Here is a 144,179-nt window from a genome sequence, read left to right on the forward strand (position 1 = left end):
TTTATTTTATTTTTGGCTGCGTTGGGTCTTCGTAGCTGTGCTCGGGCTTTCTCTAGCTGTGGCAAGCGGGGGCTACTCTTCGTTGTGGTGTGCGGGCTTCTCACTGTGGTGGCTTCTCTTGTTGCAGAGCACAGGCTCTAGGCACACAAGCTCTTCAGTAATTGTGCCGTGTGGGCTCAACAGTTGTGGCTCGTGGGCTCTAGAGCACAGGCTCAGTAGTTTTGGCGCATGGGCTTAGTTGCTCTGTGGCATGTGGGATCTTCCTGGACCAGGGATCGAACCTGTGTCCCCTGCATTGGCAGGCAGAATTTTGACCACTGCGCCACCAGAGAAGTCCTCTAGCCACTTTATTATTAATTCCTGGGGCATTAGTTTCTAAAGCAGCAACATTTGTGATTTATTCATCTTTTCATTTCCTACAACAGGTAGCACAATGGCTTGCACATTATAGATGCACTATTATGAAATTAAACTTGGATTTTTGTTTTGATAGTATGAGAGCAACAAAAGTACTAATTTCAATCAAAAAAATTAGTAGAAACTTATGGCCTCTCCCACTTGTCTTGTCCTTTACACTGAACAAACTTGAGTGCAAAGAATTATGATCATACAAAAAATGGTGAATTTATTATCAAAAACAAATCAATTCAGTCTATGGTGGCATAAACTTTAAACTTTCAAACTAAAATAACTCCAAAAGCCACCAGTAAGCAACATTATTTTATCGCACATGCCATGATATATAAAATATCACAAACTCCTCCATATTTACCTGACAGCTGGGTTATGGTCACTGTAGGGACTATAATTTCAAATCCATAACACATATTTAATAGTTCAACATTTATCCTGCTCTGACATAGGGTTTTGTACATAATAATTATCTTTTATTTTTGGTTTCATTTTTAGAAAGTAACACTTAGACTTCAGAAACAAAATATGTTCTACACAGATGGGGATAAATTTTCACCATGGATCTTTTGGCTGTGTGTTTTACAACAATTATGGGCAAAATTCTTACGAGTTGTCCAGAAGTATTCTGAGGCCTTGGTTTTATTCCTATTTCTCTGTTGGAGAAATTCAAAAAATGCTTAACTCCTCTTAGAAAACATACTGTCATTACAAAGTAATGATGACATCCTCTTTTTTTTAAATTACAAGAGAGTACATTTGAGCATCCGTTTTTAATAGAGAATTATTAGACCACTATAAATCCAGAGCCAGCTTTAGACACAATTACCTGGTAGTAAACTTAATTTAAGGAAAGGTACCTATTATTTATCACTTTCCCACCTCTTATCTCCTGTCCCCAGTCTCTTATTTCATAGTATTCTCAGATACTTCATTCTCAGCTAAGGTAAAAATGGTCAATTATTATTTAAAACATTACCCCTGGAAGGAAGAATTTTATTCCCATAAGGATCAAAGTATTTCAATTAAGGAAATGGGTAACTTCTATCTTTTTGCTAAATTTGGGCAGTTATACTTAAGAGTAAATAGATATGTGTTGAAGGCTATACACTAAGTGCTTCTGAAGTTCAACATTCAGCATTTGTTTAGGAATTGCTATGAGTGAGGCACGGTGCTAGACTTAGCAAAAATTATAGCAAGCGAAGCAGACTTGGTTTTGTCCTCATACAGTTTATAATCTTGGATGAGAGCAGGGGGGAACATTAATCAAATAACCAAAATTAATCAAACAATCACCAACACACACACACACACACACACACACACATACACGTATGTACATGTTTGCAAACCAATGAATTGATGGTTTGACCAATGGAGGGTGATATAAGATTGTGTAACCAGGGGACCTAGTCTGTTCCGGTGGGACAAGGAGGGTGTCTGCAAGAGGGCCACCTGAATTTGCAGGGTTAGATGCTCACGAATATTAAACAGTAAGGCCAGTGTTATTCATATGACATTACTTAAAGTAAAATAAAATTACTTGGAAAAATAAACCTGTCAAATAGAGAAGAGAAACAATAATCAAGTAAAATGAGAGCAATATAAAGAACATTTTATTCTCAAAATGCTTTGAGAAGTGATTAATAATGTGGTATTATTCCATGTGATATCACTTATACGTGGAATCTAAAATATGACACAAATGAACCTATCTATGAGACAGAAACAGAATCACGGACATAGAGAACAGACTGGTGGTTGCCAAGGGGGTGGGGGGGGCGGGAGAGGGATGGATTGGGGGTTTGGGATTAGAAGATGCAAACTGGTATATATAGAATGGATAAACAACAAGGTCCTACTGGATAGCACAGGGAACTATATTCAGAATCCTGTGATAAACCAGAATGGAAAAGAATATGAAAAAGAATGTATATATTAATATATATATGCATAACTGAGTCACTTTGCTGTACAGCAGTAATTAACACAATATTGTAATGCAACTATACTTCAACAAAAAATAATGTGGCATTATTATAATAAACCATGTAATATACTGATTTTAAAATCTTGATTTTTGAGTCATGTGCCAGATTATTGTTTTATTTTGTTTTCTTTTTGTTCTTATTTAAATACATTAAGCTTTGATTAGTCCAGTTGATTCTCTGTCATAACCTGCTGGAACAAATACTCAGAAAAAGGTGATCCAGGGGACACAGGAACTAGACAGACCACATTGTGAACTGCAGAGCACTAGAAAATCATTTTTATTGGGCAGGCAAAGGATAGGGATAAAGGATTTTCAGTACTGTGTAAAATGCAAAAGTAGGGTCTAGTCTGATATTTCCTAAAGCATCATCATAAAAAATTATATAGCACAGAATAAATTTTGAAAGTCATGTTGATTTTATACCTAACTATCTAATCATCCAGTTTGGAGATTCACAATAAACAAATACTCAGTTGTTTATGAGACATCTGAGTATATCAAAGTCCCTGGGAATTTCTGCATTAAAGAAACCTACTTAATTTTCTTTAAGTTTTTCACAAAGCTGTTCACAAAGCTAATGTAATTTACTTATACCCAGTAGAATTATGTTATTTGCTGTAATATGATTTTGACATGTTGACCTAGCCCAAATCTTATCAACTGGCAGATGAAAAGTACTTGATCCTTGGAAGTTAAATAATTTTTAAGTTATACACACTTAGTGGTATAGCCAGTATGAGAAACAACGTGTCCTTACTTCCGTACTCTCATTGTCTCTCTTGCACCATTTTAACACACATTAGTAATATATTTTGTCTTAATACATTTAGATACCAGTTTTACTGCAATATTCATCTATATTTGAAGAACTAATCCTATATCAACATACAATCATAATATATACCAATGAAATAATTACTATAAAATAATACTTATAAAATACTTATAAAATATATAATACTTATAAAAACTAATAAGTTTTTATAAGTATTCACGAACTGATCGTTTGGATGTCTAATTCCTCATTTCCTCTATTGCGGAAAAGGAGGGAGTGAAATTGGTAATTCTTTTCTCATTAAGCCTACACGACAAGCTGTGAAATGCTGTTAATGGACTTTGATCAGGTTGCTTTCATTGTGGTCTTCCGAAATGTGTTAGGAACTTATGAACATATGCTGCAGTATAATTGGCTCCCAAAGTGGTCATAATGTGGGTACTATAGAAAAACAACCAGTTACACTCACACACTTACAAACAATTATTTTCATGTGGCCATTTGATGTCAATAGAGGGAGCATATATAGAAGTTGCTCTTAGTGGCCATTTCTTAGTGCCTTAATTGGACAGGAACATTTAAAGGAATGAAAGGACAGAAACAGTGAACCTGAATGTTCTACCAAGTAGCTTTTCAAAGTAGTGTTGTACCTAATATGGGTCCCCATAAAAACCTAATGACATTGATAGAAATAATTGCATACCATACCATCGTGAAAAGAGCTTTGCTGTATTGTCATAAAACAGCAAAAGTTCTACCTAAACCAGAATTTATTGGGCAGATGGAGAAAATTGCAACTCTTCTCCTACTTTTGAAAGATAATTTTCAGCAAAACAAAGCAAAATAAAGCAAGAAAAAGGAAGAAAGAAAACAGAAAAACAGAAGAAAGCAAGGCCTGCTTAAAGGCAGCAGTAAAATTAATTGGGGTCTGGGTAGGGGTGTGGCCCATACTGCTCATTTTCTACCATATTAGTGTTCCTTTGAATTGATCCATTTTCTCACCATTCGCTGAGCCCTGGTAACACTGGCATCATCCAGTACTGCAAGTGATCACTTAATGGTCTCTGATACTGAGTCTCTAGTTAATTCACTTCTTATACCATTGCATGGTTGATTGCTAAAAACCAGGTTTACTTTGGAGTGATATTCATTTATATCCTCTCTTCATTAAGAACACTATGGTCCTTTTAATCACCTTTTCTCTCTTCATCTGCATTCTTTGTCAAATTTACCTTTTCATTAGATTTTCCTCTATGTTAGAATGACTACTGACTCTTAGTCTCTCATCACATCAAGCCCAAATCCTGCCTGATTTTCAAGTCTCCCCACATACTTGCCAGTGTGCACCTAGCATTGCACGCTGATACATCCATCTACTTGCACTGACCAAGTGGTTCATTTCACATGCTCATCAGAAATTTGTACTTATTTCCCATTGCCCCCCATGTTCGGTGAATGCTATGCATTCACCCTATGCTATGCATGTTCATTCATTTAGGGGAAACAGCTTCTTGCCCTTTTCCTTATCTAAATTTTACTCCGTTTCAAATTTTGTCCCACTGAAACTGCCTTTCGTCATTCTGACATTTATTTATCTTACCATCCCTTAACATTCTACAGCATTTTTGGTTCTTCAACATAAATCACCCTTTAAGAATATGCTGTGAACTTTGCTAATTATTTCATGTGTATTGTTTTTACCTCTTCAAACCAGTTTGCATACTTTTCCAGTTTGGGTCAATGTCTTACACTCTCTTTATCTTTTACACACTTCCCTTACACCTAGCACAATGATGAGAAAATGGCGTGTGCTCAAAATCCTTGTTGATTGACTGAAATAACTGCATACCATCAGCTCGTTTTTGTCATCAGCTGACAGAATCAAGTTTTAGAGATCCAGTTAAATGCCTGCCTATCAACCTGCCAAGAACTGGTGCAACTGGAAGTCATCATCCTGCGAGTCAGACAACTCGTTCACCAACTTGAAAGGAACTGCCACGTATTAAAAGTTCTCTTTATGGATTTTGATGAATTGCACTGTTCGATTCATTCTTTTGTATTAAACCATATACATGATGTATCTAGAAATAACATTACTTTTGCAATATATTAAAAAATGTCACTCATTTTCCTGAGTTGTCATCTTAGTTTACTATTAAAAAGTTGAAAAAAAGAAAATCACATGACTTTAGCCAAAGCCATTTTCTGCGTAGTACAGGAGATGCAGAATGATTTTTAGGGAAACTAAAAAATAGTAAGCTTATTGAGACAATGATGTTCCTTGTTAAAATAAATATCTACATAAATTAGCTTAAATAGAAGTGTAGCAGCATTCTATTTTCTAAATATAATTTTATTTATTTAGATACATGACTGTAAAAATCTATATATATAGTAGAGTGAACAACTATGACTTTCAAATGAAAGGAGAATCACAAAACCTGACCATGTATTTTTAAAATAGATTTTAACATATCTTTCAGAATATGTGGGTAAAATTAGTAAATCTAAATTTTTATTATGAAATTTTGTTTCACAAATATTTTTAAATTTTAAGGAAAAACATAGCATAAGGAAGATTTACTTTTCCTCTGATTTTGAATTTTTTTGGTAGATTTTATTCTTAATTCTCAAAGATTTGCCTTCTCACTGACTTAGCCTTTATTGATCCTTTTAATCTCCAACTGTTTTTATTTTCGCTTTGGAAAAAGTTTTCAGTTTTTTGCCCTTTATCTTCCCACAGAATTTCTTTTCTCTGTGAAGACAAAGGTAGCAGATTACCCATAGTTTTCAGACTCTGTTTATTTTCTTCCCACAACTTGTATTTTTCTGATCCCCCATTTCTTCTCTCCACCCATCAACACACTCCATACTTTCTCCGCATTTTCCTCAATAGACTCCAGAAAATTATGTACACACACACTACACACACACACACACACACACACACACACACTTAACTAATGAGTAAGAGGTGCCTTTTTGGTTCAATAGCAGTTTTCAATTATTAGTAAAACATTTTACTTTTTAAATTAGTTAATTCACTTAATTCAACTTTTTTAATAAATAAAAGGAGAAAGGAAATTATGCCCCCCATAGTTTGGTACTTTTGTCAGACTGTGTCCTTTGGGGGACCCACAGAAAAAGGCAGTGAATGGAAAGATTAGAGTTGGGGTTCAAACTTTCACACTGGCAGATTCTCACACTCTTGATGGGCAAGCAGTTGGCTTTTCAAGTAGGCTTATCTTATGTTCTGTTTTTTGGTTGATTTAGAAGAGCCAGAGCCCTTATCTGTTCATTGTGTTAAAGCTGAAGCTTCAAAAAATTGGCAATCAGGCTGATTTGAGTGTGTGCAGATGGTAGATGGTATATAGTCAAGTGCATATTTTCATTACAACAAGTTTAACTGCTCCTCCTATGTGCAAAGAGTGGTGTCAAGTTGCGAGGATCTCCAGCCCGCTGTTGAAGAATGTTGAAGAATTCTTGCTGTCTTAAGGCTAGTACTTCCTCTTCAAGTGACATGAATCAGCACCAAGCAATGCTATTTTTTACTCTTTGGTGGTGATCCAAGAATATAAAAGGAGAACATCTGGATTTCTGTCAGTTCCAGCCATGCTGAAAAGCTCTCTATAGCGTGTTTGTTTTGATAGATTCATACACATTCTCCAAATGTGATTTTCCAAGGCAGCCACATTTCAGAACTGTGAACTTTATCTCATTAAGTGCTAAAACTAAATGAAATATCTTTTAAGCTCCCATGTGAAGTTCTAGTTCTGTGATTCGAGTCAATTTTCAAAACACATGTTTCAAGCTTGACTCTAATTTCCCTTCTTCCTGGGAATCATGACTTGACTCTGAGAAACACTCTAAAAATGTCTGTGTTCACTGTTTAATGATAATTAACAACTCGTAGGTGGGTTATTTTTGCAGTCTTTGGAAAGCAAAAAAAAAAAGCCTTTTTTTGAAGCAGTTGGCACCTCTGAAGTATAAGGTAGTAGTTTTATTTACAGAAGGGGTTGGAAAATAGGGAAAAGTAATATAATCTTCTTCTAATTGTTTAGTCAGTCAATCTCAAATCCAAATAGGTAAAAAGAAGTCTTCAATTAGGGAAATTATTTTAAGTCCCAAATTCTTGGTTGATTTTTACAAAGGTTTTAATTTATCTTTAAACAAGGACAATAATTTAAGATGAGTGAATTTGTCACCAACATGGCTGCTTTTTCTCCAAAAACTGAACAAAAATAACCTTAACACTGATAATGAAGTCACTTCCTAGGGCCATCTTTGGCTGCCTGTTGACTCAGTTAGTGTGAGACAGAAGAAACCAAATTTAAATGTTTTAGAACACATTCCAAATCCCTGAAACTGTATTTCCAGCTTAAGTTTCTTAATGTTTTAACATGAATGTAAACTCCATTTTAGGTTTTCAATTTAGATTATAAATCTAGGGAGAGCTAGGTTTTAAATTTCTCCATGTACTCAGCCCCAGTACTAAATTCATTATTAGCTATTGATAAATGAAAAATAAGAATTCATTTCTCTGGGACTTTCCTGGTGGCGCAGTGGTTAAGAATCTGCCTGCCAATGCAGGGGACACAGGTTTGATCCCTGGTCCAGGAAGATGCCACGAGCAACTAAGCCCGTGAGCCACAACTACTGAAGCCTGCGCGCCTAGAGCCCGCACTCTGCAACAAGAGAAGCCACAGCAACGAGAAGCCCACGCACCGCAATGAAGAGTAGCTGTTGCTCGCCACAACTAGAGAAAGCCCGCACGCAGCACCGAAGACCAAACGCAGCCAAAAAATAAATACATTTTTAAAAAAGAATTAATTTTTCTGATATATCTAGATAGTCTTTTCTATAAGTTTCAAAATTTTGTGAGCTAATATGATCACTGTCATTTAAATATATCTGAATTGTTTCTTGTCCACATCTCCTAAAAACAAACAATTGTAAAATTTTATTATTCTTAATTTTCCTTCCATTCAAAGTGCTCTACAATCATTTTATTTTATGAAGTTTTTTTGTTTTTTCTTTTTAAATAGACTGTAAAAGTGTTTCTAAGAGGAGAGAAATATCTCAGTTACATTGTAACTGGAATTATGAGGTTCTAACTATCAACACTTCACCTGCCCCATGCCAACCACATATGTTAACAGAAGTCCATTTGAATCCTGTGTAACATCTTGGCCTGTTTGGTGCATAATTTGTAGCCAAACATATGGTGAGAGGCTTTGGAGAAGAGTCTTCAAGCTGGCAGGCTGCTGTTGATGTCTCTGGGATCACAGGCCCCATTTAAGTCTGTGCAGTTCCAGATTGGAGTCTGACTCTTGTCTGCCTGTGCTGAAACATGAGGAGGTCCAGATTTTTTACAGCTTCCAAGCCTCCCAGACAAGTATAATTATCAGCACTCCAAAGAGCTAGGAATATAAGCCAAATGCAAACAAATGAGGGAGGGAGAGCAGAAGAGCTACAGCTGTTGGGTCAAGCTGGGTGCAAAATGGTTTGATATTTTCAGAAATCGGAGAAGAATGTCACCACAGTGAACTTTCTCTGATTAAAATGGGCTTATTCTTTAGCACTTTTCTTTCTAGTACTGGAGGAAATCAGCCTAAGAGGAGAATAGCTTTTAAATTTAAGTATGGATATGGTGAAGATGGGTGGGCAAAAATGTAAAATTTCTGAAGGGATAAACATTATACGATCATTTGGAGATCACACATTTCTTGGAAAGAGATAGGCATCACTGGTAATTATAACAAATAGTTCTTTCAAAGTCTAAATTCTAGAACTAGAATTAGAAAGTCTATTAAATCAGAATTAGAAAGAATTGGAAATTCTACCAGAATTAGAAAGCCTACTTGACTTTTTCTCTCAATTATAGTATTTATTTTATTGCATCTCTTCTGAATGCATATTTTCTGATTTCAGGTTTAATTTTCTTGTAAATCTATCCTAGCTAGTCTTCCTCTTTTCTTGAAACATTGCTTTCATGGAACAGCATGCAGATGAAGGGCTTCGGTCAAACTTCCACTTCCGTATTGCACACCATTGATTCTCTGGTTTGGAGGCATGTTTTGTTCTCTGATGCCTTTGATAGTTTCATTCCTGTAGTGCTGGGGCTTGCTGGAGTCTTGTGGAGCCAGTCAGGCAACAAATGCAGCAGAGGGGAAGACCTTAGGGGAGTGGGAAAAGTTAAGGTAAACTGGAGACCATGTCCCCCTTCTAAAGGAAGCTTCCACACCTCAGCTCCAGCTGAGTTTTTTGTTGTTGTTAGGTGGGAATGAAGCCCCGAGGTCTCATAAATCTGGTTTATTACAAAGATGTTGTATGATTTTTAGATGTTGACAAATTGTCTTCTATTTTAAAGAAGACTGATATTCTTAAAAGTGTTGCCAATACAATTCTATGAACAAACCCCTCTGAAGTCATTCAGCCCAATGGCTGTCAATTTATAAACTTTGCTGTAAGACAAGCGAACTTTACCAGAATTTACTCTTACAAAGTATTCAGAACTTTGGTTTTGTCCTAAGGAGATTGGCATTTTTTTTCTCCCAGGACCTCAGCTTCTCTTCCTACCTTTCTAGGAAGGAAATACCTCCTTCATATACACCCTCTCCTTGGGATTCAATGAATAGCCCAATCCCATCAATTACACTTTCTAAAGATCTCTTAAATCCCTACTATCCTATTTCTACTACCATTGTTTTCCACTAGACTATTATCATCCCTTAATTGGAATCTAACCCATTGATCTTTTTCTAAAAATACCTTACCCCTCCCTCTACTTCCTGTCTTGTAGGTAGAATTTATTATTCCTTTGTTTTCTCAGCACCCCCTCCTCCAGACTGTTATCATTATTAACCCCCTATTCCTTATTATTGTTTTCATAGCAACCAGTCTGAATATCATCTACCAACTCAGTATAAGAAACCCACAGCAGTCCATTTCCTAGGTTCTCAACTTCAGCCCCACCATGGTGAGGAATTCAACTTCAACTATTCTTAGAGCTCTTTTGTCCCAAGGTTGTTGCCAAGTTTCTGAAGGACTCTAATGCAATACCAAGGTGTGGTGAGAGCCCTCAGTCACCCATCATTTTAGTTTACTGCTGAAATATACTTTTTAATGTCCCTATGGTCCTTAGAGGTGTGGATCCTGTGCTTCTTCCATCTAAGCTTGGGACAGGAGTATCACAGAGGGGGTAGGACCCTCAGTGGGATTCCCAAAATTGGTCCACCTCCCTGGGCCAGTGTTTCTCAACTATTTTTTCTTATTTATTTATTTAGGTTGCATCGGGTCTTATTTGCAGGCACATGGGATCTTCAGTGAGGCATACGGGATCTTTTTCATTGTGGCACATGGGCTCTTCGTTGTGGCACTTGGGATTCTCTCTAGTTGTGGCTTGCAGGCTTTCTCTTCTCTAGTTGTGGCGTGGGTTCCAGAGCATGTGGGCTCTGTAGTTTGTGGCACACGGGCTCTCTCACTGAGGTGCACGGGCTCAGTAGTTGTGGCACACAGGCTTAGTTGACCCGCGCCATGTGGGATCTTAGTTCCCTGACCAGGGATTGAACCCGTGTCCCTGCATTGGAAGGCAGATTCTTTACCACTGGACCACCAGGGAAGTCCCTCAACTTTTTTTTCTTAATAATTTTCTCTATATAGCTGCACTTTCCATCGGTTTATAGTCTGTTGTGATCCTTTGGGAGGCCACAAAATATAATATGCAAGACTTTTTTCACCATTCAATAGCCAATTTTTGCTCTCTTGGAGTACCATCACCCTCATTGATAATGCATGCCCTAGACCTGCTAGGAAGCCATGCTTCACGGAGTTTTGCCATGTCCTTGAGTTACCACTAGAGAAGAGGGCCCAGAATGCTAAGGTTCTAGAACAAGATGCTTTTTTCCAGCCCACCCCCAGCCAGGGTGATCTCTTTCTGGTGTGATGTAAGCACTTTTCTTGCATCTTCAAGGCATTTCTCTTCTTCCTTCAAATCATGTCATTTTTTGACAATATCCTTTGATAAACCATTAAAATGAGATACCAACGTATTTGCACAAAAATTCTGTTTACCTTTCTTTTAAAGCAAGAGCAGGCCAAATCGTCATACTCTCCCAGTGGGTAAAAAATATACTTGCTTTTCTTCCTCTTATATAGTAAATAAGAGGAAGAGTTAGGTGAATCTATAGAATAAAACTATTTAAAAGCTGTATGTGTAGGATATTTTGTCAGATGTACATCCATCTCTTTCTACTAGACTATATAAACTTTGGTAAGGTAGAAATGATCATTTATCTCGTCTTTGTAATATTAAAGCTCTATAAAATTCCTGTCACATCATATGTGCATCATGTTCTTGAATAAGTAAGTGATCTAGGCCAAGGGTCAGTGTATTAGTCTACTTGGGTTTCCATAATAAAAACCACAGACTGAGTGGCTTACACAACAGAAATGTATTTTCCCACAGGTCTGGAGACTGGAAGTCCAAGATCAAGGTGTCAGCAAGGTTGATTTCTGATGAAACTTCTGTCCTTAGCTTGTACGTGGCCACTTTCTTGCTACGTCCTCACATGGCCTTTCCTCTGTGCACACACAGAGAACAGCAAGGGCTTTGTGCCTCTTCCTCTTCTTAGAAGGACAACAGTCATATCAGATCAGGTCCCCATCCTTATAGCTTCATTTACTTTAATTAGCCCCTTAAAAGCCTTATCTCCAAATATAGTCACAACGGGGGCCAAGGCTTCAATGTGTGAATTTTGAGTGGACACAATTCATAGAGCCAGCAAAGAGTTTTAGGAAAAGTAGCAGCAACGTTTTCTGGTAAAAGGGGAAGACAAAATATTTTAGGTTCTCAGACCATCCAGTCTCTATTACTCAAGTCTGTTGTTGCAGCATGAGTGAGTGAGTGTGGCTGTGTTCCAATAAAACTTTATTTACACAAAGAGGCAGTGAGTGAGCTGGATTTTGCCCATGGGCTGTAGTGTGTTGACCCCTAATATAGACTTGCAAATGTTCTACCTGCCTTACCTATCTATACATCTCTCCATTTCTAGAAGTACTTCACAAGATTCCTACTTGCAACCATTTAATGACTTCTGCTTGCCTCCGGACTATGACATAAACTCCTAGGCATAATGAGGCTTTTTTTTTCCCTTCAGTCTCGACGCGAGGCTTGTGGGATCTCAGCTCCCTGACCAGGTATCGAACCTGTGCCCCCCTGAAGTGGAAGCGCAGAGTCCTAACCACTGGACCGCCAGGGGAGTCCCATAAGGAGGCTTTTTATATTGATTTGATAGCATGTCAGCAAACTTCTTTTCTACTCTGTACAGTAAATAAATAATGTTCGTTTCTCCAAATAAAACTGAGCACCTTCGTAGTTGGTGTTTTTGCCTAGGGTATCTCTTTTCTATCTGGAGTATCACTCCCTCTGTAGCCATCACTGTCCCTGTCCCATTTACCTGGAGAGCGGCACTCAGGCTGTGCCATCTTTGCAGCAGCCCAAAGTCTAGTCAAAGTTATTCATTTCTTTTTCTTCTGAGCTAACACAGACCTTTATCATTATACCATTAGGTAATTTACTAACTCACCTTTCCCAATGCATAGTGAATCTCTTCTGCATTTCTATAACCCCAGCTAGTACTCAGCATTTTGAGAACATCCTGGGAACTCTGTAACCCTTCTGCAACAGGGTTTTTTTTTCTCTGAGTAGAATTCTGTGCTCTAGACCAATAGCTCTCACCCAGGGGTGATTCTGATCCCACAGGAAATTTGACAATATCTGGAGAAATTACTGGTCATCATAACTGGGGGGAGGAAAGGTGTGTTTCTCCTGGCAACAAGCGAGTAGATGCCATAGATGCTGTAAACATGCTACAATGCACTGGATAGTTGCCATGACAAAGAATTATCCCGCCCAAAATGTTAGTAGTACTGAGGCTGAGAAACTATGATCTACATCAGTCAAGGATATTCCTTTCCGTTAAAATTTGCTTTTCCTATAACCACTGTTTTAGGTGATTCCACATTCTACTCAAATGGATTCAGATGGCTTTGTACTGCTTACCTCTTTATCCATTTGTTTTCATAGTAACAAGTTCTGAAGATAGACTCTATTAAAGAGATAAGAGTAGCTAGGTCCATCTGGGGTCCATTTTCATTTAAGTACATGAAATATTTGTAGGGAAGACATAGGAATGTTTGATAAGAAGCTATAGTCAGAATATGTCTTGCTGGTCAGTGACAAGTAGTAAATTCATCCAAGTTTCAATCAGCATGCTCCCTCTGGGGAGCCTGGAAGTTCTGAAATGAAAACAGTGGCTTAGAGTTATTTCAGGATGAATCACCTGTTAATACCTCCCCTCTGTGTTTTATTTAGAGTTTCAGAACAGTAAGAAGAAATTAAGAACTTGTTTGCAGAACACGGAAAATAAATGTTATGAATAAAATAATATAAATCAATGTAAAAAACTGAAATATGAATTAACTTATACCTTCTTGAAAGAAGGAGAGAAACAGAAAGAGAGAGAGGATGGAAGGAAGGGAAGGGTCAGGCAGGGAGGATGGTGAGAGAGAAGAAGGAAGAAAGGATGGATGGATGGATGGATGGATGGATGGATGGATGGATGGAAGGACGGATGAGGGAAAGACATACCTAGTGAATTAGGACGGAAAGCATGAAGTTTGGTTCAGGCAGAGGCAAGTTTAGATTTAGTCACTGCATGTAATCAGTGGTATGACCTTGGACAAGTGTCTTATTTTCTTCTCTTTCCTTAGCTCAAAAATGGAGTTAGTATTGTTATGGAAATTAGATGAAAATATATACAGAAAACATCACTGTATCTGGTACATAGAAAGTGCTAAATATATGCGTAAAAAATAATGTTTGACAATCTGGAGAGCATAACTTCCTGGAAGCAATAGAATGTTCCAAGATAAAGTATTTTAGGACCAGGCAGACCAGAGATATGATTCCTATGAAAATATTTGTATGGGTAGCAGTAAAGTTAATAAAAATCTGTTTCCTCCTCTACCCAAAGTGAGTCAAGCATTTTAAATGAACCCCCAGTTGAATTCCTCCACTGCCAGTTCTGCTTTTAAAGTAAAATGTGCTATAGGACAGATGTTACTACTTTCTGCTACCACACTAGTCCAAGCCACCATCATCTGTCACCTAGGCAACACAGGCTTCTCCAGGCCACCTCAGGTGGTCTCCCTGTTTCCCTTTTTTCTCTCTTCCAACTTAAAAAAGTCCATTTTTTAAAGGTATAAATCTGCTTGTTTACCCTTTGTTTAAGATCTTCACTGGCTTTTGCTCTTCACATAAAATCCAGATGTATGGCTCCCAAGGTCTTGCTTGACCCCAATCCTGACTGCACCTCTGTCTCTCTCCCTGCTCCAGCCACAGAAGCTTGTAGACTTATCTTCAAGTGCACCACATTTCCTCCCTCAGGGGCTTTGCAAAGGCTCTTCCTCTGCTCTTCACAATAACACTGACTTCTGACACCTCAGGACTCAACTTAGAAGTCACTTAACTGCAGAACAGTTTCCTTCCTTCTCTTTTAAAGTAAGTTCTATGTTGCTGATCTCGAAATCTGCACTCCTTTTATTCCCTTTGTCATTTACCAGAAATTACATTTATATACATGTTAAATTGTTTACGTACATTCATTTTGTTTCCCAACTAGGCTATCAATTCTATAAAGGGAGAGCCCACTTGTGTATAGTTTACAACCACATAACTAGAATCTATTACCATGCCGCGCAAAAAATAAATATTCAGTAAATATTTGAATGTATGAATGAATAAATGAATGATGAACAATAGGTTAGGAACTGATTTCCTTAAGAATTTACTAAACTTTTCTTGGACTTGTGGGAGATGGAAAAGGAGTACAATAAAAATTTTACAATGTCTTCAGTTTCAAGTGGTGATTTAAACATTTTTTAATAAAAATGCATGCATAGAAGCATAAAAGGATGACTTCTGATATTTCCATTCCTTGAGGTCTTTTTGTTCTTTATAGATAACAATGTGTCTTGTATTCAGTAGGTACTCAAATTCTGGTTGAATTACAAATTGTCATAAAGAAAATATTCTAGAAGTACAGGATGGTTTTTGTTTACTTTTTTTTTTGGTGAAGAATGTTTGTATGTGGTACCATATTACTTAGGTAAGACAGTATTTAAATTTTTTAAGAACTGAAATATGAATTGTGTTGAAGTAACATATTTTAATATCAAAATAATCCTGAAAATTCTAACTTCATATAGCTAAAAGCACTTTTGTCATTGTTGTCACATTTATTATTTAAGGCAAAACACTTGGGACAAGTTTTATTATCTTACATAAAAAATGATGCTCAGAAAAGTTTAAAAAAAAAAAACTTGTTAAAAATCACACAGCTCTTAAGAAATAGGGCCAGGAATAAAACTCTAATCAGACTTTAAAATCCACGTTTATTCTTCTACATGACAACTGTCTTTTCTGTAAATGCATACCTTTCCTTGTAAATCCACATCATCTATGTATCACTAAAGAGAATTTTATCATGGTTTTGAAATTAATAATTTTCTTTTTCTATGCTCTGTCACATTTCCTTAAAGCCATCTGAATGTTTAGACAGATTTTCTATGGGGCTATCAGTTGGATAACAGCCACCATATACACATTTTTGGAAAAAGTACTATGGCCTCTCAGCTATTCTAGGTAATATAGAAGACAGAAAAGAAATACGAGACAAAGATGCTGCATTTTATGTGTATAAGTTGTATAAATTTTGATTCTCCAAGTGTTTGTTGTTTCATGCTATATGCAAGTCACTGAAGGAAGGGCCATGGTCCATCCAAAAGAACACGAAGCATGCCAAAGTGCTTACAACTGAACAGGGGAAACAAATCATAAATACATGGATTTCCAAATAAAAGCATATGTCAGTATATGAATATTTGGGGGAAATAAACCCTGCAAACTCCTGGGAATAGAGTGTTGCTGTGGAAGTTCAGGAGACTGAGAAATTAATACAGACTGTCATGGGTGATGTGGAATTTGAGTTACACTCTAATGTACATGTAGAATATGTCTAGACAGACAAGAGGGTGAGTCAGCAGTCTACACTGGGGTATCACATGAGTATCTCTTGTTAGGAACTCTGGAGAATTTATTTTAGTCTCTTAAGTATGACAGAGTAACAACCAAACCAATTACAGAACACTATGAGATAATATATACTATTAAATCACATGGGGGCTTTAGCATATCAAGTTGTAAAACTAGGGTGCCTTTAGAATTAGGCACTAATGTTAACTGTTGTGCTATTGATATATTTTCAATGGGTACGTATTCTTGTGCAATGTTGCACTTCTTGAGGTCAGCTTTCAGTCCAGGGAGTCAAAGAAACTAAGATAAACTACAAAAGGAAGCATAAATGCCCATCGGACAAACATATTCACTAGTTACCTACTTATAAATTTACCCCCTCCTCCATGATCTCAGTGTGTTTCTGGATCTGTGCCTTGCTGATGGTAGGCTATTATACACTGCTGAACGTCGTGTGAGAAAATCATGCAGATTGGTTGCTAAGTGAAAAATGTCCCCTTTGAAAACAATGCAAAATTTCATAAAGCCAATGAAAATGTTGGAGACTTGTTCAGATTGCACACAGACTTGCAGTACACATATGGAAATACGTGTGTACTTCTCTATGTTTGTACATACAGGATAGGGAGCATGCATACATCATTTACACACAAGGAATGGGTTCTTGGCATATTTGAATGTAACATTTGCAGTTTCATAAGTGATTCAAGAGGCTTATGATATTTATACTATATAATAAATAGCAATATTTACCTACCTCCCATGTAAAGCTGTTATACACATTAAATGAAATAATATATGTAACCTATTTAGAAAGAATAGAAAGAATTTGAACAGCACAAGCAGTGAACCTAACCTACTATCCCGTACTTATATAAGAATAAGTTATTTGTTAAATGCCTTTGGCAGCAAGAGAAGACATAAGAATGCATTCCTTATTAATGTCCAGAGACTCATCTATACATTTACCAAAAAAATAATTTGCTAATCTGATACATCCTATTTTGTAATAGGGTTTCATTGCATCCTGGTGGCCTTCGAGAGGTATTGTTCATCCTCAATTATCCAACAATAAGAAAAATAATACAGTGTGAGTGTGTGTGTGTGAGAGAGTGTATATATGCACGTGCATATGTGTAAATTATTTTTATCCTATGAAACCTGACTTACCTTTAAAGCACCTGGGATGCTTTAAAGTTATGATATTATTTTCTAGGCACTACCTGTTTCTTTATAAATATTTATTCAACTTATAGAACGAGGCATGCTGTTGCTTCTATTCTCATCTTACATATGGCATTTTGCATATGGCATAGCTGAGGCACCAAAAGACTAAGTAACATACATCAGGTCACGGAAGTAATAACGCTCAAAGCCAAACCCAGGCTTCTGGCTTCTGTGCCCGTTCTCTTAATCACCAACCAGTTCTCTGATTGAGTGGTTGAAAAGTCATATGATGAATTCAATTCCATTTTCTTCTTTCGTTACAGATTAAATTTAGGACCAAATGCCACTCTAAGAAATTGTTTGAATCTCAAAGTCTTTGGCAAGTTTTCGGAGTTCATTTCCAGGGCCCAGTGGATGATAAGTTTCTTTATAATGAGTTCTTTAACACATTTCACTTTACTTAGGTGATAGCTATAGGAAAATATTATGACCCTGTTTCCGAGACTGATCTTTCTATTTAGCTTCATAAATTGCTTGGTGTCAGCAGGACATAAATACAATCTGTACGTAGGCTCTGTGGAAGCCGATATCCTGAATAAATTTCCAACAGCCTTTTAGAAAATAATGGACTGCAGGATTAACTCTTCTTTGGTATCTGTAGACAAGCACTGAAGGCAACGTCATCTACTAAACTCAGAGGTAAATAACCTCAAAGAGTCTTCCCACACCACTTGAGAACTACAGTAAGAAATCTCACCCTTCTGGGAGATTCTCAAGGATTACGCAACTGTAAGTGTAATGAAAACGTCAGCAATTCTCTCTAGTTTCTGCTCGTGTTCCCTGCTAAGCAGTGGCTCTTCTAAACTGTCACCACACTCCTCAAGCCATCAGTAACCTCATCGCAGCAGGTAACACCTCCTACTTCTCCTCAGATAAGTTAAGACATTGAGGGTGACCTCCTTCCATGTCCTGCCTCTGTCTCTCAACTTTTTTGCACATAGTGAACTTAGCACCTTCTCGGCTCATGAGAGGGGCTTTACCTATGGCTAAAACGCCCCCATGCGCGCTAGATTCCATTCCTTTCTATTCTCTTATAACTTGCCCATCAAATTTCCCTCTTGTTATTTTTTTCTTCATCACTTTCCTTTTCATTGATTCCTTTTCTTTAGCACAGAAGTATATTTATTTTACCTCGAAAAACAAAGACCTTACCTGATACTGGAGGGTCCTCTGCCTGTCTCTGCTCCCTTTCCATTCAGGCTTCCGGTAAGTTTGTCAACATTTTCTATCATGGCTTCCTCACTTCCCCTTGCATTTTGATTCTCCTGCAGTCTGGATTTTCTCCTGAAATCTTCAATGAAATGGCTCAGTATCCAGAGCTGCTTCATTTTCAAAGATTTTCACATGTAAGAATTCCACTTTCTGAATTCCTTCTTTACTTCAATTTTGTCCGTCTTTCAAAATCTCTTTCACCTTAGGCTGAGATTAAGTTTTAGTTCCCATTGCTTCTGAGACACCTCTCTCTAGAGGGCATATCTAAGTCAAAAGGTCCAAACAAAACAAACCATACAGACTGACTCTCAAACCCATATCTGTTTTTCCTGTCTCGGCTAGCAGCATAACCATCTTTCCATCTCCTAGCCTGAAGAACTGGGATTCATCTTCAATTCTTTCTTCCTTCTGGTAATTAAATCCAATCATACTTAAAAGTAGATATTCTAAACCTTCCCTCCTTTATTATTCCACTTATTCTAGCACATCACAGCTCTCCTAGACTAAAATAATTAGTTTCATGTAGTGAAATAGTGACCCCTAGAATTCATGTCCACCTGGAACCACAGAATGTGACTTTATTTGGAAACAGAGTCTGCAGATGTAGTTAGTAAGAATCTCAAGATAAAATTATCCTGGATTTAAGGTGGACTTTAAATTAAATGACTAGTGTTCTTATAGTAAGAGAAGAGAACACAAATACAGAGAAGAAATACGAAGACAGAGGCAGAGTTAATGTTGTACAAGCCAAGGAAATGCCTGGGGACACCAGAGGTTAGCAAGACGCAGAGAGGATCTTTCCTTAGAACCTTCAGAGGCAGCATGGTTCTACTGACACCTTGACATCAGACTTCTAGCTTCCAGGAATGTAAGAGAATAAATTTCCATTCTTTTAAGCCACTCAGTTTGCCATACTTTGTTATAACAGTCCTAGGAACCTGATAAATTTCCTAAGTGGCATCCGTAATTTCTTCTAACTCCATGATTCTTTACGGAATGCTTTGGTAATCAGTTGAAAACTATAGAACTCCCAGGAAAGATGCACAGATGTACAACTCCAAATTTCACATACAATTTCACCAGTTTCCAGAACCTCATAGGTCTGTCTATGGATCTCTTATTATCCTTGCAGCCAATTAAAAACTCCTTTCCTACACATAATACCCAGAGTCAACTTACTACAATTCTGGTCATGCCATCCTCTGATTTAAAAACATTAACATCTTTCCTAAACTACACAGCATGACTTGGTTCTTATATGCTACATCTCCCTGCCGAAACATCCTTTGTTTTTATCCCTCCAAACAAATACCTATTTCAGAGCACACATGCCTCTTTGCCTTTGCACTAGCTGTGCGTGCTGCCTTAAACTCCCTTCCTTCCACCAGCTCCCAGCCCTCTAAGGAATTCCTAGTCATTTTGATGTTTTATATTACTTATGTCATCTGTGAATCAAATGGTCTCACTGGCAAAGTACTGTTTTATTTTTACAAAGTCATTAAAGTCTTTGACTGTGACATATTTATGAAATACAAGATGCTTTTATGTGTAAGAAATTTTCAATTATATTGTAATATTTTGCTTAAATTTCTATATATATATCCACTATGTTTCCAATTCTTTACATAAATAATTATAATTATATAACTTATAACATAGTACTAAATATACTATAGTACTAAAATTATAGGTGTTTATTCCAATTAATATATATTGGAATCTCAGAATCGTAATTTGTGGACTTTTTGACCTTGAACATTTTATAATGTATAGAAATAGCGAATCACTTTGTTGTGCACCAGGAACTAACATAGGGTTGTAGGTCAAATATATTTCAAAAGCAAACAAACAAACAAACAAACTCATAGAAAAACAGGTCAGATTTGTGGTTACCAGAAGTGGGATATGGGGAGAAGGGATTGGATAAAGGCAACCAAAAGGTACAAACTCCCAGTTATAAGGTAATTAAGTGCTAGGGATGTAATGTACAACATAATAAATACAATTAACAGTGCTGTATGCTACTTATGAAAGTCATTAAGAGAGTAAATCCTAAGAGTTCTCGTCACAAGGAAAAATATTTGTTTCTATTTCTTTAATTTTGCATCTATATGAGATGGTAGATGTTCACTAAACTTACTGTGGTAATTGTTTCATGATGTATGTAAGTCAAATTATTGTGTTGTACACCTTAAACTTATACAGTGCTGTATGTCAATTATATTGCAATAAAAATGGAAGAAAAAATATGAAAAGAATAAATGCTTAAACTTTATATATCTCAATTTTCTTCTAAGTAGACTAGTAAAAAACATGCTTACTTACAGGATTGTTGTGAGGATTAGAAAGAAAAGACATCTAAAAATTTAGCACAGTAACAGGTATATAATAGTAATTAATTTTTTATTAAATTTAACAATGTCTTAGTTTATAAGATTATAAGCAACATCACCTAGTTTATATATAATACGGTAAGTTCCCTATATACAAACAAGTTCCACTCTGAGAGCACATTCATAAATCCAATTTGTTCGTAAGTCCAACAAAGTTAGCCCAGGTACCCAACTAACACAATTAGCTATATAGTACTATACTGTAATAGGTTTATAATACTTCTCAAACAATATTGATACATAAAAAACACAAAAAATAAAGAAAACATTTTTAATCTTACAGTATAGCACCTTGAAAAGTATAGTAGTACAGAATAACAGCTGGCATACAGGGGCTGGTATCGAGCGAACAGGCAAGAAGAGTTACTGACTGGAGGAGGGAGAGGAGGTGGGAGATGGTAGAGCTGAAGGATCATCAGCAATAGGAGATGGAGGGCAAGCTGCAATTTCACTCACACCGGACGTTGATGGCACAGGTTCTGGTTCCTTGCTGGAACCAGATGCCCTGTTCGAATCTTTGAAAGCCCGCAACTTGAAGGTTCGTATGTAGGGGACTTACTGTACATCCAACCCTATTTTTTCTTATAATTTATCTGTTTCAGAAGCTGGACTATGTTGACTGCATGTTCATGGTCTAGTTAAACATGGCCCTTTTTCACTTTACTTCCTGCAAAATGGCTGCTGAATCCAGAGACTTAGATCCCTGTGGCATGATTATACATGATGTTTGGCAAGATCTATAGAACGCATATACTGCTTGGTTGTCTCCCTTTTTGTGACATAGTAGAAACTTATTGTAATGCCTATATCTATTAATTAATTGGAGGTTGCAAAATGATGGTATTTTAATTCTATGAGTTCTTTTTTTTATAATTACTGGGGCTATTATAGAGGTATATCCCCAAATCAATTATTTGGTGATCCAGTGGCAAAGTTCATATGGAATAAGCAAAAAAAAAGTTTGACTCTTTCATTTCATGAATCAGTTCATATTATACTCTAAAGCTGACCAGTTCTTTTTCAGATGAAATTATGAACACATTGTTTTACATATATTAGATGGGTTTAAGTCACTTGCAATTGTTATCATCATTGAAGCTCAAATTGTCTTATTTTCAGCCGGTGGAAGGCTCTTGAAGTTGACACTCCTTGGCATAATCCTAGTAAGTCACTGCTACCTGGTATGTTAAGATGAGGCTCATATTGAACACTTCCTGCCCCAGACTTGGAATTAGCCATTTTTCCAGGAAAGTTTTATTTTAGTGATTAATACAATTTCAAGACATTTGAACTGGATGCTAGAGAAATTTAATGTTACTGCATTGGTTACTGGTCATTATTTCTAGGTCTTTTCAGTGGAACAAGCAAGGATATACATATTCACACACACACACACATATACATATATATAAAATTTTATTTTAAATTTTAAGTCTAAAATATTTATATTTATATATAGTAGTCAAAGTACCACATGAGATTATATTGATATTTCTAATTCAAAAATCAAAACTAGGGGTTTGGAAGACTTGCTGGCAAGATGGCAGAGTAGAAGGATGTGAGCTCACCCCTTCTTACAAAATCACAACTAACTGTTGAACAATCGTTGGAGAAAAAACCTGTGGAACCTACCAGAAAATGTACCCTACACCTAAAGACAAAGAAGAAGCCACAGTGAGATGGTGGGAGGGGCACAATCATGATAAAATCAAATCCCATACATGCGAGGTCGATGACCCACAATCTGGAAAATAAGTATACCACAGAAATTCTCCCACAGGAGTGAAAGTCCTGAGCCCCACATCAGTCTTCCCAGCCTGGGGGCCTGGGAACAGGAGGAGGAGCCCCCAGAGAACCTGGCTTTGAAGGCCAGTGGAGTTTGATCATAGGAATTCCACAGGACTGGGGAAAACAGAAACTCCACTCTTGTAGGGTGCACACAAGGTCTAGTGCACACTGGGACCCAGGGAAAACAGCAGTGACCTCATAAGAGACTGGGCCAGACCTACCTGCTAGTATTAGAGGGTCTCTGGTGGAGGCGGGGGACAGCTGTGGCTCACTGGGCAGACAAAGACATTGGCAGTGGCAGCTCTGGCAAGTACTCATTGGCATGAGCCCTCCTGGAGACCGCCATTTCCCCCCCAAGACCTAGCCCAACCCAACAGCCTTTAGGCTCCAGTGCTGGGATACCTCAGGCTAAACAACCAACAGGGCTGGAACACAGTCCAACCCATCAGCAGGTAGGCTGCTTAAAGTCTTCATGAGCATGACCCTGCCCACCAGAGGGACAAGACCTAGCTCCATCCACCAGAGGGTAGGAACAAGGCCCTCCCACCAAGAAGCCTGCACAAGCCTCTTAGACTGGCCTCATCCACCAGAGGGCAGGCAGCAGAAGCAAGAAGAAATAGAACCCTGCAGCCTGTGGAATGGAAACTGCAATCACTGAAAGTTAGACACGACAGAAGAGGAATATTTCTCAGATAAAGGAACAAGATAAAACCCCAGAAGAACAACTAAGTGAAGTGGAGATAGGCAATCTACAGGACAAAGAATTCAGAGTAATGATAGTGAAGATGATCCAAGACTTTGTTAAAAGAATTGAGGCACAGATCGAGAAGATACAAGAAATGTTTAACAAAGAACTAGAAGAACTAAAGAACAAACAAACAGAGATGAACAATACAATAACTGTAATAAAAAATACACTAGAGGGGCTTCCCTGGTGGCGCAGTGGTTGAGAGTCCGCCTGCCGATGCAGGGGACACGGGTTCATGTCCCAGTCTGGGAAGATCCCACATGCCGCGGAGCGGCTGGGCCTGTGAGCCATGGCCGCTGAGCCTGTGCGTCCGGAGCCTGTGCTCTGCAATGGGAGGGGCCGCAACGGTGAGAGGCCCTCGTACCACAAAAAAAAAAAAAAAAAATACACTAGAAAGAATCAATAACAGAGTAACTGAGGCAGAAGAACGGATACGTGACCTGGAAGACAGAAGGGGGGAAATCACTGCCTCAGAACAGAATAAAGAAAAAAGAATGAAAAGAAATAAAGACAGGCTAAGAGACCTCTGGGAAAACATTAAATGTACCAACATTTGCATTATAGGGGTCCCAGAAAACGAGAGAGAGAAAGGACATGAGAAAATATTTAAAGAGATAATAACTGAAAACTACCCTAACATGGGAAAGGAAACAGTCACCCAAGTCCAGGAAGCACAGAGAGTCCCAGGCAGGATAAACCCAAGGACAAACATGCCAAGACACATAGCAATCAAACAGACAAAAATTTAAGACAAAGAGAAAATATTAAAATCAATGAGAGAAAAGCAAAAAATAATATGCAAGGGAACTCCCATAAGGTTATCAGCTGATGTCTCAGCAGAAACCCTGCGGGCCAGAAGGGAGTGGCACAATATATTTAAAATGATGAAAGGGAAGAATGTATAACCAAGAATACTCTACCCAGCAAGGGTCTCATTCAGGTTCCAAAGAGAAATCAAAAGCTTTACAGACAAGAAAAAGCTAACAGAATTCAGCACTACCAGAACAGCTTTGCAACAAATGCTAAAGGAACGTCTCTAAGCAGAAAAGAAAAGGCCACAGCTAGAAACAAGAAAATTATGACTGGAAAAGTTCACCAGTAAAGGCAAACATAAAGTAAAGGGAGGAAATCATCCACACACAAATATATCAAAACCAACAACTGTGAGAAAAGGAGAGCACAAATGCAGGATACTAGAAATGCATTTGAAATGAAAAGACCAACAATTTAAAACAATCTTGTTTATATATAGACTATTTCAAATCCTCATGGTAACCACAAATAGAAAATCTACAATAGATACACACACACAAAAAGAAAAAGGAATCCAAACATAACACTGAGGTTAGTCATCAAATCACGAGAGAAGAGAACAAAAGAGGAAGGGAAGAAAAAATACCTACAAAAACAAATCCAAAGCAATTAAGAAAATGGCAATAGGAACATACATATCAATAATTAACTTAAATGTAAATGGATTAAATGCTCCAACCAAAAGACAGACTGGCTGAATAGGTACAAAAACAAGACCCATATATATAATGTCTGCAAGAGACCAACTTCAGATCTAGGGACACATACAGACTGAAAGTGAGGGCATGGAAAAAGGTATTCCATGCAAATGGAAATCAAAAGAAAGCTGGAGTAGCAATACTCATATCAGAAAAAATAGACTTTAAAATAAAGACTTTTACAAGAGACAAAGAAGGACATTACATAATGATCAAGGGATCAATCCAAGAAGAAGATATAACAATTGTAAACATACATGAAACCAACATAGGAGCACCTCAATATATAAGGAAAATACTACCAGCCATAAAAGGAGAAATAGACAGTTACACAATAATAGTGAGGGACACTAACACCCCATTTGCATCAACGGACATACCATCCAGACAGAACATCAATAAGGAAACACAGGCCTTAAATGACACATTAGACCAGATATATTTAATTGATATTTATAGAACATTCCATCCAAAAGCAGTAGAACACAATTTCTTCTCAAGTACACGTGGAATATTCTCCAGGATTGACCGTGTGCTGCGCCACAAAGTGAGCCTCAGTAACTTTAAGAAAACTGAAATCATATCAGCATCTTTTCCGACCAAAACACTGTGAGATTAGAAATCAACTACAAGAAAAAAACTGTAAAAAACACATACACGTGGAGGCTAAACAATATGCTACTAAACGACCAATGGATCACTGAAGGAATCAAAGAGGAAATTAAAAAATATCTAGAGACAAATGAAAATGAAGGCACAACGATCCAAAACCCATAGGATGTGGCAAAAGCAGTTCTAAGACGGGAGTTTACAGCAATATAACCTTACTGCAGGAAACAAGAAAAATCTCAAATAAACAATCTAATCTAACACCTAAAGCAACTAGAGAAAGAAGAAATAACAAAACCCAAAGTTAGCAAAAGGAAAGAAACCATAAATCAGAGCAGAAATAAATGAAATAGAAACAAAGAAAACAATAGCAAAGATTAATGAAACTAAAAGCTGGTTCTCTGAAAAGATAAACAAAATGGATAAACCTCTAGCCAAACTCATCAAGAAAAAAAGGGAGAAGGCTCAAATCAATAAAATTACAAATGAAAAGAGTTACAAGGGACACCACAGAAATACAAAGGATCAGAAGAGACTACTGAAAGCAACTATATGCCAATAAAATGGAGAACCTGGAAGAAATGGACAAATTCTTAGAAAGGTATAATCAGGAAGAAATAGAAAATATGAACAGACCAATCACAAGCACTGAACTTGAAACTGTGATTTTAAAACTCCTAACATACAAAAGTCCAGGATCAGATGGCTTCACAGGTAAATTCTATCAAACATTTAGAGAAGTTAACACCTATCCTTATGAAAGTATTCCAAAAAATTGCAGAGGACGAAGTACACCCAAACTCATTCTATGAGGCCACCATCATCCTGATAACAAAAGCAGCCAAAGATACCACGAAAAAAGAAAATTACAGGCCAATATCACTGATGAACATAGACACAAAAATTCTCAACAAAATACTAGCAATCCGAATCCAGCAATGCATTCAAAGGATCATGCACCATAATAAAGTGGGGTTTATCCCAGGGATGCAAGGATTCTTCAATACATGCAAATCAATCAGTGTGATACACTGCATCAACAAACTGAAGAATAAAAACCATATGATCATCTCAATAGATGCAGAAAAAGCTTTTGACAAAATTCAACACCCATTTATGATAAAAACTCTCCAGAAAGTGGGCATAGAGGGAACATACATCAACATAATAAGGTCATAAATGACAAACCCACAGCTAACATCATACTCAATGATGAAAAGCTGAAAGTATTTCCTCTAAGGTCAGGTACCAGACAAGGATGTCCAATCTCACCACTTTTATTCAACATAGTTTTGGAAGTCCTAGCCACAGCAATCAGAAAAGAAACAGAAATAAAAGGAAACCAAATTGGAAAAGAAGAACTAAAACTGTCACTGTTTGCAGATTACATGATACTATACATAGAAAATCCCAAAGATACTACCAGAAAACCTACTAGAGCTCATCAATGAATTCAATAAAGTTGCAGGATACAAAATTAATACACAGAAATCTGTTGCACTTCTATACATGAACAATGAAATATCAGAAAGATAAATTAAAGAAACAATCCCATTTACCATCGCATCAAAAAGAGTAAAGTACCTAGGAATAAACCTACCTAAGGAGACAAAATACCTGTACTCTGAAAACTCTAAGACACTGATGAAGGAAACTGAAGATGACACTAACAGATGGAAACATATACCATGTTCTTGGATTGGCAGAATCAATATTGTCAAAATGACTATACTTCCCAAGGCAGTCTACAGATTCAATGCAATCCCTATGAAATTACCAATGGCATTTTTCACAGAACTAGAACAAAAAAAATTTGTGTGGAGACAAAAAAGACACCAAATAGCCAAAGCAATATTGAGAAAGGAAAATGGAGTTGGAGGAATCAGGCTCCCTGACTATACTAGAAAAGCTACAGTCATCAAAACAGTGTGGTACTGGCACAAAAACAGAAATACAGATTAATGGGACGGGATAGAAAGACCAGAAATAAACCCACACACCTATGGTCAATTAATCTATGACAAAGGAGGCAAAACTATACAATGGAGGAAAGACAGTCTCTTCAATAAATGGTGCTGGGGAAACTGGACAGCTACATGTAAAAAAAATGAAATTAGAACATTCTTTAACACCATACACAAAAATAAACTCAAAATGGATTAAAGACCTAAATGTAACATCAGATACTCTAAAAGTCTTAGAGGAAAACATAGGTACAACACTCTTGGACATAAATATCAGAAAATTTTTAGCATAAATTGCTGCAATATCTATTTTGAGCCGTCTCCTCGAGTAATGGAAATACAAACAAAAGTAAACAAATTGGACCTAATTAAACTCAAAAGCTTTTGCACAGCAAAGGAAACCATAAGCAAAATGAAAAGACAACACACAGAATGGGAGAAACTATTTGCAAATGATGCGACCAACAGGGATTAGTCTCCAAAATTTATAAACATCTCATACGGCTCAATATCAAAAAACAAACAACCCAGTCCAAAAGTGGGCAGAAGATCTAAATAAGACACTTCTAAGAAGACATACAGATAACCAAGAAGCGCATGAAAAGATGCTTAACATCACTAATTATTAGAGAAATGTAAATCAAAACCACAATGAGGTATCACCTCACACCAGTCAGAATAGCCATCATCAAAAAATCCACAAACAATAAATGCTGGAGAGGGTGTGGAGAAAAGGGAACCCTCCTACACTGTTGGTGGGAATGTAAATTGATAGAGCCACTATAGAGAAAGGTATGGAAGTTCCTTAAAAAACTAAAAATAGAGCTACCACATGATCCAGCAATCTTACTCCTTGGCATATATCATGACCAGAGAAAAACATGGTCCAAAAAGATACATGAACCCCAACGTTCACTGCAGCACTATTTACAATAGTCAAGACATAGAAGCAACCTAAATGTCCATCGACAGATGAATGGATAAAGATGATGTGGTACATATATACAATGGAATATTACTCAGCCATTAAAAAGAATGAAATAATGCCATTTGCAGCAACATGGAGGAACCGGGAGATTATCATACTAAGTGAAGTCAGTCAGACAGAGAAAGACAAATATCATATCGCTTATATGCAGAATCTAAAAAAAAAATGATACAAATGAACTTATTTACAAAACAGACTCACAGACTAAGAGAATGAACTTATGGTTACCGGGGGGAAGGGTGGGGGAGAGGGATAGTTAGGGAGTTTGGGACTGACATGCACGCACTGCTATATTTAAAATGGATAACCAACAAGGACCTACTGTATAGCACAGGGAACTCTGTTCAATATTCTGTAATAACCTAAATGGGAAAAGAATTTTAAAAAGAATAGATACATGTATATGTATAACTGAATCCCTTTGCTGTACACCTGAAACTAACACAACATTGTAAATCAGCTATGCTCTAATATAAAATAAAAATTAAAAACAATTAAAACTAGGAAGGCTTTATTTCCCCTTTCAATGCCATTATGTGTCTTTCCTTCCATAGCACAAATACACAAAGACACACATAAATAAAATTTCTCAAAGACACACATAAATGCTTGCTTATTTAATCCTTATATTACACACAGCAGTAGAATGATAACAGTAATACTACCACTAATATGATTATGAAAACATTAAATTCTTTGCACGTATACTCTCCCCATTCTTCCCTATTTTTTAATAGTTGTACTATTGCTATTATCAGAGCACATAACTACTGAATACTATACTCACTCTAGGGCTCAGCACTGGTTCCTGTGTTGCAGCTCCTGTCATTCTGGTTATCAGACTAGGTATCTTTGGTCATCTGAAGTGCATTTTCTAGGCAACATTGAGGAAGTACTCAGGGACAATACTCCCCCATCCCCATCCTACATGTTAATAGTTTTTCTGTGTCCTTTATACTTGAAAGTCAGTTTTGCTGGATATAAAATCCTCGGTTCATTATCTGTCTTTGGTTTTTGTTAATACGTTTCTCATTTTCTTCTGCCATAAAGCATTACTGTCAAAAGTCTGATGAAAAATTGTGTAGATTTCCTGATGCCTGAAGCATTTTTTTCTTTTTCTGAAAGACCAGTAATTGTATTAGAATGCCTTGATGTTGTCACACAGTGAGCTCCATCAACATGTAAATTCAAGTGTTTTATTTCAGGAAAGTGTTTATTTCTGGGAAGTTTACTTGAATTATGGTTTTAGTGATTGGCTTGTTCTGTTTTTCTTTTCTACTCAGGGATTCCCACTGTCCCAATGTTGGCCAGCTTTTACTATCATTTTCTTAGTATCTTTTGATCTGTTTTTCAAGGTCATCTTTAAAGTATGCTTTCATTGTCATCAGAGAATTTATTACAGTTGACCCTTGAAAAACTCAGGGGTTAATCCACTTATAATATATAGTGGGTCCCTCAGAATCCACAGTTTCTCCACATCTGCAGATTCAATCAATCACAGACCAAGTCGTTCTGCAGAATTTACTACTGAAAAATATTCAAGTATAACTGGACCCAGGTAGTTCAACCCCACATTGTTCAAGAGCAACTGTACTCTCTTTTTTCCGACTGTTATTTTGTATGGGATTTGACCCAATATTTTCCTGTTTCCCATTTTTACGAGAAAGTTGTTTTCCTAGACTTTTAAAATGAGAAAGCATTCTAAATTCACAGAACTTCTCTTTTCTGTTTTGTTTTTTTTTCTTTCTCTCTCCAACCTTTTTTTTTTTTTTTCTTTACTTGCCTGGCTCTACTCCCTTCCAAAACTTTGGTAAATCCTTCTTTTTACTTCATTTCTGATATTCCTGCCTTGTTCAAATTCATTTCATTTATAACATTCTTCCTTTCTTGGAAGGGTCTCCTGATAAGTCCATGTTTGAGGCTCATAGGAACCCAACTGTTCCAGGCCCTTTGGTCCTTCTTCCCAATAGCCTTTTGCACTCACCTGCTGTTAAAGCGCCCCCCGCCCCGCTCCATGCTAGTTTCAGCCTTGTGTGCTTTCCACTTAGCTGATGCTCTCCTGTTTTCACAGGCATCTGATGCTACCATGTTGATTCCTTCTTTTGCCTTTCACAGAGATGCTGATACTCTATAGGTGTTGTTTCCACCCACCTAAGATTTTGCGCTCATAAGAATACCTTGTCACCCAATTTTTTTTTTGGTAAATGCTGCCCATGTTATTTTTATTAAGTGGTTTCATTGTTTTTGTCTCCTTTATACTAGTATATTAGTTTCCTATTTGTTGCTATAACAAATGACAACAAGCTCAATGGCTTCAAACAATGCAAAATGATTGTGTTTGAGTTCTGAAGGTCAGAAGGGAAAAACCAATCCCACTGGGCTAAAACCAAGGTGACAGCAGGGCCGTGTTCCTTGTGGGGCCTCTAGGGGAGAATCCATTTCCTCACCTTTCCCAACTGACAGAGGCTGCCTGCATTCCTTGGCTCAGGGCCACCCTCTCCATCTTCAAAGCCAGCAGTGTACCACCTTCACATTTCACTCTTGACACTCCTGTTTCTCTCCTTCCTTTGTGATTGCATTGCACCCACAGATAATCCAGGTTAATCTCCCATCTCAGAATCCTTAATTTAATCATATCTGCAAAATATCTTTTGCCATATAAAGTAACATTCACAGGTTTAGGGGATTAGGACACAGATATCTTTGAGGAAGCCATTATTATTCTGTCGACCATAGTGGGTATTCAGTGAGATTAAAAAACCATGCTGCCACCATCTTCCCAGAATCCTCTCCTGAACTATCATAGTTTTCTCACCATAAATACTGATGTTAGCCTGAAATTCTGAAAGAAGATGAATTTGGATTATTACAATTCTATCATGTTCCCCATAAACAAAAATTTTTGTCTGACTTAGTATATGCTACTTTAGCATATGTTAACCAGAAAACATTTTAAACAAATATAAGAAGAATGAGATGCTAGATATCCTTGTGTGTGTGTATGTTTATAAATCCTTGACTATAACTTGGTAAGATGCCTTACAATAACTAGATACATTTAAATGAAGAATGGTTAAAGTTTGCAAATCATGACAACAAAAAAATCATTAATTCATCTGCAAGTGTGTTACAGACAAGTAGTAACAGAAAAGCCATACCTCCCATATCTGGTCTGAATTAAAGCTCTTCTGAAGAAGGATGTGGAAGTCATTCAGGCTTATACATTCTTTAATTTCTTTTATTAAGGCCTGAGCAAAGTCAATGTAGCTAGAAGGCAATGTACAGCCTTCTAGAAACTACAAAGTGTAACAGCTGGTTCCAATTACTCTCAATAGAGTGTGACCATATGCACAAATGTTCAGCTTTCTGTTTAAGTTCACGAATTAAAAAAAAAAAAGAATTCCTTATAAAAATTTAAGAAATGCTGTGGTCTGTGCATACATTTGTTTCTGCTAAGTTTTAACCTGTTAGTTATGGTCAAATGTATGGATAAAACCTTTCAAATAAGACGAAGAGCCTCAGCTGACAGAAGAGAAATCTTTTAACTTTAAATTAACTTACAATGCATAGTTTTTTAAAAGTTCATTTCCTGGAGCAAACATGTTTCAAGAAACACGGATTCTTAAGATAATCATTTAACAACTAAATCAAGCAGCCTTGTATTAAGCATATAGGCAGTATGTAAATCAACTATGCTTCGCTAAAAAAACACTTTTTTAAATAAAAAGATTAAAATAGAGTTTAAAATTAAACATTAAAAAAAAAGCATATAGGCAGTAGGTAGTTTTTGTAACAGCTGAGTAAGACTAATGTGATTTGGCATTTCTGGCTCCAGTGACCTTTATGAAATAATAAGTTTTCTTGTAAATACATCATATTGAACTAGAGATAACAAAGACAGATGCTGAATTGACCTTTTTCATAGCAATCTGAGATTGAAAATCACACTTTTCATATGCTTTACTTGACGTGCCAAGTAGGTTTTCAATACTACAGTTGTCTCAGTTAATTTAAATTCTTAACTCTTTGTTTGAATCAATATGCTTTAGTTCCATTTATACTACTTGCAGGAATGAGTGAAATGTAGCTAGCTCAGTTAAAAACACCTTCACTAACATTGAAACTCATTATCTAATATGCATTTTAATAAAATATGCCTTATTTTTCTTAAGTGGGAATATAGCAACTTGCTCAGTTGAGGAATATGCATCAACTCTTTAACTTAGTAACAAAATGATAATAAAATGCATTTTTTGGTTAACTAAACGGTATTATGGACAAGTAAAGGAGAAATTATGTGCTGCATTGAAAACAGTATGTCTACCAAATTTAAGAAACAAAGCAATGAGAATAAGAACAGAGAGTATATTTATACAGGTTAGGAATTCCACAATCCCCCTGTCTTACAAGTATTTACTATTTGAACAGATGTGTTTTTCTGAAAAAAAAATGTATTTAAGTAGGTATTTGAGGGTATAAGTTTGTAGCTACAATTATATTTTATAGAAATAGTAGTAGATGGATACTGTTTAATGTGTTCCCAATGTTAATTATGATTTATTAGTTTGCATAGCCTGGAAAGGGAGAAATGTCAATAATTAGGCCTTCTTTCCAGACATATTTTAGTTACTATTAATTTGGAGGCCAGGAAGTGAAAATAAATTACTGGAAGGCAAATGGATTCCCATTTGTGTGGTTTGAGCTTTCTCCATTTGCACAGTTTGAATCAGCATATTAGAACACATTAACATGCTTACTTTTTGTATGAAACTTTGTTAAACTGGATGAAGCATATTCATCAAAGTCCCACTATCTAAACTTTATTCGAACATTTCACTGACCTTTCGCTGCTGGGAAAAAATAAAATCAGTTGTCCAAATGGCACTAACCTGTTCTAGGAATTCTATTGTAAAGAATTTCAACGATCTACTTGCACCATGTTCTAGAATTCTGATGGAACATACTTTTCCAATTTATTTAATATTTGGAGTACTAATTCATTTCGAAGTATTAGACACAATGCCATTCACAAGGTTGGAAATGTTTTCTGCATATTTCTATAATATACAAAATTTCTGTTTAATTTTCATAACTAAAGGGCAATCTTATTTAAATTTCACATTGTAGCTTGTTAACTATCACTTAATCTCTTTGAACTTTATGCTGTTCTAAGCCTACACAATAACTGGTGTTCCTCCAGCTATGTGATTCTATGATCTGTAAAACTCAACACAACTCTGAAAGCTGAAAAGGCTCTTCAATCATCAACTGAATCTTTCATCATGCAACAGAAGTGTGAACATTAATGATCTATTTAAAATTCACTGTCAGAAAGATTTCAGTTGACAGAAAAACACCTAATATTTCATTTTGGTACATTTCAGTAATAGATGATGACTCAACTTCAACTCATGTGTCAACCACAATATTGAATATTCTTCTGGGAAGATTATTTCAAATTATAAATCAAAATCCAAATAAACAACAGTGCTTCACTTGAAAATCATAAATAATTGCCAAATATCAATGAGTGGCTTATTATACAGATGTCAAAGATTGACAGATGGGGTGGCTTGCACATTTGTTATTGCTATTTTCAAATCTGTCCATGTTTGGGAGTCTCTCAATGTGATCAATAGGCATCTTAATAGGGTGGCCAAGATCTTCAGGAAAGATACTGCTTTTCTTTTTTTTCACCATGACTATGCTCTTCTACATTCTTTGCTATAAAGTTTTCTATTCCCTATTTGTGATATGTTTCAAATAGAGACCTAAACTACTTATATCCTAAAAAGGAAAAACAAAAATTTTGGTAGCTGTTGTTGTAACTCTGTGGTGTGTGGGAGAGTGACGATGCCTGTATGTTGTCCCTTCCCCGATCACTAAGGCAAGACCCCACTTACATTAGAATAGAACATCTTCAGTTTCTCCACATCTCTGTGCTGCCACTGCATTCAACTACAAGTGGAGGGTATTTATGCTTACATTCTGAAAAAAATGCCTAACTTTGGTAAGAGAACATCTCTGCATTGGAATGATTAAATTGTCCAGTCTGTGCAGCATCAATCTTCATTACTTCATTCTGATTAACTTTCATCATGTTATGACTAAAAATATCATATGAGGTAAAATATCAATAGTAATATAGGAAAAGTAGTGTTATTATAAAATAATATAGCACATAAAACTCATGAAGGAGAATCTCTCTTTCTCTCTCCCTCTCTTTCTCTCTCTGTATCTCTCTAAAAACTATTTAGAAATGAACCAAAAAGAACAGTATGAAGGAAAAACTTAGGAAGCATAGGAAACATTCCATACCTCCACTCCCATATTAGAGATGCATATTGATAGTATGTATCCACTATTGTTAAAATTTAGTTTTACCCAAGTCACCATAATCTGTTTGGGTGCACACTAATGAAATGGACCATTATTCAGGTCAATAAATTCTCTGTCTATTCAAGACTGGTTGGTTTGGGATGGTGGAAGAAATTTAGCTAGGCAAGCTTCAGCATGAGATTCTCAGAGTTAATGCTGGCAGTCTGTGAGCCTTCTTAGAAAGCAATGAGGACAGCTTGGTGCTTCAGTGAACTTCCACAGGTTTTTTTTTTTCCTAGTCTACCTCTGAGAGTATGTATTTGAATCTATTCTGTGCTGTATTAACAGCCCTATTTTTCTTTCCACATTGGGAAACACACATTCTCTGCAGACTACTTATTGGAAGAAAGAGACCTTTAGGGTACACCTAAAATAATTATGTATACAGAGAGGAAATGTGGAGGTTTGAAAGGGGAGAGGGAGAAGTTGGAATAAATTCTCATACTAATATTTAATATTAATAACTCCCCCTATACAAAAGTTGAATGTGGTATTATTAAGCTTCTAGAACAGTTGGTGTTTTGCAACTTTGAGCTCTATTAAGTATTTGGGAGCAGAATAAAGAACTATGTTTAAAATTTTCCCGAGTGCAAAAAACTTCTCATTCTAGGAAATTTCTTTCCTCAGGCCAATTCTCCCCCAAAAAAGCCACAGCAGCAGAATTTTCAAGGGGATTTTCCCCTAGAATAAAAAATTCATTAATAGGAATTAATTTGCCCTGAGTCAATCCCAGAATATATTGTAACTTTTTAGTATATAAAAATGCACTTTTTAACTCAATCCAGGATTTTCAGGGTTGGCGAAGTCTGGCTTCAACCAGGGCCCTGTAGGCCTAGGGTTATCTCAGTAATTAAAATACTTCTGAGGAAAAAAGAAGAGGAGATGGGATAATTAAGTTTCTAGTTGAGTCTAAGAACAGAATTAAAAGCACTTTGGCTGGTGTAAGCCATAGCAAACTTGATACTAGAGTTTTCCTCCATAGACAAATCTATGATCCAGCCTCTTAAAGGGAGTGAGACAGGTGAATCACAGGTACAATTCTACACCTGTTAATCTGAAACGAGTCGTCTTTTCTGTTCATTCTAGTGAAACACTATTGAGATGGAAAAGGGCAAATGCAATCTGTTCAACATCTGTGCTTTAGAATGCTCTAATTTTATAAATAGAAAAGAGATAATTCCTCTCACCTGGACTCAGTAGCTAAAGTCAAAACTCTTGACTCAGTAATTAAGCAATGGCTTAAAACTAAACATCTGTGAGCTCCTTTGCATTCTCCTTTTAAAATATATTCCTATTTGCTTTCCTCCTTCCTCCTCCTTAGTCTACCTTCCTCTTCCTGCACTGCTTCTGTTGCCCCTCTCCTCTCCCCCTGGCCCTCCTTCCTCCTTTTCCTCTCCCCCCCTTCTCGGATGCCAAAGGAGAAATGGATATGAAGGAAATGACACAGATATTATAATCGTTTCCAGCTTCTATGGTCCCAAGCATGCCTTGGCTTATGGCAGCTTAACTCTAACCTTTACCTTCATTTTCACATGCCCTCCCTGTCTCTGTGTTACTGTGCCCTTTTTCTTATAAGGGCACCAGCCATTGGATTTGGTACCCACCCTAAATCCAGGATGATGTCATCTTCAGATCCTTAACTTAAATCTGCAAAGACCCTATTTCCAAATAAGGTCACATTCACAGATACTGGGGGTTAGGGCTTGGACATAGATTTTCTTTTGCATGTCAGTGGGGAGGAACACAATTCAACATAAAACAGAGAGTAATAACAAAATACAAAAAGATAAGGCTTCTTCTAAGTGCTGTTTGACTAGTTATGTTTTTATTTCCCCCTCATATCTTAAACACCAGTAGCTACATTAAACAGAACCTGCCAGAGGAATGCACTTTGTACATACTTCAGCAGCAGGCTCAAGGGGGGAAAAGAAATGGGTAGAGCAGGGAAACAAAACCCCCAAGGCTTAGGTGTTCCTCTTAGCCGTTGATACAAAAAGTATACACTGACAAATTCTTAGACATCTCAGAATGTAAAATATACATGGATACATTGTCAGAAATAAACAGTATTTATTCTTTGTATATTCCCACCTTAATCTGTAAAGATTTTGAAAGGTCTTACCAAAATAAAGTCATAAATAAGCTTAAATGAAGAAAATTAAAACAAAAATCAGAACATGGGATGTTTGAATATAATTAGAAAGTCAACAAAGGGGAAAAGTATTGTGCTGACAATGCACATGTTTGGTCTTATTTATGACCATAAACACTATATGTTCATATTTGAATACTGAATTAGATCTCAGATTTCTAGCAGTAAAAAAAAGACAGAATCAGCATAATTTGTTTTCAAACTTTTCAATATATAGAAGAAAATACTATTTTCTCCCATCATGTAGTTACAAAGTGATTAATTAAATGGAAGCTTAACATAGAGAGGCATAGAATAAATTTTTCAGAATGTTTTTCCATAGAAAGCAGAAAAATAATTTATTCCAAAAGATGGCAGAAATAAGAAATTCATCCCAGAAATACACTTTGGTATAATTCTGTTGGGACAGATCTTCCCTCTGAATTCGTTCTCCTGTTGACTGCCCCACTGGAGTCTTATCGTTATAACAGTTCTTAAACACTTTGCTGATTCCCATGTTGAAAGCAGGCAGGAGCCATCTTCATATCCACAGGTTCCAAGGAGAGAGTAACACATTTCTCAGAAGAACAGCACTTTTTACCTCAGAGGAGTACATAAACGTTTTATGGAATCAGCACAGTTTAGGTTGATTAGGCACATAACTCATCAAAGTATAAAAAAAGATGACAGGAAAAAATACTGCATTGTAGACGTTCAAATGTGGTGCGATCATTTAAGGCAGCTGGTAGCCAAAAAGGCGAGTCAAGGAAGGCGGTCTGGGTATGGAGACAATTTTGCATCTAGAGGAGTTTTCTTCATTACCTCAATCACGTCTTCTTCCTGAAAGCCAATGATGCTTGTGGTACCAGATGGTTTCATTTTTCACCTGTGGTCCAGAGAGGCTTGAGTTGGGTCAGAACCAAAATCAGCCAAAAGAGAGCAGCAAACTGAACAGGTCACCAACATGGTAATGATAACGACCTGATGGGGGCCTGAGGGATGAACCAGAATACCAGGAAGCCTTTGAAGCCTCAGAACATGCTCCTCAAGGTGAGGATACCATGAGGCCCTTATACACCGTGGTTGCCACAGGAGCTGCCAGCCCCTGCCCCACCGCCTCACTTTGGTTAATTTTTCAAAATTTTAAAAGTGATTACAGTAATAGTGCTCACATGTCAGGTTTTTCCAACGTAAGTTTATAAAGGCAAAAAGGCAGCGTTAAAATCCCGCTAAGAGAAAGAAGATGAATCTAAACAAAACTAAGGTAATTTTTTCAGGCTTAATCCAATTTGACTGAATTGTCTGGAAGAGAGTGTGACTTTGAATCTTTCCAACTCATTCATAAATAGCCCTCTTATCTTTTTGGCCTTTGGAGGGTGTTTTCTTGAGGTAGTAGTACTCACCAATGACGGCGGTAAGGTCTACCAGTGTATTAGTTTCCTCTTGCTGCTATAACAAATTACCACAAATTCAGATTTACTATCTAATAGATTTCCAAAGGTGGTGGGTTGCTGTAGGTGTGGGTCTCTCATTGTTTTAGAAGTCAGGTGGGCTAGGCTAATGCCTCTGCTTAGTCTCACAAGGCCAAAATCTAGGTGTCAGCAGGGCCATGTCCCCATCTGGAGGTGAGAGTCCATTTCCTGGTTTCTGCAGGGAAGTGGCAGAATCTAGTCTCATGCAGTTGTAGGACTGTCTGTCAGTATGGCTTGTTCTCTACTTCTGAAGGCCACCACATGTTCCTTGACTCATGGCCTTCTTTGTCTTCGAAGATAACAGTCGTGCATAATGCCTTCTCATGTCTCTACTCTCCTGCCTCTCCTGTTTATAAAGGCACACGTGATTACTCTGGGCCCAGCTGACAGCCCAGGAAAATCTTCTTAAAGTTAGCTGATCAGCAATCTTAATTCCATATGCAAAGTCCCCTTTGGGTCATGCCAGGTAACATTCACAGCTATAACACCAGGGGATGAAGATGATAGGGACCAAAATCCTGCCTACCACACTAATCTTATACTGTCGGCTTAATGAGAGAGCATACGCTTTAGGAACCAGGTGAGCAAAAGATGAGCTTGTAAACTTTCATGGAAACCTGAAAAGCTTAATCTGGTCTCCTTCAAAAGTCTGTGACTAACAGAATACCTAAAAGCAAAGCCAGCATTTCTCTTTCAAGACTTTTTTCCCTCCTTCTTCCTTCCTTTTTCCCTTTCTTTCTTCCTACCTTATTATTATTATTTTTGCTTCATGTGAATAATCACTTGAATTCCTCAAATTTTACTCAGTGGCACATGACTAATACAGTTTTAGCCTGGAAGATGTTTAATGTCATGTTACTAGTCAACCATTACAACCCTAGAAAAGTCTTAATGATGCTTTCAAGAACAGTCAATTTGGGCAACATGCCTTTCCATACTCCCACCAAACTGAATTAGTTACAATATGATGTATATAAATAAAACTAATAATCTGCTTTATATAAGTTAGAGATCAATTGAACTTCGGTAAATAGTTGTTAAAAACTGATATGTAAGTTTCAAAATAGTCAACATTAAGCTAATGTTTTTGAGAGTATCTATTATTTCATACTGGCTTTTTAGGAAGGCATTAAATTGTTTGGTGTTCTTTGCAAGTATTTTAATGACCACGTAAATCCCTCCAACAATGTTATATTATTTTCTTATCCAGTTCTTTACTTGTATCCATTTTATTTAATTAATTAATTTATTTCATTTAGTTTTGGCCGCACTGGGTCTTAGTTGCAGCACGCAGGATCTTCACGGCGGCATGCGGACTCAGTTGCAGCATGCATGTGGGATCTAGTTACCTGACGAGGGATCGAACCCAGGCCCCCACTGGACCACCAGTAAAGTCCCTGGTGTCCATTTTAAATTGTTTCTGTTTTATTTTCAAGGGTAGATGATATTAAACTCATTTTCATTTTCCAGCATTGAGTGTTTCCCCCTCTCTTAATATTTTTTATTCTTCGCTTAGTGCTACATTTGAAGATATGAGATTACTTGCTCCAAGTGGAATTAGAGAGACTTTCTAGTTGTTTATCAAAAAGGAATCAATCATTATTATCACTAGTGATGTAGGAGAATCATCAATTTCACTGTATCATACCAATAAGCCATTATTTTTTGAAGTTTTGCAAATTTTGGAAAAAACAGTCTTTATCTAAATATGTGAAACCCCATATAAGTTCCTACCCTTTAATATTGTTTTCATGCATCTTTTCTCCCTCTCTCTCTCTCTTTTAAAATCAGGATTCTGGGCTTCCCTGGTGGTGCAGTGGTTGAGAGTCCGCCTGCGGATGCAGGGGACACGGGTTCGTGCCCTGATCCGGGAAGATCCCACATGCCGCGGAGCGGCTGGGCCCGTGAGCCATGGCCGCTGAGCCTGCGCGTCCGGAGCCTGTGCTCCACAATGGGAGAGGCCACAACAGTGAGGGGCCCACGTACCACAACAAAAAAAGAAAGAAAGAAAAAAAAAGAAAATCAGGATTCTGAGAACAGAGATAAGAGTAGATGGTTTCTTTAGGGAATTATATATAAATATCTGTCCTAGACTAAAAATAGTTACACTCAAAGGAAGTTGGTCAATTCAGGCTTACAAATAACTAAATTAAACAATGTTTGCCACAGCCTGAATTTTTAAAGAACTATTCTTTATTTTTAAAAAAAAAAGATATGCTTTTCTTTCAAACATTAATCCACACAATGATGTTGGAAGGAATGAGATAATGTCTCTAAAAAGTGTTTTGATTTATATGATGGAAATAATCAGATAAAAGCCTGCTATTATTATTTTAAATTTAGCTGAAATAAAATTATTGCCTAAAGATTTCTTTGTTCCTCTGCTTGATTTAAGCCTAACAAGCCTAACTTCTTTTTCACTTGTTTATTTTTCTCTCAAAAATCATAAAATATCTAAAGAGTAATTTTTGTAATAACAGACAAAAATAAAAATATTGCTTTTCATTAATTCATTCATGTGTACAAACTTTTTTCTTTGTTTAATATATAAACACAAGTTGCTCTATTAACAGCTATAGAATATTAAATGTTTTTGAAGTATATTTAAATTGTCACTCAGTATACTTATCACTCATTTCTATAAAGTCAAGCATGGATGGTTATCCTAGATTTTTTTTAAAGTAACTTTTCACTTTAGAATGACTTTAGATGTACAGAAAATTGAAAAGGCAACGCAAATAATTCCCATATACTGAACACCCAGTTTCTGCTCTTTTTAACAATTTACATTCATATGGTATATTTATAAGAACTAATAAACCAATATTGATGAATTATTAACTAAAGTCCATACTTTCTTTACATTTACTTAGTTTTTATCTAGTGCCCTTTTTCTGTTCCAAGATACCATCTAGGATGCTACTACACCTTTAGTCAACCTTGTCTCCTTAGACTCCACTTGATTGAGATGGCTTCTCAGACTTCTCTTGTTTTTGATAACCTTGACATTTTTAAGGAGTATCAGACAGTCACCTTGTACAATGTTCATCAATTGGTATTTGTCTAATGCTTTTTCTCATGATGAGCCTCAGGTAGAAGACCACAGAGGCAAAGTACCAAAGTAACATCACATCATATCAAGGCTATGTATTATAATATGATTTATTATTACTGATGTTAACCTTAATCACCTGACTGAATTAATGTTTCTCAGTTTTCTCCACTGTAAAGTTATTCCTTTCTTCTTTTCATACTCTACTCATTAGAAGAAAGTCACTATGAATATCCCACATTTAAGAGGTATTAGGATCTCAATCAAGATGGCAGAGTAGTAGGACATGGAACTCACCTCCTCCCACAAATACATCAAGAACACATCTACAAATGGAAAAATTCTCACAGAACACCCACTGAACACTAGCAGAAGACCTCAAACACCTGAAAGGACAAGAAAGATCACCAGGTAACCAGGTAGGACAAAAGGAAAAAAAAAAAGAGGAAGCAAAAGAGGAAGCAGGATGGGACCTGCACCCCTGGGAGGGAGCTGAAGGAGAGGCGAAGTGTTGCAACCTGGGAAGTGCCCTTACCAGCGGGGAGATCGGCCGGGACATAAAAGGAGCTTCAGAGGCTCAGAGGAGAGTTCAACAACCAGTTTGTGGCAGGCAGGGCAAAGAGAGGCCTACACAGACAGTCCGTGCCACTATCTTGTGTGCCAGGCTGAGACGTGCATATGCTGGTGCGGGCAGGGGCTGGGTGCTGGAACGCAGGATTTAGAGGACAGACCAGGGGAGACGACTGATACTGGCTGTGCCAAGACAGCCTGAAGGGGCTGGAGTGTGGGGCGCCATAGCCAGGAGTGTTCGCTGAAAAAGGCCGGGCCGCCATAGAAGTGAAGCATCATTGTGAAGAGGCGTGTGAAGGGAGGGGAGGGGCAGCCACTGCAGCCTCTTTCCCTACACGCCGGCCCCCACCTCCACAGACTCCAGCAGAGGCTTCCACCTGGGGAGGCTCTCATGCCCTGGGTGCTACATTGGCCGACTCCAACCTGGACAGGCTCACGTACCCTGGCCACTGCCTCGGTGGCTCTTGGAATAGACACTGGTGGGTTGCCCACATGCAGAGGTGGGGCTGAGGCCCAGGGGCTGTGCAACTTAGGAAGCAGAGCTAAAATCTCTCCCTGCAGCTGTGTCAATCGTGGATTTACACCTCCACCACTGGGTCTGTAAATTCAGCACCTGTGGGACATCCTAACAGAGAACAGGTGCTCCTGCAGCAGGGACAAGTCTGGCCTTCGCAGCTGTGGGGTTTGTGGGCATGTGTACCCATTGTCTGGGCTGGGCCAGGGTCTGAGCTGCCTCCATAGCTCCTACAGTGGGTCCAAGTACACACTTACTGTGGTCCTGGGACCTGACCTCACTGGATCTGTGCTGGTGGCCTTGTGAAAACAATGCCTGAGAGACACCAGGGCCAATGGACAGCATACCCATGATGGAGGTGGGGCCAGGGGCAGTGCCACCAACAGTGTTCTTTGTGAGCCCACACCACAAGTGACAGGTGACAGAACAGAGCACACTCACCAGTGAACAGCTGCAGCAGAGGAATACTCAGTGGCTCTTCTCCCAGTGGGAGCATTCCAGTCCTGCCTACCTTGCACCGCAGCTCAGAAACAAATCTGGGGGCTTCTACTCCAACAACTAGGGAGCAGACCTGACAATACAGTGAAAACCACAGAGCAAACAGGAGGTGCCACTCAATACCCAGCGCAGGCTCTGGTCACCACAACAGTCACACCTCCTATCAAGGGGATAATGGCCAGCATACACTGAGGAAAGTGGTGGCAGGCATCCACACTAAAAACAGCCCTCTCACCAAAACATATTAAACCCATGCAGGGTGCATAGGACGTTCTCACAGAAACATAGCCCTCCAAGACCACAGTGGAAAGATAATTGTTTCTCCTAAACTCACAGGGTAAGAGAAATATCAGTCAAATGGAGAAGCAGCAGAAGCATCCCAGTTAAAAGATCAAGAGAATTCCCCTGAAAGAACAAACAATGAAACAGACCCCTTCAGTCTACTAGACACCGAGTTCAAAAGGAGATAATGAAAATACTGAAGGAATTAAGAAAGGCTATCAACAGAAATGCAGATTATTGTAAAAAGTAACTAGAAACTATTAAGGAGGAGCCAAGAAAAATTAGAGAATTCATATGAAGAGATGAAAGCTGAGCTCAAGGCTATGAACAGAAGAATGAATAATGCAGAAGAAAGAACAAGTGAGCTGGAAGATAGAATAATGGAAATCAACCAATTAGAACAGCAGACAGAAACCCAAACGAAAAAACAAATGAAAGCAATATAAGAGACCTATAGGATAATATAAAGCATGCCAATCTACACACAATAGGGATCCCAGAAGGAGAAGAAAAAGAAAAGGGGACTGAAAATGTATTTGAAAAAATTATGGCTGAAAATTTCCCAAACCTAAAGAAGGAAACAGATACAGGAAGCATAGAGGGTCCAGAACAAGATAAACCCAAACAGACCTACACCAAGACATATTATAATAAAAATGGCAAAAGTTAAAGAGAGGATTCTAAAGGCAGCAAGAGAAAAACAAAGAGTTACTTGCAAGGGAACCCCCATAAGGCTATCAGCTGATTTCTCTACAGAAACGTTGCAGGCCAGAAAGGAGTGACAATATATATTCAAAGTCCTAAAGGGAAAAATCTGCAACCTAGGCTACTCTACCCAGAAAGATTATCATTTAGAATAGGAGAGAAAGAATCTCTCAGACAAGCAAAAACTACAAGAAAACAGCAATACTAGACCTAACCTAAAGGAAACATTGAAAGGTCTTCTCTAAATAGAAAAGAAGTAAGACTCTATAGGAAAAAGAAAATCACAGCTGGAAAGTAAATCACTTAAGTAAGCCAGTATACAGATTAAAAAAAAAATCCAAAAACTTTTATTAAAGCGATGATAACCAAAATTAACAGCAAAAGGATGAACATGAAGATGCAAACGAGAACATCAAAAATACAATGTGGGGGGTGAGAGTAAGAAAATGTAGATTTTTTTTTTTTGGTTGAATATGTTTGAGCCTAGATGACTATCAGTGTAAAGCAAGTAGATGTAGGAAGGGGTTAACATACTCAAAAAACAGGGCAACCACAAATCAAAAACATATAATAGATTCACAAAAACCAAAAGAGAACATAAGCATGATACAGAATAAAAATCATCAAACCACAGAAGGAAAAACAAAAAGAAAAAGAGAAGGACAAAAAAAATATATAAAATCAATGGGAAACAAGGTTTAAAATGTCAGTAAATACATATCTATCAATAATTACCTTATATGTCAATGGACTAAATGCTCCAATCAAAAGACACAGGGTGGCAGACTGGATAAAAAAAACAAGAGCCTACAATATGCTCCCTAGAGGAGACTTACCTTAGGGCAAAGGACACATAGAATGAAAGGGAGGGGATGGAAAAGATATTTCATGCAAATGGAAATGACAAGAAAGTGAGGATCACAATACTCATATCAGACTAAATAGACTTTAAAACAGAGACTATAAAGAAAGACACTATATAATGATAAAAGGATCAATGCAAGGAGAGGATATTACATTCATCAACATATATGCACCTAATATAGGAGCACCTAAATACATAAAACAAATATTGTACTAACAGACATAAAGGGAAAAACTGACAGGAATACAATAAGACTAGGAGACTTTAACGCCCCGCTCACATCAATGGACAGATCTTCAAGACAGAAAATCAGTAAGGCAACAGAGATCCTAAATGATACAATAGAACAGTTAACTGATATCTTCAGGACATTACATCCAAGAAATCAGAATACACATTCTTTTCAAGTACGAATGGAACATTCTCTAGGACTGATCACATACTAGGGCAAAAAACATGCCTCAACAAATTTAAGAGTACAGAAATTATTTCAATCATCTTTTCTGGCCATAACAGCATAAAACTAGAAATCAGCCATAGAAAAAGAAATGAGAAAAAACAGTTACATGGAGACTGAACAACATGCCACTAAAAAAAGCAATGGGCCAATGATGAAATCAAAGAAGAAATTTAAAAATACCTTGAGGCAAATGACAATGAAAACACAACCATACAAAATCTTGGGATGCAGCAAAAGCAATTCTTCCAGGGAAGTTCATAGCAATACGGGCCATCTTTAAGAAACAAGAAAAATCTCAAATAAACTTCCTAACCCACCACCTAAAAGAATTAGAATAAGAACAAACAAAACCTAAAGTCAGCAGAAGGAAGGAGATAATAAAGATCAGAGAGGAAATAAATAAAATAGAGATTAAAAAAAATAGAAAAAAATCAATAAAACCAAGAGCTGGTTCTTTGAAAGGGCAAACAAAATTGACAAACCTCTGGCCAGGCTCACCAAGAAGAAAAGAGAGAAGACCCAAATAAAATAAGAAATGAAAGAGGAGAAATCACAACTGATACAGAAGAAATACAAAAAAAAATAAGAGAAAACTATGAACAATTATATGCAAACAAATTTGACAACCTTCAAGAAATGGACAACTTTCTAGAAATATACAGCCCACCAAAACTGAATCAAGAAGAAATAGATGATTTGAGCAGACCAGTCACTATAAATGAAACAGAATCCGTAAAAAACAAACAAAAAGAGAAACAAACAAAAAACCTTCCTACAAACAAAAGTCCAGGACCAGATGGCTTCACTGGGGAATTCTACCAAACATACAAAGAAGAACTTATAATGATCCTCGTCAAACTCTTCCAAAAGACTGAAGAGGAAGGAACACTCCCAAAGACATTATATGAAGCAACAATCACCCTGATACCAAAACCACACAAAGACACTACCAAAAAAGAAAATTACAGGCTAATATCTTTGATGAATATAGATGCAAAAATTATCAACATGGGCTTCCCTGGTGGCGCAGTGGTTGAGAGTCCGCCTGCGGTTCATGCCCCGGTCTGGGAAGATCCCACAAGCCACGGAGCGGCTGGGCCTGTGAGCCATGGCCACTGAGCCTGTGCATCCGGAGCCTGTGCTCCGCAACGGGAGAGGCCACAACAGTGAGAGGCCCGTGTACCACAAAAAAAAAAAAAAAAAAAAATTATCAACAAAATATTAGCAAACCAAATCCAACAACACATAAAAAAGGTCATACACCATGACCAAGTTGGATTCATTCCCAGGGTCACAAGGATAGTTCAACATATGCAAATCAATCAATGTGATATACCACATCAACTAAAGAAAGGATAAAAACTACATGATCATCTCAATAGAGGCAGGAAAAGCATTTGAGAAAATTCAACATCCATTCATGATAAAAACCCTTAAGAAAGTGGGTGTAGGGGGAATATATCTCAACATAATAAAAGCTATTTATGACAAACCCAGGGCCAACGTCACTTCAGCAAGCGGTCTTGGAAAAGTTGGACAGCCCCATGTAAATCAATGATGTTAGAACACACCCTCACACCATACACAAAAATAAACTCAAAATGGCTTAAAGACTTAAACATGAGACATGACCCATAAAACTTCTAGAAGAAAACATAGGTAAAACATTCTCTGATATAAATCATACCAATGTTTTCTTAGTCAGTCTCCCAAGGCAATAGAAATAAAAAGAAAAACAAATGGGACCTAATTAAACTTATAAGCTTTTGCACAACAAAGGAAACCATAAACAAAATAATAAGACAACCCACAAAATGGGAGAAAATATTTGCAAATGATGTGATCGACAAGGGCTTAATTTCCAAAATATACAAACAGCTCACACAACTCAAAACCAAAACAATAAACAACCCAATCGAAAAAAGGGGCAGAAGACCTAAATAGACATTTCTCCAAAGAACACATACAAATGGCCAATAGACCCATGAAAAGATGCTCAACATCACTAATTAATAAAGAAATGCAAATCAAAACTACAATGAGGTATCACCTCACACCAGTCAGAACGACCATCATTAAAGTGTCTACAAATAACAAATGCTGGAGACGGTGTGTAGAAAAGGGAACCCTCTTACACTGTCGGTGGGAATGTAAATTGGTGCAGCCACTATGGAAAATAGTACAGAGGTTCCTCAAAAAACTCGAGTTGCCATATGATCCAGCAATCCCACTCCTGGGCATATACCCAGACAAAACTTTAATTCAAAAAGATACATGCACCCCTATGTTCACAGCAGCACTATTTACAATAGCCAAGACGTGGAAACAACCTAACTGTCCACCAACAGATGAATGGATAAAGAAGATGTGGTGTGTGTATATATGTACATACTTATATATACATACATACACACACCATGAAATACTACTCAGCCATAAAAAGGAATGAAGTAATGTCATTTGCAGCAACATGTATGGACCTAGAGATGATCATACTAAGTGAAGTGAGTCTGAAAGAGGCAGACAAATACTATATGATATCGCTTATGTGTGGAATCTAAAATGAACATACCTATGAAACAAAAACAGACTCACAGATATAGAGAACAGACTTGTGGTTGCCAAGGGGCCGTAGGGGTGGGAAAGACTGGGAGTTTGTGATTAGCAGAGGCGAACTGTTATATATAGGATGGATAAATAACAAGGTCCTACTGTAGAGCACAGGGAACTGTATATTCAGTATCCTGTGACAAAGCATAATGGAAAAGAATATAAGAATATATGTATATATACATACATATATTCTTATACATTGTAAATCAACTATACTTCAATAAAATTTTTTACAAAGCAGTATTAGTTAATGCTCTACCTCTCTGAGAGTAGGCTATCTGCAGAAATTATTTGCAATTCTTTTGCAAGGGGAATTTATCCCCATTTGTTTCCTTATTCACTTATCTCTTTACATTAGTTTAGATTCATGGATATTTAGTTTATACTTTGGGCGATAATACCAGTCTCCTTATTTATGGTACAAACTGTTCTTTGTACATTGAGAAGAATTTCAATTGGCACCTGTGTACCTTTGACATATCCCCCCCCCATCATTGTGAAGATTTTGTTTGTTTGTTATTTAAGTAATTCCTTACCTTTGGGCACTATGAGGTACTCTGAGTCATCTTATATATTCTCTGCCCTAGCTCTAGATTCAGTCATTTCTCCAAGTAGCCCTAGTTCCTTTTATTGAAGGATGATATTGGCACCAAGAGCTGCCTGCTAGGTGCCCTAGGGTATTTTTGATATCTAAGTCTGTCCTACAGGCAGAAACTCTTAAGACCATTTGCCCATGTGTATCTTTGACTAAGTCCCAAAAGTGTCCCTCTGATGCATGTTTCCAGCTCTGGGCAAATACAGGACGCCAGTCCACAAGAGTGTCATGGTGGTTTTATGATCTCCTGACACTGTCAGTCATGAATATATGTTGGTGCATCAAGTTTATAATCTACCAATGTTGTCCTCTTCCTTTTATGAACCATAGCATGGATTCTAAAATTTAAAAATGATTAGAATGAAGAGCTAAGATGGCTGACTACATGTCTCACTCTGTCAGCTATCCCCCTGACACCTCCCTCTGGCGCCAGATACCAGAATGGTCACAACTTCTAGCCTTGGCCAAACCCACAGCAGAATCACTTACAAGGTCACAGTCTACTCCATTTATTTTATTGAGCAAAAATTGATTGAGCATTTACCTTTTTCCAAACACTATTCGAAGCACGTTGAGTACAGTGTTGAACACAACAGAGAAGGGCCCTACCCACTACGTCATTCTAATGGTAAAGGTAGGCAAAAACCAGTAAACAAAGACACATAAGAGAATTTCAACGAGCGGGAAATAGCATGAAAACGATAAAACAATGGTGTATTTTATATGTTCAGGAAAGGTGACATTTGGACTGAGACCTGAGTGACAGGAGGGATTCAACCAAATAAAAATATTACAGATGAGAATTCTAGGAAATAAGCCGGGCAAGTGCAAATAAGTAGAGCAAGCTGGACGTATTAAAGGAACAGATTAAAGGCTGGTGGGACCAGCTAGATATAGAAGTGGAAAGTGGCACAAAAGGGGCAGTGAATTAGGAAGGGCTGATTTCACGTGTGACTTTCAGGAAGCTTAGAATCTATTCTAAAAGTGATTGAACCCCAGTGGCTGGTATTAACAGAGGGCTGATCTGACTTGATCTGGTGCTGCATGGTAAGGACATTTTAAGAGGAGAAATTTGTAGCCGTTCCAATTTATCTAGCTCTTATGACATGCCCCGTACTATCTTAATGATTTTACATATCTCTTTTACAGTCATTACTTGACATAACACTATGAGGTAGGTATTAATAATTCCGTTTATATTCTAGGAAATTGAGGCTCAAAGACATTAAGAAATGGGGCTTCCCTGGTGGCGCAGTGGTTGAGAGTTCACCTAACGATGCAGGGGACACGGGTTCGTGCCCCGGTCCGGGAAGATCCCACATGCTGCGGAAAGGCTGGGCCGCTGAGCCTGCGCGTCCGGAGCCTGTGCTCCGCAACGGGAGAGGCCGCGACAGTGAGAGGCCCGCGTACTGCCAAAAAAAACAAAAAAACAAAAGAAATGAAGACCACCTAGCTAGTAAGTAGCAAAGCCAACATTTAAACCCTCCTAAATTAGCAGCTATTCCATAGGTGCAAATGTTAAAACTGTATGATTAAGCAAGTTTAGAAGAACTGTCATATATGAAACAAATATTAAAGAAAGGACATACCTAAGGTGTGCTTTCAAACAATATTAAGGTGATTTTGGCTAGTAGTACCCATAATATTTTAATTCTGCCCTCACTCAAAACTATTTTACTCACAAAGACTTTAAGAGGAATATTTGTAGGAGGGAGAGAAAAGAACAAATTGTTGTTCACTGCAGTGTTTTCTGAAATCCTAACGAAAAACTTGGGTAAGCTAGATTGGGCCGTACAAAGTCTGGAACTAAGTATCAGAGTTAATCACACTCTTCAACCTAGAGACAGAGAGTAAGCGTTAAAGCCATTTTCTGGTTCCAGTTCTTAGAGCTGCCTACGTTATGGCTTTTTGGGTAAATATTTCGTAGGAGCCTTTCTAGACTTTATAGGAGAAGAAGAGAGGCTAGAGATTATGCCCATTTGCACTCTTCCATTTTCTTTGAAAACTGTACTCAAATAATGTGCTTGAGCCACTATGGCGCTCCTTCAGGGTGGAGGTGTTTAATGCTGACTCAGCAGTGGGGCTTGGGTTAAACTTGAACTTCCCATAGAGTTCAGTACACTTTGTAGCCTGATGCTGCACATTAACATAACATAACATAACAGTTAACAGTTAACATAACGTAACAAACATAACATAACAGTTTTGTTTTGTTTTGTTTTGCGGTACGCAGGCCTCTCACTGTTGTGGCCTCTCCCGTTGCGGGGGCACAGGCTCTGGACGCGCAGGCTCAGCGGCCATGGCTCACGGGCCCAGCTGCTCCGCGGCATGTGGGATCTTCCCGGACCGGGGCACGAACCCGTGTCCCCTGCATCGGCAGGCGGACTCTCAACCACTGCGCCACCAGGGAAGCCCTGAAACAGTTTTTTTAAACGGGACTATTTTCTTTTCTACATGGCACCTATTAACATTCTATAGGAAGGAAGTGCTGTGTTTCACATTGAGAAATCTTGCCTTGGATCACTGAGGACAAAACCTACAGTTTTGTTCCTTGAAGTTAAAGGTAATTCAGGTTTAATAGTGCCTTCTCCAGCCAGTGCCGTCTTTGGACAAAAAAATCCAATGGTTTCGATTTCCCAGAGTAAAGTCATTATTTGTTGATGTCGATTGAGAAATGTGATACATACAGCATGAACTTGGGAAGAAACAGGAGGAGTATGGTCAGTGTCATATTTCTGTCAAAATCAGGGCCAAAGCGGTTTCTGCTCTGGGATGTGAAGTGACTCCTCAGAGAATGGGGAGAAGCAATCTCAGGCCCAGGGAAGATGGAAAGCCGTGAGCTCACCCCAAACGTAGGATGGAGCAAAAGACACCAGTGAAAGCAAAATGTGTGACATTTTAGTGAAGTATAAACATTAAATTACAATAAACTCATGATACCATGAGGAGGATGATTATCTGATGTGGGTTTTTATAGCTTTGTCAACGGAAAGGTAATTCTTGAACTTCCCTTGTAGAACTAGACTACATGGTGCCTTCTGATATTTGTATCTAGAAATATCTTAACTTTAACACAGCAATTTCAAAACAGTAAGTCTCAGGTCCTCTTACCTCACATAAACAAAATATTGGTATCCAGAATTTATTCACATTAAAAATATCAAATAAAATAGGGAGTGTTTTTCTGTCTGAGAATGGTTTTTTTTATATAAAGAAGAGTTCAGAGAAGACTGCGGATTTGCACTAAAAGCTCAGATTTTATTTATTCTCCTTTTGGAGGGTCTATTGATTTTTTTTTCCAAAATAAAGATAGTAAACTTATAAGTATCTTATTAAAGACAAACACACAGAAAAAGATTTCTCTGAAAAATATTTCTCTGTTCATCCTCTCTCCACCCTCCTACCTTACTTCTCCATCCTTCTCTTTGATAACGAAGTATTATGTCAAGCATAACCCTATGACACCAAAGTGTATGGTTAAGATCTCTGTTTTGATTATAACTTGCTAACAGTTTATGTCACAGTATAGGGTAAATGACTTTCAACAGTGTTATCTGCGGTATTCCTTGCACCGGAGTTTAAGTTTAATGTTATTTGTTGACCATTTTGCAAAACATTGTGGCAATTTTTGGCTTATGACATACATTATTCTTGGAATATTATTTGATACTCAATGCAGTACATTTTATTTAGATCTTCTAGATTCAGCAAGACTACCTTGAAATGAGGGATCAATATCTCTACTCTCAAAAGTACCATCTTTAAACAAAATGTGCCACATAAATGCCTTCCATAGCATAACTACTAGGGTGATTCTGAGTGACATATTGATATATATTTGCTTTCTGTAGTATCCTCTCTCTATACCTACATATCGATGTAGGTATATAGATCAATAGGCACCATGTAGCCTAATTCTACAAGGGAAATTCAAGAATTACATTTCTGTTGACAAAGCTATAAAAACCCAACCGCATATTTATATTTCTATCTGTGTGTAAATATATTTTTTCAGAAAGTAAGTGAATTTAACTTTTGTGATGATTTTTTCAAGAGATAGTTATAGGATAACTAATAAGCAACGACTACATATAAGTATTGTTTGAGATACTGAATGTTAACTCATCCACATGCTTCTTTGTTAAGTGAATTGATCTTTAATGAGACACTTACAAACCTTAAGTGCTATATATGTGAGGGAAAAAAGAGCACTCTGGGGCTTCCCTGGTGGCGCAGTGGTTGAGAGTCCACCTGCCGATGCAGGGGTGCCCCGGTCCAGGAAGATCCCGCATGCCATGGAGCGGATGGGCCCATGAGCCATGGCCGCTGAGCCTGCGCGTCCGGAGCCTGTGCTCCGCAACAGGAGAGGCCACAACAGTGAGAGGCCCGCGTACCGCAAAAAAAAAAAAAAAAAAGCACTCCGAAAAAAAGAATTTTGAATGCAGTCGAATACAAAAAATTAAAAGTGACGGCAGAAGAGGCAGGTGTAACAGTAGCAATAGGTTTATAAAAGAAGACAGAAGTCATTTTTATTTATACTCCTATCTAAATATTTGAGAGCTTTCCACATTAAAATGAGGTTCCAGGATGGGTCAAAGAAAAATAACCAAATGTTGCAGAACGTAATTGAAAGAGCATATCTTTCTATATTAGGAAATGGTCTTGAACACATGCTTATACTAAGAAGTCGACTGTGATTTGGAGTTTACATTAGTTGTACAACCAGAAAGTTGTGGAATTTGCAAGCTGCAAAGCTATGAAAAAGCTGAGTGCAATAATGAGCTATAAAGCACGCTGTGTGAGAAAAGAAACAGACCCTAAACCCTCGCAGCTTTGCTCCCTTGGGATAAGCCTTGAGCTAACACAATGAAACCATGCCTGTGGAGGTCTGTTAATTTTTCTATACTCCACGGACACAATTTTTTCCCTTTCTCTAGCCAGTCATTTTATAAACCCATGTTATTTGTCACAAAAGGGACCAGACAAAGGAAATTATATAAACCTAGAATAATGATGTATCAGCAACAGTATTATTTTATACAAAGGGCATAACCATATAATCTTTCTATTATATATTATCCTCTGTTTACAAAGAATATCAGGATAGATTCTGGAAAAATACTGCTGATATTTGAAATTCTAGATATAAACTTTCTTATTTACTTTTTTATAATATTGTATTTGTCCTCCCATTTCATATTTTACAAACAGTTTTGGTTTTTGTTGTTGCTTCTCATAATAAGAATATAAGAAACCTTATAAAGGAATTCTTGGTTTAATATCATTTGTGTATTAAAAGTAAACATGCATTGGGTGTGTTTAATCCTACAGCATACAGTACAATGATGAAATCACACAGCACTGTCTTCTTCCCCACGCCTTTGAAAACAACACTAAAAGAGCACTAATTCATTCAACTGGTAGTTATTAATTAGGTCCCTCCAATTCCAGAGACTGAACTGGTTTCTGATTATTTAGTAATAAACCTAGGCTGGCATAGACCTTGTCTTCAAAGACCTTCACAGTCTAACTGATAAGATATTTAAACAAAACAAAACCTATAAACAGAGCCATAATGTAAAATAGTTGAAAATAGAGCAAACGAAGGACTTGGATGGTATGTGATGAAGTAAGACAGAATATTTTGATATGTAGCCGTTCTCTTTATGTACAATATGCTTCATTAAATCTGGATAAGCACAAACCCAGTTATAGCATGACAATATTACAAATACTTAGGAAGATAACGTATTCCATGCACCTCTTGACTGTTTCAAATTAAGGCTTTTGAAATATTAAAGATGATCAAATATTAATATCGTGTACTTCACCTATTCTGAAGTTTCTAAAGGTACAGCTTTATTGCACATGCTTACTTAGGAATCTAAACTTCATGTAACAGCAGAGAACTGCATCGACTTCCTGTTCGTATTCAAACACAATTAAGGTGCTGCTTGCAGTCTGTAAAGCTTTATTGCCTGAGTCTTCCTTACCTGAGGGACCACTTATCTGCTTTCCACAAAACAAACTTGGGAGCAGTTATGCTGACAGTTCTTTGCCTCAGTTCTGAGAGGCTGATGAGGGCACACCACTCCTGGCAAACTGCTTGAACACTGGTGCTCCTGTTACTGCCATTATGGCCCGACCCACATTCGCAAGTGTAAGAAGACATAGCTGGGGCTTCCCTGGTGGCGCAGTGGTTGGGAGTCCGCCTGCCGATGCAAGGGACGCGGGTTTGTGCCCCGGTCCGGGGGGATCCCACATGCCGTGAAGCGGCTGGGCTCGTGAGCCATGGCCGCTGAGCCTGCGCGTCCGAAGCCTGTGCTCCGCAACGGGAGAGGCCACAACAGTGAGAGGCCCGCGTACCGCAAAATAAATAAATACACTATATAAGTTGTCCAAAATGAACAGCAAAAAATATTATTTCTATGTCCTTTCAAATACTGAGAAACTGTGTCCTGTGGTACACATGTATATTGCAACGTTCCAATGGACTGGTTTAATTAATTTTCTTCTCTACAGTCTTGATGACTCTCAGGATGTTAATTCATGATTATCATCATTGCCCACTTTCTAGAACTCACATTAGCATAGTGTATACGAGGCTGTTCTTTTCTTTCGCTTAAGTAAATATCAATTTAAAAGTGGAGTAACTAAAGTTTCAGGATGACAGAAAAAAATGTCAATTTTGGTTCTGTAGGAAGATTTACCTCTATACTTAATTACTTCCACCATCTATGCTAGCTCTCTAGAACACAATCAATTTATTTAACGTCCATGGTTATTGCTTTCAGTACAGTGAAGCACGACAGAGTGAAATGAAATGCTAGGAAGAAAATGGAAAGGAGGTCAGACAAATAAAGAATATAAAAGATAGGTGGCCATGCACAGAAGCTGTGTAATGATATTTGTATTTTAGGATCGCTGCCTCAATACACATAAAAATTATGAACTCTCATTTTCAACTTGCTTATCTGTTTAGAATGCAGCTTAAGAAGCAGACAAGTAGAGGGGACTCCCCTGGTGGCTGAGTGGTAAAGAATCCGCCTTACAATGCAGAGAACGCACGTTCGATCCCTAGTCAGGGAACTAAGATCCCACATGCAGTGGGGCAACTATGCCCGCGCACCACAACTACTAAGCTTGCGCGCCTCAACTAGAGCCCCCGTGCCGCAAACTACAGAGCCCACGTGCTCTGGAACCCATGCCCTACAACTACATAGCCCGTGCGCCCTGGAGCCTGCGCACCACAACTAGAGAGAAGCCTGCATGCCGCAACAAAAATCCCGCATGCCTCAACGCAGATCCCTCATGCCGCAACTAAGACCCGACACAGCCAAAAATAAATAAATAATAAATAAATCTTTAAAAAAGAAGTAGACAAGTAGACATTTTTTGCCAAAGGGAAAATCATTCTATTACTGAGAGGTTGGATATATGGCATCGTAACTGCTGCTTGAAAGTTGGAGGACAGCTATGGCGTCTTCTGCTCTCCTCTGTGCCAATAGGTTAGTTAGGTTCAAAAGGCTGGCAGGAATCATATCACATAAAGCATGGTTCTTCAGAATTAGATTGTGAAAATTAAGGGGAGCCATCCCAGAATTGTATGTACTGAAAAGATATCCTAACACTTTAGGAAGATCGATCTGTTTGCTAGAAGATTAATTTTAAGAGAGCCAAAAGGGGAAAAACCTGTTGCGTGGTGGTCACAACTATTGAGATTTTAAAAAACGATGATGAATTGAACTAAAATAATGATAATAATAACATAAACATACACTGTGAATGTTGTTCTTTCAATCTTCATTTTACTGATGTGGAAGCTGAGGTACAGTGGAGTTAAATAACTTACCCAGAGTTACACAGCTAGCAGGAAGTAGAGCCAGGATTTACACATAGGGAGTCTCTATAATATACTGTTTGTAAGACTGGAGATAGTGATAAATCGTAGATTCAAGTGAGATTTGTAGGTCGGACTGATAGAAATTGGTCACTAAAAGGATGTAATAAGTGAGGGAAAACCAGAGGCTAGATGTATAGATCTGGGAAACATCAGCATCTACTGTGCAACTTACTCTATGGAAGAGGAAGAGGGAACGTGTGTAGATGAGGAAAACACTACATCTAAAAATGACACCCTAGGAACCCCCTAGATTTAAAGGTATGTGGGAAGAAAGGGAGCCTATCATGGTGATTAATGCAGAAAAAATTTTGTCATAGATATCAAGGGGGGATGAGATTTCAAGGAGGGTGCTGTCAAGAGAACCAAATTCTAGAGAAAGTATAATAAATACACAGTGAAAGCTGACCATTGCTTTTTGACTTAATAATAGGTGACCAGGGAAAGATTGATTTCTAGGTGGTAGAGACGTGATCTAATTAAGTCTTAATTAGATCCAGCATGGACTTGACACTGAACCTGATGATGTATATCTTGGAGAGTAGTAGGCTTGGAAAGGATACACATTTTGAGTATATGCTAAAAATAGGTATCGCCTAAGAAAGAACACTAAGAGATTTACTGGGAGAAAGAGAATGGGCTTCCCTGGTGGCGCAGTGGTTGGGGGCCCGCCTGCCGGTGCAGGGGACGCGGGTTCATGCCCTGGTCCGGGAAGATCCCACATGCCACGGAGCGGCTGGGCCCGTGAGCCATGGCCGCTGAGCCTGCGCGTCCGGAGCCTGTGCTCCGCAGCGGGAGAGGCCACAACAGTGAGAGGCCTGCGTACCGCAAAAAAATAAATAAATAAAAATTTAAAAAGAGAATGAAATATCAAGAGAGAGAAGGAAAGGGTATATTAAGTGATATTTTGAAAAAGAAGGTACAAATAGATCTAAAAAGTAGGAAATAACTGCTAAAGGATGATACACTGAAGGATCCAAAGGAACCATGACACTAGAATTATTTGAGAAACTTGTATTGCCCAAATTTATACCATATGGGATTGGTCACACTGTGTCTCTTCTCCCAGAGATTTATCACTTTTGAAAAATAAGTTCCTTTCCTTTTCAGTCTTTGTAATCTGTCACTTTGATGTCTCCACACAAGGTCTGTACTGACAGATATTTTTATGCAGAAAATAGCACTAATTTCCCTTTCTGTATATAAGTGTGTGAACGTATGTGATTATAAGAAAAAGATTTGAATCATGAAGACTAGGGTGAGGCCCTGCACTTTTTTTTTTTTTTACATATCCTTTAAAAATAATAATTACTTGAAGTCTGTTTCCAGAGTTATAATGGTTTGAGCCACACTGTTTTCTAAATGCTCAAATTTGGTATGCAGCTTTACGACAGGAAGTTGGCCTTCAGAGCAGGAATGTATGTAAACAAAGAAATGTGGCTCACAGGAAGGTTTAGTTAAAGCAAATCCCAGAGGCTGCTCCCACTCTGAGCTTCTTTCTGGATCTTGATTATTTGCAGGTGCTTCACATGAAGCTAGAGATGAAACCCAATAGTTAATCTCCCTGAAACTCCCAGAGCTGTTCACAGTCAGCTTGGAGTGTCAACCAGCTAAACCAAACAATGAGAAGGAAGTACGAAATTTAATGCCATCCTGCTTCAAGATAAATGAAGTATTTTTTCTCCCTTGGGAGTCAAACCTCAACACTGAACTTTGAAAAGAGACACAAAAAGTTAAATAATACAACTGCCTGGAATCATCACTCCAAACACGAAGGGTTAAATGTTATAGTTGTTTGGCCCTTCGACATGATTATAAAATCACACACCTGCTGAGGTTCAAATGCTATTGTCTTGCCAGAAGTGCATAGCTCTGCCTCCTTTCTTGGCTGTAAAAATGCTAAGATGCCAAGGGCTACAAATCATTTTATATCAAGTCATGGAAACTTTATAGAATAAAATAGATGAAGAAGAAAAAAAAAAGAAGACACTTTTGTCCGCCTTAGAAAGTCTGTCTGCATGAGTGAAGGCAAAAAATTTCCTGATTCCTGCCATGCTCTCTAATACAAAGATGTAAGCCCACTCCTCTGGAAACTAGGGGCTACTTTCTTTTCCCCAAGCTAAGCAATTAGGGGAAGTGGCAAGAAGGTAAAACTGGCGTGATGTTCTTGGAAATCTGCTGGGTGTCATGCTTTGTGTGAATGGAACAGTAGAGAAATGAACTGAGAAAGGCCTGGCAGAGGGGGTCAAGGTCAGGGACCACCACACTGCTGCCCCAGCAGCTCCCACTTCCCAAGAAATATGGGAGATGGATCCTGCAGGTGCCCAGAGGCCCTAGAATTAACCCTCAAACAGATACAGTTGGGCTGGGTGGTTTTGCTGACATTGCTACAGAGAGGCTTGCAGCTTGAGACCGCCTACCTCCTGGGGCTCTGCTGGAGAGCATAGTAAACTCACAAGGAACTCACAGTTCCTAAGGGCGCTGCTCAGAAGTGAGCTACCAGGACTTCCCTGGCAGTCCAGTGGTTAAGACTCTGTGCTTCAATGTAGGGGGCGCCGGTTCAATCGCTGGTCAGGGAACTAAGATCCCACATGTCACGCAGACAAAAAAGATAAAATAAAATAAATTTAAAAAAATTTTAAGAAGAATGCTCATTGTTATTAAAAAAAAAAGTGAGGTACCAACTCTCCACATTGAGGCTGTGGATAAAGTGCTGGAACAGTGGGCATGGGTAGCAAGTGGGGAGACAGGCAGGAGGGTTGCAGCCGTCAAGTGAGAAAGGATCTGTGTTTGCTTTCTCCTGTTCCACTCACCAGTACCTGAGAAGCTGACATCCTGAAACGTGCGTAAGAAGTATGAGAGCCACATGAAACCCACCTCATGTGGTAGCTATTAGAACTTCAGCTCATACGAGGGAAAGGCAAGAATTTTTTAGAATATGATATGAACTTTTAAAATAAACAAGGATGAGTTGTATAGACCGAGACTGACTAAACTGAAAGTGGCTGAGAAACAATGAAATTGGGCCAAAGAATTATTAACAAATGTGACTTTTAGCCAGCGAAAATATGAGCTTCAATTTTGCAGAAATGTGGGCAAGTCACCAAAAAAAAATAAAATTGTTGCACATTTACAACTTGGTCAGATGAGGCTGCTCAATAAACTCATTACATATGACAGCTCAGTTTTGGAGTGAATATATTAGACAAATTATTATGTACTCTCATTTTTGTGTTTCCTGTTTATTGACATTGAAAATAGTTCAATGAGTTCTTTATTCACAGGTAGGTAGTGCATTTCTATGTCTGGATATTTCCTGAATCTTTTGAGGAAAAAAAAAATATGGGTGTTATGTTTTTAAAGAAAAACCTGTTGCCTTTCTCACTGTTAACACAGTCAAAAGCCCCAAAGCCTTTGGGTTTGTTGAGTTATGACCTCACACTCTGCTAATTCTACAACTTGCAAATTTATTTCTATTTCCACGTGCACTTGCCTAGTACACACACACACACAGAGAGAGAGACTCTCATCTCGCAGATGCACACAGGTCTAATTCTAACCCTATTTCATACTGACATGGTCCTTCTATTGCAGTGGGAGGGAGAAATGTACATGGCATCATGTCACCTGACTACAGTAAGCAGTGGTCTGGCCTGGCTTCAGGTGCCCTTTTTCTATGGACATCGACCTCAAGAAGCTTGGCAGTTATCACTTTATTGTTGAGACGAGATCTTTCTCTTATCTGGGCTTAGTTTTATAAAATTAGGTATGTTTTTCACCCTTAGGAGAATTTTTTTAAACAAACAGGACATTTAAGAGTGCACACTGACCAATCGAATCTGGGGCCAGAGCCTGGGTTTGGAGAGAGTGCTTATATACTGATCAGTGCCCCCAGAATTCCTCTGGGGAAATCAAAGCAGTGGCTAGGGATACAATCATGCCAACAAGGCTTTACCTCAAATGTCTGATTAAAATGTCAAAATAGCATTTATTATTTTCATTCCTTTCCTAAAAGAAAATAATATTTCACTTCTACTATGCTTTAGGTTTCATTGTTCCTATAATTATCTAAAAATATATTTTACTTTTTCCATGTGATAGATAGGAAATATCTAATTTTACTAATGCCAAAATGTTCTCTTTTTCGTAATGTATAAATGTTCTTTTTTTTCCTTAATTTGATTTGTTGAAAGTAAGTTTTCATTAGTAAGCATGTCATAATAATGTAGACTTTTATTATGAGTATTTCCATCTCCTCTAGCAAAGCTACGCATAGCATAGTAGACTTGCTAGGCTTCGAGAATATTAAGATTGCACGCAGAGTTTTGGGGGGAAATGCAAATTGTACAAAAAAGGCAACATATGAAAAAAAGGTGAATTATTACGTTCATGTGAAAGAGAGCTAATGAGACTGAACAGAACCACTGAGTTAACATCCTATGTCGTTGAAACTGAAGCCTAGGGAGAAATTACTTTCGTGGGTCATCCAGTTAGAACCAAATTAGATTCTCCTATTTTTCTACCCCCCTGACTTAACCATCAAGTCATCTCTTCTACTGCTTTTTACTGGTTTTGGATATTTAACGAAGAGTAGGAGGCATTCTGAGAAGAGAAAATAGCTGTATGATGCTACAGATACAGACATGGAGAAGAGGGAAGTAATTATAAATTAGTTATCTCAGTGGGAGAGCGTTCATACTGAGGCACCCTGGGAAAAGCACCTGGAGAAACAGGTGTAAGTTCTAAGTGTCACTCTCTAAATATGACTTACAGACTGGAGTCATTGTGAATTCTTGAAAAACGTTTTTCTTTGGAGTCCGAAATTTGGCACTAGGCATTCTAAGCCTTGAGGCTGAAGCTTCACTGAACAGTGAGGACTGGAAATGCTATTTGGGTCATCAGCATAGAGGAAATATTTAGAGCTATGAAAAGTTATGAACTCTCCCAAGGTGTGAACTTAAAAGGTCACTGGTAAATACAGAATCATGGAGAAACTTAGGCATATAGGCCAGTAGGAAGAAGAGAAGAAATCAAAAGGGATAGCGTAGGGAAAAAACTGTAAACGTTGAAATGGGATTCAGTTTTGTGCAGTATCAGAGTAACACATAAAGAGACAATTTCAGGGAAGAAGCCATCTGTTAAGTAGAAAATAATGAAGAATTAAAATAGACATTTGGATTTTGTGGAAAAAAAAATGTCTGTGAGTTTCCAGACTATTTTTAGTAAACAACAGCTTTTCAATTGCTTTAAAGACTTGAACAAATAAAAGAATAAATGAATAATTTAACAGATATTTATGGAGCAACTACTACATGCTAGGCATATTTTATTGATGTTTTCATGTTATTTATGACCAACACCTGAGAACACCACTTCAGCCTTAACTTTTTCCAGCAGGTTTATCTCTAGTAAGTATAAACACCCTCCTCCAAATTATTCAGTAACGCCATGATCTCTTTGGATTATTTGGTGCAGGAAACCCTTAGACAAAATGATCTTACGAGATTTCTATCTTTAGGACTGTATTTTGGCTCCAGTTGGGAAAAATACTTAAGAATCTTCATGAAATTCCTGTTAACGAGTTGGAAGAACAATTATTGTGGCTTACAGATGAGAAGGTTTTCATTTTATTTCATATTTTATTTCATTTTACAGTAAGAATTTCAGAATAAGGACCTTTGCTGTATGTCTCCTGTAATTTCCTATTTGGTTTGGTAAGATATGACAGGCTAGTAGGATAAGTAGCAAGAATATCCCTTTAACCCCTGGAGTGAATAACTCTATGCAATGGATGCTTCTTAACCTCTAGGTCAGTGTTCTCAAGAGACACCGAAATTCTTTCGGAAAGGAAAGGATAAGACACAGTTTGAGAGCATAGGGAAAGGAGAATTTCAATATAACTAAAGTTCTTTTACTAAAATTTTCTTCTGATCCAGACTTTTAAGAGACTTAGGCCAGGTCCCTATGCCAAGGGATGTTCATTCATTGTTTATTCATTCCATCAGTATTTATTAAGCAACTATTAGGTGCTGGGTAACGGGGCTAAAGCAAGGAACAAGAGAGACGAGGATTTTTTTTGTGTATGTGTGTCTCTTATTTCCTAATATATAGAGTTATATAATAAATAAGTAAACCGTTTTGGGTATTTTGAAGTACTGTGAAGAAAAATAAAGAAAGCTAAGGAGAAAAAAGCAAAGTATATATATATGGGGGATGGGGCTAGGTAATGGCTTATTATACACACTGAAGCAGTGATATTAGAGCCTGGACCTCAGTGATATGAAAAAGTGAGTAATGCAACTATCTGAAGGAAAGAAACTCCACAGCAAAGAAATACAAAAGCACTGCCCTACAAGAGGATGAACTAGGGGCATGTTTGAGAAGCAAGAGATGGGGTGGGGAGGTAGTGGTAGAAATAAAGCTGAAGAGGTACTATTTTTAAGTCATCAAGTCGTGAATTGAGCTTTTATGCTAAGGGAGATGGGAAGACACACTAGGGTTTTGCATAAGGAAGTGATACTATCCGATTTTATTTTTTAAATATCACATAGCTACTTTGTGTAAAGTAAATTAAAGTGGGACAGGAGGGAAAGGAGAGGAATCAATTAAAGAGGCTGTTCCAGATGTACAGGAGACAGAAAAGTGGAGTAAGATGGCAGCTAAAGAGGACATGAGTGGTCCAGTCAAGCTGTGCAGTATAATCAGTAGAAAGTTGAGAGTGCAAGCCTTTTTTTTTTTTTTTCTTGGGCAGATTTTATGACAAATAGGACAGTAGTTCTCCTAACTTTGGCATGGTGGTGATGGGACCAACGCAAAAAAAATAGCTAAAAAAGAAAAAAAAAAAAAGAGCTATAGGGCTTCCCTGGTGGTGCAGTGGTTGAGAGTCCGCCTGCCGATGCAGGCGACACGGGTTCGTGCCCCGGTCTGGGAAGATCCCACATGCCGCGGAGCGGCTGGGCCCGTGAGTCATGGCCGCTGAGCCTGCGCATCCGGAGCCTGTGCTCCGCAACGGGAGAGGCCATAACAGTGAGAGGCCCGCGTACCGAGAAAAAAAAAAAGAGCTATAATCATGTGGGCATGAGTTAACAGAAGGAAAACCAGTTATATAAAAGTAAAACAAAGTTTCCTTACTTTAATACTAATCAGATAAAAATCATAGGAATTCAGATGATGAAAGAACAACACTAGAATCCAGTACTACCAAAATTTTGGATTTTACAGACCTTAAAAAGAATGACTAATATTGTGATGTCCTCTTTTACTTCATCAACTAAGCATATTTTAAAAACAATAGCAGAATAAACAAACTAAAAGACAACCCACAGAATGGGAGAAAATATTTGCAAATGAAGCAACCGAAAAGGGATTAATCTACAAAACGTTCATGCAGCTCAGTAACAAAAGAACAAACAACCCAATCAAAAAATGGGCAGAAGATCTAAATAGACATTTCTCCAAAGAGGACATATGGATGGCCAAGAGGCTCATGAAAAGATGCTCAACATCGCTAATTATTAGAGAAATGCAAATCAAAACTACAATGAGGTATCACCTCACACCAGTCAGAATGGCCATGATCAAAAAATCTACAAACAAATGCTGGAGAGGGTGTGGAGAAAAGGGAACCCTCTTGCACTGTTGGTGGGAATGTAAATTGGTACAGACACCATGGAGGACAGTATGGAAGTTCCTTAAAAAACTAAAAATAGAGCTACCATATGATCCAGCAATCCCACTCCTGGGCATATCTGGAGAAAACCATAATTCAAAAAGATACATGCACTCTGGTGTTCACTGAAGCACTGTTTACAGTAGCCAGGACATAGAAGCAACCTAAACGTCCATCAACAGAGCAATGGATAAAGATGATGTGATACATATATACAATGGAATATTACTCAGCCATAAAAAAGAATGAAATAACGCCATTTGTGGCAACATGGATGGACCTGGAGGTTATCATACTAAGTGAAGTAAGTCAGAGAGAGAAAGACAACATCATGATATCACTTATATGCAGAATCTAAAAAAAATGATACAAATGAACCTATTTACAAAACAGAAATAGAGTCACAGATGTAGAAAACAAACTTATGGTTACCAAGGGGGAAAGGTGGGGGAGGGATAAATTGGGAGACTGGAATTGACATATACCCACTACTATATATAAAATAGGTAACTAATAAGAACCTATTGAACAGCACAAGGAACTCTACTCAATACCCTCTAATGACCTATATGGGAAAAGAATCTAAACAAGAGTGGATATATATATATGTATAACTGATTCACTTTGCTGTACAGCAGAAACTAACAGCACTGTAGATCAACTAGACTCCAATAAAAATTAATTTAAAAAATAAAAATAGTGGAAATATCATCTCTTCTAATGCTCATTTATTTAATCACATTTTTTACCTTTATTATAAACTTTATCCATTATCTTTATTTTTCTTGCTATTCAATGAAAAAATGAAATTTTTTTTCATTGACAAAATTTTACTGACAAATGAAAACTTCATGATCAGGCCCCCAACACTAGCCATCTTCTAAAGACTGACAACAAGCTTCAAGATTACTTTGTATAATATTAATTTTGGAGTCACTTTAGTACTTGTGGAGTAACTCAGTTGTTTTTATACCAATTTTAAACCAAAATTAGGATTGCCAGATAAAATACAAGACATCTAGTTAAATTTCAATTTCAGACAAATAATTTTTTAGTGTGTTTCAAATATTTCATAGGACATACTTACAGTAAAAAATTATTTGTAATTTACCTGAAATTGAAATTTAACTGAGTGTTCTACATTTTTATTTGCCAAATCTGTCAACCCTGACCCAAATCCCTTCAGGAAGTTTCTACGTACATTTTCCTTTGTAGTTTACACTGAAGTACCTAAAAATACATCAGTATAGATACATTTAAAATGTATCTATACTGTCACCAAGAATACTGGTACATTATCATTTTCAGACTCCTAAAAAGAGCATTTTTTAGTTAATATACCAATCTCGGTTTCCCTATAAGCATTTTTTATTTAGTTATGAAAATAATGCAGTCTATCTACTGAAGTGGAAACAACTTCTAATTGCTGTCAGTGAAAGGTGTAGTACTTATTATATTGATGCATATGTACCGATTCATCTGAAGCCTTAAGTCAAGTGCTTAAAGGAAAAGCATCCTTAATTCTTTTTATAAGGGAATTTATTACCTTCAATAGTTTGACCAAGCTTGTAAATGCAATAATACATTCTCTTTCTTCTTGGATTCTGTGTACATATTATACACCTCCTGCAAGGCCTGGAGTGACTAGATGAATGTTTGAAAATAATTGGGATGAAGTGAGTTTTCCTCACTTGTGTACACATGATTGTCCTGCTACTGCCCTTGGTATTGCTTTGACGATTTTGCTTCCTTCCATTAAATGCTGATACGGTGCATCATTTGGTGGTATTTCTAGCTAATGGATAGCAAGAGACTTAGGATCCTTATAAAGAAATGTTTCTAATCCAAACCCACATACTTTTTTTAATGTCTCAAATCTGTTCGCTATTTTTTAATAGAATCTTGGATGAATTTTATACAGAGGCAATCTATACCTCCATTGAAGCTTTTCAAAGTGATTTTGTTTGTTTGTTTTGGTAGGAAAGAAGAAAGACCATTCTTTAAATTATACTTATCAATCTGAAATAGGCAGCGAGTCTGAAGTCTTTGAAAAGATGGAGACACCGAGTAAGGGAAAAGAGAGGGACCTTGTTTCCTTGTAATTTGCAGATGTAATTATCCTGAATATTGAGGAGCAAGCTGAAGCAGCTGGCATGGATTTTGACCACACTTAAATTGTTTATAAGCAACCCTCTCCAGTAAACATGGGTGTTCCAGATGCAAGGGGAGATTGTGGTATTTGAAATCCGAGAAAGAAAAAAAAAACGGGTATACTCAGAGAGTATGTGGTAGGATACAAGGCCATTTATAAACAGAATGAACACCAGGCAAGCAAGGCTAGGCCTCTTGAACAAGCACTGAATATCTCTGCACCACTTTCAAGATGTGGAAATCTGATTTGAAACTCATTAAAAGGAACTGTAGAGAGAAAAGGCCCAGATACAGCAACTTAAAAAGAAAACAGTCATATACATTTCCAATATTCTTATTCAGGATTGCATTAAGGCAGTGAAGGACGTTTATGCAAGTAACGAGCCCTAGAATTTCAACACCGACAAGAAAAATTTATACTTCTAATCCCCCCCCCAAAAATGGCTTTTGATGAAAAAGGTAAAGATTGTAATTTGTAGCTTAATAGTACGGGGAGATTGAATATGTTTCTATACCATCTCTGCCATTTGAGGAGCTTCTGATTTTTCAGTTCAGATTCTCCTGAAGAAATAGAAGACTGAGGAGAGAAAATGTACCATGAGGCAAGGTTGTGCAGTAGAGTGGGCCACACTGGGGCTTGCAAGCACTTATTAATGTGTGTACTGGATACACGTGTTGAATGTCCCCTCAAGACACATCCGCAGACGCTGGCGATGTCACACGGGTGTCACAATGTCTTACCTGCCTCCCTGGAACTCATCTCAGGGCCGAACAGGAATGGGTCCAGTTCACTGACTGTGGGACTTTGTGCAACTTCAATTTACTCAACTTCAGCCTCAGTTTCTCCCTCTAAAAACAAGAACAAAATAGATATACAGCCTTTACCTCAGGTAATGTGTTTTTCAGTTTTCAAACATCAACTCTGTTAGGATTATACTTTTCATTCAATCAACTTCAGTGTTTTGTGAGGACCTTTGACAAATGTATACAGTCATATAAGCACCAGCATGAGCGTGATTTAGAACATTTGCATCACCCTAGAAAATTCCCTTGGGCCACTTGGCCATCATTCCTGCCCTGAAGACCAGCCCCTGACAAACTCCGATCTGCCTCCTGTGTCCTGTCACTATAGTTTTAACTTTTAAATTTCATGAATAAAAGCAATCATACATCACATCCTCTTTTGTATCTGGTTCCCTCCACTTAGTAGAATGCTTTTAGAATTTATCCTCGTTTTGTGTATCAGTATTATTTCATCGTATGGACCTTATGTGTTGCTTAGATGATTAAGTAAGAGAGTTTATGGTAGAGGCTGGTGAGCAGTTCCTGATTTACAGAAATTGTTGAATGTGTGGCAACTATTGTTAAATGATTCTCTGACTCAGACATTATTTTCTGTTGAGATTTAAGGAATAATAGCATATTTAAGAAGTAATATTTTTGGCTAACGTCCAGAGGCTCCAGTTATAAATATAATAAGAAACTGGAGAATTTAGACATTCTCTGGAAAAACTGAAGCTGCCTTTGATTCAATTAGCGAACATGCTCTTTAGATTGATTTATCAAGTTACATTGTCTCAATTCTATTTTCACTCTGTATGTGTAGATAAGGCCACGCTCAGAAACATAATCTCCAAGGGTCAGCCTTTATTGTCGCAGACGTGACAAGTCATGTCATCGCACCTCTAGCAATCACAGTCTCTTAATGGCATCATAAAACCTGACACACCATTTTTTTTTTCCTTCAGGAGAGAAAATGAGGAAGTTCAATTTCAATATAGAAATGGCACTCAGAAAAGTGATCACAGTTAAATCTCGAAGCTCTTTTCAGAAAGAGGTTTAATTTCCTTGTACACTAAAAGTATGTAGTGTACAAGTCTTGTACACTAAAAGTATGTCTCTGAAATTAACTCATTTTTTATGTGTGACCACCATCCAAACCATGTTATAATTTCTACAATCCTCAAGTTACAGTCTATTTGATGCCTAGAATTAGAAGGCTAAATTTGGGAGGTAGCTTGACCTATAATACTTTACTAATTCGAAAGAGAACTGTATGCTAGCTCAGAACTTGAAATTTGAACTTGACTTTTGCTTCTGAGAACTGGTGATCAGGATTTGCAGTTTGCAACTTCAACCAATCCAGGATTCATTATTGAGATCAGTAGACTGCCTATAAACGCAACCCTAGGCTGCTTGCTACTTACACTTAAATATAACTTAGCTGTAAACAGCTTAACTAGAACTTGTGGAAATGCCATCACTTTGCAGGTGTAAAAAATTTACTCCATCACATATATTATTTATGCCTAAAATATTATTTGGCAGGTTAGTTTTACTATTACTATGTTATTGATGGCCAGAAGTTTTAAACCCAAATTCTGATTTTTTTTCAACCCTTTGTACACTACTGCTTGATTGAAGACAGTCAGTTAATCATTACTGTGTACCAACTACAGCGTTCCTGGAGGGGCTGCATCAATGCACCCGTGTCCTCTTTTAATTCCATACTCCTCAGTGTAAAAAGGAAAAAAGGGATATCAGTAGGCTGAGGAAGGGCTGGCATTTGTACCAAGGAAGAATGGAGCCAGCGTTCACCTGTATTTCAGTTCAGATCCATTTCACCTATTTGAAAAGCTACTGTTAATGAATTTGCTTACAACTATGATTCATATGCAATAAAATCTTCCTACTCTTCAACACCAGGGTGAGGAAATGCCAGGAAAATTTCATTGTTGACACTATCTTCAGGAACCAATGAGGACTTGGCAGTGGTGGTGGTATTTTTTTCATACACTTTTTTTTTTTAAATTTCTTTTTGGCTCAGTTTGAGGATGATGAAGACGAGTTGTGAATTGTGAACTCCAGAAGGGCAGAATTACCGTAAAAACAGAGGTGGGGACAAAAGAGAGAGAGACATGGATCTTGTCTATCCACAAACTATCCACATAAAGTAAAGCTCTTTGAGATGGCTCACCGGGATGCATTTAATTAACAAAATAGCCTGTCTTTCCATTTCCAAAGAAATTTTTCATAAAAACATACTGTATTTTTGTCATCACCATATTTCTTGAAATAAGACTTCACATCTTTGTTTCCTTGTCTTTTTTCTGTCTCACACAAGATACATTTCTTAGGGAATATCTACACCCAGTGGTCTGAAAACATGTTTTTTTTTTTATTACTGTGACTGAGACAAAAATATATTTTACATTTGCAACCACATGTACACATTTATACTTAGTTATAAAGTTATACTATAACTTAAATAAAAGTTAAACAAAACTTGTATAAAACTTTACTTACCCTTACCATGAGTGATACACCCTTACTTTTCTATTCTATTTTATAAGAAATGTCTTCATGATCTACCATATTGATCTCACTACCCACTGATGGTTTGCAAACCACATATTGGAAAACTGGTATAAATATGTTTGCATCCTGCAATGGCTTGGTAAGATCTATGTATGCCTGAGAAAAGTTGAATTTAGACTTTTTAAATACAGTCTCCCTGTAGTATAAAACTCTGTTCTTAAGAGGAAAGAAAAAATTGTTCATTTTGATTAATTTTTGTTGTATTCAATAAATTTTTGCATCTAAACTGTTTCTTAAACAAAGTATCATTAGTGTAGGAATCAGGAGGCCTGGCTTCTAGTTTTTGCCCTTCTGCTAATTAGCAATATGTCCTTGGGCACTTATTTCACCTAAAGGAGCCTCAAGAATTCTCTCTTTCTCTCTGTATGTATATAAATATAATATATATATGCATGTGTATGTGTGTATCTTTGTTTTGTTTTTTTTACCATGTGTTTATGTTTATCTTTTTAATAATATAAAGAAAAATGAATAAACTTAACTGGATTGCTTCTAAACTTCTGTTCAGCTTAAAAAAGAAGCATTCTGTTATTTGCCATCAGTAAGTTATAACCATGTAATTACTTCTCTAGTAGAGGTAACAAGATTGCCCAGCTCCATGGCCTTTTTCTTGACTGGTTCTCCTGAGAAATTTGGATCTCATATTTTGTTTGTTTGTTTTGTTTTTATGGTTTTTTTTTGCGGTATGCGGGCCTCTCACTGTTGTGGCCTCTCCCGTTGCGGAGCACAGGCTCTGGACGCGCAGGCTCAGCGGCCATGGCTCACGGGCCCAGCCGCTCCGCGGCATGTGGGATCTTCCCAGACCGGGGCATGAACCCGCGTTCCCTGCATCGGCAGGTGGACTCTCAACCACTGAGCCACCAGGGAAGCCCGAGGATCTCATATTTTTTAAGATAACCTATTAGAGCTACTTTGTGGTACAGGTGATGGTGAGAAAATATGCAAGACTTGTAATAATCTAACACACAATCTCTGCTAATGACTAGCTGGTAACCCCTAACCCTAAATCTAACTTTATTTTTTAACTCCTTTTTTTTCTTTCCCAAAAGAAACCCATGTTTCTATTTCTTATATGAGGTCTAAGACTTCTCTATATGGAACAGTGAAATGTGAACTATTCACCACAATGCTTTCCTCTGCTGTATTAATTTTTCAAGAACAAGTATTGGCTAAGAGATACTAAAATGTGATGCACCCTTATAATAACTTAATCACACTGGTAAAACTCAGTTGTATGTTCTTTTCTGTCCTTTTCAACAAGGGTGATATTTAATTAAATGTAATGTAAAGCCACATAAACAAAAAACCTTTCTTGTTATTATAAACTCTCATTTAACATGTTTTTCTTCTAGAAGTTTTGATATAAAGCTTTCAAATTTTCTTATGAATTATACTCTAGACATGCTAAGTAAGATGTCTCTATTAAATTTGTGGATCCCTATTCAAGACATAAATTTATTGTTTGACCACTGCAGCATACACATACAGTGATACAAGCTTCATGTTTCTGTGCTGTATTTAAACCAGCTTTAGACATCAAAGATTTGCATTATACTGATGTGAATTGAACTACAGGGCCAAAGAATAGCCTTTTGTAGGGGGATATGGAGCTTAAAAGAAATAGCTAAGCGGTCATCCTTCACCCTTTCAAACTGCATATTTCATATTCAGTACCACAAGATGGTCTTTCTCTGAATAGCCTTCATTTCATGTGTCTGTTGGGGTGAGATAGCCTGTCTCAATGCAGGCTGGTTAAGTACTTGAGAACTGAAAGTTTCTTAATATACATACCCAGACCTCTCAGTCTGCAAGGGTAGATAAATTACAGTTTAATTGGAGATGTATACTGAATATTTGTTCATGTAAACATTTGCATTAAGGGTAAAGTTTTGAAATACTGTCTTTATAGCATTAGTTACATAAAAGCTGTGTGACATTTAGCGTGGATGACCAACACGGACCTACTGTATATCTCAGGGAACCCTGTTCAATGTTATGTAGTGACCTAGATGGGAAGGGAATTTGAAGGAGAATGGATATATGTGTATGTATGGCTGAGTCACTTTGATGTACACCTGAAACTATCACAACATTGTTAGTCAATGGTATTCCAGTATAAAATAAAAAGTGAAAAAGAAAAAAATTTAAAAAGCTGCGTGACAAATATGGAGTCCAAAAGAATAGGAGAAAATTTAGGAATCTGCATGTGGATTTCATGGGTCTCAGAAGAGGTGTGCTTCTCTCTCTATCACACTATAAAAAGTACTTCTGGTGGCCAAAAGGTACAAACATCCAGTTACAAAATAAATAAGTCCTGGGGATATAATGTACAGCATGGTGACTAGTATTAGTAATACTGTACTGCATATTTGAAAGTTTCTAAGAGGGTAAATCTTAAAAGTTCTCATCACAAGAAAAAAATGTATAACTATGTGAGGTGATGGATATTGACCATATTGTTGTGGCGATCATTTTTCAATACAAACAAATATCTAGTTATTATGGTGTACAATTAAAACTAATACATCATTATATGTCAACTATATCTCAGTATAAATACATAATACATAAATAAATGAATGAATAAATAAAATTACTCTAGTCCCTTGTAAATGTTCTATATGCCACATTTAGTTATGCATTTTTACTTGTAAAACTATAAAACTCAATAGTAAAAAGAATAACCAAAAAATACATAATATGTACTCAGCATTAAACTAGCTTTTTGGCTAAGGGGATATTTAGGACCTAAAGTTGACTTTAGTCATGAATTGTCTCCCTGAGAGGTGATTCTGTCAGAACTGAAGGGTGATGTGGGAATTGAGAAGTTGTGAGGAGAATTCTGGATTGAACTACTCTAACTTTATGTAAACACATCCCAGAATCTGCTTAACTACCTTATTCCTGCCAAAGATTTCTTTCAGATGAGAAACGTATCAACAAGATATAATAACATTTGAGACTCCATGAGTCTAATGTGAAGCCAGAGAAAGTATCAATATAGATTAAAACCTTCAAAGATTAAAAAAATCTTAATTGTATGTTTTCACTTATGACTATCAATTATAATAAAATAACAGTGATTAGCTGTCAAACTGACTAGAGCTAATTAGATCATTTTTATGTGTAAGTATGTATGTTATGTATCAGGATCATTAAAGAAAACAGAAACCACACTAGGTAATTCAAATAGAAAGAGATTTAAAATAAGGGTTTGAGATAAGGGAAAACATTTTTTTAAAATAAAAAAAATCAATGAAACCAAGAGCTGGGTTTTTGAAAAGACAAACAAAATTGATAAACTCTAGCCATGCTCACCAAGAATAAAAGAGAAAGGACCCAAAGAAACAAAATAGGAAATGAGAAATAATAACCGATACCACCCAGATATAAAAAGTCGTGAGAATACCGTGAACAGTTATATGCCAACAAATTGGATGACCTAGAAGAAATGGACAAATTTCTAGAAATATAAAGGCTGCCAAGACTGAGGCAAGAAGAAACAGACAACTTGAACAGACAGATCACTGAAAGTGAAATTGACTTCATCATTTAAAAAAAAAAACCAAAAACCTCCCAGCAAACAAAGGTCCTGACCAGAAGGCTTCACAGGAGAATTCTATCAAATATATAAAGGAGAACTAACACCTTCTCTTCTCAAACTATTCCAGAAATTTGAAGAGGAGGGAACAATCCCAAAGTCATTCTACGAGGCCACCAACACCATGATACTAAAACCAGACAAAGACACCACAAAAGAAAATTATATGCTGATATCTTTCATGAATATAGATGCAAAAATCCTCAACAGAATATTAACAAACCAAATCCAAAAATACATAAAAAGCATACTATACCATGATCAAGTTGGAATAATTCCCCGGTCAAAAGTATGGTTCAACATTCACAAATCAATCAATGTGAAACACCACATTAACAAAAGGAAGGATAAAAATTACATGATCATCTCAATAGATACAGAAGAAGCATTTGATGAAATTCATCATCCATTAATGATTAAAAACTCTCACCAAACTGGATATATGGGGAACATATCTCAACATAATAAAAGCCATTTATGACAAACCCACAGCTAACATAACATTCAACAGTGAAAAGCTGAAAGCCTTCCTGCTAAATTCAGGAACAAGACAAGGATGCCCACTTTCACAACTTCTATTAACGTAGCCCTAGCCACAGCAATCAGATAAGAAATATATGGTATCCAAATTTGGATGTGAAGAGGTACAACTGTCACTATTTGCAGATGACAGAATACTGTATATAGGGAATCCTGAAGTCTCCACCCAATTAGAACCATTAGAAATAATAAATGAATTCAGCAAGGTTGCAGGATACAAGATTAATATATAGAAATCTGTTGTGTTTCTATACATTAATAATGAAATTTCAGAAAGAAAATTTTAAAAACTCCCATTTAAAATCACATAAAAAAATACCTAGGAATAAACTCGACCAACCATAAACTTAACTTAACCATGTCTTAACATGACATTTTTCATAGAACTAGAACAAACAATCCCCAAATTTATAAGGAACCACAAAATATGCTCAATTGCCAAAGCAATCCTGAGAAAAAAGAACAAAGTTGGAGGCATACCCCTCCCAGACTTCAGACTATACTACAAAGCTACAGTAATCAAAACAGCAGTGTGGGGCTTCCCTGGTGGCGCAGTGGTTGAGAGTCTGCCTGCCGATGCAGGGGACATGGGTTCATGTCCCAGTCCGGGAAGATCCCACATGCCGCAGAGCGGCTGGGCCCGTGAGCCATGGCCGCTGAGCCTGCGCATCTGGAGCCTGTGCTCCACAACAGGAGAGGCCACAACAGCGAGGGGCCTGCGTACTGCAAAAAAACAAACAAACAAAAAAAACAACAATGTGGTTTTGGCACAAAAACAGACAAACAGATCAATGGAACAGAACGGAGAGCCCAGAAATAAACTCACATACCTATGATCATTTAATCTATGACAAAGGAGGCAAGAACATACAATGTGGAAAAGACAGTCTCTTCAACACGTGATGCTGGAAAAACTGGACAGCCACATGTAAAACAATGAGATTAGAACATTCCCTCACACTATATACAAAAATAAACTCAAAATGGTTTAAAGACCTAAATTTAACACCTGAAACCATAAAACTCCTAGAATAGAACACTGGCAGAACACTCTAACATAAATCACAGCAATATTTTCTTGGATCAGTCTCCAAAGGCAAAAGAAATAAAAGCAAAAATAAATAGGACCTAATTAAACTTGAAAGCTTTTGCACAGGAAAGAAAATCATCAACAAAACAAGAAGACAACCTACGGAATGGTAGAAAATATTTGCTAATGATGCAATTGACAGCTCATACAACTCAAAGTCAAGAGAACAAAGAACCCAGTCAAAAAATGGGAAGACCTGAATAGATAATTCTCCAAAGAAGACATACAGATGGCCAATAGGCACATGGAGATGCTCAACATCACTAATTGCTAAAGAAATGCAAATCAAAACCACAATGAAATATCACCTGCCATCTGTCAGAATGGCTATTATCAAAAAGTCTACAAATAAGTAATGTTGGAGAGGACATAGAGAAAAGGGAACCCTCATACACTGTTGATTGGAATGTAAATTGGTGCAGTCGTTATGGAAAACATTATGGAGGTTCCTCAAAACTAAAAACAGAACTACCATATGATCCAGCAATTCCACTTCTGAGTATATACCCGGAAAAAAGTGAAAACACTAATTTGGAAAAGATACATGCACCCCGATGTTCACAGCAGCATTATTTACCAAGACGTGGAAGCAACCCATTTGCCTACCAATGGACAACTGGATTAAGAAGATGTAGGATACATATGCACAATGGAATATTATTCAGCAATAAAAAAGAATGAAATACTGCCATTTGCAGTGACATGGATGGACCTAGAGAATATTATGCTTAGTGAAATACGTCAGACAAATACTGTATGATATCACTTACATGTGGAATCCAAAAAAATAATATAAATGAATGCATATGCAAAACAGAAACAGACTCACAGATATAGAAAACAAACCTGTGGTCACCAAAGGGGAGAGGTAAAGGGGGAGAAACAAACTAGGGTATGGGATTAACAAATACAAACTACTATATATAAAATAGATAAGCCACAAAGATACTGGATAGCATGGGGAATTATACCCATTATCTTGGAATAACCTATAATGGAGTAGAGTCTGCCAAAATACTGAATCATGATGCTGTACACCTGAAACTAACACAATATTGTAAATCACCTATACTTCAATTAAAAATAAATAAAAATAAATAGGCAATAAAGCAAAACAAATAAATAATACAAGGGTTTGGGAGCTTAGAAAAAATCACTGAAAGGCTTAAGAGAGTTACAATTAAGATGGAGGTGGATGTCATTAGGTTTTGGTTTTGGTGCCTCAGTTTTGCTCCTGAGAGTCAAAACCTTGTTGCTCCCACTTTGAGTTACAAAACTGTAGGACACAGGTGTCAATGACACAACTGATCAGTAGTCTCAAGGCTGGGTATTGACAGGGAAGCATAGTCTAGCTGGCTACAACAAAACCTTCCATCTGCCAAAGTCCATGGGCCCACAGCCCTCTGGAGCTAGAACAACTGCCACAAGGTGGCAGCATGGTTGGTATTCTGGGCTTGGTATTGGGGAAAAAACCCAAAAAACTATGCCTAGAAATATACTAGAAGAAAATTCACTAAAATATTAACAGTATCTTACCTATGTTATGACAGTAAATGAGATTTTGGTCTTCAATGTATGTTGATTTTTTAAAGTTACATGGGATTATTGTAGCAATTCCATTTCTACTGATATTAGTTTCTTATCACTGCAAAATAAATCACCACAAACTGAATGGCTTACAACAACCCATTATTATCCTAGAGTTTTTTGAATCAGAAATCCGGGCACAGCTTAGCTGGGTCCTCTACTAAGGGTCTTATAAGACTGCAATCCAGGTGTCATCCAGGACTGGGGTCTCATGTGGAGGCCTGACTAGGTAAAAACCCATTTCTAAGCTCATCATACTGCTGGCTGAATTAAATTTTTTGTAGTTATAAAACTCATGGGGGCTTGCTTCTTTAAGGATTCTGTGAATTCAGGGAAAACCTAATCCTGGTTTTAAATGTCTTACCTGATTATGTCAGGTCCTCCCAGGATAATCTGTCTTTTATTAACTCAAAGTCAACTGATTCAGAGTCCTCAATTACATCCTTTAGCTTTTTCCTATATGGAGAAAGTAACATAATCTTGGGAGTGATATCCCATCACATTCACAGTCCCTGCCAACACTCAAGGACAGAAGATTACACAAGGGCTTAGGTCACTGTAAATTATTTTAGGATTCTGCCTACCATAATTGTTAAAACAGAGATGTATTGGGAATTTTCTGCTTCATGCTACAGGGCACAACCTTTCAGGGTGTTCTTTAGCTGGCTCCATCAGAGTATTAGGATAGTAAATTTCTGAGGTGGGAAGGGAGTGGTCATGAGAAGTATTATTTTTCTCCACAGCAGAGAGAATTGGTACAATCTAATTCCGGAATCCTAGATTACATCATTCCAGAAATAGAATTTGCAGTAGGATGCACCTTGACATTCCTTAACATTAAAAGAAATAATAATAAACAGAACGAGAATATGGGTTGTACACTGTCATAGTTAATTAGAAGTGTAGCCACAATCAGAACCTTCGTCTCTTGACTCCCTAATCCAGTAGCATTTTTCGTAATACCACCCTATTGAAGCCAGGAGATTATAACAGGCACATTTGTTTATTAGAATTACAACTGTTTTCCAATTTCAATATAAGAAAGATATGACTCCAATCCTGTGCCTCGTTTATTGTTTTAACTGTTCATATTTTTAACTGAGGCCTTGAGATTGTTCTATTTGTGTTACACCCAAATAATGGGTATTTAGAGCACTGTGATACAAAGAAAAACAGTACCAAAAAAGAGATGCACTAGCTCCCAGATCTTCCCCTTATATTTCCATGGCCTGCTCTCTCATCTCCTTCAGGCCTTTAGCCAATGTGACTTTCTTATTTGAAACAAAAACACTCTCCCAATTCTTCCAATCTCCCTTGCTCCAAAGTACTGATCACCACCTTGTTAGCTTATTGTCTATATCAACCCAGTAGACTGTAGGCTGCATGACGGCAGGGAAATTTTGTCTGATGTGTCCACTGTTGTACCTTTGGTACCCACAATAGTAACTGGATATGTGTGGAATGAAAAAAATGAAAGAGTGGGTTAATTAATATTTAGTTGTAAGAGATCAGGCTCATCCTGAGAAGCAACATGGCCAAGAAAATGCATAGAAAATATGGATAGCCACCCGAGTAAACCTGGGAAGTTTTATTATAAAAATACTGGAAAAGTTTAAGTGGTAAAAACATTCGGTTGGCCTAGGACATTAGACTCACTGCTTTAGATAACATAACGCTATGACACTGGCTCATCTGTCATGAGCAGTTTAGAATACCAAACAGTAAGGCCCTTGATCAAACAAGTAACCTCCAACTCTGCTATTCAGGCCCTGGGAAATATCTATCAGAGATATATCATTGTTACAGGATGATATCTTAAGGAGACATAGTAGCTACTTACTGCTCAAGTATTTTATATGCGTTTTATATACATAACTGCTCAGAAACTTGCATCAGCTCTTTCGATGCTCACAGAAATACATTTATTTAGTGTAATCCAGGCTTAGAGCTTTACTTTTCCAAATGGCAACGTAAGAATTAGCCCTGTAGGTTCTACATCTATTTGGGGGTTGGTTGGTTGATTCTTTTGAGAAACTGACATAGAATCCTAAATGTTATTCAGTACCTCCTATATAATGCTTAACCTAACTTTTCTTTGAATTTAGTAATTAGCAATAAAACAAGCAAACAACACACACAGACACCAGGTTTCACAGAAGAACTGATATACTTTATTCCTCCTCATAATGAGTTACATGATAAATAGCAACTTTTCATCTTTGCTTTGGCTGCCAGGATGTTTAAAACTATTGTTATGTTCTTAGGGATGACCTGTTGCGCTGGTTCACCCGGGATTCTTGGGTGTCTCTGGACACAGGCATTTCAGCACTAAAATTGGACAGTTTCAGGCTAACCAGGAAGGCTGGTCACCCTATATTTGATTATAAAAGAAATATATGCTTGTCTTTGAAACTTTAAAAGTTATAAATTTAAAAAACTGCATTTATTCAATAAATATATTTTACTTGTATATTTATAAATTTATAAAATTTTAAAAAAAGTAAAGTAGAGGGGAGACTTTCAAGATGGCAGAGGAGTAAGATGTGGAGATCGCCTTCCTACCCACAAATACATCAGAAATACAACTACATGTGGAACAACTCCTACAGAACACCTACTGAATGCTGGCAGAAGGCCTCAGGCTTCCCAAAAGGCAAGAAACTCCCCATGTACCTGGGTAGGGCAAAAGAAAAAAAGAATAGACAGAGACAAGAGGATAGGGACGGGACCTGCACCAGTGGGAGGGAGCCGTGAAGGAGGAAAGGTTTCCACACACTAGAAGCCCCTTCACTGGTGGAGACGGGGGCTGGGCGTGGGGGAAGCTTCGGAGCCACAGAGGAGAGCACAGCAACAGGGGTGTGGAGGGCAAAGCGGAGAGATTCCCGCACAGAGGATCGGTGCCGAACGGCACTCACCAGTCCGAGAGGCTTGTCTGCTCACCCGCCAGGGCGGGCGGGGCTGGGAGTTGAGGCTTGGGCTTCGGTCGGAGCGCCGGGAGAGGACTGGGGTTGGCGGTGTGAACACAGCCTGCAGGGGGTTAGTGCGCCACGGCTAGCAGGGAGGGAGTCCGGGAAAAAGTCTGGACCTGCCGAAGAGGCAAGAGACGTTTTCTTCCCTGTTTGTTTCCTGGTGCGCGAGGAGAGGGGATTAAGATTGCCGCTTAAAGGAGTTCCAGAGACGGGCACAAGCCACGGCTATTAGCGTGCACCCCAGAGACGGGAATGGGACACTAAGGCTGCTGCTGCCGCCACCAAGAAGCCTGTGTGCAAGCGCAGGTCACTATCCACACCGCCCCTCCTGGGAGCCTGTGCAGCCCGCCACTGCCAGGGTTCCGGGATCCAGGGACAACTCCCCCGGGAGAACGCACGGCACGCCTCACTCTGGTGCAACGTCATGCTGGCCTCTGCTACCGCAGGCCCGCCCCGCCTCCATGCCCCTCCCTCCCCCGGCCTGAGTAAGCCAGAGCCCCCAAATCAGTGGCTCCTTTAACCCTGTCCTGTCTGAGTGAAGAACAGATGCCCTCCGGCGACCTACACGCAGAGGCAGGGCCAAATCCAAAGCTGAGCCCCTGTGAGCTGTGAGAACAAAGAAGAGAAAGGGAAATCTCTCCCAGCAGCCTCAGGAGCAGCGGATTAAAGCTCCACAGTCAACTTGATGTACCTGCATCTGTGGAATACCTGAATAGACAATGAATCATCCCAAATTGAGGCACTGGACTTTGAGATCAACAATATACATATTTTTTTCCTTTTTCCCTTTTTGTGCGTGTGTATGTGTATGCTTCTGTGTGTGATTTTGCCTGTATAGCTTTGCTTTTACCATGTATCCTAAGGTTCTGTTTGTCCTTTTTTTTTTTTAGTATACTTTTTAGCGCTTGTTATCACTGGTGGATTTGATTTTCGTTTTGGTTGCTCTCTCCTTTTATCTTTTTTACTACTTTTTAATTTTTAATAATTACTTTTCACTTTTTATTTTAATAACTTTCTTTTCTTTTTTACTTTCTTTCTTTCTATTTTCATCCCTTTTTTCCTGAGCCGTGTGACTGACAGAGTCTTGGTGCTCTGGGCGGGTATGAGGCCTGTGCATCTGAGGTGGGAGAGCCGAGTTCAGGACGTCGGACCACCGGAGACTGTGCAGCTCCACATAATATCAAACAGCAAAAGCTCTCCCAGAGATCTCCATCTCAATGCTAAGACCCAGCTCCACTCAATGACCAGCAAGCTACTGGGCTGGACATCCTATGCCAAACAACTAGCAAGACAGGAACACAACCCCATCCATTAGCAGAGAAGCGGCCTAAAATCATAATTAGGTCACAGGCACCCCAAAACACACCACCAGACACGGTCCTGCCAACCAAAAAGACAAGATCCAGCCTCATCCACCAGAACACAGGCACCAGTCCCCTCCACCAGGGAGCCTACAAAACCCACTGAACCAAACTCACCCACTGGGGGCAGACACCAAAAACAACGGGAACTACGAACGTGCAGCCTGCAAAAAGGAGACCCCAAACACAGTAAGTGAAGCCAAGTGAGAAGACAGACAAACACAGCAGATGAAGGAGCAAGGTAAAAGCCCACAAGACCAAACAAATGAAGAGCAAATAGGGAGTCTACCTGAAAAAGAATTCAGAGTAATGAGAGTAAAGATGATCCAAAGTCTTGGAAATAGAATGGAGAAAATTCAAGAAATGTTTAACAAGGACCTAGAAGAACTAAAGAGCAAACAAAATGATGAACAACACAATAAATGAAATTAAAAATTCTCTAGAAGGAATCAATAGCAGAATAACTGAGGCAGAAGAACGGATAAGTGACCTGGAAGATAAAATAGTGGAAATAACTGCCACAGAGCAGAATAAAGAAAAAAGAATGAAAAGAATTAAGGACAGTCTCAGAGACCTCTCGGACAACATTAAATGCACCAACATTCGAATTATAGGGGTTCCAGAAGAAGAAGACAAAAAGAAAGGGACTGAGAAAATATCTGAAGAGATTATAGTTGAAAACTTCCCTAATATGGGAAAGGAAATAGTCAATCAAGTCCAGGAAGTGCAGAGAGTCCCATACAGGATAAATCCAAGGAGAAACACACCAAGACACATATTAATCAAACTATCAAAAATTAAATACAAAGAAAAAATATTAAAAGCAGCAAGGGAAAAACAACAAATAACATACAAAGGAATCCCTGTAAGGTTAACAGGTGATCTTTCAGCAGAAACTCTGCAAGCCAGAAGGGAGTGGCAGGACATACGTAAAGTGATGAAAGGGAAAATCCTACAACCAAGATTGCTCTCCCCAGCAAGGATCTCATTCAGATTCAACAGAGAAATTAAAACCTTTACAGATAAGCAAAACCTAAGAGAATTCAGCACCACTAAACCAGCTTTACAACAAATGCTAAAGGAACTTCTCTAGGCAGGAAACACAAGAGAAGGAAAACACCTACAACAACAAACCCAAAACAATTAAGAAAATGGTAATAGGAACATACATATTGATAATTACCTTAAATGTAAATGGATTAAATGCTCCAACCAGAAGACACAGACTGGCTGAATGGATATAAAAACAAGACCCATATAAATGCTGTCTACAAGAGACCCACTTCAGACTTAGGGACACATACAGACTGAAAGTGAGGCGATGGAAAAAGATATTCCATGCAAATGGCAATCAAAAGAAAGCTGGAGTAGCAATTCTCGTATCAGACACAATAGACTTTAAAATAAAGATTATTACAAGAGACATAGAAGGACACTACATAATGATCAAGATATCAACCCAAGAAGAAGATATAACAATTGTAAATATTTATGCACACAACATAGGAGCACCTCAATACATAAGGCAAATGCTAATGTCCATGAAACGGGAAATCGACAGTAACAACATCATAGTAGGGGACTTTAACACCCCACTTTCACCAATGGACAGGTCATCCAAAATGAAAATGAATAAGGGAACACAAGCTTTAAATGATACATTAAACAAGATGCACTTAATTGATATTTACAGGAAATTTCCTTCAAAAACAGCAGATTACACTTTCTCAAGTGCTCATGGAACATTCTCCAGGATAGATCATATCTTGGGTCACAAAGCAAGCCTTGGGAAATTTAAGAAAATTGAAATCGTATCAAGTATCTTTTCCAACCACAACGTTATGAGACTAGATATCAATTATAGGGAAAAAAATGTGTAAAAAATACAAACACATGGGGGCTAAACAATACACTACCTAATCACCAAGAGATCACTGAAGAAATCAAAGAGGAAATCAAAAAATACCTAGAAACAAATGACAATGAAAACACAATGACCCAAAACCTATGGGATGCAGCAAAAGCAGCTCTAAGGGGAAGTTTAAAGCAATACAATCCTACCTTAAAAAGCAAGAAACATCTCAAATAAACAACCTAAACTTAAACCTAAAGCAATTAGAGAAAGAAGAAGAAAAAAACACAAAGTTAGCAGAAGGAAAGAAATCATAAAAATCAGATCAGAAATAAATGGAAAAAAACTGAAGGAAACAATAGCAAAGATCAATAAAACTAAAAGTTGGTTTTTTGAGAAGATAAACAAAATTGATAAAGCATTAGTCAGACTCATCAAGAAAAAAAAGGGAGAAGACTCAGATGAATAGAATTAGAAATGAAAAAGGAGGAGTAACAACTGACACTGCAGAAATACAAAGGATCATGAGAGATTACTACAGGCAACTATATGCCAATAAAATGGACAACATGGAAGAAACGGACAAATTCTTAGAAAAGTACAACCTTCTGAGACTGAACCAGGAAGAAATAGAAAATATAAACAGACCAATCACAAGCACTGAAATTGAGACTGTAATTAAAAATCTTCCAACAAACAGAAGCCCAGGACCAGATGGCTTCACAGGCAAATTCTATCAAACATTTAGAGAAGAGCAAACACTTATCCTTCTCAAACTCTTCCAAAATATAGCAGAGGGAGGAACACTCCCCAAACTCATTCGACGAAGCCACCATCACCCTGATACCAAAACCAGACAAGGATGTCACAAAGAAAGAAAACTAAAGACCAATATCACTGATGAACATAGATGCAAAAATCCTCAGCAAAATACTAGCAAACAGAATCCAACAGCACATTAAAAAGATCATACACCATGATCAAGTGGGGTTTATCCCAGGAATGCAAGGATTCTTCAATATACTCAAAGCAATCCATGTAATAAACCATATTAACAAATTGAAGGAGAAAAACCATATGATCATCTCAATAGGTGCAGAAAAAGCTTTCAACAAAATTCAACACCCCTTTATGAGAAAAACCCTCCAGAAAGTAGGCATACAGGGAACTTACCTCAACATAATAAAGGCCATATATGACAAACCCACAGCCAACATTGTTCCCAATGGTGAAAAACTGAAACCATTTCCAGTAAGATCAGGAACAAGACAAGGTTGTCCACTCTCACCACCATTATTCAACATACTTTTGGAAGTTTTAGCCACAGCAATCAGAGAAGAAAAAGAAATAAAACGAATCCAAATTGGAAAAGAATAAAGCTGTCATTGTTTGCAGATGACATGATACTATACATAGAGAATCCTAAAGATGCTACCAGTAAACTACTAGAGCTAATCAACGAATTTGATAAAGTAGCAGGATAAGAAATTAATGCACAGAAACCTCTTGCATTCCTATACACTAATGATGAAAACTGAAAGAGAAATTAAGGAAACAGTCCCATTTACCATTGCAGTAAACAAAATAAAATACCTAGGAATAAACCTACCTAAGGAGACAAAAGACCTGTATGCAGAAAAGTATTAGACGCTGATGAAAGTAATTAAAAATTATACAAACAGATGGAGAGGTATACCGTGTTCTTGAATTGGAAGAATCAACATTGTGAAAATGACTATACTACCCAAAGCAATCTACAGATTCAGCAATCCCCATCAAACTACCAATGGCATTTTTCAAAGAACTAGAACAAAAAATTTCACAATGTCTATGTAAACACAAAAGACCCTGAATAGCCAAAGCAATGTTGAGAAAGAAAAACAGAGCTGGAGGAATCAGACTCCCCTACTTCAGATTATACTACAAAGCTACAGTAATCAAGACAGTATGGTACTGGCACAGAAACAAAAATATAGATCAATGGAACAGGATAGAAAGCCCAGAGATAAACCCATGCACATATGGTCACCTTATTTTTGATAAAGGAGGCAAGAATATACAATGGAGAAAAGACAGCCTCTTCAATAAGTGGTGCTGGGAAAACTGGACAGCTACATATAACAGAATGAAATTAGAATACTCCCTAACACCGTACACAAAAATAAACTCAAAATGGATTAAAGACCTAAATGTAAGGCCAGACACCATCAAACTCTTAGAGGAAAACATAGGCAGAACACTCTATGACATAAATCACAGCAAGATCCTTTGTAACCCACTTTCTAGAGAAATTGAAATAAAAACAAAAATAAACAAATGGGACCTAATGACTTAAAAGCTTTTGCACAGCAAAGGAAACCATGAACAAGACCAAAAGACAACCCTCAGAATGGGAGAAAATATTTGCAAATGAAACAACTGACAAAGGATTAACCTCCAAAATTTACAAGCAGCTTATGCAGCTCAATATCAAAAAACCAAACAACCCAATCCAAAAATGGGCAGAAGACCTAAATAGACATTTCTCCAAAGGAGATATACAGATGGCCAACAAACACATGATAGGATGCTCAACATCATTAATCATTAGAGAAATGCAAATCAAAACTACAATGAGGTATCAGCTCACACTGGTCAGAATGACCATCATCAAAAAATCTACAAACAATAAATGCTAGAGAGGGTGTGGAGCAAAGGGAACCCTCTTGCACTTTTGGTGGGAATGTAAATTTATACAGCCACTATGGAGAACAGTATGGAGATTCCTTACAAAACTAACAATAGAACTACCATACGACCCAGCAATCCCACTACTGGGCATATACCCTAAGAAAACCATAATTCAAAGACTCATATACCACAATGCTCATTGCAGCTCTATTTACAGTAGCCAGGACATGGAAGTGACCTTAGTGTCCATCGACAGACGAATGGATAAAGAAAATGTGACACATATATACAATGGAATGTTAGCCATAAAAAGAAACGAAATTGAGTTATGTGTAGTGAGGTGGATGGACTTGGAGACTGTCATACAGAGTGAAGTAAGTCTGAAAGAAAAAAACAAATACCATATGCTAACACATATATAAGGAATCTAAAAAAAAAAAAAAGGTTCTGAAAAACCTAGGGGCAGGACAGGAATAAAGATGCAGACGTAGAGAATGGACGTGAGGACACGGGGAGGGGGAACGGTTAGCTGGGATGAAGTGAGAGAATGGTAATGACATACATACACTACGAAATGTCAAATAGATAGCTAGTGGGAAGCAGCTGCATAGCACAGGGAGATCAGCTTCGTGCTTTGTGACCACCTAGAGGGGTGGGATAGGGAGGGTGGGAGGGAGAAGCAAGAGGGAGAAGATACTGGAATATATGTATATGTATAGCTGATTCACCTTGTTATAAAGCAGAAACTAACACACCATTGTAAAGTAATTATACTCCAGTAAAGATGTTAAAAAAAAAAAGTAAAGTAAGCTGTAGGCACTCAGTCTAAAAGGGAAATTCTATTTGACTAGTTGGATTAAGGAACCAGAACTAAGGGTGAGAGAGTGACTAAAGGAAAGGATTTGAAAGTCACTGATATGGAGAAACAGCTAAAGAACAGACAGTCCCTTTATGTGCCCTATTGAGAGAAGCAAGAGACATATAATAAGTGGTAGGAAAAAAAGAAAATGGAGAACACAAGAAGAGAAGCTTCTTTTCTTATTAGCTACAGCTCTTGTATTTTGTTTAAAAGTCTTCTTATCAAGATTCTATGTTCCTTGATAATTTCTTTATTGATTTTCACATTTTTAAACTGAGACTTCCTATCTTTAAACAGTGTTAAAAATTAATGGATTAGGTAGGTGCTAAGTAAGGAGAAATGTCTAAACTAAGATAGCAATCTAAGAAGTTTCGGCCGAAATACTGTCACTGGAAAGTGACAAAGCTCTGAGTGGAGATGTTTGGGTTGGAAATGATGCAGAAAGAATTCCAGCCACTGCCACATATTGCAAAGCACTCCCTGGTGTCCCTGAATCACCACTTTCTCAGCCTGTCTTGAGCCAACATATTGTTTTTCTGTCCAAGTAATTTTCAGTAACACCCACAGAATCCCCAGCAGTGACTGCATTGAACATAACACCTGGCAAAAATTCAACTTAATGTAGCAAAATGGCATCACAGAATTTATGCTCCTGAATGAAAATCTCCCTCCACATTCTGAAAGAGAGGAAAGGAAATGAACAAGCTCATGGTTATGAAATTAAGCAGTCTTTAGCCACTAATTCCAAGACAAAATAAATAAATAAAACATGCATATTTTATAACCTTGTTCCAGCACCACTAAGGAAAGCAAAATTATACAATTCTACCCAGAGAGCATCTGCGTGATAGCAGCAGCTTAATAATTAAAACCAAGTCCTTTTCAGAGCAGCTTGTTCCATCAGATTCAAGACACATTCAAGGGGTCTTTATGTTCCAGGGACTATGCTGGTTCCATTCACTTACACCATTATTTCCATCAGAGAAATTTCACCAACTATAGATGACTTGTAACTTTTTTAATTCACTTTGTATCATACCATCATTTTACACTAAGTTTACCATATATGTATCCTTTCTGACAACGCAGAGACATGAGAATGAAAACAGTAAAAGTTGCCAAAACATTTGCACTGTTTTGCTCAGATTTGTATTTATTTAATTTATTTATTTATTTTTGGCTCTGTTGGGTTTTTGTTGCTGCACGTGGCTTTTCTCTAGTTGCGGTGAGCAGGGATTACTCTTCATTGCGGTGTGCGGGCTTCTCATTGCGGTGGCTTCTCTAGTTTTGGAGCACGGGCTCTAGGCACGCAGGTTTCAGTAGTTGTGGCGAACGGGCTTAGTTGCTCTGTGGCATGTGGGATCTTCCCGGACTAGGGCTTGAACCTGTGTCTGCTGCATTGGCAGCTGGATTCTTAACCACTGCGCCACCAGGGAAGCCCCTCAGATTTTAAAAATTCAATTAATTGCTCTGTCACATGGAAAATTGGTCACCTAGATGTAGATTTTTATGCACAAGACTTAATACCCACAAATCCCATTAGTAAATAACAGGATCTACAAGGCCTCATTTGAAAATGTGCTCCCCTTTGGTTTAAGCTGAGTTTTGTCATGTGTACTGTTGAATAAATAGCCCCACTGTTAGCTCCATATCCACAAGTTGACATCCCAGCCTTGGCTCTGGTATAATGTTTTTTGTTTCGTTTCGTTTGGAGGTACAGTCCTTAATTATACTAGAAGCTATTATAACCCCCTCGCCAATAAGACAGCTTGCTCTTGGTAGGGCCGTTCTTGCCGGACCCCACTGCTTTACGAGTAACGGTTTTTCATGACATTGATGATAGGACATGATCCTCTCAACATAGGTCCTTTTTGTCCAACAGCTGGTGCTGTTTTTCTGTTCCACACACAAGTCTAGAACACACAGGAGAGTGTTCAAATAGTTGCAGAAAAGAAAACTTTTTCTCCAAACATTTTTATTTAAGATATTGTTTTATTTACTTTGTACTCTGTGAAAGCAACTCTCTCCAGTATCAACCTGCTTTTCCACTTCTTATGCTAGGATGGAAAAAAAAACACTTTAAAAATGTACAAGCTGCACTCACATTGTTCTAAAGTTTCATGTCCAGTTCTGGGTATTAATAAAGCATAGTGGTCAAAAACGTGACCTATGTCATTAGCTGACCCTGGTTTTGAAACCTGACTTTTTCTTGTATTACCTAGTGACTTCTGGGAAGTGACTCAGACTCTCTATATAGGAGTTTACCCATCTGTAAAGTGTACATAATAATAAATATCTACCTCTTAACGTGTTTGGGGAAGTTAAGGAAATAATGCCAGTATGCATTAGTAGTATATCTGTCACATAACTGCTGGTTATCATTATTGTTATTAGAAGACATTATAAAAGTAGGTAAAAATAGATCTTTATATATCTAGAAAATTAACAGTCCACACCTTTAATAAATATATAAGTTCTATGGTAAAATTGTACATTTTTTAAAAGAAAGTAACAGGAAAACACACATGCAAAAAAATGTAGAGCTCCCCATTAATAAAAGTGTTTTAATTCTAGCAAATCTTTTCTTAAAACATCTGCTGATACTAGTTCTGCGAATTGTCTCAAAACAGCGTAATAACCAATATTTACCCAAATCATTGATCATGAAGCAAATTATTGAAGGGCATATTGTTCAGAGAGACCTATTTCAGCATTTAGCCCCAGGTCACACATGGATACATACTTAAGGGCTCTTCATAAAACTAACATTTGAAAGATAAGAAAGCAATTCCTCCCTGTAGCTCAAATTGTACCCACCAGGAATGAAACAGAATTCTTAGAGGCACAGGAAAACACCTGCAAAGATTATGACACCTAAGACACAATTCTGTTTGTTCTGATAATGTAAAACCAAAAAAAAAAAAAAAATCCAAATCACACCTTTTTCAAGGAACTCTGACACCACGTATGAAAGTAATTGGTACTGCCCACCAATTCTGGCAGGCTAGACCCATGATGGCTTTTGATGCAGAATGACAGAAGTTTCTAAGATACCCACAACAACTACAGCAGTGTTTTCAAAGAGCTTACATCCATAGTCACTGAAGCTATACAAAATAAGCCCACATAGAAATTTCATGGCCACTAGTGTTTTTTTTTTTAAAAAAAAAAGTGATATGAATATTTTCTACTAAAAAGAGACCCAGTCAGCCTCTTTCCTGCCCATTTTGAGGGGGAGGTACTATCTAGGGTGTTAAAGTGGTTATGAGGCAGGTACACAGGTTTTCCATATAAGATGCAGAAAAAAAAACCAATCAAGCAAGAACACCCACCTTCATTCCGTACTTTTACTATTTGAAAAAACAGCCACCACTGCGCTTCCAACACACACACAGCACGAAACATCAGTGGGTTTTTTGGGTTTTTTTTTTCCTTTTCCTTCCAATTCCAGAAAGAACTTTGTGCCAACAACCTTCTGCAAACAGGGCCTGGGTAAATTCTTTGGGAAGCCCCAAAGCCCCGGCCAGAAGAAAGCATGGTTGCTTACACTTAGTACCCCTGCTTGTGCTCTTGTTTGCTATCCTCCTCCCAAACAGAGGGACATGCAAGCGGGAAGATGACTAAGAGCCGGGCCCCGGGCAACAGCATTTGGAAACTGAGAACAAATTATAAAGGGGAGTTGTTAGAATCAGTGAGAGATCTGAAAAAAGATGTGGAATGGGGAGGTTTCAGAGAAGAGGGACATGCGTAGTGAAGAGGGAATGGAGGGCTTCAGGTTTCCAACAATTCTGCAACTAGCAAAGTACCCGCAGTTAGGTGGGTTCATATGTAATTCCATGTGATTAATGTCAGGCTTGCGCTTGTAATGGGATTATTTGGAAGCAATTAAGAATAATAGATGCGAGACCATTTCATAAAAATTCAAGCACAATATATATGAATGTGAAGTTTTAGTTGTACGTGGTTATAGCTATTTTATCAAATGAAAGGCCTGGGGACATGGAAGAGATTTAAATTAACAGGATATTAATTAATCCATAGTTCATTCATTTTTAAATTCTCTTCTCATTAAAAAAAAAAAAAAAGAGAGGCTTCCCTGGTGGCCCAGTGGTTGGGGGTCCGCCTGCCGATGCAGGGGACGCGGGTTCGTGCCCCGATCCGGGAGGATCCCACATGCCGCGGAGCGGCTGGGCCCGTGAGCCATGGCCGCTGAGCCTGCGCGTCCGGAGCCTGTGCTCCGCAACGGGAGAGGCCACAACAGTGAGAGGCCCGCGTACCGCAAAAAAGAAGGAAAAAAAAAAAAAAGGAGAGGGTAGTATAGGTATGAAAAAAAAATCCATATGCCCAAATCCACATACCTCTTCATCTTCTAAATAGCACAGCAACTGCCTCAGTACCTCTTCAAGTCTTACAAACTACATTACCACAGTTGCCTGAAGATTCCTCAAACCACTAGCAGTTGAGTTTTTGCACAGGGGTTATAAGACCCAACAGACTTACCTGGCTAATAAACCCTTCAACTGCGTGGTCTGGAGTCAGACGATTCGATTCTCAGAGTCTTTTCTCGTCAGCCAGAGATTACGCTGGCGTAATAGCTTGCATCGGGGCCCCGGATGCTTCACCTGTCCTTTTATAGGTGCCCTTTGCCACGTGACTTTGTAGCTCCTCCTTCTAGAAGGATACAGTATATTTTCTTTCCTCTGACTTTGGCCTTGGCCGTGTGACTTGCTTTGGCAAATAGAAGATGGCAGAAATGATGGTGTAGCAGCTCACTACCTACGCCGCCTCAAGACGCCTTGCAACTTTCAAGTTGCTTTCCTAATCCTCGGCCGTTGCCACGAGGACTCGCCCTAAATATCCAGCTCATTAAAGGGAGATGACAGACATGTGGGGAAGAACGGCCCCAGATGAGCCCAGTTTAGGTTACCCAGACCCCAGGTGCATGAGATAAACCAATTCTTATCTTGTGTGCTGCTGAGAACTTGTGGTTGTGCGTTACGCAGGTTTATTGAAGCAATTGTTAATTGATACACTGACCCTCCAAAGTTAATCACTTCTGCTGGCATCATGGGAGTGAGGTCAGCACCAAACCCTTCAGGCCCCCTTCCACTTGGTCTCTTTTTCATTTGTCTCTCTATTCGCTCCACACAGCATCGATAGCCACTCCCCTAATCAATCTGCAGTCCCTTTTTTAAGCCATAGTTAAAAGAAATTAAAGAAAAAGAATGAAAAAATCCATGCATGGGAATATGCAAAACTTCTTGCACAATCCCTTACACCCAAAGGTTTAAATCCAGCATTTAAGCTGATCCGAATGTATAGCCACTAAAACAAAACAAAGCAGAGACTTAAAATCTGCCATTGCATTAGCAGCCACACCTCTTGGGATGATACGAATTAGGATGCCTTAAGAGTGACTCAGCTGTAGAGACACAGATGTAGAGAACAAACGTAGGGACACCAAGGGGGGAAAGCGGGGGTGGGACGAATTGGGAGATTGGGATTGACACATAGACACTGCTGTGTGTAAAATCGATAACTAATGAGAACCTGCTGTAGAGCACAGGGAACTCAGTGCTCTGTGGTGATCTAAATGGGAAGAAAATCCCCAAAAGAGGGGATATACGCATACATACAGCAGATTCACTCCTCTGTACAGCAGAAACTAACACAACATTGTAAAGCAACTATACCCCAATTTAAAAAAAAAGAGTGACTCAGCTGTGCTCTTGGATGAGCACAGAGATACCTTTGGAACCAGGCCAAAGCAGGTTACTGAAGGTAGGCACCAACTAAGTGTGTACACTTGGGAAGCTAAGTAAATTTTGCAAGCATCTCTGTCTTTCTTTGCCAAAATGTGGATAATAATCTATTTCCTCAGCTTATTAAGAGGGACAAGTGAGAAAAACATACTGGAGGCATTTATTGGAGTTATAGGCAGCCTCCCTTTTCTAACCGAAGATATGTATCCCGTAGTATCCTTACTATACTCTCCTTATTTTTGTTTAAACAAGTGATATTGTATTTCATGGTCCTTGCTACTACTAAACAGTAAGACATATATTATTATCTCAAATGGAACTGTGTGAAACTCAGCTGAAGAAGCCCAGGGCACATACAATTTTTTCACCCTTATTCTACAAATCCATGCTCAAAGAATAAACCCCTTGTGCTTTTACTTTGATTTGGGATTCAAATAAACCTGAAAATTCAAAACAACACTCTGAGAAGCCTATCAAGTTTGTTTTTTTCTTTGTTTTTTTTTTTTCTAGTTGTGACTTTATCTCCTGTATTTCTTCCCTAAGCTCATAGGGATGGCTGAGAAGTTGATACTGCTTTTCTTAACCATCATCACCTGAAAAGTTCAGGATCCTCAATTAGCCTTTGGATCCAAGGACAGACTTGATTCCCACAAAATTAAAATTGGTAAGATTACTGGATACCCACTGTGCACAAACAAAAATTATGTTAACTTGATCGTATAAAAATTAATAAACACTAGTGTATTTTTAAAAAACATATGAGTATAGTGGCTTGTTCTAGTAGTTTAAAAGTGGAGCAAAAGAAATGGGTTACTTTTTTCCATCAGAGCCTTTCCAAATAAGCTAACAAACGTGAATAAATGTATTTCAAGATTTTCTCTGCTACATAATCCCCTCCCACAGATGCTTTCAGACCCTAAAGAAATTTTCGAATATTAACCTTTGGAAAAAGATGTCTTTTTAGAAAAGAATAAACAAAAGGAGAAAAAAAAAAAAAACTATGTGAAATTTCCCAGAAAAACTCCATCTAATTTACAGTAATGGGCATGCAGGTCACATGGAAAATTAAACACCAAAATCTAAATTTTCAGGGCAAGAGAATTTATGCACACAAATCCTATTACCAGCTAATGGGATTTGTGGGGATCCCCAGTGGCCTATTTAGAAAATTTACCCCCTGCTGTTCAAGATGAATATATCATGAGAGCTAAACCAGAATGCACAGTCCTACCGTTGGCTTTATCCCCAGTCTGTCAAGTGATCCCTCTTTGATTTTTAAAAAATGCTGGCAACCGTATCAGTTCGCATATCTGATTGACACTGCAAGATGATATCTCTATTTTCTACCTTAAGTTCTCCAAAACTTGTTTCAAATAATTTTTCACGTCTTCTTCCTTCCTTTCTCCTTTCTCTCTCCCCTCCCCTCTTCTCTTCTCCTCCCTTTCTTCCTTCCTATCTTCCTATTCTCTTCTCCTTTTCTTCCTCCCTGTCTTCCTAGTCTCTTCCCCTCCTTTTTCTCCTCTCCTCCTTATTCTTAAATGTAGAAAAGAAACAAAGCAAGCATCAAAGCATTAATATTCTCTTTCTGTCTGTACTTGGCTGAAGAGATTGAGGCTCGTGTCACCACTGAAACACTTATCACCACTGTGGTTTCAGAACTCTGTGATACACACATACACACATTGTTGGGAAACGATTCATATCGGGGCTATGAGGCGCTGAGAAAACCAAATCACTGGAGTGACCAAACATGTGGAAAAGTTTGGTGGTGGTGAGATTGTATTCCTCCCTGTATAATGCTCCTTTGGCAAAACACCTATTTTCTCTGGGACATGGGTTCTCACTACTCTCGTGCAGTCCTCTGACTGGATATAAAATCACTCTTCAGATGGCATTGCCCCCTCCTTCAAAAGGGCATGTTTCTACTTACCAGCCAATGAAACATCTATCTCCTCAAAGCAAAAATCTCAAATTCTGTTTTGCAACATGCCCTCTGAAAACAAACATATAAAACCAAATCAAACTAAAGCACAATTGAATTATTCATCCTTAAACATATGAATTTTAAGAATGTTTTAATAACTAAAGGATTAAACTGTTTGACAGTGATGAGATACCAGACAACATCTAAGAATTATCAGGTAAGAAAAGAGTTTGGACATGAAATTCTTGGCATTACTCAGATCACCATACATAATCCCACTGATAAATTAAAGATGGGTAAAACTTAATGTAATTCAGAATTGGATTTATGTGAAGCCAGAATAATGATATACAATAAAATAAGGTTCTTTATATAAGCTCTTTCTTACTCAACACCAAAAGGTTAGATTACTTATTTTTCAGCACCTGGGCCTTTTAAAACATGTGGAAATCACAATTTGTTTGGATATATACAGTTTATTATTGCATTCTTAGTTTATTTCATAAATAAATGAACTTGAATAATAATAATAAATGAATAATAAATTAATTTATTAAATTCATTTAATAAATTCATTATTTATTAATAATAAATAAATGAAGTAGAAGTTGACTTTTCCTCCAAAATTTCAGAACATCCCTAGCAGATGCATTCTGTACACAATCATCGACTGTTTCACTGTCTATTGATTTGTGTATATCCATGACCTCTTGGCATCATTCTTTTAACTCTCAGCATTGCTAAGAGTTATTAGACTTATGGGTCATTAGACTCAATTTTAACTTTTGAGTTTCTTTTTTGAGCATTTTGTAAGGGTTGATATTTCATGAATCTTATTTTTTCTTAAAGATTTCCAAAGTTCAAACATAAAATTGTTAACAGAATAAAATTCATTCTATTTTGTAATTACCATAAGCATTCATGAGTCACTTTTATTTTTTAAAAAGATATACTATGTGAAATTAATGATCTGTTTTTTCATGTCTTGAAATATTTTCGTATTTCGTAATTCTAGAAATTATTTCATCTCTACTCTTCATTACACATCAATTTTTCTCAACTATCCAAAAAATCCCCAAATAATAAGAATCAAGAAGAATGATGAAATATTTAGAAGGACAATACAAAAGTGAAATAAATTATTCTTCAGCTCTCTTACTGTATTGTCCAAAGTAATGCATCATCCTTCAAGAAGGCATAAAGGAAATCTGCCTGTCATTATTTTTTGTAATCCGCTTTTAGCTTTCACTGAACACAGTAAAATCTCTGAATTTTTTTTCTGCCTATCTGAGCAAAGAGGAGAAAATTGACGGAGAAAGACATTTCACAACCATTAGACAAATCAGAAGGTGAATGCAAAGAGAAAGAGAGCAGCTCTCTGTACTACTACATCCTGGGGAAACTGATCATGTAAGCAAAATCTCAGACTATAGGTCTTCAGATTGATGATACCTTACAAGAATTTTTCAAACTCAAAATTGATAAGGAAGCAATACACTTCTAAGGACAAAAGGTAATATGGTTTTCTCATCCAGTTAGCCAATCAACAGGAAGAAAGACTTCATAACATAAAAATTTTGACAAAAACCTAGACCATCACATTTTGTTGGAAGGATATATGACTGTATTATTTCATATTTTATGAAGCAACATGCCAAAACTTACTTGATAAAAACAGTAAATGTCTTGATACTACTGTTAATATTTGATAGTTTTGTATAACAAAATTGATTAAAATATTAATAAAAATTAAGTAAATTAAACTTTTAATTTAAAAATTCTACAGATTACTTATAAAATGATTTAAAATATTTTGAAAATTAAATTCAAAGTGTTCATTAGGCCCAGAGAGTAAATAGTTATGATTATTTTTCCTGGCAAATTGAGGGTGAAGCTGCATATATTCTAAATGAGAGAGCTTGTGTGTTCTAAATGAAAGCATTTTAGCAAATCTAATAAAACTATACTTCCTCATCTTGACTTCTAACGTTGGCAAAAGAAAGGGCTCACAGACTGATCGTTGCTACTCCCGGACCTGCAGGATATGAAAAACTGTGGAGCAAGGAGCCAAAATGAGAGGACAAAGGTCCTGGAGTGACCTAAATTTTCTCTGAATGTATTTGCGTGCGCATACTATTTTCCTTATTTATTTCATATGGAACATATTACTGTTGAGTTTGGCATTTGAAAGATCAGCGCCGCTGATCAAATTACCAACTAGGTTGGTTTGAGATATTTCTCCAAAACTTTTGGATCCACCTCCCCAGTTCATCCCAGGCAGCACCATCAACATTCATGGCAGCAAGAGGGTACTATAAAAGGATCCTTTGTTGTTTTATGAGCAAGTGCCAAGCCAAAATTCCCATTGTGCACCTACATAACCAATTATCAAGATCACCATGTCAATTCAACTACAGTGCACTTATGTTTTTCCTTATTTGTAGACCTGTAATTACTTGCATTTAGCTCATACTACTTATCTTAGAAAACAGCCATAAAAAATTTCATTGGCTATACACATACAAGTAGGCCTCATTTATGCTGTTGAATAAAATCTATCAATCCAATTAAATTAACCTGCAAGCTATGCTGAGTGGCAGAGGTCTCAATATACTGGTTCTTTTGATTATGTGGTAACAAAACACGTCCATCAGGTCCCAGGTCTCACTCATGTGTGTCAAGGACATTCAGCCATACAGATTGTTCAGCTAAAACTCATCTGCTTGGTCTCTATTCATTAAACTCTCCCAACTGTGAACCATTAGTAGCAAGAATCAATCCAAAGTTTGGGGCAACACTGCCTCCAGCCTGGCCTAATCTCTTAGTTCCTATTGTAAAATTCTAGCCTTATCCTTCACGTAGCCCAAAAAATAAGCTTCTTAATACTCAAGGCTATTAGTTTTCCACAGTTCCATCTTAAGAGAGGGAAACTAAGAGTCTAGCCTTAAATTCATGTTCTTTACTTCTCCCCATTTCTCTCAATTATTTGTGTAAATCATAATAGCATTTTCAATTTATTTTTATTAAGACTATTTGTAGAGCAATTTTAGGTTCACAGCAAAATTGAGGGGAAGACACAGAGATTTCCCACACAGCCCCTTACCCCACACATGGACAGCCTCCCCTATTATCAATATCCCCTACCAGAGTGGTACCTTTATACAACTGATGAACTTACACTGACACATCATAATCACCCAAAGTCCACGGCCTACATTACTGTTCACTCTTGCCATTGTACATTCTATGGGTTTGGACACATGTATAATGACTTATATCCATTATTATGGTATTGTACAGAGTATTTTCACTGCCTAAAAAATCCTCTGTGCTCCACCTATTCATCCCTCCCCCTACCTGATCCCTCACAAACACTGATTTTTTTTTTACTGTCTTCATAGATTTGCCTTTTCCAGAATATCACATAATTGGAGCATACTCTACACAGCCTTTTCATATTGGCTTCTTTCACTTAGTAGTAATATACATTTGTTTCCTCTATGACTTTTTATCACTTAATAGCTCATTTCTTTTTAATGTTGAATAATAGTCCATTGTCGGGATATACCACAGTTTTCTCTTCCATTCACCTCCTGAAGTACATCTTGGTTGCTTCCAAGTTTTACGAACAAGGAATTATGAACAGGCTGCTATAAACATCATGTACAGGTTTGTGTAGCTTTTTTTTTTTTTTTTTTTTTGCGGTACGCGGGCCTCTCGCTGCCGTGGCCTCTCCCGTTGCGGAGCACAGACGCCGGACGCGCAGGCTCAGCGGCCATGGCTCACGGGCCCAGCCGCTCCGCGGCATGTGGGTTCTTCCCAGACTGGGACACGAACCCGCGTCCCCTGAATTGGCAAGCGGACTCCCAACCACTGCGCCACCAGGGAAGCCCGGTTTGTGTAGTTTTAAGTTGTGAACTCCTTTGGGTAAATGCCAAGGAGTACAATTGCTGGATCATATGGTAAGAATGTTTGCTTTTCTAAGAGGTCACCAAACTGTCTTCCAGAGTGGCTGTACCATTTTAGATTCCCACCAGAAATGAATGAGAGACCTTGCTGCTCCACATCTTCACCAGCACGTGCTGTTGCCAGTGTTCCAGGTTTTGGCCATTCTAATAGGTGTATAGTGGTATCTCAGTGTTGTTTTAATTTGCATAACCCTGATGACCTATGATATAGAGCATCTTTTCATATGCTGATTTGCCATCTGTATATCTTCTTTGGTGAGATGCCTGTTAAAGTCTTTGGTCCATTTTTTAATTAGGTTGTTTGTTTTCTTATTGTTGAGCTATAAGGGTTCTTTGTATATTTTGGATAACAGTCCTTGGTCAGATGTGTCTTTTGCAAATTTTTTTCCCAGTCTGTGGTTTGTTTTCTCATTCTCCTGATCCTAATTGGATTTAAATTTTTATTCTCCAATGGACCTTCTATAAGAGAAGGAATGTATAGCATAAAACTCATAAACAGGTTTATATACTATAGAAAACAGTATAGATGAACTTGATTTCTCTGGTTAAAGAAATATTTTAGAGAACCTACTATGCATCAGGTTCTATGCTAGTCTCCTGGAAGAGTTGCAAAAAAAAAATAAAACCAAAAATCTAAACAATATGTTGTGTCACAACAGAAGTTTATATCAGACTTTAGCATTCTATGGAATCAGGAAGGAGAAAGCATCAAGCTTCCATGGGAGTATAGGGAAAGATTCACAGGGAGGGTGATGATTACTACGAGAATAATATTCTTCCAACTATGTGCCTATCAAATTGATCAATTTGCTATTTCTCCAAGTGATAGTGGACATTCTCTCTCATTGTGCTCTTAGAATCTCCCTTTGTTTGTAGACCAGAGCTGCCTTCTGTGAAGTCATTCTAATAATTCTCTAGTCTCTTGGAACAAAACTTTTATTTCTTTGCAAGACTCCTCCACCTAGCCTCCTATGCCCTTCCTAGGAAAAAATGCCTGTAATTTTGGAGTCTTTCCTGACTAAACTGCTTATTGAGTTAATTAAATATAATTGTTAGTCCCCTACAACTCTCTGCCCCTTGAATAAATCCACATCCCACCTCATTCCCACTTCCTTGTAACGGCCTCTTTTCATCTGTGGCTTCATCCTTTCCAGCAGCTTCTGCTGATTTATCATTCTAAATCCATTTTTAATTTTATAGCTTTTACAACATGAAAGCATAATCCTCAATAAAGCCGGGTGAGAGACGATTACTGTTTGTAAATGCTTTAGGGTTCATCCAAATAGCTCTGTTATTTTTTTAAATTTCCATACTCTTGATAGGCAAGTTGAATGCATGTGAATTCACAAACATTTGTATGTGTGTGCGTTTCAATTTTCAAAGATCTGTGAATGCCATATGTAGAGAAGAAATCACACAAAATCAAGCTAATTAGTAAAAAACAGCCTAGAGGAAACAAACCTGGAATTAATGGGGACTCTGCCAACCTAAGAAGGCAAATGTCATTCTACAGGAAAATCCCAGAACATTCCTTTCTTCTTCTGAGGGTCTTAGGATCAGAGGAACAAATGCCGCAAAGGTAAATAAAAACCCACATAGCCACAGCAAATGTTGTTTGTCTAGACCAGACCCAAATAATCATGTTGGTTCAGAGCAGAGCTTTTTAATTGGAGACCTTTTGTGCCCAACTGAAGATGTCTTAATGAGACAGAACCACAAAAGGGAAGGTATATTAACACAAAGCTTGTTTATAAGTCAGCTGGAAATCATTATTTTCATAGGAAGCATTCCAAATTTTGTTATTTTCTACTAGTACTAGATAACTACTGAGTATTTTACAAATAGAAAATAAGAATAAGTTAATGAACTGGCAATAACACAGAGTTGTTTTTTGGAAACTTTACCAAAAAAACTCAGACAAAACCACTCATACATGTGAATAAGCAAAAATCTATTCCTTTTTTTTTTTTTCCCACATATGCTTTCTTGTTATTGAGTTACAAGATATAAGATGAGCAGCTCCCTTTCACTAGTGGAAGTCCAAAGTTCATTCATCTTGTCAAAGTTCACCTTTGGGTAGATTTTTGTCTTTCCTCTTTAATACAGAGAAAGATTCAAAATCAATTTCATGAGACAAATTAACTACATAGCTTTTTCCCAGTTACTATTCAAGAAAGCTTGTTCCAGTGTGGCTTCATTTGAATAAACAGTCTATTCAATGAATTTGACCTTATTTACTGAGTTTTAGGGAAAAAAAAGAAAGAATCTGGGAGCTAATGGGAGCCACTATAAAGATTTTTGTCCTTCCCACTCTCTTTGCCATTCTCATCTTGAAGTGTATTTCATTAAAGTTTTCTTTTTTAGTACTTTTTCTGCAGTTTTCTATAACGGGAAAATCATTTTACTAATGGAAAAGTTTTATTTTTTTTACCTCAAGATCCAACTGAAACAAATTTGGAACTAGAATATCTTTGAGAGAGGAAGGGTTAGAAAACTCTGAAATTGTTCGTTGTGTTAACCCGAGGGTACATGATTGCAAAGAGTTTATTTTGGAGCATGTAATTCCTAATAACTTAGGTTGGGAAGTAGAACTGAGGAGTGTAGGGTCTTCTTTGAGTGTACAAGCAGGGTCAATTTATTTAAATTAAAACAGACATTGGCTTTGTAGTTTCTGGGCCAACATATATTATATATGTTATAAGATATATATTATAAATGTTGTATAATGTAATATTAAATAAATACATATTTTATATATATATAATATTCAGTGGTAACAAGGAGCAATATAGCATATTATTCTTGGAAACATCTGATTTTGAATGGACCAAAACAACTCTTCTGATCTGCTTTTTAAATCTAGTTAATCCTCTGAAGCTATGTACTGAGATAGCATAGTTAATTTCCTTTTGTATCTTGCATGTGTTTCTATTACTTAGCATTAAATATGATCTGTTTTAAGAATTGTTCATGTATATTTTATACAACTATCACACCAAATGAACCATTGTAGTAGTAAGATATAATGCCATATACATTTTGCATATTCAGTCTAGCATAACGAATGTCCTTTGATGTCAAGGTGTTTAAGAACTGAGATGAGGTGGCTCTAGATTTTAAAGTCACGTCAGGGTTGGGTAGAGACTTTCTAATAAAAAGAAAACTAAACTATTACCCCTCAAAAACACCACTTCCCATGACTGTTCATTGACATGTACCTGGTCACCCAAGAGTTCTGATGGAGATGTACAATGAGATTAATGTTGTTTCCATACTTACTAACACATTATCCATTCTGTAGCCCATGAATCAAGGAGTAATTTCAGGTCTTGTTATTCAAGAAGTACATTTCATGAGGCTGTAGCTGTCATAGATAGTAATTCCCCTGATAGATCTGGGCAAAATAAATGGAAAACCTCAGAAGAGGGTTCATCATTCTAGATGCCTTTAAGAACATTTGTGACTCATGGGAAGAGGTCAAAATATCAACATTGCAGGGGTTTGGAAGAAGTTGATTCCAACCCTCATGGATGACTTTGAGGGGTTCCAGACTTCAGTGGAGGAAGTAACTGCAGATGTGGTAGAAATAGCAAGAGGACTAGAATTGGAAGTGGAGCCTGAAGATGTTCCTGAATCACTGCAAATCTCATGTTAAAAATTTCACAATGATGAGTTGCTTCTCATGGATGAGCAAAGAGAGTGGTTTTCTGAGATGGAATCTACTCCTGGTGAAGATGCTGTGAAGACTGCTGAAATAACATCAAAGGATCTAGAATATTATATAAACTTAGCTGATAAAGCAGCAGCAAGGTTTGAGAGGACTGACTTCAATTTTGAAAGTTATGTGGGTAAAATGCTATCAAACAGCATTACATGCTACAGAGAAATTTTTGTGAACAGAAGAGTCAATCAATGCAGTAAATTCAATTGTTGCCTCGCTTTAAGAAATTCCCACAGCCACCCCAACCTTCAGCAATCACCACCCTGATCAGTCAGCAGCTATCGACATTGAGGGAAGATTCTCCACCAACAAACGGATTAGGACTTGCTGAAGGGCCAGATGATGGTGGCATTTTTTAACAATAAAAATATTTTTTAAAAAACACCACTTCCCTTGATAAACTTTGAAGTCTTACTTTGCTTAGTTGTTTTTTTTTTTATAAATTTATTTATTTTATTTATTATTTATTTTGGGCTGTGTTGGGTCTTCATTGCTGTGTGCGGGCTTTCTCTAGTTGCAGCGAGCGGGGGCTACTGTTCGTTGCAGTGCGTGGGCTTCTCATTGTGGTGGCTTCTCCGGTTGTGGAGCACAGGCTTTAGGTGCATGGGCTTCAGTAGTTGTGGCACGCAGGCTCAGTAGTTGTGGCTCACAGGCTCTAGAGCACAGGCTCAGTAGTTGTGACGCACAGGCTTAGTTGCTCCATGACATGTGGGATCTTCCCGGACCAGGGATCGAACCCATGTCCCCTGCATTGGCAGGCGGATTCTCAACCACTGTGCCACAAGGGGAGCCGTGCTTAGTTGTTTTGAATGTATCATAGAACAAATACTGTCTTGATTATATGATGCCATAACTTTTGGGCAATTATTTTCATTATTTATTGGAATCGTAACGTAAATAACTTGGTAAATTGATATTCAAGAAACAGCACATTATAGCTCAAAAAAAGTAAAATTGAAAATGGATAAAACTTCTTAGCAACAATGAAATACAGTAAAGGAGATTTATAATTTTTTTAACACATACCATTTGGGATGTATTTGAGACAATATGATTTTTAAATGCTTTATTTTTCCCCTACTTAATAGAACTTTCTTTTCCCCAAAGAATCCAATTATTTACTATGCTAAAAAGGTGAAAACCATAAGATAAAATCAAAATCAGCTGAACTATCTCTGGTTTAATTCGTCATTTCTCCCATTCCCTTAAATGAAGATGCCTACAGAAATAGTAACATTTTCGTAAGAAACTAGAGACCCCAAAATGAAACCATATGTCCTGTTGAGCTTATTTCCTTAAGCTCAGGAAATACCAATTATCTTCATTGTTTTTTTTTTCTTTTAACTCCTAAAAATGTAGACATGGTTTTGAATTCCAGTTTGGCAACCATATGCAATTCCCCATCAATGTCACTCACTTTTGTGCCTTTTATCTTTTTTTTTTTAAGTTATGTTTGATGTTTTCTCAAATAATTGTTTTCTGAATGAAAGGAAAAAACTGTGATTTTAGTTCACAGTTTAGTTTTGAATCTTTCTTCACATACTCAAACCAACTCTGAGCAGGATTGCTGGAAACATCTTCTATTCTTTGCTAAAACTGAGTTTTATGGCTGCTGAAGACTGATCTCATTTTTAATTTTACAAGTATTTTATGGACTAGAATGTGCTATTGCTTGAATATCCATTTACCATAAGTTATTTACATGGAACTTTTAATAAATAATGAGAATTAAAGAAATGTGTCACTTTGCTGCTTCTCATTGGGTGATATCTTTAAAATCCTCTTTTCTGCTAAAATTTCCTGGCTAGTATTTCTAAATTTACCCAGGAATGACCTATCTCTACCATTTTAAAGTTTTCTGGGCCATAACTATGAATTCATCCAGTAAATATTTATTAACTAAACTATGGCATGAGAAACATGGTTGTAGAGCATCTCTATACAGGCTTTCTATCTTGGGCACTAGTGTTATTTGACAGTGAAGGGCTTCTTCATCTTTTTTTTCTTTTCTTTTCTCATTTTCTCTGTTTCACATAAAGCAACAGGTGGTGAGTGGCATACTAGGAGAATTCCTTCTGCCAGTTACTCTTCTGTTACCATTAGTGTTTTTCACTATTTAGTTTTCAAACATTTTGAAGTTTTGTTTGTATGTTTGAAATCAATTGTTTAACAATTTGGAAACAACTAAAGCTAATGGCAGTCCCTAATATTGGTAATTTTGTTTGTCTTGCTTTGTGTAGATAAAGCTTAGAGAAAAGAACTGAGATCTTCAATTTCTAGAGTCAAGTGTTTATGTCTAAGAACTATAATTGCAGAAGCGGTAGATATTTACAAAAATGGCAAAATCTTACTATGTCCTGAGAGCTTAACCTGGTAACTGTCAGGTTGGGAGCCTCAAAATATGGCCAGACGGAAATGTGGGTTGAACTCCATTTGCAGCTGAGGTCCTACCAAACTGCCGCCAGCCCTCAGGGGAATCACAATGGCCATTAGAAGGGACATTTGAATCAGATAAGATTAGTTTAGAAGTGCACTTAGAAAGAAGGGCTTCCAAATCAAACAAACAGAATGGGATACCTATTTTAATTCGTACACGGTAGCCTCCAAAAGACTTCAAAATTCCAAAATAGCTTCATCGAAAGATTCGTTGTAAAAGGCTAATGAGGGCTTCCTGGTGGCGCAGTGGTTGAGAGTCCGCCTGCCGATGCAGGGGACGCGGGTTCGTGCCCCGGTCCGGGAGGATCCCGCATGCCACGGAGCGGCTGAGCCCGTGAGCCATGGCCGCTGAGCCTGCGCGTCCGGAGCTTGTGCTCCGCAACGGGAGAGGCCGCAACAGTGAGAGGCCCGTGTACCGCTAAAAAAAAAAAAAAAAAAGGCTAATGAGAAAATTAAAGATATAAGACGCACCTAAAGCAAAAGACTATATGACGAACATAGCTCCAACTGTTCCCTTCCTTCCTTTACTTGTGCACTCATTCTAGTAATCCTCTTTCCAAATCGGTTTTTTTCACTCTAAAAAGACGACATGACCGTAAGCAAAATACCAAGTTAATGGCCTTACAGATACCCCCATAGCTTCTTTCAAAGGAGGACCCCCATATGACCCTCTCCCAAAGCTGATGACACTCTTGAGGGATGTTTTTTCTGGAAAACTGCTATGTTATTCCACTTAACACCCAGGGGGAAACTAAAATTAAAAGCAAAATTCCTACCAAAGTCAGCTCTCCCAGATCTCTGTTGGTAGTAGCCAGTGGAGACAGGAAAACAAAATATCTTTTGCACCCGCTTTGGGGACATCTCTTAAGTCCAAGGAATCGTTCAATATTGCCAGAAATATTTACTGGTTGCCCAGCTAAAATATTGACAAGATATTTAAAAGGATTTTTTATTAGGTAGCTCTACGGTCAAGTGTCGCTCAGAGATTGAAACCTGATAGTTAGAGCCCAACAGAAATATTTTGCAAGCTTGCTCCCCTAAGCAAATTGAAGATGATGTAGTCGGATGGTAGATCAACCTATGACTTTCCCTGACTTAGTTGATTTTGATTGGTTTGGGTCTTGGGGACAATGGCTCTGAAGTGCCCCCCAAACACTGGGAATTATTCTGCTCATTATAATCAGAATAATATCCCTGATGCACGGTATTCTCTCAAAAGCTTTAAATGTGTGTTTGCAGCCGCTAACCATTAAGCAAATGATCTCCCTAAGACTGGAACGTCAGAAGAGGAATGAAGAGAACCTGTGAATATCATAGGAATTAATCAAAAACATCATGACTTGTGGATTCCACACAAGGGATCAACAAAGCTTTGAGAATTAGAGTGGTAGCTAAGAGTGGCACTGATGCCTTAAACTTTGATCACATCTCTCAGTTAACCTGACAGTCTGATTATAAAAGTGGGGAATTGGAAAAAAAAAAACAAAAAAAAACACCGGGCCCAAAATGGCGTCACTTGTGCCAAGCTCCACATCAGTAAAACAAGACTTAATACCTAACTTAATTGCAGTTACAATCTCCCCCAGGAATGTAATCTTAATTGGTCAGTCTGGAATTTTCCGGTCAGCACCAATGAGATAATCTGCCACGTAGCTCCCTTCCATTCCCCATAGGTACTTTACCTAAGCCTGGAACAATCCACTCTTTTCCCCTTTCTGCCTATCAAAGCCTTCCATTTTGTATAGCTCCTTGAAGCTCCTCTCTACTTCCTAGGTGGGATAGTGCCCAATTCATGAATTTTTCAATTAGATCTTTAAAATTGACCTGGTTGAATTTTTGTGAGCTTCATTTTTCTTTTGGTGATATATGATATAAATGGTGATAATATTTGCCCTACCTTCCTCAGGGAGTTTTTTGAGGATCTGATAAACTAATGTGGGTAAAATCACTTTGTAACATGTAAAGTGTCATAAAAATATAATCTGTTATTATAAAGTATTCATATAGTGAGAATTCTGTAATATTTGATTTCTAGATAATGTGTTCATTTCTTACAGTTTCACTCGGAAAGAGCATACTTTTTAAAAATACGATTGTGTCAAACGGAAGAAAGCAAACACATTTAGTAATAAGCAGAGCTGAGAAAATAATACAGCCTCCTAGCTTCCTAAAGAAACATATCTTGTGTGTTAAAGTTACTTTAAAATTTAATGAGGGGCTTCCCTGGTGGCGCAGTGGTTGAGAGTCCGCCTGCCGATGCAGGGGACACGGGTTCTTGCCCCGGCCCGGGAAGATACCACATGCCGCGGAGCGGCTGGGCCCATGAGCCATGGCCGCTGAGCCTGCGCGTCCGGAGCCTGTGCTCCGCAACGGGAGAGGCCACAATAGAGAGAGGCCCGCGTACCGCAAAAAAAAAAAAAAAATTAATGAGTTGGAGTTTATAGTTATCCTTCACTAGAACTCCAACTGGATAGACTAGAAAAAGGAACAACTGCTATCTGTAAACCTGTTTTTCAGATTTCTGTTTCACAAAGCAGATCTGAATCCCTTGCTCTTAATGGGGAAAGAAAAAGAAAAATCTTCCAAACCATCAGCCCGTGAGAGCTGTGTAAAATGAAATGGAGGTGGGAGGACAAAACCTTTCAGGGTGGAGCAGAGGCCATGTAACCAGATGTGGCTGCAGTGAATAGAACAGGGTGAATAGTTGCTTTGTTGCTTGCTTTCTGTTTGTATCACAGAGGGTCCTCTCCATACAAATCTTTCTGGCAGATAATGTACCACATAACCCTTACTGCCTGCAGAAACATACAGAACCTGATTTGAGCTAAACACAGGCACCCTCAGCTCTTGGCTCTGTTTATTTTAATGAATGTTTATTTTAATGAATGTTTCACGTGAGACCAAACATTTATGGTAATTGTGAAAGAGAATTTACGAAGAACATAAATGAAAAGCCCCTATAATTTTGCTTTTGAATCTACTGGAAGATAACCATCCATCTCAGACTACACTGAACAAAGAAAATCACTATATACGAGTTTTTAAAACTTGCATTTATAATTGACGGGCATTAAATGACTTTATAGCTAAAGAGAGAAGGAAGGTATGTTCATAGTAAAACTATTTATGAAAAGAAGCCCTGTTAGGAGGGTGTATTATGAACAATGCGTTAGGATGAGCCATGTAAGCTTCACTCTATTCTTAAAGATTTTGGTGGAATAGTACGTGGCAGTGTTAAGGTACTCTACACATGTCCACTGATTTACTTCATGAGGAACTGTTATTGTTGTTGCCTACTTGTAAAAGGTCAGACACCAGAATTTGGAAGCTTGCCGAGGCTCCTTTAAATAACCCGAGGGGCCTGGCATACTGTGATCCAGGATGCCTTGTAGGGTGGGTGGACAGTGGTTGAGAGAGGTGAGAGATGCCTGTTCTACCTTTTATTATACTCTTATGTTCATCAAATAAAATCAACACCAGCCTCGAAGGCCAGCAATACTCTACAGCAATAAAGCATAAAATGTTCCTTCATAAGTGTATATGGGCATATTCAACTCTTCCCCTGTAGTAGAGGTTTTTTTTTATATTGAACAGAATAAATGAGTCTCCTGAAAGCTGACGGATTTACAGCTTGAATGTACTATTCTTCTAGCATGGCGTTAACTTCACCAATAAAAATGTTGTGTCTGCTTTGCAGAAATTCTCCACTGAAACAAATCATGCGATTCCAGGCACAGGAGAAGGATGCAAGTTCAAGGAGAACAAGAAAGAGGGAAGAAGGGAAACACTGAGAAGGCGCCTTTTTTTCTTGAATGACATACTAAACCATAATAAATAATAAAAGGCATAATCTTAGAAACTGCAGTTAAGTTGTTATAATCAGAATTCTCTCCTTAATGCCTGTATCCTCGTGTATTATCCAGATACTGTTCTTTCATGAGTTACTTAATTCATGTCAGTGTGTAGAATGATTCTTCACGAGAAAGGAAAAAAAGGATGTGGTTTTCTTGAAATGTATCTGTTTTCCCCTTCCATGTTTAAACACATGTGTTGCTTGATATACTCTCTGGAGATATTTCAAAGTGTGTAAATAAGATGACTTGCTTTAATTCTCTAATTTCTTGTACTGCCCCACATTCTGACTTTGTCATTAATAAACAAATATGTTTTGGGCACAGAATTAAAAAAAGAAAACAGAGGGAAGGAAAGGAGGGGAAAAGGACACACTGAAAGAAAGAATTTAAATTTGAGGCCCAGGGAGCTCCCTCTTTCTCTGTCTACATGGAGTCAGCACTGTCAGCATCCCTTTGGTCCTACCCGACAGGGCTGGAGGCCCTGCTATACATGACTGTGTCCCATGCATTCATGGCCCGCTCTGACACCACAGCCCCTTTTGTTTGGAGCCAGGTCGTCACTCTCCCTGCTCTCAGCTGCCATATGGTGCAGTGGAGACCCAAGTACAAAGACAGAAAGAGGAATGGAAGAAAGAGCATCAAGAGCTAGCAGATGAAACTGATTTATGTCCAGTGTTGAAGGGGCAAGTAGGCAAGGTGGGGCTCGGAAGAGAGAGGGGAAAGGGGGGGCGGAGCGGATGTTCTTGGAATATGAAACTTCTCACAGATAAGCAACCGGGCTATTTCCTGTGAGACGTGGGCTCTGATTATTCTCCAAATATGGTGTTAAAAACAGAAAATGTCCACTATGGTTGTGTATCTTTTGTTATCAGTCTTAAAATTATTTCTGTTACTCCTCATGGCCAGGACTTATTTTTATCATAATGATATAGTTAACAAAACAAATATGCTGTGTTTTTATGCATGGGCTCACATACCTGTGCTGTGATAATTTTTAATATTGTGTAAAGTCGATCTCTTCATAAGAAAATTGTAATGTACGTGTGTTTTCTTCCCCTTAGTCAGTAGAGGTCCTCCCAAATAATTCTCTGAACATCATATTCTATTTTGAGGACATCTAGGGAGCGTACTGTTTCAGGAGTCTACGGCCAACCTGTTGGGACAAAAATTCATACTTTATTAAAGCACATGAACACTCCCAAATTATAGGCTTGTGTATCAAGACTTTTCGATTTTTAAAGTCAAGGTGGCCAGAATACATAATGCTAATGTATTTTGGCACCTCGAAAAAAATATTTTATGCTGATTTGGGTGAAACATTTGATTTTCCCGCCATTTATTTTCTGTATAATACAAGGTACTGCCGTATTTATCATGTTTCATAATCCAACGAGGCAGAAGTATAGCTCTCTGCCCTAAGAATAGCTTGATAATTTTGATCATTTTCTTCAATGACTAAGTAGTACAGCAAATTTGAATTTGACTCTGACCTCATAATGTTTGATAAAATAATGGTGTATGAAAATATTACTACTTCACACGTCAAGGAGTACTTAAATATCCACAAATTTCAGGGTGATATAAGTTTTCAAGAGTTTATCTCAGATATAATTATGCCACCTATTAGAAAGAGTAAAGGCTGCTTGAAGTTCTGTCTTTAGCTTGAGGTCCAGTTCAGCACATTCTGCTAGTTTTACTGCTGCACTTTGACATTTACCTCTCAGTACATGTTGCTGATGTTTCCTAATCTCTCTATCTCTTAAAGTTGGAGTGAGCGAGCTGCTCAAATTCGGAGTTTCTTTTCATCTCTCTCTCTCTCTCTCTCTCTCTCTCTCTCTCTCTCTCTCCACTTACTCCCTTGGGGATCTTATCTAATCTCGTGCCTTTAAACACCATCCACATGATGGCAGCACCCACATTCACGTCTCCTAAACCCCACCTGCGTTTTTCTAGCTGCGTCTCAGCAGTCTTGGGTTCATCTGATAGGCATCTCAAACTTAATGTGTCCAAAACTAAATTCCTGATCTGCACCCACTAAACGTGCTTCTCCCATGGGTTTCCCAATCTTAATTACGGACCATTCTATCATGCTAGACCCTTAGGCCAAAATTCTTGAAATCATCATCGACTGGGCTCTTTCTCTCACACCACACATCTAGTACAGTGGCAATCCTTGTTGATTTTGTCTTCAAAATACATTAAGAATCCAACCATGGCTACCATTTTGGTCCAAGCCACCAGGGTTTCTTTACTGAATTTTTGTGATGATCTCCCTATTTGTTTTTCTGGTTTCATTCTTGTCCTTACACTATCTTCTCAACAGAGCAGCCAGGGTAAACCTTGTATACTTTTTTATGTTGTATATTTTCCTTCTATGTACAAAAACCTGTGAGCAATCTGCCTACCCATTACCTCTTTAATCTTGTCTCAGTCATACTGGCTTCCTTCCTACTTGCAAACGCACTAATTACACTCCTGCCTCTGTACCAGCTGTTCTGTCTTTCTAGAACGCTCTTTCCCCAGATTTCCTCACTTCATCCAGGTTTCTGCTTACCTGTCACCTTCTTGGTGGGAGCTTCCCTAACTCTCCATTTAACATTTTAACCCTCCTCCCAGCACACATCATCCTCATTCCTTGTTATATTTTTTCCCACAGAACGTTTCACTTTCTAACTTCCGAAAGAAAATTTCTTCCTGTGAGAGTAGCAGCATGAGGCACTGGAGTCATTGAAGATATATCAGGTATGGCTTCTTGTGAAGCCTAAATCATAGTTACCATGTCTAGTTACTATCAGAAATAGACCTAGAGAGAAACAGTGGTTTTATTTTTTCTACCTTATATGATTCACCAAAATATATTTTATAATCGCTTATTTTTTTTTTCTCAGCCATTTCCAAAAAATGAGGAATTGATGTATGTTAGATGCCAGGACCTACTCTTCAGTTCCCCAAACTGAACTGACTTTAAGATACAAGGAAAACTGCCAATAAAAGAGAAATTAAAATTAATATTCTATAAAGAGAAAAGTAACTGATAGAAAAATAAAAGCAGCATCCTAAATTAGCCTAGATATTATCCCTCAAAACAGGTAAATTAAATGAAAAACTTAGGGAAAAACATATGCATTTAAAAACAAACAAACAAACAAAAATATGCATTGCCATAATAACCGAAACACTTGGTATGTTCTGTACATTTAGTAAATGGTGAGGAGAAAATACTCTTCCGTTTAGAAGTAGATAAAGGTTCTAAGTAGCCTGTTTTTTGTGCTCACTTTTCTTCTATTGCTGCTACTGTGTAACGCAAGAACTTGCTGAAGATAGGTTCTCTGGTGAAAAAGTACTCAAAACATGGAAAGAAGGTCATTTGAATTCATATAACCAAACCAAAACCTCAGAAGTTATTTTTACATGGAAGAGCCTGGGACCTGGAGTCATCAGCACTGGTTAATATCCCAGCTCATATGTGTAGTTGCCTCAGTAGCTTAGTCAAGATACTTAAACATCCTGAGCCTATTGCCTCATCTGTTATATTTGAATGATAGCTATCTCGAACCATTGTGGTGATGATGATAATAGACGCCTCTAAGACACATTCTGGCACATGCAAAGTACTCACAGCAAGTGCACTTATTATCAGTGTCAATATAATGAGGTATTGAATGATATATAAAAGTTAGAGGTATGGAAATCACTTTCAATCATGTTTCTTCCAATTTAGAAGTTCATGATATTTCAATTTAATTTTACATAACCTGCTCTTTATGGTTTTCACTAGAGCAATAAAAAAAGAGAGAAACCCTGATTAGTAATGGGGACACCTGGTATCTTGATCATCCCTATCTGTTTCTTCTCAAATGAATCTCAAAAGATACAGAATCCCTACTCGATAGCATATAAAGAGAATTTCCTGAGCTCAACCTAAGGCTTGCCTAATATCCACAACTTGATTTCTTTAATTTTTCAAGAACGAGGATAACTCACTTCAAGGGAATCAGCACGAACTTGTTGTTGAACTCAGAAACTTTGGGGAGCTTCAGTCCATGACATGTTGAGGGAGGGTGTGGTTATAAAATGAGTGCTTATGTTGTGCTTTTGTCAGCTCAGGCTGCCCTAACGAAACACCACAGACTGGGTGGCTTAGATAACAGACACCTATTTCTCACAGTTCTGGAGGCTAGGAAGTCCAAGATTGAGGTGCCTGCACATTCAGTTCTCTGTGAGAGCCCTTTTCCTGGCTTGCAGGCAGTAATCTCCTCTCTGTGAGGAGAACTTTTCCTTATTAGAAAAGAAAGGCTTTTCTAGTGAGGATGTGATGTTACTATACAATTTATTTGAGGGAAATGCCCTCCCAACCTCATCTTGACCCGTAGGAACTCTATCTCTGTCTGTTTTGTGTTTGTGTGAAAAATCTACCTCTTATTTCTCAGCTGTTACTGGAGTCGTCACAATTAGCCCTTCTGCAGTTCTTGAGTACATCCTTCATTAAGGAATGAATGAGTGGCAAGTGAGAAATGGAGCAAAGAAGTTATATGGAGAAAAAAGTAGCAGAGGAGAGGGGCTTGGCACGCAACAAAGAACCATGGCTTGGACAGAGAATCCTCTCTGGTTCAAATCGTAGGTCTGGCATTCATTAGCAGCAGGACTTTGGGCCTCTTTGAAATTAATTTCCCTTATGTTCAACACAGGTAACTTAATAGCATCTACCTCAAAGGATTTTTACGAAGCACAAGTTATAGAGCTTGTGTGAATATGGGATTGAACTACAACAGGTACTCAATAATTATTAAGTTCTTTTCTTCATATGTGTTTATTTATTTTCCCAATTAGGGTACAAATTCCTTTAGACCAAGGTCTCCATTTTAGCATTCTTTATCAAACAAAGCTTAGCATGGTATTTGTAATATAATAGTCACTCAGTAAGTGAAACTACAGAAAGAAAAAGAGAAGAAAAAGATGGTTAGAAAGGAAATGAAAATCAACATATTAGGATATCTTCAATAATTTGCTCTGGAATTTCTCACTTTCTGAGCAGTACTTTGCTTAGTTGAGGTATAGAACAGTTTAAGTGTAAACTTTTCAATCAATAAGGTTTTTTTTCACAACTTGCCCAATAATGGGTCCGGTTCAGCCTTTTTTTCAAACTGTGTTATTTTATTTTAAAATTTATCTAAAACCAAAAATGAGCTCATTTGTGCTATTTGTTGAGAGACAAGGATTCCCATACTACATCATGAATCGGTCTCTCTATCTCACACACACACATACACACACACACACAACACATACACACAGCTCAAACTTTCAAGGTGTTGATTAATTCATTCTTCACAAAAATATAATTTGAAACTCAAGCCTTATTGGGGAGACTCACAAATTAACTGAGGTGAAATAATTGTATTCCTTCTGTTTTTCTAAGAGGACTGACACCAGCTGTGATGAGGAAATATGACCTCCTACGCATGTTTTCCATGAGGAATATGTTAGTTGCACAGCCACTGAGTTAAAAGCAAGCTTCATTCCCTGGTGCACAAAGGTAATTTGGAAAATGAGCCAGGAGTCAGGACTGCTATTTCTCAGTCTGCTTTAACCAGTGACAGACTATTTTTATACCAACTGTAGAGATATTCAGGTGAGATAGACACCCCTGAGAATATTGGAGAAACACTTACTTCCACATGGGTATTACGTTATGCTCACTAACATATTCTAATAACATAATTCCTCTTTCAAATGTAAACAACTTTTAGACTATTTGGTAGAGTGCCTGAGACTAATCCTTCTTTCACCCTCCAGATTTCTCATATGAGGACACCCACGGAAATTTGTCCTTCACTGTTCTTGAATCCAATTAAGGTAACGCTGTCTCTAGTTTGCATTCTGATGAAATCACTGAGGTATCACTTTCTCTGACCAATACCCAGATATCTTAATGAGGTCAATGTCACTACTTGTCTAATTAACTTTTATTTTCAGGAATTCACACTCTGGGAGTCTCCACTGGAATATTGATGGAGTTCAGGACATACTACCCCCAAATCTGGCACCTTGGCATGAATAATATTTTAACCTGAAGGGAAGTGAGAAACAGCAAGTGCTGGAAAGGCTCTCTGACCTCCTCCCATGAGGCAGGTCATTAGATCCTCATGTGAGGGGTGCCCTCCCTATACCCAGAGGAAAGGAGCATCCTTAACTCTGAAGACAGGGACACTGAAAGGAATCTAAACCAATAGACTTTCTAGGTTTCCCCCAGTTTACTACACCTAGCTCATAGCCCTTGTCCCATCACATTTTCCCACAACCTTCCACTCTCCATCAAACCTAGCATAAAACTGTTCAGGTTTAACTATTTCTTCAGAGCTCTATTTCCTTATGAGGGCCCCTGTGTTAGGCAAAATTTATATTAAATAAGTCTGTGTACGTTTCTATTGTTAATTTGTCTTTTGTTACAGAGACCTAGATAAGAACCTAGAAAGATAGGAGGAAAAAGATATTTTTCTTCCCATACAACATCTTATTGAAAGAAAGTGCCGTTATTAAATAGCGTACAGTAAAAATTATCTCTGTATATGAGCTTCCCTGGTGGGGCAGTGGTTAAGAATCCGCCTGCCAATGCAGGGGACACGGGTTCAAGCCCTGGTCCAGGAGGATTCCACATGCCGCAGAGCAACTAAGCCCGTGTGCCACAACTACTGAGCCTGTGCTCTAGAGTCCATGAGCCACAACTACTGAAGCCCACGTGCCTAAAGCTCATGCTCTGCAACAAGAGAAGCCACCGCAATGAGAAGCCTGAGCGCCACAACAAAGAGTAGCCCCACTCACCACAACTAGAGAAAGCCTGCGCTCAGCAATGAAGACCCAACGTGGCCAAAAATAAATAAATTAATTAATTAAAAAAAAAAATATATATATATCTGTATAACTCCATAATTGACGAAATTGGAGACATTATATAGTTCTTTTAATGAATGTATTTTAAAATGATAAATTAATGGTCAGTATTTCAAAGAGAATGAATAAAGTTATGTTTTGGAAAAAAACTTTTTTACTGTATCTTATCTTTATTTGTATATTCTCCTTTCTAGAAGCTCTCTGAATATTCTGATTCAAAGCCCAGGGGGGATGCAATTTATTAACCATAGCTCTTTGAATCTTGGATTACTCAAAATTGTTCTTAAAATTCTTGAGCAATTTAGTGTTTGGAAAAGAAACCTCTAGCCTTAAAGATACTAACACTGAATATGAAAATCTAGACTCTATTGCTAACCATGCGAAGAGGAAAATGTCCTCTGGGTGTTTGAATAATTTTAGTTATCTAGCATTTATTCCCTCTGATTATGTATTTTTAGAGCAGGCTTTTTAAAAAGCTTAAATTTAAAGGAAGGAACAAACAATTTCTTTTAGAAGAATGTTAATAATCCCTTGGGTAGGTACTTTTCTTCTTGAACACACAGATAGGCATTTCTCCATTATACATTTGACATAGTTATATGTCAAGTGCCTGAAACTTCAACATATTTTATCTAATGGGTAAAATCAGCCACACTAAGGAAATGTAAAATGATACATTTTCTTTTTACATGATAAAAGTCACATTAAGGGTTTGTGCAACTTTTGCAAGCATTTTCACTCTTAACTAAAGTTCATATAGTGAGACTTAAATGAGGCTAATACAAAAGGGGCATTTCTCAGCCTCCCTCCCCTTTTTTTTCTAAAAGACTTTTCAGTTTTGAATATGTCTAATATCACTTCACTAAGCTACTCGTTAAGGGTGGATCTGTCTTGGTTTACCTGCTAGTGATTCACTGGTTTATGGCACTTGCAAAAAATACTGTTAGAAATCGAACACCTATTTCATCAATTGACCTTAACCCTAAGATGATCACAGCTATATGCCTGACACGTGATTTTCGTCACTGAAAAGGAAGCGATAGTATATGTTTGAGTACACGTACTACGGTATGAGTATGTACTTTTCAATTTTATCTTTAAGGCACTGAAGCTAAGCTGAACTCTGGATTAGCAATGTTGGAGGTTTTAATGATTGAGAGGTTTCTTTTTTATGCCTACTAGCCGCAAATTATTTTTCTACTAGACATTGGGATATGAAACAGACCAACTTCTTTAGATAACTGAAATGATTAAGTCACTTAGGTTCCTCCCCATTCAACCCAAGCAGCAGCCATTCCTGACTAACAACTTCCTCCCCACCTCCTCCCAGCAACTCTAAACCAGACAGATTTTCAAAATATAAACCAATGCTTTAGGATAAAATTTGTTTCTCATATAATATACATCTTCCAGAAATGTTGGACACGGTGGTTCATGAGAAGCGAATTGTTTTTTATTGGCCTATAGCGTTTAATGTTAAAACTGAAGCAAGAGCAATTATATTCTTCATAAAACTACAATATAGTGACTTCTGACCTCTCTCCCATCCGGTCCCCAAGTATTCCTCATTCCAATAGTAACAGCATTAGGGAAATAAAAAAAAAGACCCACATTTACAAGAATTTAGCTTCTGGCAAGCATCATTTTAAAGAATTCACTTCCTGGCTCATGGTTTACATGACCTGTCTGTCTGCTCTTGCTTTTTTCTTTCCCTCCGCCCTTCCCCCCTCCTCCTCAGGGCAAGCTGAGTTTTAACTATTGCATTCACCGCTGCTTCCTGCCTCTTTTGCTTTCTATTTTTCCCATCCGTGGGAATGGAATCTGCTCAGAACTATCAGACCAATATCCCCACCTATCACCACTGTTCATGCTACACCAGCCACCATTGACTAGAGAAGTATTAGCATAATTAATTCAGAAATAAAACTACCTCATAAACTATTAGCTGAGTTAACTTCTGTAACGTGTCTTCGGGTATTCTTGTTTTTTTAAAGCTGTTATTCCAAAGAAAAACTTGATTAATGTTAGGATCTCATTTTCTTTGGGGGCACAAAATATGTAATTTTACGTGTAATTAAGGAATGAGTTTATCTTATTATTTTTAATACCAGTTTGTATTTCTTGTATTTCATTATTTTTTATAACCCTCCCCCAAAACAATTCTCACTCAGAAGTCGTATGTATGAAGAATCAAATTTCCATTCTTTGTTCTATCAGGAAATGGGAGAATCAATCTTGAGGCAAAAATTAAGGGAAAAAATTAAGTTATTGTAACTCAGTTTTTCAAATCAATGCATCCTTGAAACATTAGGAACAACACACAAGAGAATTATACTGGTAAATGTGGAAAAGGTTTTCATTTGTCTTATTTTTAGGTAAATAAGATTTCTAAGTAATTTCTGAAACTTGAGAAAGTTTCCAATTAAAAATAAAATTACATACCTACTTAAAGAAATAGTTCAAAAGGAAAAGAGCAACAAGAATTTAGCCTTACAACTATATTCATTATGATTTTATTTTATCTACACTTTTTTTTTTTAAGTTAGAGTTCAAAAACATCTGTTTCCAATACAGTGGGAGAGGGTACAATTAACTTTTTTTTTTTTTCTAAGTGAAAGGAAGCTAACTGTTTCCTTATTCTAGTTTTGTTCATAGGATCATCCTCTTCTCTTGATCTGACTCTTATTACCTATATATTCTTGTTTCTAGTTCTGCTACTATGGAGCTATCCTAACATTTTTCTGTTCAAATTCCAGAGAACGAATATATGACTAACAGCATATCGCCACTTTCCCTCTTAGGGATAGTTTTCTGTGTCAGACAGGACCAGCTTTGCTGACCTGTGGTTTTCTCTCTCCTAAAATCAGTGGTCACCTCTTCAAGGGATGCCCTGGGCTCTCCTTCTTCAGTGGGTGTTTCCAGCAGTGCAGTTTCCCTTAGAAGAGTTGGGTAGACGTAATAAGTGCTGTAATCCACATCTTAAACAGTGGAGAATATGTGGAGGTAACTATATAGTAATCCATTTGTAATAATATGACATCATTTATTTATCCTCTGATGTAACTATTGCAAAAAGTATGGCAATTGAATTGGAATTCTTAGGTCATAAGGTATGTAAGTTTTAGTTTCTATAGATATTACATACTTCCTTTCAAAAGTAGTTACAAAAATGTAACAGGAGATTTCCCAAATGCTTGCTATCTTTTAAAAATCTTTTCGTATAATGATCAACCATTCTTATTTTAGTCTTCTGTGAATTACATAATCATATTCTTTGAAACATTTTCTACTGAATGGCTGGCTCGTTCATGCTGAATTATATTTTTTTAATATATCTGTGTTATAATATATTCTCTCAGTCTGTGGTCTTACCCTGTTTATCCTGTCATTTGTCACAGTAAAGTTTTAATATTAACATAGTCATACTATAATACAGTATAGTCATATATTCATAATAAAGTTACCCTTTTTGTTTTATTTTTGTTGTTGTTATGTGTTAGCATCATTGTTCTTTATCTTGATAGCATAAAGATATTTATATACTTTTTAAGAAAGATTTATTTTTAATTCATCTTGAATTTATATTTTTAAAAACAGATTTTGTTACTCCTCTTGAATATACTGTAATTTTGTGGCTTCAATATTTTGTTTTTTACTATTTCTGGGAATTTTTCAACTATTACCTCTCCAAGTGTTGCTTTGTCTTTATTCCCTATTCTCCATCCTCAGTCTCCTATTAAAAATACACTGGCCTTCCATTCTATTCCCTAGATCTCTTCTGTTTTGTATTTCTCATCTCTTTATCTCTTTTTGCAGCTTCTAGATAGCTTCCTCAGATATATATTTAAGTTCAACAACATTCTTTTCCTGTGTTCCTAATAAGCCTTTTGGCCTGTCTAAAGAGTGTGTTCATTTGTACATTTTCATTTCTAAACAATTTATTTGGTCCTTGTTTCTCTTGTTAATCTGCCTCTTTTTCATTCAAAGCATTTTGCATTATCATTTAACTTCCTTCTTGTAGCACCTTAACAATTATACATTATAAAGTAGCATTTATATTGTTCTATTAGCTCAAATCCTTAGAGAGTTCATCTTGTTACTGTGTCTGTTGAATCCACTTCATGGTATAGTACTTCTTTTGTGGTTCAAAATTTTTGCAGAGATAGAACCTCAAAGGATTTCCCCTTTTCTCCTGGTAATCACTATTGCTCTGGTTGGTGGAAGTGTGCTCTTAGAGACACTGTGCGTGTTTTTTTTTTTCTACTAAGTAGCTCAGAATGACCTCTCCTAGATAACTTTTTATGCTTATTCTTTGTGAGTTTTGACGTCATGCAGTACTGAGACAGGAGGGAAGGGGGCAGAGAAAAACCTTTAAAAAAATGACAGAGCCATTGAGGATATGACAAAAACTGCTCAGAACCTACTAGGCCCACGATGATGAAAGATATGACTTCTATTTGACCTTAAGCCTCATTATACACTCATTGTAATACATTAGCATGCTAAGTGACACACCCACAGACGCATGACAGGCAGGCCATAAAAGGCCAAAAAGTGGGCAGCGGCCCAATTCCTGGACGTCCCCACCCTTTATCCAAGATTGAGTATTCCTCCCACTTGTTAGCTTATGAAATTACCCAGCACATAAAAACTAACCACCCTGCACCCTGGGACCTCTCGCCTTCTGAGATGGTCTGCAGTCTGCCTATGGAGTGTGTATCTCTCTAAATAAACCTGCTTCCACTTTACTGTGGCTGCTCTTGAATTCTTTCCTGAGTGAAGCCAGGGACCTTCACTTGGCAGCTATCCCAGGAACTTGCCCAAGACTTAGGACAAGACCATGCTCGCACAACACCCTGTTCTCCTGCAACAATACTGTCATTTTAGACCTACACCCATACAAAAGCTTTGGTTTTCCTTTTCACAGGAGAATTTTTTCTATATGGAGCCATGCATAGAAACAGCCTGCTCTTTTGTGGGTCAGTGGGTATTTTTTTCTCGTCCTTTGTTCAAGGAGGCTACATTCATTCCAGCATACTGGTTTTTTGCATGGGTCTCAGTTCCAGACTTCCTTTACTGTTTTGGACCTAAAAGCTGCAGCCCTTATGGTTAAGAGTCCTTATCAGATCAGATAATCTTTGGGTTATTGTGGGTTTTATCACTTGTTTAGTAGTTCCTTCTTTCTTGTTTAGTAGTAGTTCCTTCTTTGTCACCTCTGGTAATTTTTTCTTTCTTTAGAACTTCCCTCTTCCCTCTCTCTTCTCTTCTTTTCCCATTCTCCCCTCCCCCCAATGCACCCACCACCATTTTGTTCAAATTTTCTGTTTTTGAAGGGAGGTCTTAGGACACTGGACAATAAATTACCAGGTATCCCTTAACTCATTTTGACCAGACCATTTCAATATAATTCCAACATTTATTCTTGTTTCCAGTCTGCCTTCTCCAATCCATAGCATAAACTGATTCAAATTTTCTCTTCATGACCAATCTTCTTACCATGCCAAACACCCTAAACTTATCTTTGTTATTTTCTCTGATCTAATTTGTGAGGCCAAACTTACGATGGGAAGCTACCTACAGAAAGTAGGTATTCTCTGTATTTTCTAAAAATTTTTTTTAAGATTTTTTTTTTTTTGATGTGGACCATTTTTAAAGTCTTATTGAATTTGTTACAATATTGCTTCTGTTTCATGTTTTGGTTTTTTGGCTGCGAGGCATGTGGGATCTTAGCTCCCCGACCAGGGATCAAACCCACACCCGCTGCATTGGAAGGCGAAGTCTTAACCACTGGAGCGCCAGGGAAGTCCCTCTCTGTATTTTTAAATACAGAGAATATTGCATTCCTTAACTATGAAAATAATCATTAAGAGGGCAATGCATTAAGTAGCCATAGTAAAAAGAAGGATTATTTATAATTGTAACAGTTGAGATTCTAAACAAAGTAATGATTAGCATTTACTGCCTCTTTGAAGACTGTACTTAAATTTTATTAACTCTCAGGCAACTATTTGGAAGTATCTCATTGGTGACATAGCAGGTCTTGTTTCTAAATCCTTAGAAAGTGATAGATTTATGTTTTTATTATCTATTCTAAAAAAAAAGAAATGACCTGCCTTATCAAAAATACTTTGGTTTGTTGTGTATGAGGTTGGTTGATCGTTGGTAACACACAACTCATGTTTTCTGATGATTTTTCCTTCCATCCAAGTTTAAATTAAGTTGCATTTCCTGAAAGTACACACAACCTTGTTAGACGAAATGGAGTCTGGTTGCATTCTCAACTGAGAAAATCTGCCTTATGTGGAAAACGCTCACCAGTAACGTAGTCAATGAGACATTTATATTCATTAAGATGAAAATAAGCCTCCTTGACGTAGGCTGTTTCATTTACACTGTGCTTCTCCAGAGCTGTAGATCTCTTTCAAGGATATTTCACCATTCTACACAGTAGTTTGTATTCTTAAGACTTATTCGTGACTTATCTAGAGAGTTGTACAGTTTTACTCATGAAATTTTTAAACAATGGGGTGGTAGATGTATGGTAGTAAAGTCCTTCTGATTTGTGAATGTAATATTTACAACAATCTTAAGAGTCAGGTATAGCTTTTAGCATCATTTTACAGATAAAGAAACTGGCCCAAGATCACATGGCTGTTAAGTGATACAGCCAGGATTTGACCCAGACACTTTGCCTGTTGATACCTTGCACTTGACAATTGTGTTATACAATTTACCGGTTCCAACTGGTCATCCACCATGTGAGCAAACTGCAACTGTTCTATTGAACTGAATAACTTTGTCTCCAATTTGGATACAGTCTAGTCTTTTCAAAATATTTCTGATGAACAACTTACTGGTGTGACTAATTGAACCTTTGTTATAGAATTATTTTACTATTATTTATTATTTCCAGAAGCACTGAAAAAAATGTTACCTAAGTAATCTCTTTATTTGGGAAAATAAGTTTGGCATTGCTCTTAAATTCTGACACCAGAGCAAAACTGATTAGAATACTCAGAAATGAATCCATGAATGCAATTAAAAGAGAAAAGAGGGGCTTCCTGGTGGCGCAGTGGTTGAGAATCCGCCTGCCAATGCAGGAGACACGGGTTCGAGCCCTGGTCTGGGAAGATCCTGCATGCCACGGAGCATCTGGGCCCGTGAGCTACAACTACTGAGCCTGCGCGTCTGGAGCCTGCGCTCCACAACAAGAGAGGCCGCAATAGTGAAAGGCCCGCGAACCGCGATGAAGAGTTGTCCCCTCTCGCCGCAACTGGAGAAAGCCCGCGCACAGCAACGAAGACCCAACACAGCCAATAAATAAATTAATTAATTAATTAATCAAAAAAAAAGAGAAAAGAGATGGTTAACTCTTTTCACACTCCTCTTTATAACCTGCAGATGGCCCCAAGTAATTGAAGGAATAACTTTTTTCTGTCCAACTGATGAAAGTACTCACCACTCATTGTTCTTCTTGCTGCAACGCTTAAGGGCTTTTTATTTAACTGACTGTAGATGTTGGGAACTGATGAACCAGTATGAGAAACTCCGCCAGCTAAATGGAAGGAAACATGTTTTCATAAACTTTGCATTCTGAGTTTCATCATACAAATAACAGTCGCTATGCCAAATCTATGTATTTAAAATTACCAACTCTAATGTTTGAAGACATGTTTGTCATTGTCATATAACTAAAGTTACATGAAGTACGATTTAAATCCCCTAAGGAAACATTTCAAAATGTGGTATGCATTAGGGTTCTTTCATTTCTCAAAAGATGATTGGAAGAACGAGGTCTAGAAAAATGGTGTGCTTGGCAGTTCTTTGAGTTTCACACTCCCATCACCCATTTTTGCATTTAAACAGATCATTTACTGGCAGCAGATGGGTAATAGGATAAAAGTTTTCAATATGGTGTGGTGGGCATATATATTTCCAGACACAACACGACAGAGTACAAAGCAGAGTTCTTTAATGTGATTAACAAAGAGCCATGGAATCTGCTATCAATCTTCCTTGTTACTGTCATAGCACTTCCCAGGACTGTTAGAGAAACTTTACAATAGCTGAATGCATGTTACACATACAGATGGGGAAGTGCCTCAGGCAGTTTGGCAAAATTTGCTAGGAGTCCATTTTTGGAATTTCTGCCTTCTGAGTCACCATTTCATCTGAGTCTGACATTTCCATCACGGAAGTCCTCTTACCTTAATGTTGACACGGCTATATTATTTCATAACCATATTTGCTGCATTTGAAAATTTTTATTAGCAACAATATGCTTCACTAACACTAAATGACAAGATGCAAGTTTATTTTAATCTATTTGGGGGCACATTCCCCCCCCCGCCGTGGTCTAGGGAAATCCTTTTCTCAATTTCAATTTTTCTAATTATAGAAAAAAAAAATTAAGGATATGTCTATCATGAGAGTTTTTTGTGAACAACGTTCTAATTGATGTATTATTTCAGTAAAGCAGTGTAACAATTCATATGAGCTACTAGTTGCAGACTCTTATTAATTATAAAAGACAAAAGATATAGGAGCACCATTCAAAGTAGTGCCAATGAGAGGTCTGTTTGTTTATTTATTTTTAACTTAATCTTTACTAAAAATGCTTGGCTTTAGAACCTATTAGTCTCTGGTTCTAATCAGAACCATGATATTAAAGGGAAGATTTTAAATGGCTAATATTTCCTGAAGAAAGTCTTATAATAATGTTGAATGGATTTTCTACACCCATCAACTATGGAGGACTTCCCTAAGGCTTGCATTACTGTTAGACTAGGGTCCTATTCAACCCATCATGATTCCTAGTTCCAATTTGGAATACAAAGATGATGAGATCAAGAGCCTGGGTGAAGGGTCTGGTGTTCATTGAGAGAGATGGAAAATGAAAAAAAGTGAGTGACAACCAAGGTACATTTTTATGTGAAACAGGAAGTTGACGGATACTCATTTAACATTAATCATAAATACAGAGTAGGAGAATAGAATAATTTCAAAATGTGTATGGGAGCTTAGGCTAAAGTTAAAGAGACTTGAAAAAGAAAATATTGAAATTGGGAAATCCCAGTTTTCTCAGCAGTGATGCAGACCTACCTGGGATTTGGTAGCTTGGATTTGTAGTGTATCCAATCAACCTCTTTTATTAGCTTTCTCCAACAGTGCTCAGAGATCAGGAAGAGGGTTGGGGGATTAAATGGCAGTTATGACAGAAAGTCGAGACCATGGAGATTCTGGAGTCAAGCAGAAGTATGGAAGGAGGTCAAGTCTCTGGGATGTTGACTGACTGAGGATAAAATTCAACTTATGAGAAAATGACAGACCTCAGAATAGTAAGTAGAGATCAGGGAAGGAAATTCTAGAAACCTTGATATCAAAAGAAGGAGAGACTGGAATAATGATGACACCAAAATGTGGGGCCTGTATACCATAAATATTGTATCATTATCAAAATGTATAGACACTGGGAAATCAAGGAATTATAAGGACAGATTATGAGGCCACCATATTTAAAAAAGGTTGGATCTTTATTTTTAAATGTTATACATATTTACAAAGTTTCAGGCCTAATTATCAAGTACATGCTTGAATATTAATTTCACTCAAAGGATATTTTAAGGGCACAAAATTATTCTCAGACATCTTTTTTTTTAATCCAAGGCAGAAACCAGCCTGATTTATTTCCTAATAGAGGAGAGTCTTCCCAAATTAGGAGACATTAGGTGTATAAAGATTACTTTCCTCTTCACAAAGGAAGGGACAAGTTCAGACACTTTCTATGCTTTTTGAAAATAATAAAGTCACCCCTTCCTTTAGTACATCTTTTACGTATCTTGTTGCCTTCCCCAAAATGTTGGCTGTTACGTTTGCTTTTTATATTCATTAATAACCATTTGCAAAGTAATTCACTTTCTCTTCATCTGTTTTTTTTTCTTCTTCTTCTTTTTGCTCTGACACTTTAATCCTGCTGACATCTTTCAACACATAATGAAAACCAGCTCTGCCTTTTTCTGGTCTCCTCATTTCTGAGTACTATGGCAACGGATGCTAGTTGACTTAGTAAAACTTGAAAATGTCACATTGCTCTTCATTCTTTGATGAATGCACACTCATGAATACAGCTCAATGCAAAAGCAATTAAAGGCAGTCTTAAAAAGCACCATAAGCAAAGTCACCCTCAGATGACGTTCCCCAGGTGTTGCATTCAGAGCAAAACATGGCAAGCCATTCCTGGTATTAAAAGGACAAGGCTTTTTGTCTCTGAGAATGATTAGCAACCACTTTAGAAACATTTTTTTATGAAACGCAATGATTTCTGTAAATAAATCTTAATTCCAAATCACTGAATTCACTCAGAATATATTATTTCCTCCAAAACCAATGAAATCCATTAAAAACACATAAGGAAGAAGAAACAAATAGACAAATTATTTAACACACACATAAATTACAACTTAAACCTAATTTCAGTGACGCATATAAAACACACACAAACATACACACACATACGAATTTTAACTTACCTAATTTTAACAAGAAGTTGCAAAATAAAAACATTTAAGAATGGTTTGCTGTATAATGGCAAATATTTGCTCATCAAACAGAGACTGACTCTATCTTTTTTTAATAATCTACACCAAATTGGCTATATAGAATTACAATAATAAGAGTAATACTGGATATTTGTTCTTTTAAAGTTTAAATGAAAAATAATTCATTACACTTATGAGTATATGCTTTGTCATTACCTATATACATTGTCTGGTATTGCTGTGATTTTTATTGCTGAGTCTATATTAAATCACATGTAGCAACTCATATTTTTACAGGGTGCTATTAATGAATTATATTCACTTACCGTATTACTTCATTTCTTCATTTCCATTCCAATTATCTCAATATCTATGCCATGTATAAGTGGCATATTTTATTATTTACATTTTACAGCTGAGGAAACCAAGATTCGAAAGCTTAACATTTGAAATCACAGAGTTTTGAAGTGAGAAAACTAAAATGTTACCTCGGTCTCTCACTTTATATTCGGGGCTTTTTCTTGTTATCTTACATCTTTTATGTACATGCCTTAATTAAATACATCTTCCAAATAGTCTATATTCCTTGGGAATATTGAAGCTGTTAAAAAAGAATTTTCTAAAGCAGCCAGCAATGAAGAAAATCAGTGAATTCCAGCCATAACGTTTTGTGACATGTTCCTGGGTTATCAGCACAGAGACATCTTTGAAGTCTGTAAAAATGCCATATCTGAAAGAAGCAGAAGCAAAGCAATGATAAACATACCCAAGGCTTGCTCACAATCATTAATTAATTAATCCTGTTTCATTGAAAGGCACAATACGATTTGTAATAAAGTTAAAGTTTTGGGGGGAAAGCAACCTTTCTACATAAATAATTTGAATGTATCAAAGAACGCTATTCTATTTAAAGCCAGCATTTAGAGTACCTACACTAGGGAGCTCCAAGAAAATTTCCTTGTGGCAATTCCCTGTGGTCTAAGAACAGACAACAGGTTTAAAGTGAGTCTATCACAGAAGCTAGAAACTTAGAACTTAGGGCAGCTTTAAAATGCAATCATTCTCTGCAGGAAAAGGTCCTAAATGAGGTTCGTGTAAGTGAAGTTTAAAATAAACAGTTTGAGCTTCCAAATGGGATTGCATCTTGGCCACACAGTCATACAGGGGACCTACCCGGAAGCTCATTAAAAAGAGTGCCAAGACTCACTCAAGAAGCAGTAATGGTGAAGGGGTTAAATGTGTGAACTCTGAAATAGGACAGATTGGGTTCAAAGCTCAGCTCTGCCAATTTCTACCATGTAAATTTAGTAAAATGTCTTCACCTCTCAGGTCCTAGTGCCCCCAGATGTAAGATAGGAATGATAATAGTAACCGATACCAGGGGATGTTGTGGGAAATCTATGTGCTATAAGAGTAAAAGCAAATACATCATTTACTTGGGCCCCATCAATAAAATATTTTCAGGCCGTGTAACATTCTGGGATTAGTCAGATTAGTAGAGCAGCTGTCAACAGTTGCTATTCCTTAGTAACTCACCACCAGCCTTCAAGGTAACATAGAAAACCATCTATTAGATTGCACTGAATGCGTTTCAAAAGTATAGCAATATTAGAAAATATAAAGATTAAAAGGAATTTGAGCATACAGAACTAAATGCAAATGGCTAAAATGTCATAATCAAGATTTAAAAACAGACAATGTTGAGAAGGAGAATTTGAAACAAGTAAGACCTCGAAGTGTGAGCATCTTTAATATACAAAATCCATGACAAGTCAGTTAAAATAAAAATAAATTCAAGATATGAACAAGTGTTTCATAAAATCTAGAATACAAATAAGCAAAAAGATAGAAAAATATTCTCAACCTAATTATGAACCAAAGGTAAACGTTAAAGTTACTATAAGAAAGCATTATTTATCATTACAAATGGCAGAATTTTGAGACTAAGAACAGGTAAAAAGGGGACTGTAAGGTGTTTTCCTAGCTTGTTGATAGGAATCTAGAACTGACATACACTTTCTAAATGTCAATACGGTAAAATAGGTCAAAAGCTTAAAAACATGCATACCATTTTACCAGGTATTATATTGTTAAAATTCACAGTTAGAAAATTAACAGCTGTGCAATGTTCTTTACTCTGTTTATCATTTGAAGAAAAAGCAGAAACAAAATAAGAGTACTTCAAGGTAGGATTAATTAAATACACAGAAAAAATAAATATTCATGCAATAAAATATGCTACCCTTTAAAATAATGATGGGTATCTGTTTTCATTGGCATGAAAAAATGCATGATTCAGCATTAACTATACAAAGCAGGTTACACAACTGTCTAATATCTCATTTTTCTTTAAAACACACAGAAAGAGGGATGAGGCAATAGACATATAGAAAGGAAAGAGAGAGGGAAAGACAGCAAGAAAAAGGAAAAGAGACAGAGAAAGCAGGTAAACAGACACCAAAATTAAAATGAGTAGATACACATGATGTATGCTTTCTTCATTGTACTTTTCTTTGTTTTCCACACATTTAACAGGAACATATATTTAGTTGAAAATAAAAACACTTCCATTAAATGAGGATAAAAAATATTTGGGCAATAGCCTTTCTGGATAAAATAATCTTCTAGGCTGGAACATAGCAGCTCTGCTCCAAACCAAAGAATCTTAATATGATAGCTGGAAAGTAACAGAATAGTTTCACTGTCTTTCAGCTATGAGGCAGTGATCCTTTCAACCACAATATAAAATGGCTCATCTTCTGGGAATGTTATTTTGCTCAAAGATTTTTGAGGAAAAAAGTGAATTTTTGCACTGTTAAAATATTTTTGTAATATAGGAGCATCTTGTGTCAAAAAATATGTATGCTTCTGGATGTTTCCGAGGTGTTCATTAGCATGACTTAGGAAAAAAAAACCAATGGGTGGGTACTCTTCTTTGAAAAATTCATATTATTAGACATATTGATAATGAAAATGAAATCATTTTAAATGCCTGCTTTTTCACATGCATGCAGGCTTGCATAGGTAAATATATATTGGTAGGCCAAGTTTTTAAGTAGATTTGAAAGATCTGTTTTTCTCATGAAAAGACAAGTAGAAACAAAACCAAATATGTTTTTTAAAAACTGGCTTAACACAAATGAAATCGTTTTAATGGAAGAGAGGCTCAAAAAATTATTACATTTAGTGGATTTTATTTTCAGAGCTAAACTATTCTTGCAAGTAGCAGCTAACTGCAGAAAATTCAGTCAGAGAGACAGATAAAGAAAGTTGATTCTAGGCAGAGGAATTATTTGAGAGGCTTAGTTCATTTACATATTTAGAAAATATACAATTATCAGTGATCTTTATCTACAGAGAAAGTGTTTTGACAAGTATTTCCCTGAAATGAAATAAATGGAGTGACTAGTGGATCAGAGAGTATTTCCTTGTGCTGTATAACCAATCAATTTCCAGCATACTACTTCCTCTGAATAACTCTTCCACTTCAAAATCACTTGTTAGGTTTTAGCCATTTAAAAGCTGTTATAAATATATTAGTACACAAATGGTACACCAATGTTGATGTTAGGATCTAGTATTTCAAGATCCTGCTAGGATCATGTTTTTGCCATTAAAATAGGCTGTGCATATCCTCTATGACTCACAAATTCTCTCTCACCAAGGTGACGTTCGTGAGGTATTTGTTGGATGATTTAGGAAATATGGGCTAAATAAACTACTGTTACCCATGCCCTCCCTACTGCAAACTCATCCTGCTTATCAGCCTTACTCCCCATCACCTTCAGCTTTCAGGAAAAGTTAGAAGACCTGGTTTGCCCCAGCTTTCTCACTGGCTGAACATGGGATTTGAATAAGTTGGTCCCTTTTACTTGCAGACTGTTACATAACTAATTTATAATCAGGAATAATATTAAATTGTTTTTGTCAACCTGAGGATTAGTACAAGGCTCTTTTGATCGAGTTTTTCTATTTTGTTCTCTGACACCTTGTTCCTTTCTATCTAAAGTTAAGTATAGCAAGTAAAGTCACTTAATAAGTGTAAGCCCTAAACCATTCTTGCAAACAGCAAATACTACTCACTCCACATACTTTTTTCTTTGCCTTTTCCTAGATTTATCATTTCTCTACCACATGACTTTAAAATCAAAAGATCTAACAATCTGTGAGACTTTAGGCAAGTCATTTAATGATGTTAGGCATCTCTATCAGTAGAAGAGGACTAAGTATGGCCAGATTACAGAGTCCTTAGGAGAATTAAATTGAATAATGCACTTGAAAATACTTTCTAAATTGTAAAGGTCATACAAGTTGGCAATATCATGTATTTCCTACCTTTGCAGTTTCTTTTCATTCCATAATACAAGCATTATTTTCATAGACTTTTACATTTTTGTGGTGTAACACCTGTACACTAAAAGCTAGTCAACATTTCACTCACATATGAGTCTGCAGACAGGATATGACATTTCATTCGTAAGTACTGAATGAAACGATGCCATCGGGTCCATTTCTGATTTTTCACTTTAGCAAGTTGCTTATTAGAAGAATGATTTCACATGAAAAATGGCTGGACTTTTATCAGTTATTCTTCCACAAAGAATATTTAAAAAGCAGTCCTTTAAAAAATTATGTGGGTTATTTATAACTTCCCGTATTCCTTGCATCTTAATGGCAACACATTACATGATATTTTATAACCCCTGCAATTTCCATTATCAGTCTGAAAGTCTGCATTTCTTTCTTTGTTGACTCATATATTTGCAAATTATTTATTCATCCCAAGATACACCCATGCAGTTGAAAGAAAAGAATAATGTCAAGGCTGAACATGAGTAAAAGTGACTCAGTAAAAGGCACATAAATCTCTCATTTTTCTCTCCATGTCTGAAATTAGAGTAGTACCAAAGTTTTAGAATAAGTTTTAAAAATACTGAAAGATGATTTCTGTGAATAAGGGTCCACTTTCTTTTATACCTTGCTGTGGTTAATTTCACTTCCTCCTCTATTCCAGGTAATGTTTAATTGTGTTGTAAATAAATGTATTCATCATATTTTGAGATTTCCCATGGAAGATGGGATTTTTCTCATTTGGATTTTTATTTGTTTTTATAAATTTAGTATTTCACATGGATTATTGTTTCTATAAACTTCCCTAGCCTTTATCTTGTTTGTGTCTTCCTAGAATGACTGGTTTCATTTGATTATTTTAACTTACTATCTGTGCTATTGAAGGTCACCATCCTCAGACTTACTTCCTTGAGAACTTTCCAGTTTCACATTCTGTGTTTATAAGGCTATAACTGACTTTCTAAAATTATCTAATATTACTAGTAAATCACTCAGTGACAGAGTGTTCAAGGAATACTGGGTCTGAGGATTGTTTCTGTGCATAAGGTATACTTTGGCAGTAAGAATCTGTCAGCACCCTGACATTGAACTGACTCGAGAACACAAATGAATTAGTCTAACTTGCTATTTATTGTCTTCATAAAAGAGAGCTATATATTTCCTATCAAATACACTAACCTGTATTTGACTATGCTTAGCACTGAGATGACCTCCCTGCATGAAGCTAACATAATTTTCCTGTCACATATGCAGTCTAAGTGTTAATATATGCATGCCTAAATCAAGTCCATTTTCTGATTTGTAACAAACTGCAAATACATAAGTGAGCAGAACAAAATAAAAACACGTAATTTTAGGATACTAGCTAAATTAATAAACATTAAGGGTCACAACATACATCATAAACTTTCTTTGTGGGAATCACAGAAATAAAGGCCTGAAAGATGGTAAATTTCACATGGATTCCAAAATTAGTAAATGTTGCAGGACAGCACAAAGAAGGAGCTCATCAGATTTAATCTAACAGTTATTAAGCAACAACCACGCATAAGACATTGAACAAGAAAATAAAATGAATATAAAGATAAAAAAGAGACTGCTTTTGTTCCTAAAAAAGTTATGGGGAGATACAGAGGTGCATCAATACGTTGGACTGAACGTGGTATCATAATGAAATCTAATGTGGAGGAACAAAACAAATGCAATGAAATCAGGGAAGGGGAAAAAATTAATTATGACCTAGAGAATCAGGAGATGGACGTTTGGATAAGATGCCCATGGGCAGAGATGGAAGAGATATTCTTTTTAGAGACAGTGGTGCGCACACAAGAACAGAACTGACAATGTACAGTGTGCATTAAAGAACGATGAGACAACATGAGTGCCTTAGAAAATAGTATTTGAAGGACAGGAGGTTCAGATCAGATTACAAGGAAAAACTTAAATAATACTCAATAATACTAGATGAATTTCTATACATAATATGCATTGAAAAGTTTTGGAGCAGAAAAGTTAACGATCAGAATTATGCTTCAAAAATGCCATTCTGGGGTCCTACAGGTGGGCTGAATGAAACAGTGTGGAAAAGAAACGTATTTAAGGGACGATTGGAATAATCTAACTGAAATAATGACAACTTAAATTTATAAAAACAAGTTACATTGTAGTCAAAGAATTGATTTATCAGCTGATTTTAAATTGGGAAAGAAGAAGAGGAAATGTTTAAAAGTGACTCTAGAATTTCAAGGCTTAAGGACCATATTGGGCAATTAAGAATGCACAGAACATAACAAGAAAAAACAGCTTTTGCTGAAATTGTTAGTTACCATCTTCTCTTTTCTACTAAAGGCTGAAATTATTAATGCCCCTTCACTCTCACTATGGTCATATTACATTATTCCTGGACCAATCCTTACTGTGATGTATTTGCAAATAGCCACATTCTCTAATCTTTACCAATATCTTCAATGATAGCATTAAGTTACCCTCATAGACTCAGGAAATACAGTCTTTGGAATAAATGGTAGTCTCCCATTCTGCTTCTTGAGTTTCATTTGATGCCATTTACTCCAAGTATATAATGTCCCCCCAAAATGCCCATTTTAAAAATCATTAGTCACCACTACCCTTGTCTAGGCTTCTATTTTGTTTTTTGCCCTTGTCCTATTCTGTCTAGAATTTGTATTTATTATCAGAAATCCTATGTAGAGTCTTGAACTCAACTTCAGCACCTCAGTGCCATAATATTGTCTTTTTCTTACCTCTTATTCCTCTAAAAAATGACTTTTTATCCTATGTTGAATACTATTGACTTTTTCTCATCCCAGTCTCTGAGCTTTGCTTACTTTTTTCTAGGTGCTCAATCTGACCTGTATTATTATAGATATCTTTAAATATAGAAAAAAAAATAAACAGAGAGATATAAATTTTGAATGTCTGTGGCTAGTTTACTTTTCTGGAGTTAGTCTAAGTATCTGTCAGTACCTTACCCATCTTTGTGTGTGGCTACTGTTCTAGGTGCTACATAAAATCTTTTTCCTCCCAGATACCAGAATATGTCTTGAGATTTTATAGATATCATAGGAAGGATGGTGACTTAATTCGGGAGAATACTGATCCAAAGTAGAGGTAGAACAGTCATAGAGCAATTCCCAACAGGAAGCTGGATTAATGGCAAGAGAGCAATAATTTGAATATTATAAACAAGTCCATTGTTAATGGGCTTAGGTTTCAAGATGTCAAACTTGCCCCATTCATTTAACTCCTTAGCCACCACTGAACTGATTGTACAGGAATTTTTTTTAAAGTCTTAAAGGTCAATAATATTGAGAGAGAATACAACAGAATATAGGATATTTTGAAAGACACATAGCAGACGAAGGACTGTTTTACAGCCGAAAGTGTGAATGAAGAAGTGGTGGTGAAATATTTGGAAGTTAGTATAAGAAAGAGATCACAAAATTTCTAGTCTAAGGCCAGAATATTGGAATTTAACTTCTGACAACACAAAACAGAATTTAGGCTTACAGTTTAGGCTTGTGAGGGAGTAATGCTGAGGAGCAAGCCTATAACAAAAGGGATTAACTGGAGGTCCATATATGTAATATAAGTTAATGGGAATTGCCAGAGAGATTACATATGTCCAAAATAAGATAAAAGACTTAAATGAATAATTCAGGAAGTCTAACATCCAAGTAATTGAAACTTCCAGAAAGAGAGACCAGAGTAAACAGAGGAAGAGAAATTATCAAAGACACAATACAGGAAATTTCCCCAGAATTGAAGAGCATTAGTCTACATAATAAAAGAGCCCATGGGGTGCTCGGAAAAACATGGAATTATCAGTGTTATGGCACAGCTTTCAAATTTGTCTAGGATAAAGGGAAAAGGAATAAGCAATAAATAAATATTTTAAAATCTTCCAAAGATTATTAAAATAGAGCACAAATAAAAGAACAAGGAAGAATGACATTGAGCTTCTCAATAATAATATTATACCCCAAAGGACAATAAAATTACAATGAAAGGACAATTTATATTAATAACTAAAATATGACTTCCAACCTAGAATTCCATAAGATAGCAAAACTTTTAAACTATGTAAGGACAGAATAGATTTTTCATATACACAGTGACTAAGAAAATTTAATATCTTTGACTAGGAACCTAGTTGAGAAAGGCTTCTCATATTCCAAAGAGGAAGCCAGCTTGATTTCATCTATGGACTTAATCAATGGCTTCCCTGCATCCATTCCCTTTGGTGATATCCTCTCAAGAAGAGTCTTCACTTTGCCATGTGACTTGTTTTGAACAGTGGGATAACAGTAAACTTGATGAAAGCAGGGATTTGAAAGAGCGCTTGCACATTAGCTTTCCTTTGGGTTCTATAAATTGCCCTGAGACCATGTCAAGAGAACAGGGTTAGTCTGCTGGAGAACTGTGAGAGACTTGTGTATGTGGGAAACCTGTGAAGGGTAGTTGAGTCAACCATACTACCTGAGACCCTACTAGACCAGCATGCCCCAAGCTGACCTAGACAACTAAACATAAATATATGAGTGAGCTCAGCCAAGATCAGCCAAGTCCCACGCAGTCAGCAGACCCCCCACCCCTCCCTGCCTTAAGAAAAATTTCAATAACTATCTTTTGGCTTTTTATTTTAAACCACTAGACCACTAAATATATATAACAAAGATATGGCCAACTAACAGAAATAAAATCTAAAATGGGTTAATTTGGGCAGAGTAGGACTGAGGGGTGCAGTGTATATGCTTTCTCTCATTATAGCCTTTTAGTAGCAAATAATGTTTTTAAATCACGAGCATGTTTTAAATGTTTTAAATGATGACTAATAGGGCCCTACATAAATCGTTCTGTGCCAAAGGAGTTTCAGTGTTTGTGTTGTTGCTGTTTTGTTTGATTTGAATGAGAGAGAAAAAGTAAAAATCGTGGAATACACTTGGGTTGGGGGAATATGAATGCTGTCTTCTAGCCTGAAAACATGAAGATCTGGAATAATAAGTAGCTGACAAGAACCTAGAAACCTTAGGAATAGAGATAGGTTTCTATTGAGGCAAGACTGAAATTGTTTGTTTGTAGTTTGTTTTCTAAGGAACAGAGCTTCCTGGGGAGCACAGACCATTGTAAGTAAAGGCGTTTTGGAAGCAGAAGTTGACAGTAAGGGACTGTATTTTTGCCTTTGATTGAGAAACTAGGCATAAAAGGTACAGATCAACTTAAAAACTTTGAATACATCTCTGTTTAAAATATTTTTTGGTGTGAGAATTGCTTGAAAACCCCAGGTTTTTCTGGGCCTGGACTTCTGCAGAAATTGTATAGAGTTCACATGCAAATGTAAAATGCAGCTCAGACTCTAATTTCAGTATCCCAATATGGAAATACCTGATTCTAAATTAATAAACTGGTGTTTGTACAAGAATGCTTGGATTACAGCTGTTAGCCAAGGAAATACTTCTGTCAAGATAGTGAAAATAGAAGCTTTTCCTTTATCTGAGGAGTAGGCGGGATGAAAATACATGACTGGAAATTCCAACGTATCATTTAAAAAGACAGTTAGGTTTCAAAGTCTCATTTAACTAGAGGACAAAACTTTTAAGTATAGTGTGATATAAATGTGCCCAAGTAATCACTGTGCTTTGATGGAGCAAAGGTTATCATTCAAAGTAAACCCGTTTCTTCTTCTGTATGGAACAGACATTACAAGAGATAAATAAGCTAACAACACAGTCATTAAGCAAGGATAAAAATGCTCAGTGATTCTGTATTTAACAAGAATATGTTAATAATAACTTCAAGTGTATCAGCCCCCCATAATCTCCTTGAGTCTCCCTCAAGCACACAAAGAAACCTTCCAACTCAGTAAGCACAGAAGCATACAAGATCAAGACAAATCAACTAATCTCTGCTGTCCACATTCCCACCCTAAGTACCAACATAGACATTGTTGAATAAAGAGTGATTTCTCTGCTAATCCCCACCCGTTTCCAATCACATTGGGAGCCCCAGACCCCTGTACCCATGTATGTATCTATGTATTAAAAACCACTAGTAATCTCTCTCATCTTTAATTTACCCAAATATGATAGTTCAAATAACTCAAATTGATCTTATATAAATTCTTAAAATAGCCAATGTTCTTCAACAAACAACACTTTGACAATATGGTATCATTTAGTTAAATAAAGAGAAATTTAAAGGAATGTGAATGATTGCACTGCTTTGTAACATATATCTGCTAACTTGTGATTTCCTATGAGAGTAAGGAAAAGAACCAGGAAGATTTGTTTTCTTAGGTGGATGTTTAATGAGATCCTTCCTCCTACAAGTTGCAGTGGATGCTACAGACTGATTTCAACTAACATGTGTATTATCCAGTACTGAAAGAAAATAAAAGATGATCTCTAGTGCTACATACATTAAAGGCGGAATTGATAATATTCTTTTGCTGTGAGAATGTTGAAAATGGTGCCCATAAGAACTCAGGCTGAAAGTCACCAGAAGTCAGGTTCAAATATACATGAAAATGCAGAACCAATAATTTCCGTTAATGAGATTGGAAGAAACAGGGCTCACTTAGGTTGACAATTGTTCATGGATGTGGAATATGGAAGGGAGAAGGTAGTCTATTATCTAATCACATGACCTGAGTAGAGTTAAGAAGTAACAGATGACCTGGGACACTTCTCAAACCATCAAAAATCAAGTAAGAAGTATATAAATTTTAGTATAAAATATAAAAGAGTGAAAAATTGTGACGTCTTATTTTTGCTTCTGAGATCAGAATAATACAAAAATCTCAATTTTGCTTAACATATATTTGAACTTAACATGAACGAGAAGTTTCAATAATGACTATGCTGGGAGTTTTTGTTTTTGCCTAATTACATGCATGGCCATAAAGCATAAGTGAATCATTATCACATCATCATGTAAAGGACCTCCTGAAGATCCTTGTTTTCTTGTATATTTATTTTCCTGGATATAATCACCATTGTTGGATAGTTCAAGCTCTGGATTTCCACACTTTAAAATGCTCAAAAGCTGCTGATATACTGTTGTTTAATCACAACCTATTTCTAAATGACCTCATAAAAGAATTGACCAAAGAGAACCCTAGTAAGACATGGCTTAATAATTTTAGGTAAAACTTGGACTTGGTTGTACAGTGGAGAAAGGACAGCCTCTTCAATAAATGGTGCTGGGAAAACTGGACAGGTACATGTAAAAGTATGAGATTAGATCACTCCCTAACACCATACACAAAAATAAGCTCAAAATAGATTAAAGACCTAAATGTAAGGCCAGAAACTATCAAACTCTTAGAGGAAAACATAGGCAGAACACTCTATGACATAAATCACAGCAAGATCCTTTCTGACCCACCTCCTAGAGTAATGGAAATAAAAACAAAAATAAACAAATGGGACCTAATGAAACTTCAAAGCTTTTGCACAGCAAAGGAAACCATAAACAAGACCAAAAGACAACCCTCAGAATGGGAGAAAATATTTGCAAATGAAGCAACTGACAAAGGATTAATCTCCACAATTTACAAGCAGCTCATGCAGCTCAATAACAAAAAAACAAACAACCCAATCCAAAAATGGGCAGAAGACCTAAATAGACATTTCTCCAAAGAAGATACACAGAATGCCAACAAACACATGAAAGAATGCTCAACATCATTAATCATTAGAGAAATGCAAATCAAAACTACAATGAGATATCATCTCACACCGGTCAGAATGGCCATCATCAAAAAATCTACAAACAATAAATGCTGGAGAGGGTGTAGAGAAAAGGGAACACTCTTGCGCTGCTGGTGGGAATGTGAATTGGTTCAGCCACTATGGAGAACAGTATGGAGGTTCCTTAAAAAACTACAAATAGAACTACCATATGATCCAGCAATCCCACTACTGGGCATATACCCTGAGAAAACCAAAATTCAAAAAGAGTCATGTACCAAAATGTTCATTGCAGCTCTATTTACAATAGCCCAGAGATGGAAACAACCTAAGTGTCCATCATCGGATGAATGGATAAAGAAGATGTGGCACATATATACAATGGAATATTACTCAGCCTTAAAAAGAGACGAAATTGAGCTATTTGTAATGAGATGGATAGACCTAGAGTCTGTCATACAGAGTGAAGTAAGTCAGAAAGAAAAAGACAAATACCGTATGCTAACACATATATATGGAATTTAAGAAAAAAAAATGTCACGAAGAACCTAGGGGTAAGACAGGAATAAAGACGCAGACCTACTGGAGAACGGACTTGAGGATAAGGGGAGGGGGAAGGGTGAGCTTTGACAGGGCGAGAGAGAGTCATGGACATGTACACACTAACAAACGTAGTAAGGTAGATAGCTAGTGGGAAGCAGCCGCATGGCACAGGGATATTAGCTCGGTGCTTTGTGACAGCCTGGAGGGGTGGGATAGGGAGAGTGGGAGGGAGGGAGACGCAAGAGGGAAGACATATGGGAACATATGTATATGTATAACTGATTCACTTTGTTATAAAGCAGAAACTAACACACCATTGTAAAGCAATTATACCCCAATAAAGATGTTAAAAAAAAAAAAAGATAAAAATCTTTTAGATTGAAAATGAAAAAAAAAAAACTTGGACTTGGTTGCCCTTCTTAATCATAATGGCAAAATGCTCAGATTTTCGTTTCAAGGACTAGTTACAATTAGTTTTTAAATTGGCAAGGGTGGAAGAGGGAACCGCCACTGTGCTTGGCTTTGTGAGTGTGTGTGCATGTGTATGTGGGGAGAGGTTGTCAAATGAGAACACGGGAAGCAAAACTGAGCTTTTGTCTTACAATATACGCTTACCCTAAAAGAGGGGCATTTTTGCACCAAAAGTAACAAAACATATACACTGTATAAGAGTATATGAGAATATATATTTATATGTATACATACATAGCGTATATTTCGTAATTTCAACGAATACATGTAACTTAATTTTAAATGCCTCATATCGTTCTTATTTTTCTAGTTTCACCACAGACCAGTGAATACCTGGTCTATGCAGTGATGAAGAAGCAAATGCAGGTAAATGACCATGTTTGCACTAGTCTTATCACCACGACACAGAGAAATAGCCCCATTGGCAAATGACTATACCCTGAGTAGATACTACAGTTCCATCAAAGAGTGATACTGTCATATTGCACTGCTAGAACTTGTCACCAATTAGTCTGATATGTGGATATATTACATATATGATCTTATTTTGAAAAGAAAGAAAAAGAAAAACCTTGTACAGTCTGATATGATAATGAGAATGAAGTAGTGAAGGTGATTATTATGGGAGAAGTGGAAGAAATATCACACAAGGAATACTCAAAAGCATTGGTTTATACTCTAAAGCACTAGTCTTTAACACACTATTTAAAAATATATCCAAAGATGCCCTTATCTCTGAGAATGCTATCTTAATTTCTATTAGGAATTCCAGACTTGCTATCCTCTGTTTTTCACATATTGAGATCAAAAGTCTGTGAACTGTGTGAACTACCAAACATCTATGTTCTCACAGAGTTCAATGACAGAAGAGGAATTTTGCCAGTTCCTCTAGGCTTGAACAACTTAGGGTCAAAGGAAAAAGCTAAAGGAACTAATTTATATGAGATTATTTCATTAAAAAGTCTAACTTGTCCAAAGTTGAACACTGACAATTTTTTAAATGATTAAATCCTGATTAAAATGTGGGGCTTTTCATGTGTGCATGAATGTATTTCTCTTCTTCCTTATCTAGATTTATTTGATATTTTCAATCATGGGTTATGGATAGAGAGATTTAAAAATATTGTATCATTTGTTTCTTTTTATCAAAGGGGATGTATTCAACAACACATTTCCCTAAGGGGAAAAAAATTAGCAAGCCCATATGAGAGAGGGAAGAGTGTACTACTGACTCAGCCCATAAAAGAGCATTTTAATCATTCATCAGAAACTGGAAACAGTTCTTTCTCTTGCAGTCTTAGGATGTATCATTTTCTAGGCTTAACTAATTAAGCTTTCTCTACCAAAAAAAGATAAAATTGACAACACAAGAATCTGTAGAAAACTAGTCAGATTTTTTCTCTAAATTGCTTTTTTTCTATCTTGCTCTCAAAATATATTCCTCCTGCCTTAGTTGACTACAGAATAAATTGCTCCATTTCTGCAGCTGGAAATAAGAGTTCAGATTCTAAATGTCAGGAAACTTATAAAGTGAAGGCACCTTTAAAAATTCAGTGGGGTTTTTTTTTAATATATATTCAGTAATCTCATGATTTTTTCTCACTTTCCCTACTAATCCCTTTCAACTCTATATATTTATTAATACTCCAATAGACCAATTAAGAATATATAAAGACAGGTATAGATATGTGCATTTAGACAAAATAGCTGATAAAGTGATACATATTTAAATGATGAAATAGCATAATCAGGATAATACCCACGGAACCTCAAAAATACTTTCAGCAGTAAAAGTATTTTATATTAATATCACTGCTTAGAAACCAGAAGCCAGTGAAGTCAAAATGATTAACACTGTTAGTATAAAATTGCCAATGTAAGCTACTTACCATATATCAAGTATAGTAAATAGATTTAAGGTAATGCAATAACTAATGTGGCTGTCTAGAGTGCTGAGTTAAAATGGGATGTGAAGCTGTCCTCTTTTTTAAAATTAATGAGCACTAAGATTGATAAGGAATACTTCACTATAAGAGAGAATAGCACTTCTGCTTCCGATTTGTCATTCCTAATATAAAGTTCAGTTTAGAATGATTTATTATATAGAGAGTAAGCCATCTATGATCAGTTTCTATTAAAAAGGTTTCTGTATTTGCCACAATATTTATTTTCAATGCCTTCCTTTCACTGGTGATTTTCTCTGTGCCTTCAAATCTTTGTTGATTCAACTCAAAGAAAAACTTCATTCACCTGAATCTATAGCCCCGTCTTCGAACTTTTGTATCCATCTTAATCATTGTCTGCAGCTCTCCATCAGGTACATCTAATGTGATTTTTCTTTGACCTCATGAAGACTCTACATATTCACTGCCATGTTTATCCCCTTCCTAACCTTGTATGAAATTCATCCTTTTTCCTACATAGCTTAGGGGCTAAGATCTCTCATTTCAAACATGATTATGGCACAAGAACGGAGATTATCAGGAAAGTCAGCTGCCTTCCCCATGATTCTGTCCCTTCCCCCAATTTCGGTATTTTGTTCCTTTATATACATCCTTACTTACATCTTGCTCTTCTGACCCAGAAGAGAACACATCTGTCTTATTCTTCACAGCCCGTTTCCTGACTGTTTCAAATGCCATCCCCTCCCACTTCTCCATGACCGTGTCCTATAAATTTCTCCACTCTTCCTTGTCTCCATCTCTACCAATATATTGCCCTCAGCAAATAAACACTCTTAAATCGACGCCCTCTTAAAAATCACAGCAACAACCACAGAAGTAGCTCCGTAGACTATAAATTTCACTCAGTTATAAGCCTCTCTCTCTCCTTTTTCAGGCAAACTTTTCCAAAGTGGAGTTCACATTCTCCGATTCACAAAAGAGGCAGTGCATCCCAGGGTTTGACAATAATGAGCCCTGAAGTTGGTGCAGGCTGGAATCCTGTGTGACTTATTCCTTGCGATGTAACATTAGGCAAGTTATTTAAACTGTCATTGAAATTTTCTGTATCCATAAAAAGAGATAACATATGCTCACTATGGGTCCTCACATAGGACTAAATTATTTAAATTATGCAAGGAATTTAGTATACAAGAGTGATAGCTTTTGTACCGTCCAGTTGATTCTTCTGTATCTTTTCCCACACTTTTTGTCCACTCCCAGTAGTACCTTAAATCTTAAGACTTTCATCATTTCCCACCTAGGTTACTCAACAACTTCTTAATTTGTTTTATTGCCTACTACCAACTTGCTCTACCCCATTTTTGTCACTCAACTACAAGAGTGCTTATTATTTTCACAAGAAATCTTCCCCTGTTACTGCCTGGTCAACACTTTTAAAGGATTCTCATTACCAAGCAGTGTTCCAAAAAGTTTTATCTAATTATTCGCATTAGAATTACCTGGGATGTTGGCTAAAAATGAGTATGTCAAAGCCCTACCTTCTGAATCAGAAGCTTTAGACAATTACATACCACTGCATTGTAGGCAGTGCATTCCCATTTATTTTGCATTAAATATAAGGCCTATAATAATTGCACATGATCCTACATCATACTGAACTTTTACTGAATTTTCCCAGACATGGACCGTTTTCTCATATTGTATTGCCTTTGTATATGACTCCCCAGAAACATGGAATATTTCCATATTAATTAATTCTTCAAGACTCCCCTGCTTCAAGAAGTTTCCATTGACTATCAACTTCCATCTCCTCCCTCACGCTTATATGGGTTTAATGCCTTTACTGCCACTTATGTTTATACTATCATTATACGTACCTCACTTTAATGTCTTTCCCATCAAATTGTAATTTTCTTCAAGAAAGAAAAAAGTCTTTTATCTCTGCATCCTAAGCACTTAGCACATTGTATTGTTCATAATAAGGACTGTACATTGTCTCCTCTCTCCATCATTAACCTAGTTATCTATCCATCTACTTATTTATCTATGTATTTGTAAATACACTTATTTCTTTATCTGTTCATGGATTTATTACAGCAAGCATCAATTAGTTCATTCAATTACATAAAATATAAAATAAATTTATCAGCTATGTAAAGGGAATAAACAAAGAAAGTGAGACAACTTTATCATAGAAGAAAATGTATATCCAAACCTACCCTAATGACTTATACACCTACCTACATTACGACAAATGAGATTTGTCCTTTACACAATAGCTATTGTCCATTAAAAAGTCAACATCATCAAATTGTTCAGTGAGAATTCTCCTGGAGTTCAGAAATACTGAAATTAATAAAGAACACCGTCTTCAATAACATTGTCGCTAACCCTATGCTATGCTTTAACAGAACCCCAGCTATCTATATTACAGAGCAGTTAGATACAGCCATCTGACTGAGTTCTGTCCGAAGTAATATGGAAAGAAGTAAGGTTTATCTAATCCAGGTATGGCCTCTAACATACTTTTCATGAGATCTCCCATGCTCTCCCCCCTCCCTCTTCTCTAGTCCAGAAGGGGGCATCCAGTGGGGGGCTCTGAGGCTGTCACAGTGAGAAAGCCACTGGATAGAAGGACCTTGAGTCTCTCAATAACCAAACAGAAGGCTGCCCAACTAGACTGAGATGGAAGACATAAGTAAGCTTCTATTGTGTTCAGTAACCAAAAATTGTTTTGTTTTTAATTTTATAACAATTAGCCAATTTTAGCTCAAAAAATTGTCATGGTTGATCCCTCGATGAGCTAGTTCCTTAGGATTTTTGTTTTCATAATTACTTTAGCCATAAGATAATGGCCCCCCCAAAACGCATTTTTTTCTGAAGTATAAATACAATTACTAGGTACACAGATTTCTGGTGATCTGGTGGAATCTAAGAATATACTTTAAATGTATGGATGACCTCATGGACTGACTATATATTTTTAAAGTAATCCTCACTTGATATATTATGTTTCTTATCCTGGCTTTTGATAAATAGTCTAGAACTGTGAAGTAGTGGGTGCTTCTTAAGTTTAAATAAAAGAGTGAATTAATTTAATACATCTCAATTATTTCCCCTGTGGCTCTAGTTAAGAGAATAAAGAAAAAAAATTATGGAGAATAGAATAGAGGTCAAAACTTCCATATATGAAGACAAAGCACCTACTTTAAACTGATTTAAGAACAGAATTTCAGGAATGTTTTTTCTATACCTTAAAGCTCTAGCATTAATCTTTCTGCTAATGCTAATTCATCTTTTTTTTTTTTTGGCTGCGTTGGGTCTTCATTGCTGCACTCCGGCTTTTTCTAGTTGTGGTGAGTGGGGGCTGCTCTTCGTTGTGGTGCATGGGCTTCTCAGTGCAGTGGCTTCTCTTGTTGCAGAGCATGGGCTCTAGGCTGGCGCCCTTCACTAGTTGCAGCATGCAGGCTCAGTAGGTGTGGCCCATGGGCCCTAGAGTGCGTGGGCTTCAGTAATTGCGGCATGTGGGCTCAGTAGTTGCGGAGTACGGGCTCTAGGGTGCACGGGCTTCAGTAGTTGTGGTGTGCAGGCTCAGCAGTTGTGGCTCATGGGCTCTAGAGCACAGGCTCAG

The sequence above is a fragment of the Delphinapterus leucas genome, chromosome 5 (genome assembly GCF_059928025.1).
Source record: "Delphinapterus leucas isolate spDelLeu-1000000601 "Yukka" chromosome 5, BTC_Dleu_Yukka2, whole genome shotgun sequence".
NCBI lineage: Eukaryota > Metazoa > Chordata > Mammalia > Artiodactyla > Monodontidae > Delphinapterus > Delphinapterus leucas.